General features: G+C 40.8%; 2 protein-coding genes and 2 long non-coding RNA genes across 9 annotated transcripts; 1 reads left to right on the top strand and 3 right to left on the bottom strand.

The window, feature by feature from the left end:
- Positions 1-3,243: 3,243 nt before the first annotated feature.
- LOC129121956 (uncharacterized) lies at positions 3,244-21,029 on the bottom strand. Of its 3 annotated transcripts, XR_013182659.1 has the most exons (7): positions 20,852-21,029; positions 18,472-18,609; positions 17,574-17,683; positions 16,703-16,840; positions 5,731-5,829; positions 5,326-5,590; positions 3,244-5,154 (listed from the first exon to the last, which is right to left on the bottom strand). It is a non-coding gene; the product is annotated as an uncharacterized LOC129121956 (long non-coding RNA). The 3 variants fall into 3 exon arrangements; XR_013182658.1 differs by lacking the exon at positions 5,326-5,590; XR_008534479.2 differs by lacking the exons at positions 5,326-5,590; positions 16,703-16,840.
- A 3,391-nt stretch (positions 21,030-24,420) lies between these two features.
- On the bottom strand, positions 24,421-25,574 carry LOC143694295 (epidermal growth factor receptor kinase substrate 8-like protein 2). The gene is made up of 3 exons (XM_077179569.1): positions 25,405-25,574; positions 24,868-25,000; positions 24,421-24,530 (listed from the first exon to the last, which is right to left on the bottom strand). Exons 1-3 carry the CDS (start codon positions 25,572-25,574, stop codon positions 24,459-24,461), a joined length of 375 nt encoding a protein of 124 aa, XP_077035684.1. The 3' UTR covers positions 24,421-24,458.
- A 37,724-nt stretch (positions 25,575-63,298) lies between these two features.
- On the bottom strand, positions 63,299-64,352 carry LOC129122012 (uncharacterized). Its single transcript, XR_013182657.1, has 2 exons — positions 64,063-64,352; positions 63,299-63,677 (listed from the first exon to the last, which is right to left on the bottom strand). It is a non-coding gene; the product is annotated as an uncharacterized LOC129122012 (long non-coding RNA).
- Positions 64,344-126,000, top strand: ANO5 (anoctamin 5). 4 transcript variants are annotated; one of them, XM_077179567.1, is made up of 22 exons: positions 64,347-64,598; positions 74,518-74,562; positions 76,839-76,903; positions 83,394-83,441; positions 91,437-91,550; positions 98,529-98,597; positions 99,556-99,840; positions 100,196-100,309; positions 102,750-102,865; positions 104,222-104,356; positions 105,515-105,620; positions 105,711-105,771; positions 108,823-108,974; positions 112,113-112,187; positions 113,530-113,752; positions 116,060-116,229; positions 116,808-116,905; positions 117,344-117,474; positions 119,066-119,271; positions 120,130-120,311; positions 121,346-121,451; positions 122,285-126,000. In XM_077179567.1, exons 1-22 carry the CDS (start codon positions 64,538-64,540, stop codon positions 122,504-122,506), a joined length of 2,784 nt encoding a protein of 927 aa, XP_077035682.1. In that variant the 5' UTR covers positions 64,347-64,537; the 3' UTR covers positions 122,507-126,000. The 4 variants fall into 4 exon arrangements, with proteins under 4 accessions (XP_054490574.1, XP_077035683.1, XP_054490573.1 ...); XM_077179568.1 differs by lacking the exon at positions 74,518-74,562 and having other exon boundaries at positions 64,345-64,598; XM_054634598.2 differs by lacking the exon at positions 83,394-83,441 and having other exon boundaries at positions 64,345-64,598.
- The last annotated feature ends 14,573 nt before the right edge of the window (positions 126,001-140,573 follow it).

Here is a 140,573-nt window from a genome sequence, read left to right as displayed (position 1 = left end):
CAGGGCTCCTCCAAGGCTCTCCCTGACTGGCTTACCCGCCCTCTTTTATCCCGGTCATCTTCATCAGTTACAGCTGCAGCCCAATTAAGGACATCACAGCTGCAGCCCATCGAGGGCAACCGGGACCTCTGGGGCAAAGCCTCTATACACATATTCAAATACATTTCCTCTACTATATGAACCTGCACATGGCCTGGAGCAAAGAGCTCAGAATCTCATTTTATTGGGCATACTGCTCCTGCATTTGGAGCTAAACAGCTCAGAATCTCATTTTACATGGGAATACTGCTCCTGCATTTGGAGCTAAACAGCTCAGAATCTCATTTTACATGTGGCATACTGCTCCTGCATTTGGAACTAAACAGCTCAGAATCTCATTTTACATGTGGCATACTGCTCCTGCATTTGGAACTAAACAGCTCAGAATCTCATTTTACATGGGCATACTGCTCCTGCATTTGTAGGTCAGAAGATCTCCATTTACAGGGCCAGGATTTTACAACTTCATGGACTTGCTTCAGATGCCAGAAACTCCTTTACATTTGGAATAAGCTTAAAAAAGGTCACAGTTGAACTTCATTAGCTTATATGATGAAAACCAATTAAGCAGGCAGTTTCAATGGCTGCAGACATTCCCTCTATCTCCTACCACGTTTCCACCTCAAAAAGGAAGGGGCCTGAGTGGATTTTCTGTTCTAAATCTCTTTAAACACGGAGTTACTCAGGCTGACGTGAAAGTAGCAGGTCACAAATTTTTATTTAAAATATACTGGCAACACAAATTCAACAAGAAGTTTCTTACAGAGGTATCATCAGCCTGCTCAGATCTGCACCCAGCCCTTAACTCTAATAATAATAATAATAAAAATGTCAATCAGTTACACTCTGATCATCCCTGTACAAACTGAGCACTTGTAGTCCCACAAATAGGACTACAAATAACTTCTATAACTACTAACCAAACACACAGATCATGTTGCTGCTGACAAAGATATCAGAGCCCTTCATTTAGATCCATATATGCAGGGCATTATTGCTACCAGTAGCCTTACTGACAAGAAATAGTGATTTTTGTGAAGGTAAAGGCCCCATGAAATGTCAATAAACTGTAACTTCAGGCAGCAAAGCTTTGGCAGCTTTGCTGGGTAACAGCCCCCTGTATAATTATCCAAATTACGTGTACAGGCACTCAGGATGTTCAGTAGCTGTTGCTGCTATGAGCTGAGCTAAAACTCAGTGCAAACCATCAATGCTGTGCAAAAGTACAAATGCTACCCCCAATCCAGCCTAAATATCTGAGATGCAAGACAAAACCAAACTGCAGACATGCCACCTTCACTCCAAAGTAAGTATATTCAGGTTTTCCCAGGAATTAATAGAGATATTTCCTGGGAATGGTTTTTAACAGGCTCTGCAACTGTGACACCAGGAAAGGAAAAACCAGGGGAGGAAAATCCTGATCCCCTTGGAGCTGAAAGTTTTTCTCCAGCTGGCAGCAGCCCAGGCCAGATTTTCTTCATGAACAGACCTTTACTTAATTAAAGAGTTTCACTGGAGTACAGAGAGGAGCCTTACAAGATCTATGCACAGTATTTTCCTCTCTCATCCTCCTAGGAGTACAGACACACTCGTACACCCATCCTCACAGGCCTCCTGCAGCAGAAGCTACCAAAGATCTTGGCACAAGTGCCAAATCAAGAGGTAAAAACCACCAAAACTGTGCAATTTGCTATTCTCTACTGCATAAATAACTACCTGAAATAGGCAGTTTTTTGGAAAGAACCCAGTTTTGACAACAAAGTGAGATGTGGCAGCCAGACCACAGAGAAAATAAATGTTCAACACGAAAATAAAGGAAACTCCTGTACACAGACAGGACAGAATGGCCAGAGGAGGAACTGTTAGAGCAGCTGATTTTGGCAGGGATCCTATCCTCTGTGCTACCTCCTGCAGGACCCCTTGTGCCAGAAACCCTGGTGGCCAGAGCCCAGCCCTCCCTCTGCCCAGCTCACTGAGCACCAGCAGAGAGCACTCACACTGAGAGGGAAAGGGGCAGATGGAAAACCTGCATCGCCATTTCTTCCTGGCCCCACAAAGGGACCCTGCCCTGGCAGGACCTTGTTCAAAATCCATGGAAGTCAGTAAAGTGGATGTTTGTAACTGTCAGCAGGGATGCTTCTATTTATGTTGTTTGGGGTTTTTTTATTATCATCCATCAAGAACATTCAGGTTTTTTTTCTTCTCTCTTTGTTACAACCACAAGAGAGAAGATGAACACAGGGAACTGAGAGTGATTCACACAACAATGCCCAGGGCTGACCCCAGGTGAATTTAGCTTGTACCAATACACTGTTTCACCATCCTCCTGTGCTCTCTCTGCTGTTGGCAGCATCCATAATGCTCTCATCACAACACTGCAAAATGGAATTTTGCAGAAATGTAACTCTGCAGGCAGAGAGAAAGAACAGTTGCTGCAAAGTTTTTCTTCTAAAGTATTAAATGGTAATGAAAAGTCCAATAATTTAATATGATCAGGACAGATATCTTTCAGCTCTGACATCTGCCCACTCCTATGACACAAAGGATGATCCTGATTTTTCAAAAAATCTCTCTTCATCTGCCTCCTCTCCCACCCTTTCAAAGCACCAAGTTATTCACCAACACTTGTATAACTGGAAGAGAAAATGGAACCAATTTCAACATCCTCAGCTTCAAAAATGATCTTGTTCCCTTGTGCTGTATCATTTGCTCCCTTTGGAATCCTGATCAAGTACAAACCAGAACACGCATGAGCTTTGCTTAGCTCCAGTTTTTAATCCTCAGGCTTAATTCAGGGCTTGAGCTCAAAGGCCTTACTCCAGAACACTGAATTTTAGAATCACCAAGGTTGGAGAAGTCCTTGAAGATCAAGTCTGACTGTCAACCTACCAGCATCACTGCACCCTCTAACCCATAACACCCAGGAATTTTTACCTACACAAGATTTTAAATGCGGTCATTCTGATTTCAACAAAATATTGGAACTCCTCTGTACACTGTGCCCTCTTTCTAAAAATAGCTTGAGCTTCTTGTCTCAAAAAATGGTCTGGCTTCAGAAACTGAAATAGGATAATGCAGAAAATTTCTCCTCCCGTCATCTGGCAATTCAACAAGCGCTAGAGGGCAGCAAATACCAGTGCTACTCTTCATAACAATTCTCATTACAGCTACATCCTATGAAGTAAAAATCAAGAAAAATGCAGATCAGTCACACAATGACTCTATTAACAAACAAAATACACACACCTTTATACATGTTTAGCAATGTCCTGTCCTGGACAAGATGATTCAGGGAAAGAAAAACCAGTCAGGTTTAGCCCCATCAAGAAACACTTACTGAAAATTGCCACAGTTATGCTTTTTCCTGAAAGATACAGCACGCCCCAGATCAGAAATGCATGGTAATGTGTTAACATTTGGCTTTGTTGACTGCATTTGAAGACAGCTTTGTGATTATAGAAACTATCTTGGAATAATTCTGGCTTACACACTTAACAGCAGCTCAGTCCTTCCCTTCCACAACTTCCTCCTGCCCTGCCTGTGCCTGGTTTCTGTGCATTGGTAGAAAACTGTCTGGCTGCTCCCAAATCACCTGAAATGAGCATTTTTCTGCCTGTACCACCTTAATTACAATCCTAGAAGGGTTTGAATTGGAAGAGTTTTGTTGCAATCCCCCTGCTCAGAGCCCCATCCAGCCTGGCCTTGGACACTTCCAGGGATCCAGGGGCAGCCACAGCTTCTCCAGGCAGCCTGGTCCAGTGCCTCAGCACCCTCTGAGTAAAGAATTCTTCCAAATATCAAAGCTATATCCACCACCTTTCATTTCAAAGCCATTGGCACTGGCTCAGTCACTATAGGCCCTTGCATAAAGTCTGTAGGAAAAATCATCTTGTCAGGAAGGGGGAATCTGCAGCTCAGGAGTCCATGGCAGAGGTACAGCTCCCCTAAAAGGCAAAATGTCAGAGCAGACTCCCAAAATCTTTGCTATGAATCTCTCTTTTGCTGAGGTACCCCAGTCTCAGCAGTCCTGCACTTCAAGCCTTCCTCAGACACCAGCTATCAAAAGTGCTGCCAGCACAGGTGTCAAAGGCAGCACCCCTTCCTCTCACTCTGACCATTTATCTTTTTAGCAACAACAAATTCTTTTCATGGATTTCTGTGCCTACTTGATGACAGGCCTCCTGCAGCAGAAGCTACCAAAGATCTTGGCACAAGTGCCAAATCAAGAGGTAAAAACCACCAAAACTGCAATTTGCCATTCTCTACTGCATAAATAACTACCTGAAATAGGCAGGTTTTTTTACGGCAGTCATGCTTTACGGCAGTTACATTACAGATTACAGTCTCACATTACACATTACATTACAGATTACAGTCTCACATTACACATTACAATCTCACATTACAGCATTTACTTTTACAGCACTTTACAGTTTGGGGTTTTTTGTTGGGGGTTTTTTTTTAATTATTTATTTATTTTATTATTTTTTATTATTGTATTTTTACAGTTTTCATTGATTTTTTATTAAAAAATAACTTAACCTTTAAAAAATAAAATAAAATAATATGCTTCAAAAATAGAAAAACTGAATTATTTTTATTTGGTGCTGCCCAAAACCGCTCCAGCCGGTGACTGTGGTGGTGTTTGAGGATCCCCAGGACGACAGAAGAGATGAGAATCTTGACTCCACCTTTCAGAAGGTTGATTTATTATTTTATGATCTCTATTATACTAAAAGAAAATGAGATATTAGAACTATACTAAAAGAGCAAGGCGACATCAGAAAGCTGGTGAGGAATGAATAATAAAAACCTGGGACTGCTCACAGCCCTGACACAGCTGGACCATGATTGGTCATCAAGTAGAAACAATGCACAGGAGACCAATCCAAGATGGCCCTGTTGCTAAACCATCTCCAGCCCACACTCCACAGCCAGCAGAACCATTGTTATTGGTTCCATTTGTTCTGAGGCTTCTCAGGAGAAAAATCCCAGCGAAATGATTTCCATCAAGCATGTCAGTGCCAGGTGATGGCACAGGCAGCATTGGCTGGCTGAGGTCACTGTGTCCTCCCTGCCAGCCCAGGTGTCACAGCAAGGAGGAGAGAGTTCACCCTGTAATACAGAGCAATACAACACAAAACACATATTAACACAGGATGATAACCTTTTTCTGTTTTCATTACATGTTGATTTATTGTTACAGGAAATCCAAAACAACAAAAGCACACAAAAAACAACACTCATCTACCATTAGCACCCCCCTCACATCACACACAAACTCACCATCACTCTCATCACAACTGCTAAATTACACCCCAGCAATCATTGGTCCTTGGAAACGTGGTTCCCGGGAGCCTCCAAAAAATCCTCCAGCCTGACGAAAACCCTGGTCCCTGGACAGTCCACACCAAAACTGTGGCGATGAATGATGAATGTCACCTCGCCGACAGACCAGGACTGAGGAAAAAAGCCCAGCCGGGGAGGGGGGAGGGGGGAAACACCCCAGCGGGGGATTTTTTATCCTAAATTTGAAAATGAGTTGAAAAACCTGAAAAGCAAAGTCACAGACACAAGGTTAAATCCAGTCAGCATGCGCTCCCACACGCAGAGACAGCGGACACAGACACACGGTCTCACACACACAGACTCTTCCCATTTTCCCATTTACACGTTCACAGCAGCCCTTACTTGACATGCTGAAGAACATGCTTCGACACATCTTCTGGCCGTTACTCCTTAATGTCAAATGGTAGATTCTGGGGAAATTCTGGGGAAATCCTCGGGGACCTGTGAGACGACAGGAAGTGGTCAACGAGTGGCTATCTGACAGCTAGGACTTGTCCCCGCTCTGGACCAATAAATTTTCTACCCAAAATCCCATAAAAGACAGATGAACAGTAAAGTTTTTATAACTGTTCTACCTAATGTGACTACGTGCCACGGCAGGGCGGCTCCGATCATAAGTGGTACAACATAAGTACACACAATATAAGCCAATGCATACAGTGCAAGTGTACATAGAGTGTAACTACATACAGTATAAACCAGCATAGGTACACACAATGTAAGTACATCCAATATAAGCCAGGACTTGAGATAACTCTCTGGAAGATTAATTCTTGAGCACTATACCCTTTGAGAAGAAGGAACCTATAGAACTACTGCAGTCACGTGAGGAGGGTGTAAGATGCTCCCTCTAGAAGTCCAAGAGAATGGCATGGAAAAAAAGGCACTACCAAAGCTGGTAGCGAAAAGGAAGACGGATGAGAACATCTTGTCCCTTTGAGACATTCCTGTCTCAAAGAGTAAAAATGTAAAGATGCCGGAATAAGGGATATCCGGAAAGGAACGTGAGTAGAATACGGCCTATATGGCACGGAATAGTGCTGATAAAGCATCGAGACGTAACAAAGGCCTATGATGTGGAAGACAATGGACACAGACTACATAACACAGACACAGACAACATAAAATAGACACAGATGACAAAACGCAGAGACAAGTGGCAACTGCCTGGCACTTTCCCCTTAGGAACCCGAGATTCCTAGCACAAGATGAGCCAGAGGCTGATGATGCCAAAGGAAAGGAAGCCCTATGACCATGCACATGATGATGAAATGTAATTTGTTAAAAGAGGTTAGTGCCAAAGCAGCTAAGAGGATGCTCGAGAGTCTCAGCAAGCCTAGAGAAGGAAGTGGACTGCCGGGTGACCGTGGCTATAGCTCCGGACCTGAAGGCGAGCTCCTCGGGGGAAAGATCTGTGACGAGGTTGAGTTGAGGACGGCGGACGACGCAAAGTTCACGAGAACGTGGAGATGGGTCGGAACTGCCCTGCCCAGCAAAGGCTCTGGTGAGGCTGAGGGGAAGCCCTCTCCCTTTACTTCCAGACAGCCTGCCCCGCTACAGACCTCTCTGCTAAGCTGACATCAGATTGCATCCTGTGATAGTAAAGGTTTTTCCCCTTCTCCCAGCCACTGGCCCCGACTCCAGGCTTTTGGAAGAAGAGCAGACAAAATCCGTCCTCGGTCGGACGTGGACATTGAGATGTTCTCCGTGTGTCACAGAAAAGCAAAAAGGGATCATGGAGCTAGTACTGAACATTGAGCACATGTTAAGCTGCTGCCCTGGTCATTTCTGTGTGGCCACCTAAGCAGCTACAACATGGCAAGTACAGCTTAAGTATCAGAATAGTATATTGAAAACAAAGGGCAGTTCTTTCATTGCTTTAAAGCAACAGAAATCCTTTTAATTCAATAAAGAGCTGTGAAGGCCGCATCAGCTGAAATGCAAATTTGACATATTTATATAAAACATATTTTACATGTCACCATAACTCCACTGGGAAAAATCCCACAAACAGGGTGCTGATGTCACCTGAGCAGCTACATCACAACAGATTAAACAATGACCCAAACAATGAGCCCAGGACTGACTGAATCAGTAGCCATCCTAAGAAATCAGCTGTGAATCAAACTGAGGACAGCGCAACAAGAAATTAGGATTGCTTACATCCCAGGCAGAATAGAGCAAGGACTGGAGTCTCCTGACTAAACAGAACAAGCAGCAATCAAAAAGGCTTAGGGATGTTTCTGCTCCTCAAATATTTCTGAGTAGAATTAAAAAGCTCCCTCAGGTCCAAGTCTGCAGTGGGCAAAGGAGGAAAGGTTCCTGTCGGCTGCACCAAACCTCATCAGCCTGGCCTGAGCTTTGATGTACCCAGTTTGTCAGTGAAAGCTTACAAAGAGTTGAAAGAGTAACTGTGGGACAGAGGGCAGCAAGTTAGAAGGAAAGAAAGGGGTTTGTAACCAGATTGAAAGAATTTAATTTTAAAAGATGATGGGAATTTAATTTCATTTAGCAAAGTGCTTCACCTAGGGACAAACCAAAAGAAGGAACTGGATATTAAATGAGACAACTGTACTGTAAAGTTGGTGAAAAGAACAAATGAGGCTACCTGAAGCCATTTCCATGAAGTTACCAGCACACACTGACAATATAAAAAGGAAAAATGGGTACAAAGGTTCTTTGCCCACAGAGAAAAACAGTCCCAAAATACTGTTTTGTAACTGTCAAGACAGCTTTATATTATTGCTACAAGAATTTCTGGGAAGTACAATCTGTGTATCCTTACTCATACTTCTGAAGCTTTGAGGGTCAAGCAATGACTGAGGTCAGAGCTCCAGGTTTTCACAGAACCTCACGTAGACAGGAATCCTACAACTACTCACCACAAAATCAAGAAGAAGGAGAACTTTTAAAGTATCCATCCTGTCTCCCAATTCTTATCTCTGTGTCAAGGAATGTGGCCTGAAGCACTGTAAATAGCACTATGCAGAAATTAGTTGTGTTTTACTTGTCAAAACATCTTCAGAGGGAATGCAAGTCAGACTTATTTTTTCACAGCAAGAATTCCACTGGAACTATAATTAAATATAGAAGAAGCAAGATACATCTGCCACTGGCACCAGGCAAAACTCAAAAACCATACAAAAATAACAACAGAATAGAAAAAGTGGACATGAGTCTTCTAACAATGGAAGAGTCTTTCAATGGACTGGGGAGTATGTTCAATTTGCTGCAAATGATAGCCCTGATAGAACACTGCACATTCAGTAACAGCATTGAGTGGCTGCTACAAGAGGCATCAATTGTCCCCAAGTGCCCTGTCCTACAGCACTGCCAATCAACGTGAGTGTCTCTGAGGCTCTCTGGAAAATACCATGAGAGGAACAGGCACTGCAGATTGCTTGCGCTGAAACAAAAGCAAAGGCACTCAAATAGCAATAACAGCCTTGATTTGCGGCATGAGCCTTACCATGAACAGTGCAGCTTAAGGAATTCTATGAAGACCAGAAGGGTGTCACAAAGTTTTGGGACATTGGGATGGGGTTTTTTTGGTTTGTGGGGTTTATTTGGGTTTTAATTTTTTTTTTTTTTTTTTTTTTTTTGTGGTGGTGTGAATGGCTTTTCTTTGTTCAGCTTTTTTTTTTTTTTTTTGGTTGAATTTTCTTTGTTTGCTTTTTTAATTTTTTTTTTTTTGGGGTATTTAATATATGTATTGCAGCAGCATCTAAAAGCTTCATTAGAACTTAGAGCACCATTAGACTAGCAAAGCAAAACATTCCAATAGAAATAGCTCCCTGCACAGTTGATTTAAAAGGGAGCTGGGAAGCGGCTCCTGTGAAAAATGTCGTAAAAGCAGTTCCAAAAAATTAGTCATAATTAATCTTCAAAATACTTCAGATGATCATTTAAAAGTTGCAGATTTCACTTTTGGCCAAGGCTTCTTTAGCAAAACATTCTAAGTATGCAGAAAATATTTGTTTCTAAAAAAGAAGTTCTATACTTATTCACTACTCAAAAATATGTAATCTCATTAAACACAAGATAAAATTAGAGAATGGAACAAACACTAGGAGGCAGACAAAAATTGCTAACATAACTACTGAAGGTACTTAATCTTTTGAGGCATCTGTATTTTAATATTTGCCTTGTTGCAGCCTGGGTTTCTCTCAAACTGCTGGGCTCTCAAAGACCAGCTGTTTCTAACCAAAACCCAGTTCCTCTCAGAGCAAGCTAACTAACCACATAGAATAATCATTTGTACAACAGAATAAAACACATGAGCAGAGCAGAGGCTGAACATCAAATCATGATCCAAAGCTTTATCCGAACATGAAGATTATAGAGAAAGCAACCAAAAGTCTAAATGCTAATGACTCTACTCTTACAAGCTTTTGAGAAATCTACATGGTAAGGAATTGAAATACTCTATATGGTATTTTACCACTGAAATGTCCTAATTTTTTTAGAAAAAGGTTCATGCTGCAAGCAAAAGTTTTGTGATTCAAAAAATCCAAGACCAAAAGCTCCAAAGACTTAACAGTCTGCACAATTTTATCTTCTGACTGTATTAACATAGTGCTCTGCACACATAAAAGAACAAAACCACATAATAGTGAAGAATATTGATGGAGAGATTTAATTCCTTCTATTCAGTCTATTAACTCAGCCATTATCCCCAGTGAGAATATACACTATGTTGTATAAGAAAATGGCAAAAATGTATTCCATTACTCTGCAAGTGGGAATAGTTCTCTTATCTCAGGGAGAATTGAAATCATTTTAATTCATTCCAAATTGTGCCAGAGGCCAGCTGCACACAAACTGCTGCACAAATCCAAGTGCCAGCCCACCAATGCTATCAATTCCTTACAAACCTTCTATCAGGGCCTTGAGTGCACCACCAGCCCTAAAATGACTTGGGAGCTGCAGCCCCAGAGGCGCTGCCCCAGGGCCCAGGGACTGCCCTGGGGACAACAAGGGACTGTCCTGCCTGGGCCCTGGGCCCTCTTGGCTCCTGCAGCATCCTCCCTCATGGCACAGCCCACACCTCTCTGCTGCCACATTTCTCCAGAACAGAACTGCTCTCCTCAGGAAGTGAAAAGGCAGGCAAGTACCACCCACCCATCTGCTTGATCTCAGTGGCCAAGGGGTCAGTTAAAAGTCAGCAACAGGATTCCATCTTTCACAGCTACAGCAATTTCCTTTCTCTACAATGAAAAATTTGCTGGCCTGTTCACTCTAATTAAATCACCAGTTCATCTCACCCCCCACTTTAAAACACTAAGACAGCAAGTTGGAAATCATTGCAATAAAAGCAGAGAGTGCAGGCAGTGCCAAGGCCTGCCAGAGGCCAGCCAGGCACTGCCCAAGGACAGAACTGCTGCCCACTGCAGCAGGGAGGAGACATCAGCTAAAGAGCACCACAGCAGCAATAGAATAAGAGCAAAACATCTGGGAACGAAGCTGATGCTTCAATGATTCCATGACAAATTATAAGAAGAAGCCCCCAAATTACTGGTTGAATTTGGCCCAAGTGTCAGGTAGTATGTTCTTTATTTCACAACAAGCACTTCCAGCATTTTCTTCAGACTGAAACTCTTAGAAATGTTTCTATATCACTGTGCTAGTCTGTGAGGATGCCAGTGAAAATGTTTCATTTTACAGACCCATTCACATGTAACTCTAGGGGACAAAGCTAAGTAGGAAGAATGAAGTGTTTTAATAAAATTAGGAGACAAATGAGAAAAAAATTCAGTAAGGATTAAACTCATCCTTAAAAAAGGAAGGTGAGATTAAAACACTACCAGTATATTGCTGTCTTATTTCTATCTCCTTTCTTACCTCATTCAAGACCTAAACCACTTTGTAACATTTGCTTAACAGCATCTTATTGTTATGTAAATTACCACCAAATTGTGTTCCTGAATTAAAGCATTTGGTTTGGGTTTTTTCAATTATCCACAAGCATATTCAGAATGCTGAAAAGTGATACATGGAATGAGTCTCCAGTGACGCCAAAATGTCTGTTTCCTGGCATTGTACTCAGTCATTCCACTACCATGGAGGTTTCAGAAGGTTTATACCATTAAATTCTTAAATTCAGAAGGTTTATACAATTAAAATATTAATTGGTTTTCTGCTATTTATTGTACTTTAAGAAACCCCCCAAATCAAGCTAATAAAAGCAGAAAGCAGCTACAGTTAGGGCTGCTTTTCCCATGCAGCCATTGCAGAACACGTGCTGCTCTCCAGGACAGTGGTGATACAATGCTGAGGCTTGGAAGGGACCTTCTGGATCATTTAGATCCAACCCCTCTGCCATGGGCAGGGACACCTGCCTGGTGACAATGAGAAACAGGGAGCTTAAGATATTAACTTTCATTCCAGCACAGAATGCTGGAACTTGGTCATTAGTGTTTGAATAAGGATTTTATCTTTCTATGAATTTTTCCCTCTCATTTCATCACAGAGGAAATAATTTGGTCTTCCCTGATGTAGCCACAATGGAAATGAAATAGTGACAGAAACATCACTTTTCTGTAGGATTTAGGAGGGAGGGGAAAGAACAGGCTATCAGAAAGGAAGCCTACTTTTGGAAATCCGTATCTTCTTTAATGGAGAGTTCTTGCACCAGACAGCAAGTAATTTTATTTATTTTTGTTGCTTTGTCTGCAAGTTTCTTCCATTTCCAATTTCCCCTTTCAGATGCAATTAAAATAAGTCCAATATTCAACAGACAGCAAACTAATTGCTTGATAATGACCTTTTAAGTGCCCAGATTAATGGCTTTAAGTGGAATTTTAATGAGTTTTTCTGAGTATAACTAATTATTTGCTGTTTATACACATATACATGAACAGAGTATTTTTGATTAAATGAAACTTCATCATAACTGTTATTCCAAGCTGCATTCTTTGCACGGAGCTATACCATAGGAGAAGCCTATCTATGAATATATTCACATAAACTTGTGCTCTGGCTCTACAAGCCTGTCCAGGGGCATGGTTTGAAACAGGGGATCCATATTCAAGTTCATGCCCTGCATGCCTCCAGGTAATGTAGGATAAAGTGCTCTGAATCAAGAAGAGCAGAGATTTAAATCTAGACCTCCCACATTTTGTGCTACTGCTCTGTGCATGATACACATATTGGTGATAGTCACACAACATAATTCCCAAAATCAGCAGCTGAAATTCTGACTTGGACAACACAGTTTCAGGAGAACAGCCAAAACATTTCATACTATTCCGGCATAAAAGAGGGAAACAACTTGAAACATCAGGAATTCCTTAAAAATAGGTGTAGAAAGCATAGATTTGCACTACAGCTTGAATTAGATTTGCATTACACTTGCATAGTGCTTTACTATGGAAGCCAAAAATTGTTTTCTGCAGGAAGGAGGTAAGGAAGCCAAACTCCTAATTTATTGAGCCTTTTAGTCAATTGACAAGGTGAAGACAGGTTTGTTTTGCTTTTGATGTAGTTTTTGTTTTTTAAAAGACAAGCAATGTTTATTTTACAACTCTTAATTTCAATGGACGCAACTCCTAGGGTACAAAGATTGAGGGACCTGTAAAATTTACAAAGGACAGAGAGGAGAAGGGAGCATTCTAAGTTGGCCTACAAGCCTGGGATTGAGTGGATCAACAATTAATATCTTGAAATATTGGCTTCTTTCACAGGCCCATAAAACCAGTGCTGATATGTGCTATGACATGGCATAAACTTGGACATAACTACTTGTACACTCGAGTTTCTGCTTGAGCATTTATACATCTTCCAGACTGCACTGTCAAATGAACTGCATCCATCTCCATTTCAACAACTAGAAAACTACTTTTCAAAATGTTTTAAATAGGTTGCACAAAACTGCCTTTAACTGTGAGCATGTCACTCAGCTATAGTGGAACTTCAGGATAGAATACAAAACCAAAGTACAGATAATAATTGAGTTCTTCTCACTTGGTCTTAATTTGGATTAATTCACTCTTATTTTGCTTTTCTCATTAAAAAGTGTATCTCATGTTATATGATACCTGCCACCTGAGATGTTCATATACAAACACAAAAAGATCTGAAATTTACTTAGAATATCTATAAGAAAGTGTCTTTTTCCCATTTGTTTCCCACATGATAAAATGAAGGTACTTACCTGCCAAAAAAAGCCACATTAACAAAAATTAGTAAAAAGCAAAGTTACTTCTTTATCCAAAAGATGGACAAAACAAGCTAAAAATCTACTTTTTATAAGTGGATTATCTTACAGGTTTTCAGGAAGAAGATAGCAACTTCAGGAATCCAGGGCCAGCAAAACACAGAGTATCTCCAATAAGAGAGCATTCAGCTTTACCTTTCGGCCAGACATTAACTTCCTTGTATTTTCAAACAACAAAGAAGCCAGAAATGGCATTCAGCCACTGTCCTTCACATCCTCACCTCTTCAAAGCTCTCTATTGTAATTATTTACAAAAATATTTGGGGGGTGGGGGAGGGTGATTTAATAATATTGAGATAAAAAGTGAGATATCTTGAGACATACCTACCATTATGTCTCACTGATGTCTCACACTCTGCTAAACCCATTAGCAAAATTCCCTAATAAATCAGTGTATTGGGTCTGACCGAGGTAAAATAGCTTTTATGTGCCAGTCTGTTCTTCATTGTAAAGCCTCTTGCCACATTAAGCCAAAAGGAAATCATTTCCCCAAGACTGGGAAACTGAGGACACCAAAAGAGAGTTTCCATGAGTTAGTACACTGGCACAGCAGAACCCAAATATTGTAAGGGCATGGAGCAGATACTCCTGGAAACTGTGCTGAGGCACAAGGGAAATAAGGAGGTGACTGGTGACACTCAACATAGTCACACCATGGGCAAGAAAGCTAAAAAAAGAAATTTCTTATACCTTTAGGTAGCTAATAGGAAAACAAAGCAATTTTAAGAGTCAATTTAAATAGGTTCTTTATGATAAAAGTCAGCAGAACTCCTCCAAGAAGCAGTATATGCTATTACACTGCTGTGTCTTACTTCCCAGATGTCAAAGATAACTTTACCCTCAAAAGTTCACTGGATAAATGTGTGTACAGAATCTTTTTCTTAAAGTAATTAGAAGGATATAAAGCAATACTGCCTTTGCCTGACTGACAAGTTAATGATCTGCACTTCTCACACATCAAGACAAGCTCAAGAAAATTGAAACTAGCAGAGGGCTTGAGATACCCATCACCATCAGTAAGGGGTTTGTTTCCAAATAAGTACAGAAATTCAAGCTTTGAGGAGTTTGGCACAGAGTGATGCATTTGCCATTTAAGCACACCATAATCCTCTTGTGAGAGATGTTGTGTGACACACAGGCACATGGCAAGTCTAAATTATAAAGCACCAGCTCTTCACTGAACTGGCTCACAGTTATTGGCACCTTGGTAAGCTGCAATCATTTCATATTTCCAGGAGAAAAGGAAGCAGAAAATTGGTGTGACAGAAATAGAGAAAATGGCCATGTGCATTATGTGCTTCCAGGAAGAAAAGGAAATGTCAGCTGACCATTGGGAGTGCAACCAAACTCTGCTATTTCACCCTCATTTCCTATGGGGCCCAATGGGATTCATCCCAGGGTACTGCAAGAGCTGGCTGATGTGATTGCAGCACCTCTCTCCTTGTTTTTGAGATGGTTTCATTGTCCACAGAGCTTCCACCCGACTGAAAAGTGGCAAAAGTTCAAGAAGGGTGAGAAGGAAGATCCTGGAAATTACAGGCTTGTCAGTCTCACTTCAGTGCCTTGTAAAATTAGAGAGAAGGTTATTCTGTCAATCTTGGGATCTTTCTCATCAGATTCCAGTGTTTCACAATTGGGATGTATCCCACGTTTGATCAGCAAGTTTGGAGAATATGCTCAATCAAAAGATATGAAGCAATCTGCTCCTGATTCAAGGTTTCTTCCTAATTATCAAAGTTCACAGCTGTGCACAGTCACTCAGAAATTATCATACTCTAATGCCATTAACCTCAAATTCTACTTACTGTAGACAATTTCAGTTTATAAAATACAACCTTTGAATAGATTTGTCCCCCCCATTACATTAAAGAAGAAAAGTTTTCTACAATCATGATATAAGGAAAGCATATTTTAAACCAAACTTCCCATGAAATACAGCTGGTGAGCAGAGGAGGACACAGCTGGCCTAAAACCTAGGATAGCCTAGGTCCTCAATCACATAGAACCTATATTTTCATTATAACTGATATATCCTGATATCCCTAGGCTTCAGCTGGGCTGATTATAATGTTGAAACAGTCAGTGTGTATTTTTTTTATTTGGAAGTAGAAAGGCAAAACACAATTGAAGAAAAAATTCCTATTGTTCATAGAAGAGCCCAGCAGTCACCTATGAAATATAAAGTTCAACCTTGATTTCTCCTCAGAATGAGGGAGCTCAAATCCATGTCTTCCATTTCCCCAAAGAATGCATTAGGAAGCAAGCTGGAAACTATTCTACCACATTCAGCAGAAGCTGCATTATTACAAGGAAAATAATTCAAGGTTTCTTGGGCCCAGTGGAAGGATCACATTTGACAGAGCAACACAGCATCTCATTCATGATTCTTATATTTGTTATTGGTGAGAGAAATTTTACTGGAAGCCAAAACAAAAATTTGAAGTATTCTTCATCTCAGACAGATGCTATATTGAGTGGAATAGAGAAATAGCACTCATTTTCTTGATGGCATAAATACAATTACAAATGCCTTGAAATCTGCTATCCACATATTTACTCAAAAGAATAACGAATCCATTAGTTTCTAGTGCTCAGTTTGTCAAAATTGAGAATGTTTTAATCATACTGAGGAACTTTCAACTACAAAAACAAGCAAAAAATGGACTCCACATGCCAACAGAAAGCACTTGCAAGCATTTTCAGAACTGCAACTTAGACATGTGACTTTGACCAAAATGATGCCTTTAAACATCTGATCTTTTGGGAGTTTCAATAAAATTCAGGCTTTTACTCTAAAATACTGAAAATAGAAAAGCAGAAGACAGCCATGAAAAGACAAAAAGCATAAAATCCAAAATGTTTCAATATGCTGCATTCTTCCACCATCATCTTCTGACAGTGGGTTGGTGCTTTTAAGGGATTAAAGGTCAAATAAGGCCTGCAATGTTTAGCAGAAGTGAAGACAGCATGCCAGGAAACATGTTACATTATTTCTGCCTTCTCTAGTCTTACTTCCAATACACAATGTTACAAGGAAACAGACCTGGCATTTTTTTCATGGTTTTACCCATTCAACACAATCCTCCAGTGTCAACTTACCAGATAGAAAGGTGGAACCAAACTGAGATCCTCATGTAGATGCTGAAATGTCTCATTTCTTCCTCCCTAATACAGCTTCAGGTATGAAATCATTCCACAGAATTTGTTATCATCTCCTGGATAATGGTATTTCTCTGCCTTAATGGTGGAAAGGATTTTGAGGCTCACTTTTGGGAACATACAAATTAACCTCACACCTGACTACAGCACTACATGAAGTGCAAACTGATCTGTTCTCTCTACCCCTCACAGTTGGCAGCTCCAACAAATGAAAATCTTGTTTGTGAAACACTTAGCAGAGAACTTTACGCCTTGCAAAAACAGCAGCACTTGACATGAGACCATGAACAGACCTCCTAGAGAGGCCATGGGACAGGAAGTTAATTTAAAAACTCCCCCAATTACGTGTTCTTACCCCAGGTAATTAGTTAATTGCCTGAGTAGTAAACATGTCCTAGAGAGTAATCAAACAATTGGAGTAACAAGGAGACAAATACTGTCCCTGTTAAATGGAAAGTTAATTTAAAATCAGCTGCTCTATCAGCAAAACCTGTTTTAAGATGGTGTGTGATACCAGTAAATGAAATACAAATATCTGGCATTAAACATGCTCAAACTGTTCATACTGCACAGTAACATTCTTAATAAATAACTAAATAAACTTGAGTCAAGCTCAGTCTGGTGCCTCTGAGAAACTAAAGACTCATTACCAATATCATGATCTAAAACTAATTAGTAGTTGGTGATTGTAGCCTGCTGGCACTAGGAAGCTGATGAACATTCCTCAGAAACAAACAAGCTGGGGGAGGAGAGGGCTGGTTCCCTTTTGCTTCAGACTCAAAGAACAGAAAAGGAATTCAATATTTCATACCTGTGAACATTGCAGCTCAGTTTCTTTCATTAATCTGGATAATGGGCTGGTATTTGATGTGCTTGAGGCATTTTCATTGCTTGACATATGTTGAGTTCAGAATTTTTTGCCTGGTTGGATGACAGAAATAGAAATCTTAAAGTGCAATTAAATATTTTATTACCATTGTTTAATTAAATAAATACTGGATTAACTTGTCAAAGCAGACTTCACTGGCATGCTAGAACAGCATTTTCTTTTTTGTTTATGAATGTAATCTTTGCCTAAATGCTGTGATGGTTAGTGTCATTACTTTTAATAGTACTTGATGCATTCAGAGGGATGGACTAATTACTGAGTATTCCACAGAAAACAGTTCTTTTAATTTCCCTAATAATTTGCTATGTGACCCTTCTCCTTTGTTTTAAATTGAAGAATGAATCCATTTAAAAATCCTAAACTGAAGTTCAGGTCAAACTTCAATTCCATACCAGAAGAAAGCCCTGCATTGTGTCATAAGTCCAAGTTTCTAATTCAGTGGACATGCTAAGGAGCAAGATCTGCAAGTAAACTTTCAACAAATGACATGTGTGTATTGGAACATTTTCTTTCTGCTACTATCCAGCCACCTTGTAAACCTGTGTTGATATAAATAATCCATGTCCAGTGGAAGCCCGTGACCCAGTAAAAGCTCAGATGAGCAAGGGGTGAAGCTTCACTTGTATCTGCTGCTTTCCACAGAGTGAGATACACATTCCTGTACAGATAGATGAATATGCACAGACTCAGATCAAGTATGGAAAGAAGACAGACCTGTTGACTCTGCTGAAAACAAAGCAGGGTTATTTTTCTGTCCTTGTTTTGGTTAATATTGTGAAGCACTACACTGAGAGCTAAGACAAGACAGTGCACTGCTGACCTCCAGTGAACTAGGTACTCAGCACCATGACCAAAATCCTCAAGGCTGCTTCTTCAGTTTCAATATCTTCCTTTGTCTGGCTGGGAGATTATCCCCTCCAACTTAATGAACTGGCAGAAGACTAACACTCGTGCAGCCCTAAGTACACAAAAATATACTACATCAGCATTATAAAGAACACTAAGTTTTGACAGAAAAAGAAAAGTTTTTTAAAGTAATATGACACAAAGAAAAAGCAGGATGCTGTACATAAAATCTTTCTGTCATAGCCTAAATACAAGTAGTAGACACTTGATTTAAAGTCATTTATTCATAAGATTAATCACAATGCTCACATAATGTGCGCATCATTCAAAATGTGCCTTGGTGCAAAAAATACACAACTAGGACAAAATGCTTCTACAAACTAGTGAGCAGTACCAGTAAGACTAAGATGAACAAATGGAAAATGCTGAAGTTTCTTAAGCTTTGGATTTTAATGCAGATGATCATGAGGCTGATCAGCAGAAATGTTCACTATCCATATATAGCAACTGAAACAAATTACAGATTAGGTATTTCTGATTAGAGCAATAGTTTACTACAAGAATGGCACCTTTTACATAAATACATGTCTGAATGCTGAAGAATTGCACAGTTTGAGTACCTGCATTCCATAACTCTAACCTGGCTTAGGAGGACATCACGTGGCAGAATAATACATGAACAGACACTGCAACCTTCCCACACAAAAACCCCTTCTTCTGCAGCTGCTGCCCCTTGCAGCCAAAAATATTCCATACTGTGGAGAGACTCAGTGAATGTAAAAGCAGTGTCCAAAATTGGGTATCAAGATAAAAGAGATTATTATTAAAATAATCTGCAATTCTGAGACAAAGGAGGGGGTGAATGACTGGACTCAGGAGGTTTCCTCAGTTACCAAGCCCTAAGCAGCCATTTTCAAATTTTGGAAGCACACAGCCCCACGTACAGTATTCAATTTCCCCCTTCTCTGCTCTTGGATCAAACTGCCTTTGCCAGAGCCCTACCAAAAGCAGGAATTTGTGCAAATGTGACCTGATGGCATCAATCAAGAACTCCAAGGAATAGATGACAGAGCCCCATCCTACTTCATCAATAAAATCTCTCATGAACAACTCCATGATTACTAGCACTTGAATCAAAAAATAGAGTTCTAGAGAGCTATTTCTGGATTTTTTGTTGCATTTATCTGAAAATCCATTTGATTTCCCTTGCCAGAGGCTGATAGTAAATTCTGATATTCTTAAAATATCAGACAAAGATGGAATCTACTTACACATTAATTTTAGCATTTAAAAATAAAGTAATCTGCTTTAGTTATAATACCATTATATAAATTATGGAATCAATTCAGAATGTTATGTTATCAGTCCAGGAAATAAGAACTGAAAGGAAAAATAACAATTGAATGGCATGGTTAATGGTGGACATAGTTAGAAATTCACCACTGAAGACAACAGAAGTTGTGAAGGAGAAGAAAAAAATTTGGAAAAGAAAATTTCAAGGAGATCAGGATCCTGGAGTGAGGTCCACTCCAGGCAAACAGCTCCTTCAGAACTTCAATTTACACAGGTACTGCTTAAAGCATCTGTACTGACACCTTCTACAAACACCACTGGGAACCAGCAGCAGCAACAACCACCTTCACCTCCACCAGGGTTTAACCTGCCAGGAGCAAACCAGGTAAGGCTCTGGCTCTAAGAATAACCCCCACTGGTAAGAGCAGCCCAGAGAACAACTGGGGCATATCCTGAACAGGGCCAGGAGCTGGACTCAATGATTCCTGTGGGATATTCTACAATCCTTACTATGCCTGCACACAAACACCCCCTTGGCCATCCTGGGGGTTTGGTTTTTTCCTGTGTCTGAGCTGTTGCCACCCCTGTGCTCCTCCACCTTAAGTTTAGTACTCGGAAGACATTTGAGAGTGGCTGTTTAGGATTGTTTACTGTTACACCAACAGGATTAGGTAAGCAGTGGAGGGATTACTGCGGGACCGGGTGAGGACAGGACAGGATTCAAGGGCTGCTCTACACAACCCAGAGACACCCAGGGAGGGAGTTCTTGGCTCTGATGGACCGAGCAGGCTCCGTGTCCATGCCGGGCCAGGCAGTGACAGCTTGGGAACAAGTGTCTTTTTAATCGAAGGCCACCTCCCTTTCTCAGAAAGGAGTGTGCTGGCTCATTCTCAGCAGATAAGGGAAACAAAAGCACTCTGGCATTATTTTTATATAATCCTGTAATGATTGGGTTGGAAGCGACCTTAAAGATTGTCCTGTTCCACCCCCTGCCACGGGCAGCGACACCCTCCGCTGGACCGGGTTGCCTTGAGTTCGGAAAAGCCCCAAACACGTCCCACCGTGGTGTGGTGCTTGAGCTGGTCCAGCGCTGATTCCATCTTCTCCCGCTTCACGGGGGACACCAACATGTCCACAGCTGTGGGGGCTCGCGTGCCTATAAGGGACGGCGCGTGCCCGGAGGGGACAGGCCTGCGCGCACACCCGCGGCCCGCGCGCTCCCGCGCCAATCCCAGCCCGGCTGGGCGGCAGCGACCAATCAGGAGCGCGGACACGAGACGGACGCGGCCGGGAGGAGCCGGGGCGGGGCGGCGTAAGGGAGAACGATTCTCATTGGCTGGCTCGTGGGCCTGGGGGTCGGGCCGGGCGGTCGCTTTGGCGACCCTGACGCCGCCATTGTCCCCAGCAGAGCGCGTCCGGGGCTCTGCCGGCCCCAGGACCTCCCGGCACCGGCATCTCTGGTCCCCAGCACCACCCGGGGGACTTCCCCACGGCCCGAGCCGCCCCCAAGGCACCCGCCCCCCGAGGCATCCGTCCCTCGCGCCGCCGCCGCCGCAAGGCGGGCCCTGAGGGGAGGCGGCCGTGAGGGAGAGCTCGGCGCCGCGCCGGTGCTGCCTCGCTGCAGGAGCTCAGCGCGCTGTGCTCCCTCCTCTGTCGTCGTGGCAAGGTTCGAAATGGCTTGTCGGGCACAGCTCCAGCCGCCGAGAGAGCCCCTGCCCCAGCAGGGCAGGTGTTTTGGGCTCTTGATTTGCCGAAACTCTATTTAGGCTGTAGAGGAGGTGATCTTGTTGCTGTGATTTTTCACCTGAGACAGAGGATGGCTGGAAATGTCGGAGAATCTGTTGCTTGGTTGTGTCATGGTGTTATGCTGTTCCCTCTTTCTGTATTGTTCCACTTGGGACAGCTCAGAAGTTCCCCTTCCTGATAGGTAAGAATGTGTTTTTGTACAACCTTGTCATGCTTTGCCCAGCCCAAGAAAGAATAATGCAAAGAAGCTTTAGGTTTAAGTGCTGTTTGAATTGAAACAGGTTCGTACTGTCTCTGGTTTCTTTGCCATGGAATAGGAGAACCTCCCTTGTGAGTCATGGAATCACAGATTCCCAGACTGCTTTGAGCTGGAAGGGACTTTAAAGACCATCCAGTTCCACCCCCTCCTATGGGTGGAACATCTTCCACCAGACCAGACAAGGAAAGGAGTTCAGCTTGCAGCTTTTCTGGGACTTAATTCTTATGATGTGTGAGATTTTCACCTCTGTTTTTAAAACACAGCTATCCAGGCCATAACACCCTTCCTGTTGAATGTCAGTCCCCAAACCCAAAAGGAAATGTGTGGTTTCAGACCTTTTGCTGAGTTTCTCAGACTGTCAGTGACAAACCATTATGAGAACCCAGTGAAAGAGACAGACATGGATTTATAAAACCCGGTGAAAGAGACAGACATGGATTTATAAGTATAACTTAACTATTTTAATAACTCTTGTACAGTGCATGGTTATATCATTGTCTCCTTCGCTCAGTTACATCAATGTACAGTACTTTATAGCAGTGTCTGCAGGCAGTACAAACAGAACAGATGCACAGCTCAGTCGCGTGGAAATTTGCAAAAGTGACCTCTGCAGTAAGGTCTGCTGAGATATTTGTTTTGGGAAGTGCTCCTGTGGCTCCCAGCTTTACAGAGCTGTCCTGTACACTCCTGTTAAAATCCCAGATAACTGTAATTCCCTGTGATTTGCTTTCCTCTACACCCCAGGACTAGAAGGTGGGGTGTTTCCTAGCTCAACATTTGGTTTTATTTTCATTTTAGAAACTCCTTCACCTCCTGTGCTTGCCATCCTGCTTCCCTTCACCCTCTTCCAGAGCCAGGGCTTCTCAGGAGGATTGTCCTCTTCATCCCTCCCTGACAAGGTGAATGCCCTTCTCAGATCCCAGCAGGGCTGTGACTAAACCCAGGATCCCCCCCTGCCTGCACCCTAATTCTGCTGGTGCCAGCAGCGTCCTCTTTCAGATGAAGAAAACAGATTATCCATCAGAGACAGTCAGGAATAAAGCCAAAACTGAGGTGCATTGGTGCTCTCAGATTGAGACACGAGTTCCCCAATGCTGTGTTAAAGCTTTTTCCATTAGATGTGCAAGGACAGACACAAATTTGGGCAAAGACTGAGCAGTGCTGAGAGAGAAAAGCCAACTGTCCCTGGGCTGTGGGCAGCTCTGGAGCTGTGTTTGCTTCACTGCTTTGCAATCAGGTTGGTCTGTCAGTTAAACAGAGATAGAAATGCAATGTGCCAAACTTGCTGTGGACAGAAACTACGCTGCTTGCTTGAGTTTTGAAATTCTGAGTAAATTTTGGAAGCATAATCACTAATTCTGCCTCTAGGGAGAGAGATTTTCCTCACCCCCTATTTACAGATTGTTATATATCAATGCACATAACTTTATGAAGGAAAACCGGAAGTTGAGAGCAACCGAAAGTCGAGTGCTAAATTAGATTTTTTTTCCTTGTGCCCATTTATTTGGAGTTAAACCTGCCTTTCTCAGTGTGCTTTGGGGTTTCAGCTATTTGGGAATCATTTCAGCTGACTTTCTACAGTGAAAACGTGAAGGTGGGGACGAGTGACCAACACCCTGGGAAGGGCTGTGGGCGTGCCTGGGACGGGAACAAATGGTCAGGGCTTATCTTCTCCTGGTTTGAGGCCGAGTTTGGCAGCCCCACAACATTGCAGGGCAGGATCAGCAGCCCAGGGAAGGGCTGCACAGCTGCCCTGAGCCCAGGCCTGTGCATCAGCAGCAGTGGGCAGGTGGAGCTCACCTATGTCCACGTTCAGATCCCTTTGTCACTCCTGCTCCTTTCTAGGCACTGAGAGCTCATTTCAGAGACAGCACCAACTGGTCTGTGGATTTAAGGAAGCAGCCAGACTTTGGGAATGGGTGTTGCCATTCCAGCCTTGTCCAGTGAGGGGGCACAGGGGGACAGGAGGGGGACAGGGAGTTGTCACCGGGCTGAGCTCATGGGCTGCAGGGGACACCTGCACTGAGGAGGAAGTGGAAATGGGGCTGCCTTAGGCTGCCCAGAGGGGTCGTTACTCCCCATCCCTGGAAGTGTCCAAGGCCAGGCTGGACAGGATTTTAACAACTTGGGCTTGGGAAAGGCGTCCCTGCCCATGATGGCGGTGGGGCAGGATGAGCTTTAATGTCCTTTCCTTCAACCCAAAGCACTGCAGGGTTGTTCCTGCAGCCTCATTCCCGTGGTGCAGGCTCCAGGCCCTGAGCTGGCCCCTCCTGAGCTGTGTGCCAGGCCTGCTGTGCCAGCGAGGGCTGGGAGCAGGGACAGCCCTTGGAGAAAAGCTCTGGGGGTCTTTGTTTGAATCCAGCCCTTGTCGTACATCCAGCCCGGTGGGAATCCTGCTCCAATCGCATGCACAGAAAATTTCAGTATAAAATATATAGTTATAAAAAAAATACTTCATGCAAAATTAAAACACCTTTCCCAGTGGGATATGGTCTTATTGTCAACCCTTCCCAACAGTGTTTGAGGAATTGTCACTCTGATGGCAGCTGGAGCCCAAGGGGAGCTCTGCTGCCTCCGGCCTGGAGGCCTCTGCTGCCTTCTGCTTTCGTTCCCTTTTTTTCTGCACTACTTAGGGCTAAGAGCTGAAATAAAGCAGAGAGACTTTAATTAGCAGAATCAATCCTTTCCTGGTGGCGCTTCATGATTTCTTGGAGCTCTGACTCCCCTCTGCTTTTCTGGAATGGAAACAAAACAGGAAGTTTGGATTTGAACTTCAAGCTGTAGTTAAATTACAGTATTCAGTGAATGCTCTGGGAGTAGAGCTAGTTTCAAAGGGATGGGTGATATCAGTAAAAAGCAGATTAATTAGTGGAAACAGGGGGATCTTATGGATTTGGGGCCTTTTAGCTTAAAAGGCACTTCAGAATTTTTATGTGTCTTTTATTGCTTGTGTAGGTTTGGTTGCATTTTTTTTCCCCCAGTTATGTTTCTTAAAATGCCTGTTTAATGAGCTATCTGACACTGCTGGTACAGCCCCCTACTCCAGCAGGAATTATCCAGAAAAATACTCACCTCCAGCTGGTTTTTCTCCACCGTGATCTTGCTGTACACTCTGTTCCCCTCATCACCACACACCTTCTTCAGCTCCTCTCTGCTGAGGGAGAAGAGCTGAGCTGCGGTGAGGATGCCCAGGTGTTCCACGGTCCTGGGGAGACACAAAGTGGGGGGTGATGGTTGTGCTGCAGTGGCCTCGTGCCAGAGGTGAGGAGTGGGAGATGGGAGGCTGGGAGCTGCACTGGGGTTGTATCACAGGGCCCTGGGGCTGTGCCAGGCTGGCAGCTGTGATTTCAATGGCATCTCAGGCCGTGGGTTTGATTTGTGGATTGTTTTTCTCCAAGAAAATGTTTATAAGAAAGAAAAGGAGTGAGTTTGGGCTCTGAACATCCTGGTTCTAGAGCTTGGGTTTAATAGGGTTGAAATCTAATTTACACCACAGGCTCTGTAGGTAAATCCCAGTGACTTGTCCCAGGTGAGATGGTGCCAGCAGCTTCCCCAGCTCCTTCTCCAGGGAAGGACGAGCGTTTCATGTGGCAACAGAGCAAATCTTACTCTTTGCTGAATGACTTGGCCTCTAGCCAGGCTTTGACTTCTTCAGTGCTGGATTCAAAGGTGAGGGGCACAAAAACTTGCTGAGGCTTTTCCACTTTGAAATTCCTGTGGGGAGGCTGAATTTTATTGTTTGTGATCTTCTTTAGCAGCTCGTCATTCAGCTCATCCATTTGGTGAATAAGTTCTGCAGAAACAGGTAGGGAATGAAATCAAATCTTCAGTCAAAAATCCCATTAAATGTGTTGGTGGGGAAATTGTAAGGAAAATGGGGGTGTGGTTCAGCATTATTATTAAGTCTGTAAATACAGCCCAGGAAAGGGCTTGCTTTTGTATTTTAGATCTGGCAGAGTCTTTGCTCCCAGTGGTGCTCTCAAGTGGTGACAAGAGACACTTGTGGGGACAAGGTGACATTCCCTGAGGGGTGTTGGTGTTGGGGTTCTGCTTCAGCTTGTCATCTTCCTGGGTTTGAGTTATTTAGCTCCCTTTGGGCTGGTGACATAAGGGAACTGCCCTGCAAACTTCACAGCAAGAGGGGAAACTCCCAGCCCCCGTGAGGCAGCAGAGGTTGGGGGGATGGACTCTGTGTTTCCGAGAACCCTGTTCCCATTTTCCTGAGCCCCTGTGTTGCCATTTATTTTCCTCCCATCACCCTTTGGCTGTTGCCTGATCTGGAAGGACAGATCTGTGAGAATCTACAATTGGAGAGTTGGGATTGAGACCTTTTCAGTCCTCTCTGCTACTTCCAGTCAGTGATTTGCTGATCTCAGAGCTCCAGGCTTTGCTCCACAGCGGAACAGAAGTGGCAGGAAGCCCAAACTGGGAGTGAGGAACACACTCATGATGAGATGAGCTTGAAGGTCCCTGTGATTCTGGGAAAACTCCAGTGACACTTCATCCAGTGTCACTTTCCCCATGAAACTCCTGAGGACTGTGGAGAATAACTGGGTGTTATGAACAGATTGGTGTCCAGCAGGGGATGAGCAGAGCAGGACAGGGAGTTGTTGTCCTCCCTCCTCACTGTGGTTAGGATGGGACCGATGTGTTTGAGCTGAGGAGGTGACACAGCCCAGCACAGGCAGCCTGTGCCAGCTTGGATTGGAGCAAAGCTCTGGGTCACTGCTCATACACCACCAAGGGAAATGGGATTGGTGCTGGCTGCTATCCTGAGCTCTCTGCTGCCCCTGGGAAGGGGAGGGGACACACCTTTCCCAGGAGTGCTCACGTACCTCCAGGATTTCATCCTTCAGCACCGAGAGCTCGTTGGCGTTTCGCGCAGTGAAATCGTAGCAGATTTTGGCAAATCTCCTGGGCTCAGCCACTCCCTGGGCCTCGAAATTCCTGCAGGAGAGAAAAGCTGGAGTTTTAGTGGAGGCCCATCTGATAATGGAACCAAAGGTGGGTTCACTGATGGAACAGGAGTGATGGTGGCTGGGAGTTTGCATTTGGAGGAAGATTTTCTTTTGAGGAAGATTTTCAGCCCTTGTTTCAGTCAACTCCCTTGGGGCTGGGAACAAGCAAGCAAACCAAAGCTGTTGGGGTTTGATATGGGGCCTTCCTGGAAGGCTGTGAGGCAGCTCCTGGAAGGGTGGAAGGAAATGCTGCTTTAGGGCCTGGGGGGGCTGACACAGCAGGACCCAAAGGCTGTGATTGCAGGTGCTGGGAAAGATGAGGTGTGAAACCCTCCCTGTCCTGCCCAGTGGAAACAACTGCCCTGGATGCCACAGCAGGGAGCAGCTGGGGGAAGAGGAATTGAAAGTCCAAGCAGGCAGAACCCACTGGAAATCTGTGGGGTTTTTATCAGGCAATGCTGAGCTGAATTCTGCAAGTTCCCAGGAAAAGTGAGTTTGGATGTTTCTATGCTAAGATGTATTTGGGCACAGGGGAAGAGAAATGCATTTATGTGTTATCTTGGGACACCAGAATATATGGTTTTCAAAGTTGAATTGGCTTTTGTTTGAAGAGAGACAAAATCAATATGGTAGACTGTTAAAAATGGTGAAAAAGTGGAATGAAACGTTCTTTTTTACCCAAACGGAAAAGTTTTGCTTTGTTTTGTTTTGTTTTGTGTTGCCTGGCTTAGGGAAATTTAGCAAATCTCATCTTTTTCTTCTCCAGCTGAGTGAAGTGCTATCTGTTTAATTTAAAAAAAGAACATTTGCTGTATGGAAAAACAGTCTTGCCTTGTGAAAGGAGAGGTAGGAACAATTTTAATGCACTTCCCAGGGATCTTTTTCTTAGGAAATGTAACCTGCACAGATACCTGATGCCATATTCACAGGGGCTCAGGTTCTCCTTCAGTTTAGGTCAAGCTGTTGTAACTCAGGGCAATCAGGGCTTCCAGCACTGCCAGCAGCTCTGCTTTTCCCTTTCTGACCTACTGGCTTTGGCCAGTGGTTTGAAATCCATGTACTGGGGAAGCTCAGTTCTTTGTGCACTGTAAAACCTGGCAATGGAAATTGAGCCCATTGTGCTTAGTTTAAATTAATTTTCCTGCCCTCATTAGCTGTGTTAGATGGTCAGAAGGAGGTTGAAACCACTAATTTAGTGCTGGATACCACAACAATGGTTGCAGGGTTGTCTTTAGCTCATGTGATTTGGGACAGCTCCTGGTCTGGTTATACCCCTGTGGAACATTTCAGTTGTAATTCCACAGTGGTGGAGAGCTTGGAGGAGTCAAACTGAATCCAGCAGGCCAGGGAGGGAGAGCTGCCTTTGCCCAGCAGTGCCCTGAAGGCCAGGAGGAGAAGGGAATCCCAGTTAGGCTGGAATTCCTTCTTCTGTGGCATTCCAGAAGGTAACTGAGTCAGAAGGGAGGAGTTTGGGGCTTGTGTGTGCTTTGTGTGCACCTGGACTGTGCAAGGGGACCCGTTCTGAAGGTTGTGCTGCTGCTGGGGCTTTCAGGGCCCTTCTCTGCAGCCAAGAGCCAAGCTGTAAATAACTGTAGTACTGAGGGGTGGCTCTTTGTGCAAATTAATTTGGGGTCTCCTGGCTGGAAAACTTGGTCAGGCTGCTCTGAAAAGAGCAAGAGCACAGCAGGAAAAATGTCTGTCCCAGGGCTGTCATCCTGGCAGATTAACAATTCACTTGTAAGTTTGTTGTTTTTTTTATGTGTTATCCATAAGGAAAATTTGCTGTTGAGGGTGTGGAAGGTAGGTAAACAGGTACAACACCTATCCCAGGAGAAAGGAGATTCTGCTCTCCTCACTCCTCTCTCCTCTCCCACCTTGGTAGAAGGCACCTGATCATTTCTGTTTTAAGATTCCATCCCGCTGTTCATGGTTTGCCTGTGCTGAGACAGGTGGAAATGTTTCCTCACGTGTGTTGTCTACCAGTTGTTAAAAAGAGACTCCAATCTTCTCGTGTAAACTAAATTCCTTATTTTTCCCAACCTCACTGAGAAAACCGGAATTGGAAAAGAGAAACAATCCTCATTCTTTCCCTGCTCCACACTGCACCTGTACCACTTGATGTTCCTACCAGGGCTTGGTGCAGCAGAATCTTGGTGGCCACAGTTGGGAACTCAGTGAATTGGAAGCAAAGCTGAAGGGTTTGTCCACTAAGAGAAGCAGTGATCTATAAACCAAAGCAGAGTGATATTCCCACCAGGGCTTTGGGATTGGTGATGGTCCCAATCCATCATCTTTCTGTTCATTTTCTTTTGGATGCAGCCTGCTGGGCTGGGGGAGCTGTTCCTTTGCATTTAATTTTCTGTATTCTGTTAATTCTCCATGGAAATCTGCTTTTAATAAAAAGGCTCTTGATGATGTCCCCAGGTTCCTGGGATTCACAGGTGTGTGTTCAGACCAAGGAATGTTATGGCTGGCAGAAGCTGCACCAATCTCCCAGGAATCTCAGTCTGGGTTTGTCTTTGCTCCCAGTTCTCCTCAGTTTGGGGTGCAGTGCAGCCCTGCCCTGTGGATCTCCTAGAAGGATTTTGGGGTTAAAAAGGTTCTTTCCTATTCTGCAATGTTTCTCTAGAATTCAATTAAAAAGAATAAAACTGTAGCAATGTGCTTTTAATTGGTTCATTTGCATTGATTAATTAAAGCAGATAATTGAGAAGGGGCTTGAGCAGCCCTTGATTGGAGCTGGCAGTTCTTGTCTCTTCATTCTTTGCATTTATTTTAATTATTTCTTAAGCAATTCCTACAGTTAAGATACACAGTGAGGAGAACAGCATTGCTGCCCAGCTGGATTGGGAAATCCAAGTGCAATTCCTTGGAGAGATTGAGGGGATGGGGAGCTGAGCCTCAGGCTGGGTTTTGGCAGCAGGAACTGGCTGAGGAGAGGGGAGATCCCCCAAAATTGGCTAAAGCCAATTCTGCTGGGTTTGGGTGCTCCCACCCCAAAAAAGGGTCCTGGTTAAAGGGGACTTGAGGAAGCAGCGGGATGTGCTGGGGGCGCTGTGCTGGAACCCCCAACCCCTGGCCAGGATTGCTGGGCACTGCAGGTTCACAGGGACACTATGGAGGGGCTGTGCTGGGATCCCCAAATTCCAGCCAGGAATGCTGGGCACTGCAGGTTCACAGGGACACTATGGAGGGGCTGTGCTGGGATCCCCAAATTCCAGCTAGGAATGCTGGGTGCTGCCAGACCTTTGGGACACTGCCTGATCCAGGGAGATTTCCCATTGTGTTCTCTCGTGCTCAGCACCTGGCATTCCATTGGAGTCCCACAGGCTGGAAATGCCATGCGAACAGCTGAAATCGCAGCCGATCACACAGAAGCCAGTCCGGGGGAGGAAATGAGCTGTTCCACAGATGGATTTTTCCCAATGTGTTTTAATTTAAAGCGGAACATCGCCCGCCCCTCCCACCTACCTCGACCCCATAGCCTTTATTTTTGGGGTTTCACTATGAGAATTATCTGCCTACGCTGGATAAAAAATTCCGAAAATATTCCTCCGGCGCTGCGGGGACCGGCGGGGTTCGGGGGGTTCGGAGGGTTCCGGGGCCATGGCGGGACCGCGCCCGGAGCCCGGGCAGGGCCGCAGCCGGAGCAGGAGCGGCAGCGCCGGGCTCCGCCCCAGCGCCCGTCCCGGAGCGGCTCCTCCCGCCCGCGGCGAGCCCGGTCCCCATGCCAGCCGCAGTCCCGCCCCAGTCCTCCGGCCCCGGGACCCGCAACGGACACGGGCCCGAAGCCCCGGTTCCATCGCCGGGGACAGCCCCGGTTGGGCCCAGCCCTGAGGGACGGGCCCGGCCCCGGTGAGAGGGGCGAGGCCGCGAGCGATGGTCCCGCCCTCTCCGCGGGCAGGGCGGGGCTCCGTGAGGCGGGGCCGGAGCTCCGTGAGGCGGTGCCCGGGGTGGGGCCGGGGGCGGTTTCAGGGGCGGGGCCGGGCCCGGCTCAGGTGCACGGGGCGGGCCTGGCTCAGGTGCGCGGGGCACCAGCGCGGCTGCGCGGGGCGGGGCCGAGGTGATTTAATCCCCGGAAATCGCCTCCCCCGCCATTTGCTCACCCGGAGCTTGGTGCTGGCGATGTGTCCGTGTCCGCCGTCCTCAGGTAGGGCGCAGGGGCTTCGGCCTCGCCTCCTGTCCCCACCTCTACCCCTCCTTCCTTCTCCCCGTGCTCCCCTGCTTTCTTTCCCTTTCCCCCTCCTCCCTCTCTTCCCCAAACCCTCCCCGCCTTTCTTCCCAAACCCCCACACTCCTTCCTTTCCTGTCGCAACCCGCTTAATCCCTTCTATTCGCACTCTCTCCCTCCTCTGACCACGTTCCTTCTCTTCCCTTCTGGCCTTTCCTTTCTCCTCCCGCTTTCCTCCGTACCCCGATCCCCCCTCCCTACCCTCCTCATCTCCTCCATGTCTCCTCTCTCCCCGTCTTTCCCTCTCTTCCCCTCTCCTTCATTCCCCCGCAGCCGCGGGGCTCGGGGCGCTGCAGAATAAAGCCCAGAGGGCCAGAGCCGGCGCCCCCGCTGTCCCTGGAGCCCCCACCCCGGGCCGGAGCCGCTGGGCGGGTCCCCCCATTGCAGTGCAAAGCACGGCCCGACACCGCCGGGGTTCCGGCTGTCCCTACATCACACTGGGGGTCCCCGGCAGGGGGGTTGGGGGATGGGTGAGCCAGGGCCCCCTCCTCAGGAGGGGATCCCGGGGGGGAGAAGGGAGGAGGGGTGTGGGGAGGGTTGGGGTGGGCAGAACGGGAGGAGCCGTTTGTCTGTCCGGTGATCTCTCTCTGTGTACACGCTGCAGAGTGACCTGACCCCCTCTGCTTCCCCTCCCCGCCCCCCTCCCCTTGACCCCCTCCTCCGGAGGGGGCCCTGCCCCTCCCAAACTCCCCCCCACCCCTCTTCCCTTCTCCTCCCTCCCCCCCCCGGGACCGCCTCCGGAGGAGGGGGCCCTACCAAACCCCCGCCCCGCTCCCCAACAATTTTTTTTTGTTTAAAAAGCAAACAAAGATAATTCAACCAAAAAAAAAAAAAAAAAAAAGCTGAACAAAGAAAAGCCATTCACACCACCACAAAAAAAAAAAAAAAAAAAAAAAAATTAAAACCCAAATAAACCCCACAAACCAAAAAAACCCCATCCCAATGTCCCAAAACTTTGTGACACCCTTCTGGTCTTCATAGAATTCCTTAAGCTGCACTGTTCATGGTAAGGCTCATGCCGCAAATCAAGGCTGTTATTGCTATTTGAGTGCCTTTGCTTTTGTTTCAGCGCAAGCAATCTGCAGTGCCTGTTCCTCTCATGGTATTTTCCAGAGAGCCTCAGAGACACTCACGTTGATTGGCAGTGCTGTAGGACAGGGCACTTGGGGACAATTGATGCCTCTTGTAGCAGCCACTCAATGCTGTTACTGAATGTGCAGTGTTCTATCAGGGCTATCATTTGCAGCAAATTGAACATACTCCCCAGTCCATTGAAAGACTCTTCCATTGTTAGAAGACTCATGTCCACTTTTTCTATTCTGTTGTTATTTTTGTATGGTTTTTGAGTTTTGCCTGGTGCCAGTGGCAGATGTATCTTGCTTCTTCTATATTTAATTATAGTTCCAGTGGAATTCTTGCTGTGAAAAAATAAGTCTGACTTGCATTCCCTCTGAAGATGTTTTGACAAGTAAAACACAACTAATTTCTGCATAGTGCTATTTACAGTGCTTCAGGCCACATTCCTTGACACAGAGATAAGAATTGGGAGACAGGATGGATACTTTAAAAGTTCTCCTTCTTCTTGATTTTGTGGTGAGTAGTTGTAGGATTCCTGTCTACGTGAGGTTCTGTGAAAACCTGGAGCTCTGACCTCAGTCATTGCTTGACCCTCAAAGCTTCAGAAGTATGAGTAAGGATACACAGATTGTACTTCCCAGAAATTCTTGTAGCAATAATATAAAGCTGTCTTGACAGTTACAAAACAGTATTTTGGGACTGTTTTTCTCTGTGGGCAAAGAACCTTTGTACCCATTTTTCCTTTTTATATTGTCAGTGTGTGCTGGTAACTTCATGGAAATGGCTTCAGGTAGCCTCATTTGTTCTTTTCACCAACTTTACAGTACAGTTGTCTCATTTAATATCCAGTTCCTTCTTTTGGTTTGTCCCTAGGTGAAGCACTTTGCTAAATGAAATTAAATTCCCATCATCTTTTAAAATTAAATTCTTTCAATCTGGTTACAAACCCCTTTCTTTCCTTCTAACTTGCTGCCCTCTGTCCCACAGTTACTCTTTCAACTCTTTGTAAGCTTTCACTGACAAACTGGGTACATCAAAGCTCAGGCCAGGCTGATGAGGTTTGGTGCAGCCGACAGGAACCTTTCCTCCTTTGCCCACTGCAGACTTGGACCTGAGGGAGCTTTTTAATTCTACTCAGAAATATTTGAGGAGCAGAAACATCCCTAAGCCTTTTTGATTGCTGCTTGTTCTGTTTAGTCAGGAGACTCCAGTCCTTGCTCTATTCTGCCTGGGATGTAAGCAATCCTAATTTCTTGTTGCGCTGTCCTCAGTTTGATTCACAGCTGATTTCTTAGGATGGCTACTGATTCAGTCAGTCCTGGGCTCATTGTTTGGGTCATTGTTTAATCTGCTGTGATGTAGCTGCTCAGGTGACATCAGCACCCTGTTTGTGGGATTTTTCCCAGTGGAGTTATGGTGACATGTAAAATATGTTTTATATAAATATGTCAAATTTGCATTTCAGCTGATGCGGCCTTCACAGCTCTTTATTGAATTAAAAGGATTTCTGTTGCTTTAAAGCAATGAAAGAACTGCCCTTTGTTTTCAATATACTATTCTGATACTTAAGCTGTACTTGCCATGTTGTAGCTGCTTAGGTGGCCACACAGAAATGACCAGGGCAGCACCTTAACATGTGCTCAATGTTCAGTACTAGCTCCATGATCCCTTTTTGCTTTTCTATGACTGGTTTTAGAAGTAGGCCTGTTTGTTCACTTTCCAGACCGCTTTCAATTATAGTGAAACAACAGCAGGCTTTTGACAAATTCTATCAAAAAGCAGATTATACCTCAATCCTTAGTATATTCCTTGAAGTGTACTAGATATTAAGGTTGGTATATTTTCCACTGAAGTCTCCCAACAAAATGAAAGTGTAGTACAAAGAGAGTAAATGCCTCTTCATGCAGCTCTAGCTGCAGGACTGAGGGATAAATGGGTGGGAAAAAAGGTGACAATTTGCCTTCAAAGGATTCATTAATCAAGAATTGCTTTTCTCCACTCTACTGAGAAAAAATCAACTTATAGTGTACCCAGGCATGCCTTTCTATTTTTATCCAAGTTGTTTTCCATCTTTCCCATCAAAATGTTCTCAGACTTATTATCATTCTTAATAATTATAGCCCCTGTTTATATCTCTGAAAGATTTTTCTATATTTCACACTTTCAATCCTATTTGTGGTTTAACCAGCTCCATCTACGATGCATTAATGAGAAGATCTACATGCTTTCTATTTGTTATAGGCAAATAAAGATTTCAGAGCTCTGTTTGTACTGTGTTTCCTCTGTCTTGCAGTATTGTTTGGTTATGACATGTACTCCCACAGTTGGTTGCCCATTTGGTAATTCCTAATATTACACAAAGGGCACATCCTGATCAGAAGGGAGATTTCTGTGTCTGTAGATGAGCTCCTCATCTGCTGTGTCTTTGAGAGGCTGGTCTTTTTTGGCTTTAAAACCTACTTTTATGGAGAGAAATTCTGCTCTTGGATAGTGCCAATGATCATCTGGTTAGGCTTGCTTTACTCCTACTACTCTTAAGGACACTTGGAATGAAAACAATTTTACTATTTACTGATGCAAAGAGTATTGTGTAGGGTGATTTAGTCTGAATAATGAACATTACTCACACACACACTTATGCTACAGTACCTAGTACTATACATAATTATTGTTAGAAAAACTATACATCATTTGATACAGTAAATTTATACATCATTTTTAACATATTCATATTGTGTTTTTTTATTGTTATGATTTTTATAAAAACTTATTTCAATAAATTTATACATAATTTGTAACTGTAAATTCTCTTTTTATAAAAAGAGAATTTACTGTTATAAAAAGAGAATTTAATTGAATGAAGAGATTGCCAGTACACTAAGCCCTAACTAAACTCTCTGAATAGAAAGCTAAGCACTGGAAAGGTGCCTTCCTTAAACTAAGGTGCTCTTGCTTTTATTGTCTGAGAATTTAGAAAAATACTCAACACTAATTACTTCAGTATCTTTTTATAGATGCAATCTACTGCAGAGTGCTTAGAGATATGAATGTTATCTTTTCTTTATTAATGCTTATTTGATTTGGAAGCCAGGGAATATATTGGAAAAAGTACTTGAAGATGTGCTTTGGAATATTGTAAAGATGAATACCCCAATGGAAGAATATTTCTGCCATACCCTGCAAGTGGTTATTATGAAACCTTGGAGTGGAATACTACCATTTTTTCTTGCAGAGGCAATATTTCATCAGTTCAGAGGTGGTGAGCAGCTGAATAAAAGCTCCTGATTGTGGATTTCAAGTTGCCTGGGTACAGAACCATGTCTGGTTATAGTTAGTATGGATTTGCTTTGCAGCTGGGATCAGAAGTGAACATTCTTTCAGGATGACAGGAATTCACCCAATCACCATGTGCTGATTTGCCTATTTTGTCTTCTCTCAGTGCCTGTTATCAACTGAGTCCTTTCTTGACAGGGCCAGGGAGACTCTCCAGCACCAAGCAGATTTCTGTGAGACTTTGATTTCAGTGAGTTTGCAGAGGTGAGACCTGGTATGGTAAGAGCCATTAGCTGCAGGCATGTGATGGGAAGCAAAAGCCCTGTTTTCCCCAATCCTTTCTCTAAAGATGGGTTGAATCTAGCATGAATCAACATGAGAAACAGTGCAAATGGAGCCAGAGGACTGGGAAGCTTTCCCCCCAGTCTGCTCAGGGAATAATGGAGTGAGGGCCAATGCGTTGGAGCTGCTGGGAGCACCTGAGAAGGTGGGGGAGAACAGCACCATGGATGGCTGATCTCCCTTCCTGGGGCTGAAAGAAAGTGGGAAAAATGTTGCTGGTGACATGGAGCACATGTCCCTTTGCTTAAATACTCCCATCTCCCACAGAGGAGAGTATCTGTGACTCTGAGATGGGACTCCTTGGGCTTTTCCTTCAATCCAGAAGGGTGGATATCCAAAGAGATGAATTGGGGGAACAGGTTTCTCCACATACAAGGGATTTTTTTTCCATCTTGCTTTAAAAAAAAAAAAACCAAAAACAGTTTGTCAGCCTTTACTCAGTTCAGCTCCATTTGCTCAAAACAGCAGCTTCCATCATTATCTCTCTTAGCTCATAATATTTATTGCCATTAGGAAATTTGATACAGGATTACCAAAGATAGCTTCATTATCAATGACAATAAATACCTATGCAAATGTAGCACCAGAGGCATGGGGGGGGGGTGTTATTATTATTTAAATTTTTTTTTTCTGTGCAAAATCTCCCTGGTTTAACAGTGAACTCTGAGGCAGATAATTTGTTTGGTAAACCATTGATTAAGAATTTTCTCTCTCTGACCAAATGAATCAGGATGTGGCACAACTGTCATCTCTGTGGAAATCCAATAGTACTTTTCATTCTTGCACACCTTTGCCTTCCCAGTGATGTGTATAATACAAGGCAGACATTTCTTTCTGAATACTTATAACACAGATGTGATATGGTTTAATCTGAGCTGCAGCCATCAAGAGGATGTAAACTCTATTTCCACTGGATGTCACTCTTAGCTTAGGTCTGTGGGAGCTTAACACTAAGGGGCTGTCTGCATCAATCTGATACCTGTTGGTTTGTTTGGATGTTTTAAAGGTGTTTATTTCACCTCATGGTTCTAAGTGTATTTTTTTAAAAAGAAAGAGTGCTAAAGATGGTAATGATGATATGTTGAGTTAGTTTTTACTTGTGTGATTCTAGCATATTTCTGAAGGGGTAATGAATTTGTGAAACTTCACAGCGTAGAGATGCACTTGGATAAAATTCTCAGAGAATGTATTCATGAGTCTATTTCAAACAATTCTCCTGTGCTTGGGAGACCTGATACTACTCTGCAATAAATTTCCTTTTTTAAATATATTTGATATCTAACCTTTCCTTATTTAGTTTCTTTGCTTTCAACTATGTTTTTTTTTGGGGGGGGGACAGGGTTTGTGATTTTTGGGATTTTAAAATGTTTTTGGTTTTCATTCTTTGGGGTTTTTTTTGTGAAGGTTTTGTTTGTTTGTTTGTTTGTTTGTGGTTTATGTTGGTTTGGTTTGGGGTTTTTTGGGGGGAGTTTTTTTGTTTGCAATTGTACTTTTCCACAGCCAAGCACAGAAGTAGCTGGCATGGAATGGACAACATTGCATTCCTTTCCACCACTTGCTTATGTAAATTCAGTATACAAGAGAGACTTGACCCTGGTAAATACACTCTCAAAAGTCATTTTGGGTCATGCCAATGAGCTAAACTGCTTATTAATTGATGTTCTGTAACGCTCTACTAGAAGCAGCAATTTAAAATATATCACACATAGGTTTTATATGTCACATATAGGTTTTGGTTGCCTATGTTTCATTAAGTTGTCACAGGGTGCTCCTGATTCTGGGATGTTTTATTTTGCACTTCTCTTCAGGGTTGCACAGAACAGCACAAAACTGCCCCTCTGTAATTACATTTCAATGACACGGCTCAGAAATGTGGCTCTTTATTTTGACAGCCACAATGTCATAATATATTGGTCACAAACAAGCTTGGAAATTAACATTCCTCTAAAGTGAGTTGTGAAGTTCATGTCTTTGATACTTAAATGTCACCTGACTTTGATTCAAAGTCAGAGCAGAGGGGATCAAATTTATATGGATGTGGTAGCCTCCCTCTCCTCCCTGTATCCAGATCACAGGAAACACTTATGTGGGCTGGAAGGGAAGTGCCATGAATGAATTTGGAAGTTCTGTTCCCTGCTGGCTTTTTCTCCCCCAGAGCTGGTGCAAGCAGCTGATGCAAGCCTAAAGAAAGATGTTAAGTGTCCCAACCTGCTTTAACTTAGTTTTTCATTTGTCAGTGACATTTCCTCTGTGTATGTCCCAAAATGCCAAATCAGGGTGTTTGTATTCCAGCCTCATCTGAGAGTTACTGAACACACAAAAGCAGGCCTAAGTTATTGCAGCTTGCACATGGCCCTTGGCAGCCCTTCCTTGGTCTTTTAGACACTGACAAGGCTGATTCCTTTTCAGTGTCTGCTAAAGGAGAGATGACTGCTCATGCAGGGGCACCACATACAGCCTCTTTGGTTTTGTGTTACTCCTATACAGACTTTGTTCCTGTTAGGAAAAATACACTTTTAATATTTATATTCAGTTTTCTTTGATATTTCTATTGAAAATGTTGGCAATAGTTATCATTAATGTATTTGATGGTAGTATCTGAGTATTTAGGAATCAAAATTACATCTCACCTAGAGTCTGAGTCATTTTTGGGAGACTATAGGTAATTGTTGCAGCAGTGTTTTCAAGCCTGGTCTTCTACTAAAAGGAGTTTTCCAGTTTAGAGGTAAAAGTACAAGGTACTTTTAAAAAAATGTTCATTTCCGTACTTGTATCTATTCATTTTCAAAGTTACATTGTAAAAAGCAGAGCATTGACATTCATTTAACTCTCCAACTTCTGCTAAATTTTTAAGTGCAAAATAAAATGTTTGTCTTGAAATAATTCTATTCTGCACAGTTTAAGCCTTCAGAGTTATACTTAGGCCGTGCATTTGAGTCATTGACTACAAATGAGAAGCTGACACAGTCTGGTCAAGCAGGCATTTACAGGTGAGAATAGACATTTGGAATATTTAGGCTTTTATGTACAAGTGGGAAAACTACCCCCTCAGGTTTCTTTCATCAGATATTTAATAAATAGAATAGGAGACCTAAACCCCTTTTCTGTGTCTATAAATAATTGACTAATTTTTAAAACTATGGGTATTCAATTTTGTCCTGAACATGTTTGTGTTAGGCACTGAAATGTGAATTAATTGGTTCAGTTGTGTGCTTAGCTCATAGTATCAGTCAGCATGATTTTCCTCTTGAAAGGCAGAACTTGGTCAATGTGATCTCCCCTGCTTTTCTCACCTTCCCTGTGCCAAAAGAGAGGGACATGAACTGAACATTGCCCATTACAGCTGTTCAGAACAGGTGTGGTACCAGTGTTTATAAAGAAAAGCTCTCAAGGGTCTATTTCTGTTGTATTCACAAGACTTGCTATGGTCATTTATGTGCACATTAAGACTTGTGAAAAAATTATTTCTTTACCTATATTACATTGAAGGCAAAATTGTGTGCAACTTATGATAAGGAAAAATTGTGTGATTTGAGGATGATCCCACAGATTGTGATTGGTATTTGTTTCCATGCTGGAATAGCATCCCTTAGTGTGTGAATCTTGTCTGAACCTTGCCTGAGGGAAGCCTGAGGACCTGACAGAGTCATGCAGGCTTGGAGCTCAGCTGGAGATAGAGAGATGCTTTCCAGTGTGATCATGTAGATCAGCTGTTCCATTGAATACTTCTGGTTTGTTAAGTTGGATTATGCTTCAGGAACAGGCTATTTAGCATTTTCTTTAGATGTGAACTGATTGGTTGTTGTTTTAAACTGGAAAAAGCTGCACCCTGTTTTCTTACATTTGGGAATACATCTTGCAGTGGTTTTGATTGCAAATTCAGATGTAGCAGTAGCAAGAAGATAAGTGGTGTCTATCATTGGAAAAAATTAGTATTTATTTGACAGTTTCTGAAGAGCAGCTGCTTCATCTAAACTAACCAGATAAAGGCCTGGAAGAGAAAGGAGGCTTAAATATAGATTTTAAAAGGTTCACAAATACATACTTCAAGGAGGGTAAACAACATATATGAAGGACTATGTCTTATCTCCTACCCTGAAAATTAATGGCAAGAATCTCCCTGAACAGCAATGAAAACTATGTTTTTCCCAATCCTCTCCTTGAATCATGCAACAATTCATAAGGAAATTCATAAGTGGCATTTGGATATTTTTAGGTAAGATGTGGATTTTCCTCCCACAGGCAGGGATCCAAACACGGATCAGGAGTGAATCTCTGCTAGTACAGGAGTTTGTTGCTAAGAATCGGACTGGAAAATATTGATCCCAAATAGTGTCCCAATTCGTGGTGGGAATGATTTTAAGAGTGAAACAGACAAGTCTAGGAGAAATGGTTTGGTTGAAGTCAGAAGAAAATATTCCTGTGAGGAAAAGCAGCTGAGTGTTGCTCCCCAGCCCTGTGCTCTTCACAGCAGGCAGAGAAAGGAGGCAGCTGCAGTGGTAGCTGGAGCATCAGGTAATTTCCTGAATTGTAGGTGGGCACAGATGATCATGGAAGCTCCAGGAACTGTGCAAGAGCCAGACACAAGGAGCGGGTGTGTTCGACACCTCAGGGAGGGAATGTAGGCACTGAATTTATTTATAGCACATGTCATCCTGGTCTGACTAGCACCACTCTTACTGACATTTTTAATGACTTCACAGGTTAAACTATTAAACTGGGTATAGGTGTCAACTTAGGAATCCTCTCCCTGGGCCAGGATTGAGATCCACGGGTTAAATGAAATCCCTGCAGTCTAGCAGGTGATAGTTGTGTGAAGAACTGGAGAAATTCCCTCTCCATGCTTGGCAAATCTAGTACAATTCACAGGAATGAATCTTATATTTTTTTGAACTGAAACAGGAAATACAGCGATACAAATCAATCTATTTCTGTTTTATTGAAACTGTCTATGATATTAAATATAGTTAAGAGCACAGGAATATGTTACTGCTAAACAACATAAGCCTATAGACACTTAAAGGAGGGCCAGGTAGAAAAAATAAAGAATAATTAATCAGACTCCTAGTTCTGCTTGTAGGTCCCTAAAGAGATGGAAGGGTAGGACATTTTGCTTTAAAAATGGTATCTACAGCACAATTCTGTGTTTTAGTGAATGAGGTACAATGGTTGGAGTCTGTTCCATGTTAAGGAGCTTGGAACCTTGCATTACAACCAGCCTGTCACTGATCCAACTTACCTTGACTCCCCTGAGGCTCTCGTGGCATTTAGGGATTCTTGTTGATCAGAGATGCCCTCTTTTATTTGTTCTTGTATTTAAAGTTTGCATTTTTATTCCTTTTTATTGCCTTTGCATGCATACATTTAGAGCCAATCTGTTTTATTTGATGATTCAATGGGAGCAGGGTTTTGGGGATTTTTATCCCACTCCTTTTTAACCAACACTTGTTGCTACAATTCAGGGTTATGATTTCTGTCTCAGAAATGCCCTAAATGTAGAACTGACTTATTTTTACTTCATTATTTCACCTCTTAAGGTACATTCAGTGTCTTACTGGGAGTCCTGAAGATTTTCTTGTCCTCAGGAAAATAATTGGCAAGCTACAAATCATTTCCTGCTGTGGGGAAGCTGACAGTGGAAAGAAGGTAAGAGGAAACAGTTTCTCTGGTTTGAAATGGATGAAAGAGCTATAAGTGACCCTGCTCTACCAATATTATTTTCTTTTTGAAGATAGGGATTTTTTTCTTCCTTAGGCTTCCAGTAAATGTGGAATTAATAAGACAAGGATGAAGCATTGCTACTGAATCAAACACTGTAAAATCAGTTTGCTCAGTTTTCTGTCCATGTTGCATTTCCATTGTTTTCTCCATAAGGAACACTTTTGTTTTTGCTTTAGTGTGTCATTTATGTTGTTGCTTTGCTTCATATGTTCTGCAGGAAGTTTCTCAGCTTTTCTCTGTAGCTCTTGACATTTAAACACTGATCATCAAAGCAGTGTTGTGGACTTAGGATGTAACTTCAGAAGTTTTAGTGTTTGCTGTTTTAGAAATGCAGAAATACCAATTGACATCAGTTCAGAAGCTTTTGGCAAAGCTGTCAACTTTTGACATTTCTAGTCACTTTTCTTCCCCCAGTTCAAAAGGAGATTGATCCTTTCTTTTTGCAGATCTCTTGTTGGTGTTTTTACAACATTATTCTCAAAGAATTCCAGGGAATGATAGTCTTGATTTGTGTGGCTCTATTTTATTCTAGATGACTCAGTGCATAAAAAGAAAGGGCCATTGTTCCTAGGCAATTGAGTCAAAAGTCTACATCATCCACCCTGTCTTCATGGTAGAAGGATCTAAACAAGTTATCAAAACAACTTAGATATGACCTATTTTTTGTTGGGTTTTGGTTTTGTTTGGGGTTGTTTGTTTGGGTTGGGGGTTTTTGGTTTTTTTGGTTGGTTGGTTGGGTTTTTTTGCTAGTTAGGCACAGGTGAAAATTTACATTCCTATCTTGTGAACCTTTTAGAAAAATATTTATTGCCCTATTGTTTTATTGTTTTTCAGACAGCAATTTTCCCATGGGCACCATGCCCTCTAACCCTTTGCTGAGTTTATCTCCAGTTTTTAACAAAAAACTATAAAACTGAAGATTTCCTGGAGGAAAAAAAAAATCAATCACTGCTTGATATATGATGCACAGTGGAAGTAAATGCTTGGATGTAAATCCTGTTTAACATTTCTCTTACATTTTGAGAAGATTATTTCTTCACTGAGCTCCTCTCTTGTACACTGAGCTGTTCTTTTCATACCTTTAACTCAAGTATTTCAGTTGTCTGCTTTGTACAGTGACTTCCCACACAATTCCATCAGCCCAGTGGAGGCAGGAGTGAGCGTGGGTCAAAGCTTGATGCAGAGGGCTGGGAGACATTTGAAACAGAGGAGAAGCCACAGTCTATACCCTCCCATGTACACAGGAACAAAATTTCTCCTCATACACAAGGAAGGCCTTTTTTGACAGTAGCTGCATTAAAAGTATGAAAAACCCCTCCGGGTTTTTCCCTGTGTTTCACCCCTTGCCCCCAAAATATTTCCTGCTGATTTTTTTTTCTTGCTGAAAGTTTCGTAAGGATTTTTAATACCAGCTTTCCAAAAGAAAATTTGTGTAGTGCATGATGTTTATCAATCAGATGTAGCAGACCTTTTCACATGAACCAAACTGATTGTGTGTAATGTAGTACTGGATGTATTATGTACTGATGGGCAGCAGGAACACTTTGAAGTTTTTGTGGTGCTAACCTGTAAATCTGGGTACAGAGAGGAACGTTTGTCATGCTGAGGGGTAAATCCAGTGTCATTGCATGGATTCTTTTACTGGGTTTAGTGGGGACTTTTTCTCCAATGATCATTTGATCTGGATTGTGAACCTGGCTCGTTGCATGAGGATATTTGTGAAATGGACATAACTTAATAGGATTTGTAAGAGCTCCCACACATGGGGAGGAGGATGTGCACCAACCTCCCTCTGGTGTAACAGCCTCTGTTCACACTTGACCTAAGGAACCTGGAAAATTGGAATTGTGAACAACAATAATCAAACTCTTTAAAAAGTTGCACCTTGAAGTTGTTGAAGTGCACTGGGTTTTGCATGAATGTTATATACACCAACAGGTTTGCAATGAGCTCCAAGAGAAACTCGCTGCCAGGAAGGTTTTGTGGATGTTCTTGTGCACAGTGATGCTGGCTGGATTATTGCTAATGCTGGAAGAAGTACAACTGAGTCAGCCTAAGTTTTCCTAGTTCACTGAACCAAGGGACATAAGGCAAGCTTGCCTTCTGACAATAGCATTACAAGCTCATTTTTCTCATTAAGATTTAACAGTATTTGTGTTTTCCTTGCTACTTTATTAATTAAGCAACTGTGATGGTGCTCAGGCTGCAGATCAAGTCCAGCAAACAGGAAAGAAAGTGAATCATGACTGGACTATTAACTCCAATGAGAGTCATGAGGTGTTCTAAGCCTATTTTCTGTTGGAGTTTTGGGCTTTGAAACTCATGTTGAATCAGAACAAGGCTGAACTGTAAGCTATGGCCTGATTCAGGTAATTTTGATTGCTGTATAGAAATTCCTCAATCAATGAATGCTATTACAGGTAGACAGAACAGCTGGCTTGGATCATATTGCTACATTTTCAGATGTTGCCAAAGGTGTGGATAGAAAAGCTGTAGTTAGAAGGTGCAGAGTGACTTGGAAACTGCAGGCACCCAAGAAACTCCTTGTGACAAGAACAACCTCCTTTGTCCCAGATAAGCTCAGAAGGGGCCACAGGTACAAGTAGAACTCTGCATGGAGCTGATCAGCTCCCATGTCAGTGAAGTTGAATCAGATATAAAGAGTGTGGGCACAGTCAGGTGAGTGTGGAAACCTTCCTTGAACTGGTGAGATTCATTAACTTTGGTGCTGTGATTTATGGTGCCACTGACACGAATGACACTACTGGGATCACTGAATTTACCTTTATAGGAGACCTTGTACTGAGCAATTGTAAAGAGTTACTGAAAGTTCCCTGTCTCCTACTGGTTTACAGTGTGCATAAGTAGAAAAAAAAGGTTATGCTAAACTCTTATTTTGATCTGGATTTCCATTGGTGATCCTCATGCTGCTTTGATGGCTGTGCATGTGAGCATAAATCTTTGAATGATCAGTTTTCACATAGTGTCACCTGAAATACTTTTTTAAAAAATATAAGTAGTTGAGAAGATGCTAGTTATATTTGACAGAATAAACTCCAAATGTGGATATTTTCTGATACTTTTACACATGTGAATTTAATTGTCTCTTCTTGTTCTGCTACCTGAGTTGTTCTCAGTGCTGTTTTCTCCATGCTGGTTTTACAGGACATTGAGGACTTAATTGTTAGTGTGCAGTCACTCATTTTTCATTCAATCATGTGGTCTTGGTGTGATAATGAAGGAAATGGAATGGAAGGATGGGGCCTAATATATTAAAAAAACGCTTCAGATAAAGGTTTGTTTTTCAATGTGACAATTAAAACTAATTAACCTTTAGACCAGGTTTGAATCCAGTGAGATTTAAAAGTTTCTTTAAAGAAATCACTGTAAGTTAAAAATGTGTTTTGTTAATGTAATGGTTTAATACATTTAAATTAGCTAAGTAATTTGAAAGAAAAATACTTTGCCATCACTTTGAAACTTGTTTCCATTGGTTTCTAGTGGGACTTGAATTCTTTTCCAGATATAATCTGTTTCATGAGGATGGCTTCACGTTGCAATAATCCTTCTCATTACATTTCTAGGAGTTAACTCCTTTACTTCTTAATAACACTCTTGGCAACTAGGACAGAGCAGTTTCCTGTTCCAGGAGTACTCTGCTTTTTAAAAATAGCACTAAAGCCCTGTGAAGTTTGCCTAGGGGCTCTTCTTGATGACTAAACTGAGGGTTATCAAATACCTGCAATGTTTCCAACATGCAGAAGAGATCTCAGAATCTCTGGGTTTGTTTGCATTTCCTGGTCCCAGTTTGGCTGCATCTATACCCAGATCTGGCATTTCTGATGCATTATTACCTAGATAATCCCAGTCTTTTGTGCTGCTACGGTGCAGTTACACAAATGCTGTTGGCCTCTACTCTCCAGAAATTCCCCAGTACTCTCCTTCAATTATCTGTGGAATTAATCTCTTTTTCATGTAATTTCCACATTCCTACCTGTGAAGCCCAGTTGTTCTTTCATTTCTGCCGTCTGTCCCTCTTCTCCCCTGTGGCATTTTTCCATGCCATGCTCAGCAGATTTCCATGTCCCTGCAGCCCTAGTAGGTATTTAAGACAAACTCTGTCCTTCTGCCATGCCTTTTCCCAGGTGGAAGAGCTTCTCTGGGCAAGAGCAGGTTCTTGGATCATTCCAAATGTCTATAAAAGGCTTTTCCCTTGCCCAGCAACCCAGAGAAGTGAAATAAAACTGCCATGGCAGGACACTGAGCACTGAAACTGAACTGAAAGGTTCTCCAATACTTCATCACTGCAGTTTAGTTATTTTCAGAAAAAGCTTAAATATTTTGTGACTCGTGGGCTTCCTGATGTCTCAAAAGTTGTGCTGTCATTTCTACAGAGACAGAGATTCTTTTTCCAAGGTAGCATCAATAGGTTTCCCAGGCTAACATAACGATTCTCTTTGGTATCCACAAGGATTAGAAGTGGTCTTTCAGAATAGCAGGTGAGAGAAGGATCAGTTATATTACTGATCAGATGAACTGGATAGAATAAAGACACATTAATATTTAGAAGTCAAAAACATTATGTAAATATTAATAGTAATAATAGTTAATATTAATACTTTTAGTTAATAGTTAATGGTAATAGTTTAATAGTTAATAGTAATAATAATCAGTAATTTTAGTTTAATAGTTAGTAGTAATACTTTTACTCACATAATATCCTTTTTAGTATCTTCAAAGGAAGCAAGAGGAGTTTTCTTTAAATTATCTCACTTGGAAAGTTTTTTTCTCTTAGGCACAGCCTCTGGGGTTTATGGGCACAGAAGGGAATTTCTAGCAGGAGCTGAGGCGTTTCCTTTGCTCTGCCCAGCCCCAGCAGGGCTGTGGGAGGCAGAGGATGTGGGAGCAGGAGCTTTGCCCCCTGCCCCGGGGGAGTCTCTGCTGTCCCAGCCCCAGCAGAGCAAACCTTTGTGCTTTCACATCCCGTTCCAAGGAGCTGCCCAGGCAGGAACGGGGATGGGCGCGGAGCAGGGACGGTGCCAGGCACAGGGGCACATCCAGAGGTGCCACCAGCCCGTCCCTGCTGCCCAGGCTGGCATGAGCAGGCTGGTGACTGTCCCTGGGTTTGCTCTGCAGGGTGAGGAAGCCAACCCTGGCGAGGAGGAAGATGAAGAGGTGTGGGAGGATGGAGACAGCAGTCCCCAAAGGCTGGGGAAGGCCCAGCTCCAGGTAGGAGATGCTGCCTTCCAAGGAGAGGGACTGGTCTGTCCCACTGGAATTTGGGCTGGGAGGCCAATGGAACAAAGGGGTTGATTCCATTTGCGTACGTGGGCCAGGGTGTGTTTGAAACAGCCCAAGGTAGCAGAGAGCTGGAGTCATTTCCTAGCAGGGAACTTTATTTGGAAGCTGCATTCCAAACTCTTGTCCACATTTATGTTATCTCCCACATGGAGATGCCTAAGGAAGGTGGGGTGTTTCTAACAAGAGAACATCCCAATTCATCTGTGGCAGAGGGCTTAAACTTAAAGTGTGAGTGGAGCTGCCTTTAGGACACTTCAAATTCCTTAGTATATGAATGGAATTTAAATTAAATATCCAAATCCTGACAAGCTTGTGTGAACTCCAGAGCCTCTGCAAATGTTTTACAGCCTGGGAGGGAGACAAGAGTCTGGAGTCTCTCCCCAAAAACTGGCTGCTGTTTGTTTGACCAGGCATAGGAATGACTCTGTATTCCCTGGGGCTGTCCTTATGGAGAAGGGTTTATTTATGTGCCCTGGGTTTATTCAGGGTATCTTCACCATGATGGAAACTGATTTCATTGAAATGCCAGAGGTGCCCAATGCTTTCCCCAGCCAGAGCTCAGAACCAGCCCTGTGGGAAGGGGTTTAATGCCCATTTTCCCAATCCTTCCAGGCAGCAGCACTGGAGCACTTGAGCCAAACATGGCCAAGGAGGCAAATCCAGGGATTGGACAGTGGGAGTTTGCACTGCTCCTGGAATCCCAGACCTGGAGCTGTGCTTCAGAGAGCCCAGGAGCTGCTGCCTCACTCAAACCTCATTTAAAGCTCAGCATCCTCCCTGCTCCCTTGGGAATTATTGCTGCTCCCTTAGCTGCTCTTCCTTAGTACTATCCTTATTGTGTTATTGTTATTGATGTTATTGTTACTATTATTGTAAACTCCCACTCCCTGTCTCTTCCATAGCCCTGTGCTTCCCAGAGGTGGTGCTTTAGGAAACCCCTCCAGCCTGGGAAGGGCTTTTTGCTCCAGACACGTTCCCAGTGCCCAGGAGCAGCAGGACCTGTGCTGCTCCCAGCAGGTGAGGCACAGGTGCCTTTCCTTCCTTCCCTGCTGCACTTTGGCTTTTTGAGGGGTCTCTGGGGGTCTGAGGGAGAAGTTCTTTGTCACTCCAGGGCAGAATTAGCCCTGGTCCCACTAAAAGCAGGAGAATCCATTATATCCTTGGTTTTAGATACACATTAGATGTTTTCTCTCTGTTGCTGACACCGTGTGGTGAAGCAGCAGCTCCCAACCTTGTCAGTGCTGCTCCCTGGAATAGTTTTTATCGGTAGAAGCATGAATTCCCTGCTGGAATCCAGTCACAGCCCCCAGACCAATGTGCAGTTGAAGATCTTACACCCTGATCAGGACAATTTCCTGTCTCTAGACATGGAAAATGGGGGAAAACTCAGGCTGGAGTGGAGCCAGAATGCAGAATGGGGGAGTGAGGCAGCGTGCTCAGCCCAGGCTGGGGTTGGCACAGGGGCTGTTCCCTGTTGGATGACACCCACGTGGAACAGATCCTTCTCTTCCTTTGTCCAAAGTCCAATGGCAAAGGATTGAATAACTCACAAGTGGGGCCTGGAATGAAAATGGTTGTGTTAAAATTAGGTAAAGAATGTGATAAGAAAAAATGGGCATCCTTTTTATGTCTTAAAATAGTAGGGAATAAAATGATGACAAGGAGCACTTTTATTTGGTGTCACCTTTCCTTTTTTATGGATATAATCCCATAGTGAACAATCAGAACAGAAGGAGGAAAGCCAGGACCTAATTTCCATTTTCTCCTCTCTTTCAGGACAGGAAAAACCACTTAACTCATCCCGTTTTTGCCCAGAGCTTTGGAGTTTGAGCAGCCAAACCCAATGGGCTCCAGCTGCACTGGAGGGTCCCTGGTCCTGCCCATGGTGTGGGGTGAGTCCCCAGCTGTCCCCAGAGTGTCACAAACCCAGAGGGCTCTGCCCTGGTCCCAGGCTGTCCCTGCCCTGCTCCCTGCAGTCCCCAACGCCTGAGAGACAGAGAGAGCCCTGTCCCAAGGGACCTTTGTCACTTTGTCAGGAATGTGGTGGCAGCCCCGGGAGCAGCTGGGAGCTGGGGCAGTGTCTGGCACTGATCCAGGGCAGGGCAGTGCTTCCCTTGGGGGGGTTGGCCCCCCACGCTGAGCTCAGGCAGGATCAGGGTCACAGATGCTGCATTTTGTGCCCCTGAGAGTTTCTGTCCCCCCTGGGGATTTCCTGCCGGGATGGGGCAGCGCAGGAGCAGAATTGAACCTGCAGCTCCCGTGGCCATTGCTGGCCTTGGTCTCTCTGCTGTGCCATCAGACCGTGGCAATTTGCTACTGCCACTGCCACCCCCCTGGGGGCTGTGTCCTCCTGGCAGCCCTTCCCAGCCCCAACAGGAGCTCCAGTGGTGCCTCTGTGCCTGTTGGCAGTGTTTGCTGGCAATGTGCCTCACCCCTGGCAGGATCCTTTTGTTCCAGAGCAGGCAGACTCCAGAGCTTTTGGGCTTCTCAGCTGCAGGGCTGGATTGCAGAAGTCCCTGCAAAGAAGAATAACAATGAGGTTTGTCCAGGTGGTGCTTTCAGAGCCCACCTGACAGTCTGTGCTTTGTGCTGGAGGTTATTGTGCATTGGCACTGCAGGGAATGAATGTCCCCTTCCCAATTCAGCCCAGCAGATCCCAAAGGCTCTTACAGGAATATTTATCCTTTACTTCCCTGTGTGATAACTTCATCTCCACCTGCCGTGAGCCATTCCTTGAGTTCTCCTGGAGAAAACCTCACAGCAGAGGAGTTTGCAAAGAGCCCAGAGCTGTGCTTGGAGCAGAGAGAGCTGAGAGCTGTGTCTGCCTGCGCTGCCCCAGCCTGGCAACATCCACATGGAACAGCCTGGGCAGATGGGATTAGATGGAGCAAAATCCCTTCATGCAAGAGGTTTTCTCCTGTGCAGATCAGGCACGGGGCAGGCAGTGAACTTTGGAAATCAGCTGATTTCCCCAGAAAGCATCACTCCCATCAGCATCAATGACAGGACCTGTGCCCACTGCTCAGGAGTCACCCAGCCAAAATCAAGGGCAAAGCTTGGTTTGGGTCTGAGAACTTGAAATAACTTGGAAAGAGAAGAAATGACCTTTTTCTTCTTCCTTCCTTTCAGATGCTGGAATTGCCTCTGTGGATGTGCACTGAGCCCTCGCTGCAGGGAACTGCCAGGCCTTAATGGTGGTGAGCTCATGTTCTTCTCACTGGGGAATTGGAAATAATTATTAATTAGTAATTGCAGAAATGTTGTCTGAAACCTTTCCCCTTTGCTGGTAGATCTTCTCATTGTGGCTTTGAATTTACAGAATTCCCTGCTGTCCTTTGCCCTGCCTGAATTCCTTGCAGCTCCTAACTGGGAAGACCTGGGATAACTCAGAGGGGACAGAGGTGACATTTTTAGCTGAAAACCTGGGGCAGTTGAGAGGGGACACAAGAACTGTTTGTGTAGGAAAATGTGAGGGGATGTCAAGGGGAGCAAGGTGGCATTTTGAGGGGAAAGCTGAGGTGATGTTCAGGGGAGAGAATGCAAATTTCAGAGTAGAAAAGAGCTAATCAATATTGTACAGGAAGGAAAATTTTGGGGGTAAAACTCCATGTAATCTGTAGGGGACAGAATGAAGATATTGGAGTAAAAATGAGGTACTCAGTAGCAGACAAGGAAAATTTTGGAGGCAAAACTTGACAAAATCTCAAGAATAGAGAATGAACATACGGAGGGAAAAATGAGGTGATGAGTACTGAGCATACAGTTGGGAAAATTCGGGGGCTAAATCTTGACAAAAGCTAAAGAAAGTAAATAATGTTGAAGGAAAAATGAGGGAATCAGTAGGGGACAGGTAGGGGAATTTTGGGGGGAAAAACTTGAAATAATCTAAAGGTTGAAAATTAATATTTTCAGGCAAAAATGAGGTAATAAGTTATGGACAGTTACAGAAAATTTTGGGAGTAAAACCTGAGTAAATCCCAAGGGAGAGAGTGAACACTGACATAAACTGAGGCAGTCACTGGGGGCAGGCAAGTAAATTTTGGGGGTAAAACTTGGGAAGATCTGCAGGGCAGAGAATGAACATCTTGAGGGAGAAATGATCAGAAGTCAACATTAGGTAGAATTTGGGGGGCAAACCCTGAGGTAATTATGTAGGAACAATAAGTGATTTTGGGGAAAAAATCTGACATAATTTGCAGGGGACAGAATGAACATTTTGGGAGTAAGAGACATAACCTGTGTGGTTTTGGTTTTAAAATCTAGTTGGTAAATAGGGGACAAAATGGACATTTTGTAATAAAATCTGAGTTAATCTGTAGAGGAAACAATGAATATTTTGAGGTGAAAAGGAGGTAATCAGTACTGGGCAGGTAGGGAAAAGTGAGGGCTAAAATGTGAGATTATCTCTAGGAGAGAGCAGGGACATCCTGAGGTAAACTGAGGGAATTGCTGTGGACAGGTGGGTAAATCTGGGGATAAAACTTGAGGAAATCTCCATGAGAGAAAATTAATATTTTAAGGTAAAAATGAGGTACTTAGTGGTGGAGAAGTAGGGAAAATTTTGGGGTAAAATCTGAGGTGATTGGTAGCAGAGAGGATGCACTTGATGGGGTAAACTGAGGTAACCAGTTATGGACAGGTAGGGAAATTATTGGAAGGGAAAATTGAAAGCATCTGTAGGGTAAAGAATGAAAATATTGAGGTGGAAATGAGGAAATAGGGAGTGGACAGGTAGGGAAAATAATGGGAATAAAGCTTGTGGTAATCCCCAAATTAGAGAAAGAATGTTTTCTTGTAAAAAGTGAGGAAATCAGAAGGGGACAGACAGGGAAAATTTGGGGGAGAAATCTCAGATAATCTCAAGGTGAGGGAAGGACTGTTTAGAGGTAACCTCTGGACTCTCTGTGTCCTCCTTCCCTGGCAGCAGCTGGTAGGGAAGGGAGAAGAGGCCTCAGGCTGGAGAGGGGCAGGAGAAAGGCCCTGTGGGCAGAGGAAGCCCCTGGTGTCACCAGGGCACCCATGGGGAACAGAATGGACACTCTGGGAGTAAATGGAGGTGATTGGATTGTCCCTTTGGGGGATGCTGGCATTTAGATTATTCCATCCATTTGGCTGCTGAAATTTCCCAGCCCAGGGGCTTTGGCTGGCAGGGCAGCACAAAGATTGCTCCCTGTGTGGTGCCCAGATTTGGGGTTCATCTTTGCAGTTTAGATGAATTAAGAGCTATAGCCCTGAATTCTCTGCTGGAATAACCTCCCAGTGCCTCATACAGCATGGATATCCATGGATATCCTCATGCAGCAGGGATATTCCCACACAGAGCTGCCTATCTGACACCAGCTGTGCCAGGAACCAGCAGAGGCTCCAAGGAAGCTCAGTGGGATCAGGACAAGGACAGGTTGATACTCGATAGCATTTGCTATTTTTAACCCTTGGCTATTTATTCATCCCCCAGCCCCACCCATGTTCCCGGGGGCACTTGCAGAGTTCCCTGGAATTCCGTGGACTCAGTCGCCTCCGACCATCAAGACTCTGAGGACTTCTACCCTGGCTCAGGCAATATGGAGCATGCCCACTCTTCAGTTTGAACTGTGTTGTGTACTCCCATTTTCTTTTTTTTTAAAACAAAAAAGGGGGAGATGTTGCTGTTCGTTTTGGGTTTGTCCTGTTCTCCCCCCATTGTCATGTTGAAGGGTCCTGTCCTGATTCAGTTAAATGTCAATCTCCAAACCCCTCCCCAGTTTCCATAGTTGCGGTATGTATCCTTTTAGTTCTCCATCCCCGGTTGCCTGCCTGTCACTCGGCACCCCTGCCTCTTTTTCCAGAAACTTCTGGCCAGGGTGTCAGGTGATTGGCTCAGGGACCAGGGCCCCTCCCTTAGTTATGTATGATTGGTTTTGTCATTATGTCAATCTTCAATGTATCCTTCCCTTCTTGCTCCTGATTTTTTACCACCCTCCCCTCCCACTTTCCTTATAAAACCAAGGTTTTCCCCTCCTTGGTACTCTCAGCCTCGGGATTTGTTGGGGGTGTTTGGTCCCTCTGGGGCCTAATAAACCCAATTGCACCAAGAGACTGAGAGACGCCTCTTCTTTCTCCCGCGGGTTGGAGTTTCTGCGGCCAATGTCCACAAGGCAGTTTATTGCCTTAGGCATGGTACCTGACTTTGAGTTGGGGAAGCACCCCATCGGCTGGAGACGGGCTGGTCACCTAGCCTGGGCGTGCTCTACTGGCCACACCGCTCCACAAAACCACAGAGTAATATTCCTGTTGTTAAAAATTTTATCACTGAAACATGAATCAATAGATTATCACTGGACTGTTTCAATCAAATTAATTATGAGTACTGACAAAGGGAACTGTTCTGGAAGAGTAGTTGATGACAATCCTATCACTGTCTGGGCCTGCTTTTTTATTTGTTTTAGAACCAGCCAGTGTTAGGAATCCACACAGGTAAAGTTTCAAATCCAGCTGCTCACACAGCATGCAGTCATGGTCACTGCACTTGATTCAACATATTAACACAGTGAGGAGCATAACTGTGTGTCAAGACTTCCTTGTGAGAGAAAAGCAATAGAAAGAATTACAGAATCCCATGCTCTAAAAATAATGAATGACACTAACAAGAAAAAAATTAGTGTAAGAATACAGGAGACATGTGAACTGGGTTTCTCAAAATGTAAAAAAAGTGCCCATGAAGCAGCACAGGAGACTGACCATGCTTCAGGAAAGGACTGTATTAAAGTTGCTGGTCTTTGGAGAAGGAAGATCTCCTTGTATGGTTCAGTAGCATGTACCCCAGTAAAACAATAGCAATAATCAATTATCCACTACCTGATAAGACTGCTAAAAGGATCAGTGTTAAGAAAGATTGATTAAAGCACATGCTGCAACTGCTGTTAACTCGAAAACATATGCAGTTGCACTGTATTAGAGAATATGAGCCCCAATTTAGCAGCAAAGCAGGCTCCTGAAAATTAATTCAAAACAAAGATTATCAGATGTTTACAAAAGGCATTATAGCAGAGGAAGGGAAAAAAGATTTTAAACAGAGTTCTGGGGCATGCAGATAGAAAAACAATGATAACACAGACCATTATCATTTATTAAGGGCTGTAGTATGGAGATACTAAAACACAGTCAGAAATATTTAAAACTAACATGGATGTTTATAAATACAAGGTAAAAGAGAAATACTCTTCCTGTTTCAGCTTTCATTTGAGCATGACAGGAAATGTATTGGGAGTGTTGTGTTGTGTTATTATGCTCTCCCGGTTTAAGCTGGAATGTTCTGTTACCCCCTTTTTCTATATAATGGTTCTGTCTGGAATTCCCCCTCTTTCCCAGTTATCTGCCCATCACCTGTTACCCTGGAAACTCGCGCCCTTTCTGTCACCCCACAAATGCTCCCCTTTTATCCAGAAACTTCGGTGCTATACATGGAATTATTGGGCCGGGGACCGGGGTCCCACCTTTGAGCTCTCTCGGTTGGTTACCCGTCTTGTCACTCTGAGAAAGCCCGCGCTCAACCGTGGGCCCCCATTCGCTGCCTGTCTGAGCTCTCCCCCTCCCGTCTCTCCTATATAACACGGGTATTCCCTCCCGCCGCCGCCCTTCGGTCCGGCGGCTTCCCCTGGGTGTTACTCCGCGTTCTGGAATAAAACCTGGACTGGCCCCGGTCGGGGGGACGCTCTCCCATTCCCTGTCTGTGGTGCCGTGCCTTTTTGCCCGCCTCTGGCAGAGCTGAACGCCGATCCGGCGCGCCACTGTCGACGGAGCGGCTCCCGCCCGCCGAGCCGAGAAACCGCGCACTCCTCCCGCTCCGTCTGCTGGCAGGCGGGGACGGCGGCGCAGGCGGGACTTTTAAAGCCACGGCTACCACATGGGAGGATATCAATTTTACAACTAGAAACAGAGGCAGGCCAAGGCAAAGTTAGCTGATGAAGATGGTGCCTCGCTGGCTAATGATTGATAACAGCAGCAATTACTGACAGTTCTAAAAAATGTCATTCCATTTTAGTTCTCAATGTGTCAGACTCAGGAAAATTAAACAGACGTATTACTGAAAGGTCAACTTTTATGAAACTTTTCCTCAAAAGTTTTATTGAAGAGATTAAATAAACCTACTCCATTAACTTGAATCATAAAAGTTTTAGGGGAACATCAGACAAAAATGGACTAAGAACTATTGCACTTAGAGACACTAAGAGACATAAGGCTTTGCCTCTATTTCCAAAGATCGCTTGGAAATCAAAATGTAAATGGCCTTGAATATTCATATAATTCAAGACTTTTACCAACACACATAGACGTGCTTTAAACTGAAAATGAAGTAGCATCCTTTGCCTTAATTCATGTAGGAATGGTTCAGGAAAGCCAGTGCTACCCCTCCTATGTAATGTCACATTGACTCCTCTAATGCACCCTTTGGAACAGATAGGGCAGGGGATGAGTGAATTCAGAGCCAGAACCAGTCCACTATACTGGCAAGTCTTGGTACTGTATCTTCTTCAGTAACCCACAGAATAGCATGGAGGAAAATATGATCACTGACTCCTTATGCAACTGACTGGTTTTAAAAGCCCAGCCAAAAAGTGCTGTCTGTTTTATCTTAGCTCATTTCTTGATCCATGCACAGTTTAAAAGTGTGAAGCCCAGACTATGTCTCTGAGAAGCTGTATATGATTGTGCTGTAGAACAGTGAGAAAACTGAGGTTTGATAAAAAAAAAAAAAAATGAAGACTTGTCACCATCATATTTTCTGAAAAATCTTTGTTCAGGATTTTTTGCCTTGGAAGCTGAGAAGCCTCAGAGAAAAAGGAAAACAATAATTATCTGATTTGCTTCTCCTGTGTTTTGCTGCTTTGGGATATGGCTGGAGATTGTTTATCCACCAGGTGAATTGTTTTGACTTAATGACCAATCATGGTCAGGCTGTGTCGGGACTCTGAAATAGTCACAAGTTTTCATTATTATCTTTTAGCCTTCTGTAAGTATCCTTTCTGTATTCTTTAGTATAGTATTCTTTAATATAATATAATATCATAAAAAATAAATTAGCCTTCTAAGAACTTGGAGTCAGATTCATTTCCTTCTTTCATCTGGAGACCCTGAAAATACCACAAAGATTAGATTTAAAGTTCTAGATTGGGGCAAAAAACAACAGGAGCTCTTGAAAAATAGACCTACTATTAACATACCTGCAGTATGTTAACAAAGCACAGTTTCTTTACCAGATTATACAAATATCACTTTCTCTACAATACATTGGGCTATCAACAAGTACCTGTCTGCTCATCTTTTATGTTCAAAGATAAGGATAAGCAGTAATCTCAAGCATTTGACAGGTACACCAATATTGGTTATTTTAGCAGACTGACTTACCTGAAGATACAACTCAAAGGAAACCACCTAAAAGTACAGGATAAGTAATGAATTCAGCAATCAGGAAAAATCTTCAACACTTAACACAGTAAGACTCGAGGATTTCAAAATTTCAGAAATTATCCAATTAATAACTACCATGGTATCTTTTTGACTCTTTTCACATTTGAACTGGTGTGAAACAGTAGAACTTTTAAAATGAAAGAAACAAAAAATTACAAATGAGACTCTTCCTCATATATTACACAATTGAATGGATATCCAAGGGGGAATAGTTAGAAGGCCCAACTAGTTTGTCTTCTGCTAAACAATACCATTTACAATTAATGAAAAGAACTGTATTACGGACAGTAGCAATGATCTTAAGAAAAGAGATTTGACTCTTATTAGAGATACATAGCTCCTGTAATGTATTCAGCCAACTGACAGCAAAGGAGAATTAAAATTCTGAGAGGCAGTCACTGAAAAGATGTTCAAATGGCAAATTGGCTCTACAGATACTACAGAATTATGTAGTAATGCTGGCCTCTTTGTGTTACACTTTGGCTTTCCTACCTGAAGTCAGAGGTAAAGAGCAAAAGAAGAAATTTTATTGATGGTACTGTTAGGCCTCTTTGAAAGGAGATGAATCACCTTGCATTTTGAGGGCTTTTAGGTATTTCCCTGAAATTTTAAATTAGCATTTTAATATTACATTTTTCTCATTTACTGCTTCTATTCTTTTTCACTCCATTCCTCACAGACTCTGCTTCTTTCTGTTTAGAATCTGTACATAAATTATTAGGTTATATTGATTTCATTCTGTTATTCATACTTCTGATCTTAAAGTACTGATTTTTAGATTTTTTTTTTTTTTTAATTTGCCACCTTACTTTTTGCTCAGTGTTTCCAATTCTGTTTGATGTGGCTGAGGGTGCCTGTGTGTTTAATGACTCCTGCTGCTCTGAGATGCTTATCATGTTTGCAGAGCTCTCACAACTGATCTGTATGCCCAGGCTGAGCTCTGTACAGGATGGACAAGCCAGCTGGGGCAGCCCTGACAACTCTGCCTAAGGGTCCCCCCTGGGTGGGGAAATAAGTGCTGCATTAGTCAGACAGGATCTGGGATAGGTTTCAGCTGTGGCTAGGGACTCGGGAAAGGCTGGAAACCATGCAGGCCTTGTACGTCACACGGTTGTGTGGAGAAATTGCCAAAATGAGAAGGAAACTGAAGGGCTGAGGCAAGCAAGAGCTTCCACTGTCACCAAGATATTTTCTGAAAAATCCCTTCACCAGGATTTCTTCTCCTGGGAAGCCGGGAAGCTTCAGCTTCTCCCTGTTTTGCTGCTTTGGAATGTGATTTGGAGAATTGTTTACCCAGCATGTGAATTGTTTTAACTTAATGAGCAATCCCAGTCCAGCTGTGTTGGAACTCTGGTCAGTCACGGGTTCTTATTATTCATTCTTGTCTAGCCTTCTGTCTGTATCCTTTCTCTTTCTTTACTATAGTTTTAGTATATCATTTTCTTTTAATAAAATATCATAATAAATAAGCCTTCTGAGAACTTGGAGTCAAATTCTGATCTCTCACCTTGTCCTGGGGACCTCACATCACCACAATACTTCCACTCCTCAGTTTTATTAGAACGAGAAACAAGACTTGTATTGAGCAGTACTGGATCAAATCTGACATCAACCATCATCAGAATTAATTTATCTCCTGTGCTGCCTTCTAGCATGTATCAGCATTTTGACATCCACGGGGATACAGGCCAGCACAGGCCAGACAGCAGCTCCTTAAAGCTGTGTTAGGAGATGGAATCAGCCAGTGCACAGCCCCAAGGCACTGGGAAAACCTGTCTGTTTGGGTAGGGTAAGTCGTTGCAGAAACACCTTAGTCACCTTCCTTTTGCTCTATGACCATCCAACAGGCTTCCCTGAGTTAGACAGCCCTACACACCTTCATCTTGCTTGCTCTTAGAAATGCTATTTTTCTCCTTGTCTCTAATCTCCATAGAAAATGGCAATTTTTTTTTCCTAATTTCTGGTTAGAAGTGCTACCTGTAAACCTATGACTAACCACTCTGTAAGATAGAGGCCTTTGCAGCTTCATGTCTCTGCTCTTTCATGGGACAAGGAGAATGGGACTGATGGCAAAAAAGGTGAAATTTGGAAGCTGCATGAGGTTTTGGAGGATGAAAACCTTCAGCCAAGGCATTGGAGCTAAATTGCAGTTTACTCAAGAAAGTGAGCTGAAAAGACATACGTAGCTTGATAAATTGATATCCAAGGAGCCAACATGGAAAGGATGCTTCCTTCTTTTATGTTGTTCATAGGAGTGCTATATATGTGCACTGCAATAAATGGAAGTTTTGAAGACCAAACATAGTCTGTATCAAACATACAGAATTTGACAGTCATTTATAACAGCAATGTGAAATATGTTCTTAAAGCTCATATTTTAACTATTGCTATAGCTATCATCTCCTCCTGGAGAATGGTAAAAACAGCAGAGAAGAACAGGATCACTCAGTACTGTCCTTATGAATAGACAATCACTTGTATAATTATTTCTGTTATTATCACCAGCCTGCCAGCTACCTAAGTTGTGCTTGAATATTGCAAAAAGTAACTTACTAAAATGCCTACTGAGGGGTTTACCTTTTTCAAGAATTTTTTACCAAAAAGCTGATCTCTTTATATAATTTAATACACTTTGTAATAAAATGTGTAATCAAGGACAGATTAAAACGGGCATTTATGAGAGATTTATAAGTCATTAAAAGCTGCGTACAAGAAATTGTGGTTAAAAAATTTACTTGTGACGACAGAATTTTGTGTGTATCTCTTATGTAACTATAAGTTTTTCATTCTCTTTTACTTTTATGGAATCTTTATCATTCAGTTCTGCTTTACTGTCTAAGGTATTAATGCACACTGAACTAAACTGATTTTGTTAATATTTTTGCTAGAGCTACTGAGCTCCCTGCATCCTTTCAATGCTCTAAATTTTACATGTCAGTGACTCACTCTATAATCCTCTGTGTTAAAAAATACTGTATTTGACTTTATTCAAACTAGCTATCAGGTTGGGATAATCAACAGACAACAGATAAAAAACCAAAATGAAGCATTAGGTGCTAGCATCCCTATTGTCACAGGAGAAAAAGCCATCACCACCAGAGGGCACTGAATCCTGAGAAACCAAACTGACTAGAAAAGGACGAGCGAAAATCGTGATTTCACCAGAACGACACGGGAATTTAGTAAGATGATGCAATTTCTTATCTTAACATTGCAATTTAAGAGCCAGAGTGGCCTTCTCCCAACCCCGCCCTATTCCGTAATCTGTTCTGTGAGTGTACCTACATCCGTGCACAACTCATCACAGTTAAACACCAAACTCCACTTATGTTTAGGAGCAGTTTAGCAAAACCAATGGAACTACGTGCATGGTGACATGCCGAGAGGGTAATATCAAGCCTCACACTTGATACTTTTTACTGGGCTGATTTTGTACATATTCAACCATCCTTAAGAATCTCTCTACCAGCAACAAAGAGATTAATTCTCTCGACTCCCCAAAACACATCAAAGCATTTTTTTTCTTGTAGGGTTGGGGTTTTTTTGTTTGTTTTGGTTTTTTTGGTTTGTTTTGTTGCTTGTTTGTCACAGACATATTTTCTGAAAAATCCTTTCCTTAGGATTTTTCTCCTGAGAGGCTGAGAGGCCTCAGGAACAAAATGTAAACAATGGTTATCTGCTGCTGTGGAATGCAACAGGTGGATCTGTGATTGGTCTCATGTGGTTGTTTCTAATTAATGGCCAATCACAGTCAGCCGGCTCAGACTTTCTGTCCGAGCCACAAGCCTTTGTTAGGATTCTTTCTTTTTCTATTCTTAGCTAGCCTTCTGATGAAATCCTTTCTTCTATTCTTTTAGTATAATTTTAATATAATATATATCATAAAATAATAAATCAGCCTTCTGAAACATGGAGTCAGATCCTCGTCTCTTCCCTTATCCTCGGATCCCTGTGAACACACACTTGTTTGGGAGTTTGGGGTTTATTTGGGAGTTTGGGGGTTTTGGGTGTTTTTTGTTTGTTTTGTTATGTTTTGGGGGTTTTTCTGGGTTTGTTTTTTTGGGAGAGTTGTGGGGTTTTTTCGGAGGGTTGTTTGGTTTTGGCGGTTTTTATTGTTGGGGGTTTTTGAGCGGTGTGGGCGGTTCGGGCTGATGGGAGTTTTGGGGCATGGAAGGTGTGATGGTTTCTTTGAACCACCGCTTTAAGAAGGCTCTGATGGCAGCTGTAAACCGGGCAATCCAGTTAAGGGAGTGTAACTGCGAGATTCCAGAACCAAAACATCTGCCTGTTCCCAAAGGGGGTCCCGGCTGCGTTCAGCTCTCCCGATCCTCGGCAGCCCCCCCAGAGCGAGCGCTGCCCTCGGCCAGCACGGCCGGGCTGCCCTGGTGCCACGCCCAGGCGCTTTCCTTCCCCTGGGGACACCGCAAACCGAGCCCTCGGTTTTACTTCTGCTATTGTTCCGGGCGTACAACTCTGGCCAAGAAAAACAGTTTCTGTAAAGGCATCTGTTTGTTTAGACACAGTAAGTGTTTATGGGTGTCTGCGCTGCGTTCTGCGATTTCAGCTGACTGGAAAGTGATGGCTTAGAAAAAAAATGTAGTGACTAATGATGAACTTTTTGCACACTTAGTAAAGTTTTTGCTTCCCTTGAGAAGCGTTGGCACTCTGCCGCGTCCCACCACAGTTCTTTGTGACACTCCCTTTCCGTTTCCTGAGGGATTTAGGGCGGTGCGGTAGCAGGAGCAAAGAATCAGCTGTCTCTCGATACACAAATTCACATGCCCATCAGCAAGCCTTGCTGTGCTTCTCCATACACGAATTCAGATACCCATCAGCAAGCCTTGCTGTGCTTCCCCATTCACGAATTCAGATGCCTCACAGGGAAAGGACTCCTCTCCCTGAGAAATGGAAGAAAATCTTGGTGATGAACCAACCAAAACCCCGTCTGCCTGTGCTGTCGGTGGGAAGGAGGGAGGGGTTGGGAGGGAAGAAAAGGTGTTTGACGGGCTTATTTTGCTTCTCATTATCCTTCTCTGTTTTGTTAATAATAAATGGACTTTGTTCCTCTAAGTTGAGGCTGTTTTGCCCTTGGAGTATTTTCTCCTGGTCCTTACCTCAACTCATGAACCCTTCATTAAATTTTTTTTCTCTCCTCTGCCTAGCTATGGCAGCAGAGGGCAAGTGAGCAACCTTGGTGGGTGCCTGGCATTTGGCCAGCATCAAACCATGAGAGTTTCTTCGTGGAGAATGTGGGCATTGATTCTGCTACCTCTCACAAAAAAACTCAGGTTATATTTTCACAGATGCTTCAGTGCCAAAAGTTTCAGATAATCCTCTAAGTAGAATTTTTAAAGTTGGCATCTCAGGTTGTATGTTAAGATTTCTTTTGAACGGCCTTGGGCTATCTACCTGAGACAACAATAGACACTGAGATATCTTGAAATCTTTGAAATCTTGTCCTCCAATCCCACCAATTTTGTGTTTAATTTTTTTTTTTTTTTTATGTGAAGGCCTTAAAGTCAGTCGCATGGTTTGGAAAAGGCAAATCAATGGAATGGAAGACTTATAAGAGATACAAACTACCTGTTCTCCATTAGCACAAAGGATTACCCTTTGCCACTGAATATACTAAGTATATTCACTGTCAGCAATTTTGGTGAGGCTTGCTACCTTTACCCACAGCTTTCTAGGTATTTTATTATTTTTTGGTTTATGTATGCACTGTATTAGAAATAGTGTTTGAACTCCCAAAGCAGAGATATTATGGTGTACTTGGCTACTGTATTAATATTTTAGGAATAAAATTGTGTGATTTGCCATCTCTTCCTTTATTTTGGCCTTACCTGTTGCTTGCAGTGATTTGTGGAACTGAAAGCCCCCCAAAAACCCCAAACCATGATTATTTGGTTTAATAGGTTGACATAAGTCGCGCATCACCTTATCAGCATTCCTTATTCAGATTGAACCAGGAAGGTGGGAGGGAGAAAAGGTGTGTGCCTTTGGAAGGAAGTGTGGTCCTAGATCACTTGGGCAAACTGTGAACCCACCGAGTCAGACAGTGGCTGGTTCAACTCTGAATATGCAAGGAAATTCCATGCTGAGTATTGCACAAACCTCCTGTGTGCCTCCACAGATTCCTCACTCTGGAGGAGCATCCTTCTGTCCCATCCCTACCACAGGCCACTGTGTAATTTGCACAAAGTCAGTGCTCAACACACTATCAGCCTGTGCAATTACAAGGGTCGTTGAAATCTTCTTTGGCATTCTGGCTGAGGCACTCACACAGCTTTAGGTATGGTTGGGTTTGCTGTTGGGTGGAGCTGGAAACAGCCAGTGTGCAATTAGGAGAAAAACTGAGCAATGACCATGGCACTTCTTGCTGTTTCTGGCTCTTGTTGAATAGCAACTCTAATTGCATCTTCTGTGGGCATAAACACATTTATCCAAGATATGTAGTGCTAGGAGGAAATTAAAGGCCTAGAAGTGCAGCTCTGAAACAGAACCTTGTGATCTGGTGCACTGTATGCAGTCACAGGCTGTTTCAGGGCACCCTTTGGTGCACCAAGCCCATCCTCTTTGTTCCCACCATCCTGCACTCGGACATTAAAATCCTGACTAAACATCTTAGGCTTTGGAGAGCAACCAGACACATTTTTAGGTCCTGCTCCTGACTAAAAATATAATCCTTGAAGCAGTTATGTTGCACAAATAAAGGCTTAGTACTGTATATAGATCTGAAAACAAGCCCAGCAACTCAACTGACTGACTTAAATAACTTTCTATTAAGAATTCCGTTAATTCTTATTGGTCATGAAAGTGCTGTTGTGTGACAGTTGCCTAAGTAACAAAACTCCATCAGTTTGGTGTGCAAAATGGTTACTCAGGTAGTAGAAGATGAATAAACAAAAAGTTCATTTGAAAGAAGGCCTGAGCTTATATTAATGAACAAAAAAATGTATTAAATACATATACTGAACCAAGACTGTTGGAAACTGTTTCAGATGATTGAAGGAAGGAATAAGAAGCTGGGGCTGTTAGACATGGCAGTGGTAGCAGCTCCAGGAGCAGGGACAGCAGCTGTGAATGGAGACTCACGAGATAAGAGTTAAATTTCTTCATAGCAGCTTTTATGAGCGTGAAAAACACCAATCACTTGTTTTTAAAATTTTAAAAGTTTAATAGTAATAAAATGGTTATACAAATAGCAATATAATTAGAGTAATAAAATTTGAACAATTGGGATTAGGACAATACGAGACAATAAGAGCAAAGAGTTATGGACAGTCTGGGTGCCTCTTTCTGGGCAGCATAAACCTGAAAAAGGACCCACGTCAACAGAGGATTAACTCTTAAAAGCAACAGCCTGTTGCATATTCATACCCCTCATACATGATGCATAAATTCCATTCAAACACAGGATTCTGTCTGGTCGGTGTCAACTTCTTCCTCTGAATCCTGACGTCGTCTTCAGATCTGAGCAAGGTAGGAAGAAGTTCGTTTCTTCTGATAATGGGGCAATAAATTCTTTTTCTCTGAAAGATTCAGGTGTCCTGTGGCTGCTATCTCGGTGCGAGTCCTCTCTTTTAAAAAACTATCTTACATAGCACAGTTTCTATTTTAACATTATGTTAAACCTAAAACTATATTTAACACACTACCTAAGAAAATTAATACAGCATAACTTTTTAACACAACACGTATAATATTAATTTCAATATTTGTGAAAAGCCGATCATTAAATTCGCATTTTTTAGCTAGGTCTAAGTTTTGGCTTTGTGACAAGAACAGCGTTGCTAACAGAGGGCTGTTTTAGATACCGCTGAGCAAGAAACTCTTGCGCTGCCACCAGGTGCGTTCTGCTCCCGTGGTGCACAAGCAGCGTGGGAGGGGACACAGCCGAACCCAGATCACACATACCATGGACCCTGCTCTCAGGCACGCTGCCGAATTGTTGGGGTTGTCCTGTACAGGCCAGGAGAGCCCTCGCACCGCAATTCCGTGGGGCACAGCTCCGCTGGGTGGCGGCTGCGGTAGCTCCCCCGGCCCGGCCCGGCCCCGCCCGGCCCCGCTCAGCGGCTTCCCCGGCCCGGTAAGCCGGGCACGGTCCCGCTGGGTGGCGGCTGTGGCGGCTCCTCCGGCCCGGCCCCTCCCGGTGGCGACTCCCCCCGCCCGGCCCCTCTCGGTGGCGGCTCCGGCGGCTCCTCCGGGCCGGCCCCTCCCGGTGGCGACTCCCCCCGCCCGGCCCCTCTCGGTGGCGGCTCCCCCGGCCCGGCCCGGCGCGGACCCGCTCCGCCCCGCGGGCAGTGCGCATGCATGAGGCGGCCCCGCCGCCCTGAGTCACCGCTCGGCTCAGCGGCCGCTCCCTGGTAGCAGCAGCGGGAAGGCGGCCACCATGAACCGCTTGGGGAAGAAAGCCAATGAGACCCTCATCGAGATGGCTCTGTCAGCGGACGGTAGGAGAGGACGGGGGGGGGGGGGGAAATCGTGGTTCTGTTCCGCCCTTGCTCCCCGGGGGACGCGGAGCGGAGGCGAGCGTGGTGTGGGGGTCTGGGGGGCTCTGCTTCCTGCCCGGGGACTGTAGGCCGGCGTCTGTGAGAAGGGCTGGTCCCGGGTGAATCCTCACCTCTCCCGCTTTTAATCCTTCGGCTTCCACTTGAGAAGAACAAAACTGCTTCTCCATGAGCACGATCCAGCTGTGATTCGATCTTTATAATTCTCAAATCAGTCTTGAAAATGGAGGTTCTTGTATCAGCACTCTGCCAAGAACAAAAAAACTAGAGAATCCGCTTGGTTTTTATCTTAAAAGATACAGCAGATACAAAGATCTCTCTGCCGGACAGCAGAACCTTCCCCGGAGCACCAGCTGGGATGGGCGCTGGCTCCGGGGAGCTGAGGCTGCCCCTTGCGAGGGGGCTCCGAGCGGACCCCACCTCACCTGGGAAGGCTGAGCAGAGCGGGTCACCTCACTTGGGAGGGGTGAGCAGACCCCACCTCACTTGGGAAGGTGTGAGCAGCCCTCTTCTCCTCTTCCCCTCGCCCCATCCCAGATGCGCTGGCACCCCTCAGCTTCGGACAGACCCTGGGGCAGGGCATGTGCAGCCAGTGGATTTGTGTCGGGGCCTTGCTTTTTTGCTGTAGCCATGTTACAGTTTCCACTCCATGTCATTACTTATAATAATTGTGGTCACATTAATATTTTGTGAAATAACATGATGCAAGTGTGTGTTTATCAGCACCTCACCTGGCAACGTGAATCAACAGGCAGAAGTAAGAGAGCCTGTTAATATTTTCAGAATGAGACTGTATAGCTTTTTTTTTTAAAAAGGAAAATGCTGACCTAGAAAAATTACTTTTTTGGGAATAATGCTTTGCCATCAGTCCTAGAAATGAAAGTCTTAAACCAGGAAAGAACCACTAAGTCCCTGTGTTGGCTTCTCGGATTATCTGTTCTCCTTCACAGCTTGACTGCACTGTCTCTTTTAGAAAAACATATATAGTGCCATTTTAAACGCCTTGAGCACTAGCAGCAAATCATGATTTTCAAAATATTTGGCAGTCTTTTTTCAGAGAGGTATGATGGCAAAACTGACTGTGAAGTTATTCAAAAGAAGCTCTTTGTAGTGACAGCGAGGAGGGGTGTCCACTGCAGGGAGGCACACGTCTGCAGCAAGTGTCAGACGAAGGTTTGCCCTCTCTGGAAGGTCTGATGGAGCTGGCAGCTCCTCAGGAACCCGAGCAGATGGATATTACAGCCTCCTGGCCAGCAACCCTGTTCCAGAGGGGATGTGAGAGACCTGAGTCATCGCCCATCCCACTGCCTGGGAGCCATGAGAAGTGCTGGGACTGAGCTGCTCTCTCCATGGGTTATTCTCCTGAAGTACTTTGAGACTAAAAAATATTTACAGAACACACAAAATATTCCTATTTAGGGAATGATTCTATGAAGTCAGATTTGTAAACTTCATTCCACGTTATTCAGTTTTCCCATGAGCCTTGTGGGGTTTTTATAGTCATAAATAGTGAATATAAGGAGATTTGAGGGGTTTCAGTGTTCAAGGATGGTTAAGAAGGATTTGCCATATAGTTGCACATAACTCTCCGTACAAAATCATATTCTAATTCAGTTCAATTTTGTTAATCAACCACTTTTCTTAAGCAGAACCAAATTGAATATGGAGTGAAGTGAGTAGGCTTATTAAAAGTTACGTTAATTTGTTGCCCAAAAGTCTCTCAATGTTAAAAAAAACCCAGAAAATTCCTTCAGTTATTGTTTAGAAGAGTTAATGGTGTACATATGCTGCCAGCAGGACTCCTTATAGATCTAAACATATGCTTTGTGCCTTTTAGGAAAAGCCTCTTAAGGCTCTGGATGTCTGATGTGTACAGGCAGGGCCTGTGTAAGTCAGTAGGAACAAGGCAGGAGAGAAAACATCTGCTACTTATTTTCTTTAAAGGTGTGTTCATATTTGGATAGTATGTGTGTATTTAATTCTGGTTTACTACTGCTTTTCATTAATCTTGAATGCTGGGGAACAGGTTATGGGGTGCAAAACTGTCTACCAGCAAGAGAAAGTTTTACTTGCCTGTTTAGAGCCTAAGTGCCAAAACTTTTACCTTGAAGGAAGCTTCCTGCTGAATTACATCAGTGTGAGGTAAAAAATTCCATTTTTGTGTGTGGGATTTTGCTTTCTGTTGGAAGCTGCGTGTCATTTACCCCAAATATGAAAGTCTAAGAAAACTGAACTTGCAAAATCGGAATGTCACTTTCAGAGGAAGAAGACTGCAATGTGTTGCTAGGATTATTTGTGTCTACGTTCACTTTTAGTAGCTTTTTTTTTCCCCCAGCATGTAAATGCTGCAGTAGCTGTGTTGTGGGATATATCCCAAGCCTGCCAGGTTTCTGGAAGCTTGCTGTTGGCTCCATGCCATGATTTGAAGTATGCTGCCTTTATACACATGGCTTCTCTTCCAGAACTCCCAGGAGCCTGCTTTGTGCTCAGAACTAAGTGATCTGAATTCAAATGCTTGCTTAGTTTGGTTATCATCTTGTTTGTTTCCCTCCCAGAAAGGTGGAAAAACATCCGTGAAAGCCAACAGTGCTTGTGCCACAACAGTGCTTGTGCCAGTGTGTTGGCACCTTGCAGTACCTCAGCATTCAGGGCCTAATCCTGCTGTCATTTAATAAAATGATACTGAACTTACTTGATCAGAATTCATACCATAACATAAAATACAGGCCTCCGTTCAAAACTGCATCTGTCTCTAATTACTGTCAGGGTGAATGTAGTAATTTCTGATCTATTTGTGGAAACATTGAGTGGGATATCATATTCCCATAGGCCTAAACCAAAGGGTTTGTTAAGAGGAAACTGTTCCATAGCTTATTCCTAGGTAATGAAATAAAAGCTCCAAGAAATTTAGACATAGTTCATATTATAAAAGGCAGGGAAGAAAATACATTCTCAGCCCAACCAATGTCTGGTTTCTGAGTGGAATTTCTTTATTGGCTGCCATGAGTCGCTGCAGGGGCACAGTGTAAATACAGGTTGGTTACTGGAAGTTAAACACCTTTGTAACAGAAAACCTGTTTGTGGTAGGAAAACCTGATTTTGGGAACTCATCCCAACAACTTGTGTCATATAGCTTGTATAGCTGTGGTGCTTTTAATGCAAAAATGAAAATGTCAAGCCCATTCCACTGCAGCTGTTAAATATGGAGTTTTCTCCAAAGATTATGTCAATTAAAAAAAAATTGCTCTTGGACAGCATTTTTATTTTAGGTGAGCACCCTGCATATGAGATTAAACTCACTGTCTGCAGTTCAGTGAGTAGCAAAGGAAGGATTAAGTACCCTGCATGCCATTTGAATCCAGTAGCAATTATGTGGGATATTCAGGCCACATTTTGGGAAGCTGGGAAATAAAGGTGGATTCATAAGCTCATTAAAGTTGAAAAAGACCTCTAAGATCCCTCAGGTGCTGAGCTGAGTGATGGTCTTGCCATCACAGATGAAAGCATTTTAGTCTGTTTGTAAACGAGCGGCCTACAATTTCACCTTCTTGCTCAGAATATCAAAGAAAATTCTCTGCAGCTGTCTCTCCCTCACAATAGCTCCTGGAGGAATGATTTGGCTCAGTGGTGGGGCAGAAATTTTGGATTGTGAATGCCAAATAAACAGCAAGAAAGGCACCAGCATCTCTTCTGGTGTAAGGCAGAGTGATGTTCTCTCAGTGATTCCCTCTCCATCTGTTTGCTGCTAAGGCATTGCCTGGTGTGCTGTGCTGTTCTGAGGTGTTCCCTACAGAAATAAACTGATAACTGTATTATAAAATGGAAGTACACTTTAACCTTTATGTACAAAGATTTAATAAGTACTGTGATACAAGGGGACACCAGGATAAGATAAAAGGGCATTGATGAAAATGTCCTTCAAAAATCGTGCTTGAGAACTGTTGGCATATAATTTGTAAGAAAAACCCCAAACAGAAGAACCAACAAAACCACCAAGAACCCAAATACCATGTCTTGATATTTTGTATCTTTAAACCAATGAGTTGCATATGCACATGGAGGAGACAAATAGTCATCTAACATAAGCATGTTGTCATGAAGGTATGGGTAATGTGAAAATGTGATCAGATGTTAAGAGGCAAGGTAGTAATGCAGTGAACTTTTGCACTAGTTTTTATTGTGATCTGGGGATTGAGCCAAAGAGCAGTGTAATTACCAAGTTGTATTTTCTTATCTAGCAGTAATTTTATTATATTTGGTGATAGCTTTCCACGTGCATATATGTATAAATGCATAAAGGGAATGTGTTATATTGCTAGGGATAGTTCTTGCAATTATAACATAGTTATGGAGGGATTTACAGTTATTTGCTGTGCGCTAAAGCTGAATAACATCAGAAATTATTTATAGATTAAACTTTGTGTGTAGTTACACACTGTGTAACATTTTTTATTTTGTTGTAACAACTATAACATTTTGTGTTAGATTAAACACTGTGTGGGAGAGGAGCTGAGTCTATTAGGATTTGTTTACTTGGATTTTATATAGAAAAACATGGATTTTTACATGGATTTTCATATGGAAAAACATATATATATTACAAAGTAGATAAAGGTTTTTCATTGAAACCTAAAGCTGTTAAAGCTGTGGTGTTCATGCCTTTGTTCACCAGTGGCTCTCAGTGAGGACCAGTAGACATGGTGAAGTTCCAAACACATTTTTTTGTTAGTTAGACTGCATGAAGGGCAGTCTTCTAACTGGAAATCCCAAGGGATTCTCGTTTTCTTTACTAGGCTCAAAAGGGTAAATATGAAATTTGAGGCCTTTGGCAAGATAGCATAACCCCAGCAAACCATGTGGATAGGACTCATGATGCAGATGGTTGTCCTTTCATTTGCTGTACTGGCCCTAAATTAGAAAGGGCCCTGTGGTTTTGTTATTCAAAGGAGTTGTCTTAACTGTTGGGTAGGAAATCAGAAAGTCTATGTTTGCACCATTTATAGTGTGCTAGAAATATACTATGCCAGCAAGTCATGGCTAGCAGATGTGGATTTCAGGCCACTTGGTTCTTCAAACCACTTTGCCTACCTCAGTTCTGTTAATTGACTAGTGCTTACATAAAAAAAGTTTAGGCAATGGAAGCCATAGCCCATTGCCCTGATCATTTTCTTGATTGATAGGAACAGTTTCTCTTTGGGATGAGTATAGGAATTCCAAAGATGTTCCATCATTTTTAAAGTAATTTGGACAAAAATGCCAAATCTTGCAATTCTTGTTAGTCTTGCAAATCTTGCATTTGTTCATAAAACATCTTCCTATACTGGTATATTTTTATGTTGTGTAATGTGAGAAAATTAAATACTCAGTGAATACAGTAGCAAAATTTACAATGATGTATTTCATTGGAAGCATAACCAGAAAAGTACTGAGTGAGGTAGAGCATAAAGAACCAGAAGGAACAAAAATTTGCCTTTTAAATTGGCCATCTGAAATTAAATGTCTGGATAACATGAAATTGAGGAATACCACCAGAGGACAGTAAATTTGAGGTGATTTTTTTTAAAAAAAATGTGTTGCTATATTTGCATCATTAGTTTCCTAGCTTATGCATCCCTTTTCATTTACAAAATCTGTAGAAGATCTCTCATACAAGGGTAGGAATGCAATGTGTGTGCACAGAATGAATAGTTCAGTGGGCCCTTCAGTACTTTTGGACACTTGTGTATTACAAACGTGGAAAGAAATTGGAGGCTCTGTTGCCTAAGGGTTTACAGCACTGATTTCAGTGGAAGTTGGAGAAATGCATCAATGAATGATGCTGTGAGGTGTTCAGTGTATCTCTGTACACACCAGGAAAGCAAGGCTGTGCCCAACACTTGGTTCCATTGGGCTGTGATGAAAACCATTCCTGCAGTTCCTCTTTCTTCATCGCTTCTTGAAGGAGAGCCAAGAGCACCTGGCACTTCCATGGATGTGCAGGGCCCTTGCTGGAGCTGTGTGCTTGCCTCTGCACTGAGACAGTGCTGATGGAATCTGGCCCTGAATATATAAATACTCCTCAGGGCAAACAAGCACAGCCCCAGGGCTTCATGATTTGTCAGAACTCCTGCAGTCTGGTGTTTCTGCCACCCTGTTCTGCTGAGATTTGTCATTCTAGTCCCTCTAACTTGCATGCATGTAAATGCCATGCAGTTTAAAATACCTGATTTTATCCAGCTATCGCTAGTCTTGGCTTTCTTTTTTAACTGCATTTGAACCTAATAATCAGTATATGTGTGTCACGCTGCAGAACAATGATACCTGGGTGGTCTGAATGCTCACAGCATGCTTTGGGTCTTGCCTGTGCTAGTACATAAAATACAGTGATGGTTGTTACCTGAATTGCATTAAAATGCCATTCAAGTTCTCTGTTACAACACTATGTTTGTGGGTTTTTTGCTAAAAACAGATTTGCACAACTTCTCTTTTTGTTTAATGTATTCCTTTTTTGCTATCCCAGTGGCTTGTAATCAAAAGGGGAGGTGGTTTTGTGGTTCAGTAAAAGGGAGGCAGCTGAAGGTAAATGTCCCATTTTGATTTAAAATACCCAGTTACTATACTGGAGATTAGGACTAGGACTACGTGTCTTTTCCAAATGCTAAATGAGATTTTCTTACTGTTAGGAACAGATTTCCAAATATTTATCCCTATGTAAAATAGTTACTTTTCTTTTACTTCTGATGTGTTGATAAATACCTGTTCTCTGGAAGTACTTGTTTAATAATGAAACACATGAAGAAAAGTAATATGTCAGTGAAGCAGCCTTTACTTGAATGCAATCTTCTTCTTTTTAAGGGACTAATAAGATTCTTGGAAAATATTCCCAATAGATTTTCTTGGATTCACTGAGAATGTTTTCATTGTTAAATAGTTTTAAATTTTTAGAAGCATCTCTGTGTGCATGAATCACCACATCATTTTAGGATTGAACCTTTGGCTCAGCAGCACAGTTCCTACTCTTCAGACAATAGCAGCTGGATATATAACATTATCTTGCTTTCTTACAAGTCAGCTGGGTGGGTTTCCAGTTCCCAGTGGCAACTCCATTCAGCTCTGGAGGATGTGATCAGTATGTGCATCAGTTTAGTTGATAAGTCATTGTAAAGCTGCTTTCCTTAGATCTGGAAGCACTTGCAATAGTCTTACGGTGCTTACTTGGAGGCAGTGACTCATTTCTCTTTCCTGTTGGCCAGGCCCAGTCTTCAAATGATGTCAGGGGGTTTATTAAGATGGTAACTTCAAGACATCTAGGAATAATGTTTTCTTTCATAGCATGTTTAAGATGAATATTGGGAATTTTCTTCATAGTACATAGTAGCTACTTCATAACAACTGCAGTGTAAGTTTCAGGATTTGTTAAGATTGGTTTATTTGTTTGTTTTCATTTTACCTGGACCATCAAAACTTTGCTCTAGGGATAGGCATGTGTATAAACTAATATGCCAATGTGTCAGACAGATGTAGAACAGTGTCAGTGGTCTAAAAGCTCCTTGCTTGGTTTTGTTGGCTGAAAAGGATGCTGTTATTGTGTCTAAGAAAATTGTGGAAATAATTGAAAGCAGAATTTTGGAAACAATACTGAAATAGCGGAATCAATAGTAATACTGTCTTACTGCTGCTAAACAATGCAGTTTATCAATACTCCCATGAGAATCCTGTCTGTGGCTTTTCCTTTGGAATAGCTCTATCACAGATCTTAGGTGTGCAAATGCAGATGATTTTCTAGTATTAGTAGTAAAACAAATTTTGATCCCTAAAAATGTCTCTTGGTCTGCCACCTGATTTTGGAAGCACCTAATATGTAAATGTTTTTAGTGGTATAAATTATCTGTCAAGAGCTGTACTTGGTGCAGATGAATTGGGGTTATAGAAGTCAGAAGGAATACTTAAAAGCCTTCTCTTGCTCATTTTTCTGGTGCAGAGTTGCTCTGAACTGTGCCAGACTGCAGCATCTGCACACCAGCTGTACCTCAAGTGCAGCATCATCAGCCAAGCTCTTTTCTTTGCCATCTCCCAGCAGACTTGGACTTACTGAGGGTGCTGAAGTAAAAGAATTGTCATCTTCCAGGGAAATTGCAGGTTAGGTACTGTTAAAGGGGCTGGAGCATCCATGGCTTTGACTGTGCTCGTTATTATAAAAGCCAAGGATTTTGTCATTGGCTTTTGAAGATGAGTAGCGCAGTCCAGCCACACCTGTATGGCTAAAATCCCTTCTCTCCCTAGCAAGGCAGATTTCTCTGCAATACTGTTTTGGTGACCAGACTCCAGAGTCCTCCAGAGTGTGCTTCTTCTCCATCTAGGAGAGTGCTGGAAGCTGAAACCATTCTCCAGAGAGCACCAGTAGTTGAGTGAGAAGTCCTGTGCTTAGGTCTGTCCTGGGCTTTTACTTGCCTAGTTGGGGCACTGCTGTAGTGGCCAGGACATGACCTGTGACAGGTTGTGGCACTGCTGATGTGGCCAGGACACCACAGGACATGTGGTGGCCTGTGACAGGTTGCATTTCTCCCAGAGAACGTGCAGTTCCTTTTTTGGCACCACTTGCCTTGCTGCAGCTATTATCAGAAACCAGGGTTTGTGGGAGGTCTACTTTTTTGCAATAGCACTGAACATATGCACTTTTACCTTTTCTTAACTCAGCAGTTTTGCCATGAAGAAAAATGATGATTCCAGCACTGTGAACAAATTTGAAGTATTGTAGAATTTCTGATTGTTTAATTACACAAGAAGCCATGTTTTATGCTTGTTACAGAAATCATAAGATTATAGTAATGAAAGTACCTGTTTTGTGAGTAAACTACTTATATTTTAAGAGGTGAAATCTATCTTGATTATATTCTTCAGTAGTGAATGTTAATTTGTGTTGTGGGCTACTGTTGTTCTCATCATTCAGGTCTGTAATTGAAGTAGAAATGGTCTGTAATTCTTTACCAAAAGTTTCTAAGTAGGCTGCCTGTGGTTGGGTGTAGTTTGGGACAGCATATGTTACCTTATACTGCAGAATTATAGGCCATATGAAGGTTGCTTATTTACAGCAACGTGCACACTGCCAAGGCATGTGTGTTTAAGGGGTTACACATAATAGCTGTGTGAAGAGTTGTAAGGCTGGTGAAGACACCAGTTACATTGGGAAAGAGGCATTTCTTTTGGGTAGGATACGTGCACTCCCATGAAGGCCAGTGATTTGAACAAATACTAAAATGATACATTTCTGAAATAATTTAGTGGGCTTTAATAGTCATGGAGTTGTACTGCAGTAAGTTTTGAACAAAAAACATTTCAAAGAGTTTCTGCTATTAATACAAATTTTATAATAAAGAGCCACTTAGTTTCTGCTATTAATACAAATTTTATAATAAAGAGCCACTTAGTCTACTACGTGTCCTTGTTTGTTGTTCTTGGTGTGCAGGTATTTCTAGATCTATATATATACATAAAAGCATGTAGTGTTGAAGAACAAGGACATACCCTTAAATACAGAATTTTGTCAGAATATTATTATTTTACTCCCATCTTTAGATATGAAGCAGTAATTTCATGAAGAATTTTTAAAGTATTTAAAGTAGAAGCTATTACGGTCCTCCCTGCTGCTGCTAAGGAAAAGTGGCATCCTTGTTTGTGTTGCTGAATAAGGTGCCTGGACAAAAAGGTGAATGTTGGTGTTCCAAGAGGAGCCCGTGCCATGCTTTCTGTCTAGGTCATAGTTTCTGGTGTCCAGGGCTTATTCTTTTGCTTTATTGTAAAGGATAGAGGAGAATTCTGAAATGGGTTCGTGTTAAAGTGAATTTTCTTCTGGTTCTTACTGAAGTGTTTTTTCCTTTCAAAGATGACATTGCTGTTCTCACCAAGTTCAAGCCATCACAGTCAGAAGGTATTGTACTAACCCATATTTTACCTGCCTCACGTTTGTTTGTTTCCTCTGTCCTTTTTTTTGTTTGTCTGCTGGGAGCCTCTTGCAAATCAGTCTTCGCTTAATGTGAGTCATTGGTGTCACATATGAGCCAGGCCTTTTGCAATGTGATTTGCAAGTCAGTTGTTGGCTATCTGTTGGCAGCTCTCCTGGTTAAGGTCTAACTGTGCATTTACGTTCATGGTGCTTGGTGCAGTTCTGGGCTGGGGCCTCTTTACACCTTCCTACATGATTTGGGTGTGCATTGCTTGTGCTGCTCATGTTCAGGAATCTGGTGACATGTTTTACAAGGAGTGGACATACTGAGTATGTTGTACTTTTCAGTTAATACATGTTTTGCGTTCTCTTTTTACCTTCTCATGTGCTGCTCTAGGGTTATTCATGTTTATTCCAGTGGAACAGAGATATCAAGAGGATTTCCTTCCACAAGTTGCATAAGTAATCAGCTGTGGTATTGGGAAAGCACTTAAAATGTGGAACTCTGAATTATGTTGTTCTGAGGTTAGACTTTCACAATTACAGAGAGGATAAAATCCAGAACACCCCCCCCTCCAAAGCTGTTATAGGCCATTGAATCAGTTCAAGTTCCCTCAGCAGTATAGAAAATAGAATGTTCCTGCTGCAGGGACAAGATGCCAGACTGTTTCTGGCCTGGAAAGGAGGGTTGTGTGACAAAATATTTGGGTTTCTACTCCTGGGCCCTGGGCTGGTACATTTGGCCAAGTCTGCAGTAGCTACCTGCCTCCCAGGGCTTTAGGCAGCACAGGTAGCAGAGCGTTGCAGGGATGCTCCCATTCTTTACCCTGGTGTTCAGAGTGTATCTACTAATACAGATTTCCCAGGTGTAATTTGCTTTAGCAGAATAGCATGCAACAGTGTTAACTGTCTTGGCATTCAGAAACTTATTTGTATTTTATATAACATTGCTTGGTTTCTCATCATATCATGTGTATAGTTAAAATTACAGACACTGTTTTCTGTAAGTGAATTTTGAAAGGGAAAAAATTGTAGGAAACAAAATGCTCTCAAGCTGTACTTACGTAGCTTATTATATATATTTTTAGAAACCACTTTATATCCTGCCTGGATGCAGTTTTGACATCGAATATTTGCAGATTGCAAAAAGAAAAGTAGGCTTGTTTTATTGGCAGAAATAATGTAACTGTAGTTGTCTTAACAGTGGTCCAGTGTAAGTCTGTCCAGTCTAAGCTGTACTCAGCAATGCTTCCTTAATGGAGAAAGAAGTAAGATGAATCCTCTTTTCTGAAAGAAAGAGACACCATTTTTCAGTGCACAGTCCAGATTTTGATCAGCTGTTTTCAAAACTGCTTATCCTTTTCCAGTGGAGTGATTTACATGCCTGATTGAAGAGATTGTTGTGCCTGATCAGCAGAGATGGTTGTTTACAAAAACCTTCTTGGAGCAGGAGCCTACCTTATGGGCTCAGAGTTGTTCTGCGTAGGAAACTGGTGACATTGTAAATTCAGAGGCACAAACCCAGCCAGTCTTGATTCAATTTTAGATTATGAAGGGACTGAATAGGATTTTCCCTTTAGCATTAGCATTTTAGTAACAGTGTCTTTGGTGAAATTACTGTATTTGTGGGAAAGTCATGTTGGAATTTACTACTGTCATTAAAATGAAGGCAGATTTTTTTGTTTGGTTTATTTTATCAGTTGTTTTGGAGCTGGTTTTTTTTTTTTTTTTTTGAGGTTTGTTTTTTGAACAAGAAGCTAAGTAATTAAATTCATATTATTATTTTTGATCCTGTTGTCATACTTCCATTACATGGGCATTTGTAATCTTGGGGTTATGCATCATTGACTCCTTAGCAAAAAACCACACCCTGATTTGATCTCTAGCAAACACTTCCACAGGTAATTGGACTTCCATAACCGAGGGACCAAAGCTCTGAGTTGAAAGCTTCTTAGACCTAGCAGATATTTGAGACAAGAAAGCTGAGTGATGACAACAGATTTTTTTTCTGTCACAGTTAAAAATACGTTTCTGTGTATGCAGAGTTAAACCAAGGTAGCACAGACTGAGTATATTGTGTCTTGCAGCATTTTTTCTCCTCCAAAGAACCATTCTTGAAGATTTTATGTATTATGAGTATTATTTTCCACCCTTTACTTGTTCATAGTTCCATGCTTTCAAGGTCCACATCATTTTCACATACAACAATATTTTAAAAAAAGGGATGTGTTTATGTGAATCTCTTTTTCAATGTTCCTTAGGGGAAGAATGCAATGGACCTGAAACTATTTCAACTGCAGGATCAGAAATCCCAAGCAGCTCTGAGGTAAGGTACAGCATGAACGGTGTTAATTAATGAACTACTTGGTAGGAGGGAAGAAGAACAGTTGTTGTGAAAAAGACAATTCATTTTCAAAACCAGTATTTCTTTTAGATTGTCCTATACCTCCTTTTTATCCATGTAAAATTTTTCTTCCTGTATTGTTTTGAAAGAGCAAAGTCATGAATATGACATGACACTCACTGAGTCTCAGAAGAGACTTACCAGTGTTAGTGCTACATCACAGTAGTGGTAGAAAACAGTATGAGCCCAATGGTGTTTCCTGTATCAGTCTTGAGATGAGAATCTCACAATCTTTAAATGTTTTGACAGTTGGAAAAACATTCTGTTTCTGCACAAACCAGGTACTTTGTTTTGTGCTGCATGTTGCTGGCTTGCTGGGGAAGTCAAGGCACACTAGGGTTCCATGGGTCTAGGAACCTTGTGACAGTTCAGCAAGATTGATGAGAAAGCAAATGAAGATTTTAATTACTAGAGTACCTCATATGCGCAACAGGAAAAGCATCATCAGCTATCAATTTATTAAAGGTGCCTCATTGTTTAATATGTACAGTACACATTGTCTTGAAGAGGTAGCAGTGTGTGGCCAGTATTCAGTTGAGAAACTGTCATTGAAAATATGTCATCTTTACCTTGGTATTTTATATTCCTTCCTATTGTCTGATTTCTTTATTGTTGTTACATGCTTAGAGGAAGATAGGAAGTTTTCGATAGGAAAAGAAGCAGCTGTTCTGTCATCTCACAGTGGCCGTGAGCACTGATCAAAAATTATGTCTGTTGAATTGAGTGTTGAGAAACTGCAGCTGTTCTGCTGAGCTTCTTAAAAGTAAAACATGTCCTCAGGATCTTCTGAGGACCAAATCTGGAGAGGATCACATGAAGACAGAACTCAGAAGGGCTTCCTAGATTACACAGATCTTTGTCTTCTTAGAACATTCAGCTGTATTATCCCAATGTTTTAATAAATTTACCAGTTCCATTTTAACACCTGTTCATATGGTCACCCTATTCTCTTCTGAATCTGTTCTAGGAGTTGTAATCATCTTTTTCCCCAGGAAAGTTTTCAGTGAATGGCCATATCAAATGCTTCACTGAACAATGGCCATCATACCATGATAAGCTGATTATGAGCTACTTACATCTGAGTGGATGGAGATGACCTATTTGACCAAAGATTGGAAGAAGTCACTTCATGACTTAGGACATATGAAAAGGCAGGAAGCATGGGAGAAAGAGTGCAACATGTGTCATATGTGTAGGGAAGTGGGATTTGAACCTTGTTTGAAGGATGAAAGAAAGATTCATGATGAGGTGGGAAAGGAGGAGGCTTTGATCGTCAGCACATTCATGTCTGGGAAAAATTTATCTGGTTATGCTCTCAAAAATCTGTCCTTGGTAATTTCATGCAGCCTTTTCTCTTGTTCTCTACTTACACGTTTCCTTAGATAATTATTTTTCTTTATACTTCATTATTAAATAGCACAAAGTATTGTGATTGTCAAATTAGCAATAGCAGTAAGTAGTTGATAACTTGGGGGTTTTGTTTTGTTGTTTTCATGATTCCCTCTGAGAGAGGAACAATGTTTGGCCTTCATTTGTTTCTGCAGATCAGGTATTTGCTTACATTTAAGTTAGTACTTTCCTGTGCTTTGCCCTGTCCTACCCAAAGAACCCTAACACATTGTCATTTATCTGATTTTTGCTTTCTGTGCATTAGCCAGCCATTACAAAGTTACAGAGTTACTCTTCATCTTCTTGCCTGGTTTCACACTCTTATCAGCCGTGACAGGCTTAGTTCTTGATGATTAATGTCCTAGAATTCAGCTTAAGTCTATATTTAAAAGTTCTTTTATTAATTATTTGCAATAGTAAGATAACCCCTAGTATTTATGGGATTTTTTTTCATAAAATGCTAATCTTTTTATCTTCATGTGTTGTCACAGCTTCAGTTTTCTGTATAAACTGGAAGAATTTCTATTCACTCAGTTCTTTGCTAGGCTGCCTTTAAGATCCTTGATGCATTCCTGTAGGAATTCAGCAGGATCTTCTATCCCAGCATGGTTTCTCCTCCTTTCACCAAGGCCCTTCTCAGGTCAGGTCAATATGCTTTGTTCTTGGCTTGACAGGTAGCACATTTCTCTATTAAATGATTTTACCTCTGTGATAGGCTGGTAATTTTCCTGTCACTTAACAATGTTTCTTCAGTTAAAATATACGAACATTTGGAATTCCTAAACCACTTTAAGTCAAGTAATTTTAAAACAGAAATAGAATTAATTAAAAAAAAAAACATTGGGAAAGAGTTAAATGAATTTCCATTCAGGTCACTACTTCATTATCCTCAGGCTGTCTTCTGTTTTAGAAGAGAAAAGACATAACATCCTGGAACAGTATGCTTTTGTTTAGCAGCACAGAGAAAAAGCTAAGGCCTTATTGTTAATTTAGCAATAGAGGAGGGAAAAAATAAATTAGATTTAATATGGAGAGCAGAAACATTACCCACCCATAATTCAGTGGTTGGTTGTTTTTTTCTTTCTTTCTTGTGTACTCTGCGAAGGAATATGTGATTTGGATATAAAGAATGATGCAAGTAAAACAAAAAGTGAAGAACAGTCTGTAGTGAAGCCTGCCAGCATATATACAAAAGTTGGATGAAGTCCAGGACTCAAAAGGCATTGGAGCACCAATCAGTGGTGCATTTTGTTCTTCATGATTTTGCATTCTTGCCTATTTCACCCTGGATTTTTTCCAATTTTTTTAAAACTGCTTCTTCTTGGGACTCATTTTCCTTATTCTTAAATTTCACACAGGACCAAAAGAAATAAGATCACTTGGACTTCATCAGCTTTTCATATTCCAAGACTTATAGCATAAATAATTTCTAGATGCTTTGTCATGCAGGGAGGCAAGGAGATGTTTTCCACAAACAGCAGACTGGAGAAGGGGAAGAAAAAAGGATATAATGGGGGTATTTTCAAATGAGTTCTGCAGTGGTGACTGCTTCAAATTATGTCCTTGTTAAATCAGTAATACATAGCCACTTCTGTTAGGGATGGGCAGCTGTCTTCAGTGAATCCCTGTGCAGAATCTACCTGAATCAGTCCTTATGGAGTTCCTGTTCCAAGAAATACATAAATGCCTCTGAAAGTCCTTTCAAGCAAATTGAAAAATGAATTAAATAAAACCTGAGAAACTTTTTTCCCTCTCTGCTTTCTATTTGTGCAGAAAACACACTAGAAAAATATATGATGGTGTGTCTGCTCAGGGATTGTAATTAGTTGTTCAGTCGATAAGTAAATGAAATGAAACACACTGACAAAGCAGAATCCCTGTACCTGAGAGGAATGAAGATCACTCAGTTATTTCAAGATTGGAGGAAAGGTTAAAAATTTGAATTTGTATTGAATTTTCTGTAAGAGTTAGTAAGATAGTAAGAGTTCAGGCCATTCAGATGGGATAAATGTAAAATTAGTACAGCTTTTGTGCAAAATTGAATCACCGGTTTGTAGTTTATCAACATCTGTAGAGGTCCATCTATGCAGAGGACTATTTGTTATTCCAATGAAGAAGCACATTAGAGATGTTTGCTTGGTGTGCATGTGGACTCTGCCTCACAGAAGTCAGGTGATTGCACTACTGTCTAAGACTGCAGGAACTGTGCCTGTTCTATCTGTAAGGAGAGAGGAATTGATTTTGCACAGTTATACATTAAATTTTCACCTTTGTATTAATTTCACACCAAGAAAATGCTTACTAAAAATTAATCAGGATTTTCCATAATATAACTTGATCATAAGAAAATCTGTGAGCAAGCTGTCTTTTTATTTAAGTCAGGTTAACAGAAGTAAATTGGCAAATTTATTAAAGCAATGCCTTTTTACCACAATTACGCTTTGACTCATAGGTTGTCTTTTCTTCAGAGCAGCAGGTGCTGCAGGTGTTCCAAATTAATTGGTTTGGGGTTTGTTTTCTGAAGAAACACCATCACGTTACTTTTCATACTTGTTCGTTTTTCAGTTCAGACTGGTGGATCTTCAAGTAGAGAAACATAAAATACCATTGTTAATATTGCAAGGATGGACCAAATTGGTTTCAAAATTTAGAAAGAAGTAAAAAGATACTTCTTCCAAGTCTAACAAGGACACATGAGGGCTATTTTGGGGAGAACTAGAGTGCATTAAAGACTTAAGAGAGTGGATTCCAGAGTGAGAGGGACCAGCCCAAATCTGCTGCCACCACTGCCAACCCTCTCAAGTTTTCATCTCAGCAAAGTTGAATGGATTATTTGAGTTGATTCTTGTTTTGCATGTCATGTGTTACCAACACTGGAGCTCCTTTGTGCTGTACACAGACTTTGGCATATCATGAAAAAGCAGTGTGTTCCTATCAGAATGCTTGAAATGTGCAGGAGAAGGTATGAGCACCAGTTTAAAAATAGTTAATCCTAATGACTTCAGCTAATTAATTTCTGACAGTTACACTGAGCAGGGTAAGATCCCATGACTAACAGGAAAGCATTTAACAGAATGCACAGGAAAGTACAAAGGCCTTTGCCAGCTGTGAGTCTTCACCTCACAGCTTTGAGTTTCACTAGATGTAGTAAAACTCTGTCTCTGAGTGAAGCGATGTGGGCAGTAAGGTGTCTAAAGCCTGTATTTCCATCTAACCATGGAGGAGGTGGTGAGCAGTGGCTGGGAGGAGTACGGGATGGAGAGGCTGGATAAAAGCAGACGGAAGGGTATCCAAGTGGATGGGGGGGAATTTGTGCAATGGAGAGGTCAGGAGCCACAGGGCAGTGTTGAAAAGCAAGGCTGTGCTTTCAGCAGTTTAAAGTTTGTACAGTACTTTCCATGGCAAATGTTTACGGTGTATAATTGGAGAAAAACTTCCCACTAAGTGTCTTAGCTCTTAGTTCTGTACTAAAGTGCAAATTTTTCCAGTAGCACCAGTGACAGGAGGATTAGACCTCTAAACCCAGTTCAGACTAACAGTAAGAGCACAGTGCAGCTATTTATAGTTGCACTGTTTCTCAGGGGGATTCCCTGCCAAAGAACAGTTTGATCTTTCTGTTTATTTTACTGCATTCTAAAAAGGACATTTTTGACTTACTTAGATAAGCAAATACCCAGACATGGCATCATTCAAAAAGAACGTAAAGATGTGTGTGTTACTTTATGTTTAACTGGGACAGGAATGGATGTTAGTGATTCCTCTGAAGAAAAATTGTAATAAAAGTGAAAAACATTATTTAAAAAATAATCAACAGTACTTTATGAAAATTGCATTTGGGGTAATAAACTTTCTGTAATTTTACAACTCCAAACCAGTAAATGATACAATAATAATAAAATGCTGTTAATACTCTACTTCTATTCAAAGTTAATTTAATTCCACAGAGAGCTATTGCATTTTCATAATGGACTTGCACTGTTTGGTTGCACTGTTTAAATCTGTCTGTGGTTTGTGTTCAAAGCACGCAAAAGCAAGACAAAACAAAAGTGTAGTAACATATTGACTAACAGAATGAGATACTGAGGTATTGTAAGCCGTTATTCATTGCAATAGCAGCACCTGATCTCAAAGTCATCACTGCTGCAAGGCCCCAGTGGTGGGTCAGGAGCCCAGGGAGCTGATGGCCATGGGTGTAGGGTGTGCTCTGCAGAGGATGTGCTCTTGGTGCTCCTCTCTGTCACACCTGTGCGGAGTCTGGCCTGAGGATGTTGCAGCAGCCTCCACCCCAACATACAGGAAAACAATGAGCACCCAGATGTTGTACAATTAAAATCAGGGTAGGGCCTCACTGGGTGTGGATCAGAACTGGTGTCTGGGAAGCCCTCACTATCTCATTAGGTATAACTGCCATCCCTGGTACCTTGTCTCATTAGTCTCATTAGGTATAACTACAATTACTGGTACCAATTTACCTTGTCTACACTGTGAGATGAGGGATTTGGCTCAGTGCATTTGTTTTCGTTCAGTGTACACTGTATAATTTCAGTTTGTAATTAAAAAATAACGAAGTAAGAGGCAGCACATTTGTTCTGAATGCCCAGTCATCTACGCTGTGTAGGTTTTCTCTCTTTGGGATCAAAATAAATAAGAGTACTATTAACAGTTGAACTTCACCAGTTCATAAGTGGTAATCTATACCAACTTGTTTAGACTGTATTTTTTCCTAATGGAAATGATGAGAAATACTGTTTAACTCTTATCAAAAATTGTAATTATTAATGCTTAAAAATCAGTATGGACCATGTAAAAGTTGGTTAGGCTAGAGAGCAACCTGCTCTGCAGAATAGAGGTTGGTTTAAACTCTGACTATCTTGACTGAAATCCATGTATCACTCAGAAGAGCTTTTCAGCAGCTTACACCAGGAACTACACTGTTTCTTCTGAATTAGCCTTTACTTTTAAATCTGAATTAGCCTTTGCATCATCGCTAACAACATTGTTTTTCCCGTGATGCCACTGGCAGGGCCTAAACAGCACTGAGACTACTTTACTCATCCCTGAACATCAAGTGGTAAGCAGTGAGAAGTATTCATGCTTCCTTGCATGAATTTGTGTGGCGTCTTCTATTAGAGTATGCCAAAACGTCCCTCACCAGAAAATTTTCCAGTTTCAAGGATGCCATCCTTCTAAAACCAATTTTTTCCATCCTTCTAAAACCAATTTTTTCTAGTTGATAAAAATGAATGTGATTTTGCAATAATTCTTAGAGACGACTTAAGAGATAAATTCAAATAAATCAAAAGGATAATAGACAAAATTGAAAAGTTGAGATTGGTGGAGAAAACTGGAAAGTTTGCTTTTTTATCATTGTTTTGGTTTGATGGGATTTAGGATGTGTTCTGACTCTGGTGTTATTAACAAATGTTGGTTTCCTTTTTATCATGATGGCCTGAGGGTTCTGTGAGTCAGCATGATACTTTAACATGTTTTAAAGAGCAAGAAACAAACAACTGACATCATTTGAATATGTTGCCTCTTTTTTTTTATTGTAGTAAATAATAAGGAAAGGCTCAGGATAGCCACTTACTGAAATTCACAGACAAGATAACGATATAAATTCTCAAATATATCAGAAAACTTAAAAGAATCATTATTGTTTGATGTAGAAAAAGTACAAAAAGTCATTTAAAATAACTGAAGAAGTACATGCTGAGGTGTATTAAAACTGTCTGCTTGCTTACTTTGGGCTCTGGTGTCTTCCATTAACACATATGCTCTCCTAGCTTACTTTTTATTTTTCTTGGTTCTGTTCTTGTTTAATGTATTCTTTTATACTGAGAGGCTTTTCATGTGCATTTTTATTTCAGTGCAAATATCTTGGTGTCTTAAACTGCATGTTTTCAAGCTTTCAGATTTTAATGGGGTTCAGAATTGAAACAGGAGTGAAGGTGAAAAAAGCAGCTTGCAAGTTTTAGCTACAAGAAATACATGGGATTTTGTGTTCCTTTGAATGGGAAAGGTTATAGTTTTGTATGCAACCTTATAGCCTGCATGAAGTGTAACTGAAATTGGGATGGGTGGTGTTAAGAGTTCTGTTAATACACAGCTTTAAAGTGAGTGAGCTCTTCAGTTGCATGAATTTCTTCAAGGAAGAAGAATGATGAGAACTTCATGGAAAGGGTCTCTGGTAAAGTGCATGAAGCAGAAATATGCCATTTGGATTTTCAGGAGAGTTATCTGTATATTTGTGTATGTCTTGTAAATGTATTTCCAGGAACATTTTACTTTTGGAAATACATTTATATAATTTAGATATGTATTTATAAAGTTATGCTTAAGTTCATACAAATGTATAAATATATATATATTAATATTTTGTGTAGCAACACGTAAAACCATGTTTTTCCTGTAGCATGTTTTAATTCAGTGAATAGGACTGTAGAAATATTCCATGCAAACTGGGGATCTAAGTGAAGGTGATAACTTTGTTTTTACGCCATTGAATGTTTCCTACCCTTTCAGTTATGGAGACTTTTCTTGCATTTGATTCAGCTTTCAACCTTATATTTTTGTCCATTTTTGTACTCTGAAAGTTTTTCTGCTGCAGATTGCTAATTCATAAATTACCTAGTTGCATTTTAATGTAGTTCTTCAGGGTTTTTACAGTGCCTATTTAACATCTAAATTGCTGTGTGATTATCAAAGGTATGCAGTTAATGAAATAAATATTTTGGTTCCAGACTGTATCTTTTAAGCCAGCAAAGTGTTATAAATCAGTTTAACGTTGTAGTCCCAGATAGGTTTTTTGCCTGGTAATGTACAACTATGATAATGTAATTCCTTGATGTGCTGATGGGGGATCATAAAAACCATTCCATGGTATTAATGTAACATCTAGTATTTCTTGTTAGTCACAGCCAGAGGTGTCGCAGACATCTTTTTCACTAAAAATCCTTTTTTTAGGATTTTCCCTTCTGAGGAGCTGAGGCCTCAGAGACAGAATGTAAACAATGGTTATCTGCTGCTGTGGAATGCAACAGGTGGATTTTTGATTGGGCCATCTTGAATGTTTATAATTAATGGCCAGTCAAGACAGAACTATCTCGGACAGAGTCCAAGAGGGCTGCCTTTTGTTTTCATTCTTTTTATTCTATTCTTAGTTTAGCTAGCTTCTGAGAAAACCTGTCCTTCTATTTCTTTTTAGTATAGTTACAATGTAATATATATATATATATATATATCATAAAATAATAAATCAAGCCTTCTGAACATGGAGTCAACATTCTTGTCTCTTCCCTCATCCAAGAACCCTTGTGACCACTGTCACACACAGGTGCTTCCCTGTGCTGTAATTAATGAGGCTAATGGGTTCCTCCATCTCTGCTTGGTATTGGTTACTGCTTTGGTACTGAAAATGCTGCTCTAAACCACTTTCCCACAAAAAAGATAAAAACTACAAAAGCAGAAGTGGAAGGGTGCTCAGGTCTGAGCCTGCAGCCCCCGCTCTGTGGGGTTGCACACTTGGGAAACCTCGAGGTCCGAGGCACTGAATTTGGGAAGGGTGTTTCTGAACATAAGGAGCTTGCAGTTTTCTGACTGAATAATAATCTGAAAAGTATTGCACTAGGACAAGTTTCCCTGTCTTTGAGGTGTGGACAGAGAGGGCTGGGATATTTAGTAGCAGAGTGTATTTGGAGGAAGCTCCATGCCAAGGTGAGAGCTGTGCTAAGTGAGCTGAAAGGATACATTTCCTGTTGGATGGATAACCAGAAATAGAAATCCCTCAGAGTCCCATAAAAACATAGGGGATTAAATCATTAAGGTACAATCTGCAGCGCATATTTGTGTTTTGGATAGTGTGATACCACTAACCCACATGGGGTAGCTGCCACACTGCCCACTGTCAGAGTGCCAGGGGGCAGTGAGGCCACAGGGACATTTACCAGGCTGCCTGTGGCTCAGCCTCAGCCCACAGCTGTTCCTCTGTGCCAGGGCTGGTGGTTGTGCCACTTCCAGCAGCTGGTTTACCTCTCCAGCTCCCTGGGCCCCTGAGTAGTTTGCCTTGGCCCTGGAGAAGTGTCTCAGGGGCACCTGTGGAGCCAAGGACTCCTCAGCAATCATGCAGCAGTGCTGAATGGTGAGTTTAGGTGCATCTGTGTCTGTGGGGCTGCCAGCCAGCATTTATACACTACGCCCAAGCCAGTGTGGGCAGAACAGACCCTGGGCTCTGACAGCCTTGCTTCATCCTGAGCTGGGCTTTGTTTCCTTGCTGACATCTTGGTCTCTCTTATAGGAATGTGCCCCTTGTTGACGGAGTGACAGAACTATCCTTTGTCCCCTCAAAAGGAAAGAAGCCCAGAAGTTTCTCTCCTCAGTTAGGTGAAAAGACATCTTATAGGACCTGGGGGACTTCACCTCAAACTTAAGGATACCCAGTCGGACAGGAGCCAAAAAGTCTTGCCTGGGCAATTTACTAGAAAAAGAAGAGAACAAAGAAATTAATCGCTTTTGTGAGGTTTTTTACCAGGAGCAAGAACCTCTTGCCCCTGGCTCGGTTTTTCTCTGTAAAGAGTTTTGTTATTTTGCCTTTTATTAAAGCCTTTTTGTTTCCAACACTACCACAGAAGCCATCCTGCTGATTTTATGCCTTCTGAGGTAGCTGAGCTATCTTGGGTGTGAAATATATCTCCAAGAGCTTATGAGATCTGGCTCAAGGACACTCATATTTCAGTCTCTCCTGTCTCCTGTCCTGTAGAGTCAGGGTTTCCTACTGCAGGGCTTTGGATTGTGTCTGAGGTGAGGCTTGCAAGCCCAGGTACTTGGAGGGTTGTTTGGTTGGACATGGCCCAATACCTCAGCCTCTGCTGGGTGTCTAGAGAGAAATCATCAAATACAGAATTACTATAACTATTGGTATAATACCATATGAATCCTGTTAGTTTGCACTTATGCCACATGAAAAGAAAATTTATCTCTTCATGATAGGCCATTACAGCATTCAATTAGCACATCTGTCCACAAGCTGAATGGTCACAGTTCTTAGAGACATAACTAGACTAATGAGTCTGGAAAGCTATTACAGGATAACAGGAGGGCATTATTTGTGTTTTGAACAAGTGGGGTTTGTAACTTGCTTTGTAGTTGATGGATTTATTTGGCATTTTGAAAGCCCTGGTAAATGCTGAATGTTTGCAGTAGTGGGATTGCATAGAATCCTACAGTGAACCTGGATTGGAAGGGACCTCTGCAGTGCTGGCTTCAAATATAGATCAGGTAGCACAGTCAGTGCAGATCAGTCCTGGCCTAGCTTAATCAGGCTGTGTTATCTCTGAGGATGGAGTCACTCTGGACAATCTGTTGTACCCATTCCCACTCAACCACAGCCTCTCATCCAGGAGGAATTTCTCCTGTTGTGACTTGTGGTTGTTGCTTCTTCAGTTTTCACCAAATGCCTCAGGGCTCCGTCTCTTCTGTAGTTCTCATTAGGTGTAACTTAATTACTAAAAAACTTCAGCTTGCTATCTGTACTGTGTTGGGAAGTTTTAATTTGGTTACTTGTATTGCAGGAGGAAGACATTTCAGAATATTTTCTGTGATGAGGTGTACCTTCATTTAATAACTGCAGGTTCTCAAGGATCACTAACTGCATTTATGCAGTTCTGGAAAGAGCTGTTAAGAAATAAGATATACAAATATTTAATAATGCACTGATAGAATCAATGCAAATTACAAACTTCTTATATACATTAAACTTGTAGGCACACATGTATGCACAAATCCTCATGAATGTGTAGGACTGATCTTGTTCTCCTTGTGAAATCCAAATGGAGCAAAATGGAAAGGAATAATTTATGGGTTTAATAAGCAGGCCTGTCACTATCCACAATGAATAATCCTATGTCCCAAAGGATGATCTCCAGAAGGAGAAAGAAGTGATAAGTATTCCCCTTCTAATAGCAGATCTGACAATGACTACTGCATCTTCTTAAATTGATAGTCAGACCTTTAATTACTGAGGATTCTGACACATCTTAGACCAAATTTTGATGACAGTAAAGATAAAATACTTCTTCAATTGTATTGAATAATTAATTACAGCTATGCAACCCAAACAATTTGGGCTGCTCCTTCGGTAGGAGCTTTTTTTTTGAAGTAAGTATTGCTTATTGTTTTATTTCTTCTTTGTGTATATAAATTTAGTGCACTAGAACAATTTCTGTGCTTGTGAAGTTACTGTCTTTTTTTAATCAGTGGTTGGGGCAATTGCTAACATTTTAAGTTGTTAGAATGCACTTTGGGGTTTACTTACTGTAATGCTTAATAATTACAGTACTGTTGATTCTATACAGATGTTAGCATGGTTCTGTGCACTGTTTTAACTTGATTCACTTAGTATCTGAACTTGCAGTTTGCATTTAGTCACAATTATATTTGCAAAGAAAGACCTAAACCTGTAAGTACAAAATAGAATAGAAAAATGCTTTTTCTTTTCTGCTCTTGGATTCCATGATTTTTGTGAACCATGTAATCATGAAAGATGAGGTACTGCATTTGGAAGCAAAAGCATTTCTGAGGTATCTGTCCTGATTTCAGCCATACAAGGTATTCTAATTGATCTGCTGTAAGTATTTCTCAGGAAGATAAACAACAAAAAACCTTAACAGAATTGCTGAAGAGGAAAGGCAAAGAACGGATGGTAGCATTTTCAGGAAGTAATTTCTTTTAGCTTTTTTTTGTGCTGCATTGATTTGAAACAGTGTTTTGTAGCTCCCCAAGGGCTAGGATAAGAGCCCAGGAGTTCCTGATAATGCAAGGCTGCTTCAAGTGTCCAATTTCAGCAGTTACCAGTGTGTCTAATGAAGATGCATAAAGTTGTGCAACACTATGGAACAATAGGATTTTCAATTATTTTTATTTCATTTCAGCCTATTTAAGATAAACACATGAATTATGTGGATATTATTACTTGTAATTTTGTCAGCTCTAGAATTACATGGTTGCCATTTGTCATTTTATGTCCCAGTGAGTCTGACCAAACGTGAGCATTACAGAAACACACATGTCCTATGCATGAGGCAGTGGTTTGGTACCTTTGCTCTACACTCAAAACCACTCTCTTACTGCTCTTTTTAAAATCTGCTGAAGTGTTGGAGCCCAGGAAATTCCTCTGGCTGCCCTGGAGGGCTCCAGCCCCTGCCCAGGGAGCATAGAGCCCAAGACCCCTGTGCCTTTGATTTAGCCCTTGGAAAAAACAATTACCAACCTTATATGAAGAATTACAAGCCATGAAAGTTTAAGTAGAATGATAGTGAATTTATCACAGGGTGAAAAATAGATTTTTTGGGGTTTTTAGAATGGGGGTTCAGGGGACAAGATGGAGGAATCTGGGGGTGTCCAACCTTTCTCCTTCTTCTTCTTCTTGGCCTCCATCTTCTGCTGTGATGGTGGCACTTTTAGATTGGTTTAGAGTAGAAGCTTGCTGTCTAACATAGATGATAGGTATTGGAAAGTAATTGTAAATATTGTACATGTAGTTTTTAGTATAAAGACATAACACTGCCCAGGGGCAGACAGAGTGCGGACCTCGGCAGGCCAGGAGAAAGAATTTTATAGATAAGATACAATAAACAACCTTGAGAATGAGAAATGAAGAGCTCTGACTCCTTCTTCCACTTCCAGGCTGGGAAAAGAGACTTTAACCCATCTCAGGGTCACTCTGACCAGCAGCAGTCTTGAGACTGAAGTATGCAAATGATAGCAAGTAGTATTATAGAAATTATTGTCTTAAAACATTTTTACTGTCCAAACAGATTCCAGCCCAGCTTTGCCTTTAATTAAAAATACATGATCATCACATTATTTGTGGGCACTTGTGTTTTTCTGATGTTTGGAGGCTTTTCCTTGCTTTAAAGGACATGGATTTCTTACTCACTGTAGTTGGGGTATATGCTTGAAGCAGTTGGTTCTTGGAGAGGAACAGTGGGCCTGCTAACTGCTTGTTGGTTATTCCAGCAGAGTGGAAGGAAGTATAATCTGTTCCTGAAGCGGCGTCTCAGGGTAAAGCAGTGATCAGTGCTATTGCGAGTGGCTTGTATGCTGCAGTAATAACATGCTTCACTGTGTGCTGCCTTCTGTTAACTGGGAGCAAGGGTCACAGCTACAAAAAAATATTCTGTGCTTCTCAGGGAGCACATGCATCCTTGCATGCCGTGAGAGGGAAAAGACAGAGACATAATACTCTGGTTTGTTCCTACTCTAATAAAATAAAACCCCAGTTCAGCCCAAATACAAATACACTTTCACTGATAGGTGTGGTTGAAAAAGTAACAGCAACCTTCCTCTGCACAAAGTTACATTTAAACTGGAATATTCACTTTGCTGTATGTCTTGTATGTGATTTGATAGAGCTGAATATTGATACGATAACAAACAATATTATCTAATGAGTTAATTTCCCTAGGAGAGTGGGGTTACAGTCTTTTCTTTGCCAAACATTAATTACTGTGGCCTAATAGTGAAAAAGGTGGATGTTGTTACTAAGACATTCTGGCATGTCAGTAAATTAAAATATGACCTTTAATAGATCAATTGGAATACTAATTACTTGTTACGTTGATATCTTTTATTAGGTGTATTTTTTTTCCCATGAAAGTAAATACTCAATGTTGAAACTTTACCCCTGTATTTTTGTGAGCTATTTTTATGTGTGGTCATTGCTGGGACATAGGTCTCTGTGGTGGTTGATTTAGTGAATGTTGTTTTATAGAGAAAAATGCATGAATTTACATTTTGCTACCTGCTTCAAGTATTCACAAGTATTGCTACACTAACATATATATATTTATTTTTCCTGTGTCAGTTATTTACATGTAATGCTTGCGGACATATGTGGTTAATTTTGAAATTAATCTAGATGTAGCCCTTGTTAAAACTTGCCCAGATGTGTCTTCAGCTGTAAAGAAACTGAAGAACTGTGGCAATATGGGGGAACTTCTTTGCCTTCTGTGATATTTTAGAGAAACAGCAGTGCTTGTTTTTTTAATTCATATGCCTGTATCTTCTGCAGATTGATAAAAGACATCAAAGCAAAGATTCTATTTTCTTCAGGGATGGTGTCAGGAGAATTGATTTTGTTCTCTCCTATGTGGATGATCTTAATAAGGAATGGGAAAAGAAGTTGGTAAGTTTGTCTTTTTGAAGTCCTCTTAATTTTTATTTATAATTAGATGAATATTAGTTACTAACTCTTTTGGATCACTAGATTCATCTGGAATAGAATTTACCTAAAAAAATCACATACATCAATGTAAAAGGCAATCCCATGTATGAACATTTCTGTGTAATTTACTGTTGTTTGTCAGGATCCAATTTTATTAGATTCTTGTGTCTATGATTATTGAATTGATCACTCTTCATTTCTTAGGCAGAGCAATGTATTATACAATGGAACAAAGTAATCCGAATTATTTTACTTCTTCATTTAACAGTCTAGCTAAGACCATGGAGAAATATTTGTGAATACTTGCACCTGTAAATACTTTCAAATGAAGGATTATTCTTCTAAATAAGCAAAGGTCATCCAAACAATATTTAACAAGGACTAATTTTTCATACCCTTTGATTGTAGTTAGAGGAGAAATAGATTCTTAGCTCCAAGACTCAGTGCAGTTTTTCTTTAATACTTTTGAGACTCTTTTCTTGAAATATACTCTGAGTAACACAAACACAGCATGTCCTTCTGGAGCTTTTCCCTGTGTTTGACCTACTGTCTACATATGTGTGTTCATTCTTCTAGAAGAATATTTAAAGTGGCTTTGAGAAGAGCCCTCCCATGTAACAGAGCACAAAAACAAACTTTCTCTAAAATGCCAGTTAGTGATTATTCTTGAACTTGCCAGCAAGACCCTGAATGGTAATCATAGATCAGATGGAATCAGTTAATGACACCTGCTTGTTCCATGCTCACGCTGACACATGAGGTCTCACTTGGCTAACATAAATTCAAGCTATACAAAAAAATCCAGTACAATGAGAGGCAGTCAAGACAACAAATTTTATATAAAGCACAATATTTTTTAAAAATGAGGATTTAAATTTGTTTTTTCTCTGTATTCGCTACCTTCTTTCAGAGTCAGGAGAGGTTACTTTTACAAACTAGTCTCACCAAAATATAATTCCAAAGTTTATTCATGATCAGAAAAATTTAAAAAGGAGAGAGACACTAAAAAATTACATTCTCAAGTAGTCATATTTTTCTGAAAGATAAGGGTATCTGAAAAAAAACTAATTACACCAATGCTTATAACAAAATCATGATCAAAACTATTAGTCTTTGAAGCAAAGAACAGTTGCAATCTTTATCTTGTCATACTGAAGTAATTTCATAATTTCATAATTAAAAATTCAAATTTCCTTTGGAAAAATACTGCAAGATTAGGCTGTTAAAAAAAATTGCATATTGCTTTCATTCTTTTATGAAGAAAATACTGTTTTCATTAAAAACTTCTACTGCCTGTCCTTGCATCCAAATACAATCTAGTGTAGAACCCCTGCTGCCTGTCCTTGCACCCAAATACAATCTAGTGTAGAACCCCTCTATCCTACTCTTATTACATTAAAAAATCCAAAAATTTGTCGTGTCTCTGTGGCATACTTTTCCCAGATTAAGCATCTCAGTCAGCTTTGCTCAGCTATCCACATTCAAAGATTTTTTTGGGAGACCAGATTATTTGATAGATGATGACCTGTGATGATGACCTGTGATGATACCATAGGTTTATATACAAGCATACTTTTTCAAACTCACCCTGACTCTTTGTTAGGCTGTACTCCTGGCTAGATGCTTTCTTCTCTCCTGAAGCAAAATTCATTTCAAAAATAAGGAAGAAAAGGCCACTCGACGTAGAGAGAAAAAAGATACCCATGCAAAATTTGTAAAAGCAACTCTTACACTTTTCCATTAGTCATACTGTAATTATTTAAAATGAGGGAAGAAAAGAATACTGTTTAGGTTATGTTCAGGTGGGAAGGAAAATGAGTCAGATAGTCAGTCTAGTCACTCACTCATGTTGTGTGCACCAGTTTCCTCCTCATTGATTTATGGCTCATTAAGGGTAGTAGGAATCTTTGCCAGACCAGAGCCCATGTCCATGGGCGTCATTATTGACTGAAGGATTCACATGGGAAAGAGCCCAAGAGTTAGTAGCTAATATTGTCCTTCCTCTTTGACATAAAAATGCACTTCCTGGGAGAATATCTCTGTCTTTCAAAAGGCATAAACATCCACATTAAGTCTTGTGATATTTAATTCTGTGTATATCTGTTTCTTGCAAAAGAGTTTATGGCCTCATGGAGGAAGGTCAGTGGCCCTGTAGATAAACTCTGTGGTCACTGGACAAACTGTCATGGAGATACCAATTTTTTTTACACAGTTTGTGGGGCATCTGCATATGCCCTACAATTATGTTCACCATAGATCTTTATGCAATTAGTATGTCCATAAATTAGTGCAGACTTCTTAGCATACAAATACTGTGCTGTTGTCTTTGTGGTAACAAGATTTAAATCTTGATGAAGTGCAGCCTCTGGAATTTGTCTGACATACACTGTACTTGCTATTGTACAGTTATTATAGAAAGAAATGTTTCTTTTATGGTAGTACAATGATGCAGTAAAATGGAACAGCTGAGAATAGAAGTGTTTATACGAGGAGAATAACAGCTGTGACAAAGGGTTTTGTTTCCTAGTCTCAAGGAAACAGCTTTATTCTGCATTTCTAAGAATGGGATAAATAACTTCTTTGTGTGTTTCAACATATCCCTGATACAGATGTAAGAGACAGTCTGTTTATTTTCTCCCTTAGTTTCATGCAGAACAACTTTTAACATTTTTGATATTCCCAGATACATTCCAGGTTCAAGTGGAATGCTGATTTGAACTAGCCTTCAGCTGTTTTGAACTTGCCTTCTATAAGCTACATGAACAAATCCAAACCACAAAGGCATCTGAACAAAAATTAGGATTATGATTTTTTGAGACAGTATTATTCCTTAAAGCCTCCAGCACACATGGAAATATTTCACCAACACATGAAATGTATGTGAACATGAAAAAATAAATAGAATTTATAAAAATATCTAAAGTATCAAAGTATTGATGTATGATCATGACATAGTCTTTATTGTCCATAAGCATATTTCTTCACAAGAACTACAGAGCCTTAGGACTCATAGATCTCTGTGCAAAGTAATTCCACTCCTGTGTTGACTGGAAGCAAAGTCCCTCTGTCCCCCGTGGGATACAGAGATACAGAAGGAAATTTCAGTAAGTTCCTTTCCCAGTTTTTATCATCTCAGACAGAAACCTCTGCTTTCTTAGAGGTCAGGCCAGGCCAGAGTTAGGGAGCCAGGGGCAGCAAGTATCAGATGCTTGATGCTGCTGTTAGCCCTGCACCCCAGGTCTGCAGGAGTGGCTGAAAGCTGGGCTCATTCTGAACTCAGAGCACACCACACAGCTTGGCAGGAATTTGGCTGGTAGTTGCAGAAGGAATCACCGCATATTCTGCTTTGGAAGGGACCCACAACAAAGTTCAATGAGTTAGCAGTGCCCTGCAGCCAGGAGGGCCAGCCCTGTCCTGGGGTACATCAGGCACAGCCAGGAGGGCCCACCATGTCTTAGGGAGGCATCAGGCACAGCATCACCAGCCAGGCAACAAGGGATTGTCTGCTCTGCTCTGAGCTGGGGCAGTCTCACCTTGAGTTCTATGTCTGATTTTGGGTACCACAATATAAAAAAAGACACAGGTTGAGAGACTGTCCAAAAGAGGGCCATGGGGCTGGTGAGGGGCCTTGAGGGGAAGCTTTATGAGAGGCAGCTGAGGGCACTTGGTTTGTTCAGCACAGAGAAGAGGAGACTGAGGGAAAGCCTCATCACAGTGTACAATTTTCTTGTGAGGGGAAGAGGAGGGAGAAGTACCAATCTATTCTCTCTGGGACCAGTGAGTGACAGGACTCAAAGCAATGGCATGAAGCTGAGTCAGGGGAGGTTTAGGTTGGGTATTAGGAACTAAAGGTTTTTTACCCAGAGGGTGGTTGGGCACTGGAAGAGGCTCCCCAGGGCAGTGATCACAGCACCAAACCTGGCAGAGTTTAAGAAGCATTTGCACAACACTTTTAGGCACACAGTGTGTCTCCTCGAGTGTCCTGTGCAGGGCCATGAATTCACAGATTTAAAGAATCACAGAATATGCTGAGTCACAAGGGACCCACCAGGAGCTGGACCTGCGTTGTTACCTGTTGTTGTACCAGCATTGTTATCACAATTGGGTTTATAGAAGTTATCTCTCTTCCCTAGCTGCCTGATTATGCAGTATTACATTTGCTTTGGACATAATAGTGCTGCTGGACTTTGGATCTTGTTTTATTAATCTTAGCGGGATGGTTCCTTACAACTCAGCAAATGTTGGATGATAAAGTTAGTCTGTGCTTATCCCATATTATGTGAGCTATCCGCATAATATGGTGGATGTGATGACTTACAGAGCTTCCCTCATGCCTCTTTGACTGCATATTGGCATCTACAGCCAATCTACAGAGTCAGAAATACATGCACCAGGGATGGTTTATCAGGTTTGGGGCAGTAAGCTTAAAATTCTAAGTACAGATTAAAAACAGCCAGCTCTGTTCCAAGGATACATTTTGTCCATTTTAAGCCTTTGATGGTGACATGAAGAAATCCAGTATTTGACAAGAAAAGGGGGAGGATTTTTTTTCCCCCCCAGCAGATTGATTTCCTTTAAAAATGTTTCTCCCATTAACTGGAAAGTACTGTACATTGCATGGGTTTCAGGAGGGGGCTTGTGGGAGAAGAGCAAGGTGGTAAAAAGAGCATAATTTCTATTAGAGCACTGCAGTTTGTCACACTAAGTGTATTGCAAGGAAAGATAAGTAGGATGGGGCCAGACCCTTTGGCTCTGTATGCTCCTGAGCTGCACAGTTGGAGAGAAGCTGGCTGTGTCTGCTGGCAAAGAAGCCTCTGAGCTGACTTGCTTGGCTCTCTTCCAGTGTTTGCTGGAGAAAGAATACACACCCGTGTGCTTTATTAGGAGAAAGAGTAATCCAGAGTAGCATATAGCTTTGGATACTAGGCTTGAATGTCAGCTTTTCTACAGCATCTTAACATACCTTCTGAAATCACCTTTTAGTTGTGTTGTTCTCTATCTGATTATCATGTCAGCAAACCAGAGTTCTCTGACATGTTTATACAGGTGCATTTAGGCAGGTTTGTAGGAAAAATAGTGCATGGAATTGCTTTTGCCCCCAGCATGTGCTAGAACTCAGAAGTTTTCATATTCACAATTTCATATAGCCCAGTGTCTAATTTAATATCTAGTAATATTTGGCAAAATCAGATGTGGCACACAAAAATGAGAGGCCACTAACACAGGAAAACATCTGAGGGCTATGAAAGCTATTCTTCAGTCTGCCTTCATTTGTCTAAGTTATGCAAAATGAAATGCAAAAATGGCAGTCTACTCCTCACTGACATGCAGGAAGAGAAAACTGGCTGAAAACTATCGTGTTCTGGGGTTTTTTAAGTATGTTTGAAAACTGTAATTTAAGACTTTTCAATAGAAGAAACATTAGACAGCATGGCAAGGTTCAGCTAGAAATAAATTTGTGATCTAGCTTGTGCATTTTAAAGAGGGTAGGGCTTAATATTTGGCTTAATTTATTGTTATTCTGGCAGTTCTTCAGCAAATTTTATATAATTAAGAGGAAATTAATACAGTCTCTCAATAGGAGCAAAAATTATACAGAGATGGAGAGGAAGAAAATGTTCTTACCTAAAGACACAACTTAGGAATTACTTTGCAGAAAAAAAGAGTTCAAGAAGAATATGAAGCTCACACAGGTCACGCAGCCACCACACACTGCCATGGGCAGGTTTGTTATCTCTGCATGAAGTCCGTGCTGACTTTATGCAAACTAAGCACATGCAGTGATTTGTTGGTCTTACCAGTGATGTTTGTGAAATGCTGTTTGAATTGTCTGTAATCAGTACTTGAATGTCTCTGTCAGGCATAATTGTATAACTAAATATACAAAAGAAATAGATGAAGCTGGAAGCACTCAGTCTTCCATGTGCTTCCAGAATTTTTCTTTTCATCTTTCTCTTAGAAATAGAGCTAAACTTGACCACACCCCACACAGCAGCCTCCTTGTGAAAAATGCCAATCACTTATTTTTAAAATTTTAAAAGTTTAATAGTAATAAAATGGTTATAAAAATAGTAATATAATTAGAGTATTAATAATTTCGACAATTTGGATTAGGACAATATGAGACAATAGAGACAAAGAGTTACAGACAGTCCGGGTGCCTTTTCTGGGCAGCACGAGCCCGAAAAAGGACCGACGTTAACAGAGGATTAACCATTAAAAGCAACAGCCTGTTACATATTCATACACCTCATACATGATGCATAAATTCCATTCAAACACAGGATTCTGTCTGGTCAGTGTCAGCTTCTTCCTCTGAATCCTGACATCGCCTTTGAGGCAGGAAGAAGTTCGTTTCTTCTGATAATGGGGCAATAAATTCTTTTTCTCTGAAAGATTCAGGTGTCCTGTGGCTGCTATCTTACTGAGAGTCCTTTCTTTAAAAAATGTATCCTACATAGCATAGTTTCTATTTGAACATTTTTTATAACCTAAAACTATATTTACCACACTACTTAAGAGAATTAATACAGCATTACTTTCTAACACAACACATATAATATTCATTTTAATATTTGCGAAAAGCCAATCATAAAATACACACATTTTTCACACTCCTGAAGTCAGAAGTGCTCAAGACACAAGCCATCAGTTGCTTGTCTGATGAGCCAGGTAGCCCAGACCAAGGCTTTTCCCAGCCAGTGGGTGCCCTGGGGCTGGTCAGTGCCCTTCCTGCTGGGTTCCCATCACAAAGCTGCACTGCCAGAAAGTGCCCTGGTGTGTGTCACTGGTTTTTGTCTGCTTGCTTTGAGAAGGTCACATAGCCTTAAGGGGTTGTCATCAGGGCAGCTGAGAGAAGTGAAACCCGGTGAGTCATCGGTTAGTGATCAATTAGTTGCTAACTTCATCAGTTACTAAAGTGTCTTTGTTTCTCTTCAGGAAAGGAGAAAAGAATTTGAGAGCAACCTGCAAAAGGCTGGTTTGGAGCTAGAAACAGAAGACAAGAAGGTAAAAAAAAAAAAGAAAAATTAGGACCAGAAAGAATAGGACTTGCAAATCAATAAACCACTTTCTTTCTCTGAGAAAAATTATAAATTATATTCGTGTATTTCAGTGGAGTATGACTAATTTAGGGGAAACAAGGTTAATATGTTTATTTGAGTGCTTTTTCCAGATACATTAGTAAGAATTGTGGAAGCAGAGTAATTTTGATTCAAGAGGAAGCTTTTGTTTTTGCTTTCATAACAAGAAGGCAAAATAGCTGTGTTTTGGTTCATATCCACATAAATGGGAAATGTGCTTACAGCTGATTTTAATTCTACCTAACAATGAGTAACAAGTTTGGAAGGCAGTGAATGAATTAGTTATGCCCACTGGATGTTGTAATTGTGAGGAAGGACCCTCTGACCTTGAGGATGTTTGGTTAGTGGTACTGTTTGCTGTAATAACTGGAGGATGTGCAATTTTGACTGATGGAGTCAGCATGCCAGAGGCTGAGGTGAGTAAAATAACTCTTGGTGAAGTTCAGGCTCTGTAACATCCATAGGTAGGGAATTCATTGAGCAATATTAAAAACCCTTCTGATTGCCAACTTCTACTGTGAATGCAGAGCAGCACTGGAAGAACATACATGTTACATGAGGCCTATGACAAGATTATTCTTTGTGTTTCCAGTGTAATGAGAATTTTCAGGCTTCAATGTATGAGAATAATATAGTTTGAAAAGCCTTGTGAGCTTGTAGTAGTGGAAAGGTTATTTTTATGAACAGCCAACCACTCAGATAAGCTTTTCAGTAAATATATATATAAATATATACACACAGAGAAAGTCCTATTCCCTCCTACTTCATTTTTAAATCCTTTAAAAATATGTAAAAGGCAATACATTTTATATGAAAAATATTCCCATAAATCTTTAAATAAAACACAGTTTGGTCTAATGTCTGATTTAACCTTTCTGGAATAGGAATCTGAAGATGGCAAGATTTTTTTTGTGAAGATCCATGCGCCATGGGAGGTTCTGATCACATATGCAGAAGTGCTGAACATTAAAGTTCCCATCAGGGAAAATGACATTCCCCCCATGGTGGAGAACCCCCTGGACTGTGTGCTTTTCCCACTGAGGCTGCCTGAGAAGGTGATGCACCCTGAACCAGATTATTTCACAGCACCATTCAGCAAGGACAAGCAGGAGCTGTACCTCATTAATGATGAGAGCACTTTCTTCTCACCATCCATGAGAAACAGAATAGTAAGTATGGGAATTTAGCTGCTTCTGGGTACAGTAGATTTACACAGCCCCATCAGAATATTCATGTAAGGAAGGAGTGGGTATAGAAACCTTGGTAACTGAGGTAAATGCAGAGAGGCCTGGGTACCTGTGCATCTTGCTTAGAAATATAGAATAATTCTTGGAACTCATCTTCTGGATGTCTATAAGGCAACTGTGCCCCCAGTATTCTTATAGGAGATAAGGCCTTCTGAAGAAATACCTTCTGCTTTTGCATGTTGTTCCTGCAGATTATACACAGTGCATATCTATTATAGGTTTCTATTTAATGGCCTTAGAATTGGAAAGGTCTGAAATTGTCATTCTTGAATCTCAGGTTAATTATATTCTTACTCGTTGTCCATATGGAACAGAAGAAGGGAAGAAAAAATTTGGTATTAAGAGACTGCTGAACAATGGCACCTATACAGCTGCATATCCTCTTCATGATGTAAGTATTTCAGCTTTCTGCTCCCTCGAGCATTTCCCAATGTTTGCACTCTTTTACCTACTGTGACATTTGCTGTTCTAGGAGATAGGAAAATATACTCAAATCTTTCAATTTGTCCCAGTAATTGATGCTGTTCTATAACACACAAGACGTAGCTGTCAGCCCTACTATTTGGCTTTTATGTGCTGAAATGTTTCTTCCTACAGATGAGTTTTTAGAATATGTGTCAGTCACTCATTTCTTTAAAGACTTACTCCATCATATTCCTGTAATGCTGATGGCACTGACCACACAGTAGTACCTTAGATTATAACAAGGAATGAATTTCCACACTCAGCAATGTGTGTGCATAGGGTGTGCACACAGACATACTGTAGTTACACACTAGTGCACACTAGCTGTAGTTAGAGGAAAACTCTTGGGATCATAGGGACTGAAGTCAGAGGAGTTTCCTGAACCCTGCCAGTTTAGCATGGGGTGGTGACTTGTCCATCTCCCAGTGACCTTTGGGTACAAATACTGGAATACTGGAAATGTGGTAAGGATAATAAATACTATGTTTAGTTTTGCTGTAAGGTCAGTTTTTAATATGACATGTGTGACATTTAGTCCTGAAATTCCATGGAGAAAACAAGAGAGAGATGGGTTACAGTGTTTTACATGGGGTTTTTTTACATGGGATTTTTTGCATTAATTTTTTCCCCCTAAATGTTGTGTTTAATTTTTTGCTTAAATTCTCTGTGTTTTTAAAGGTTATTTCAGATGTCACTATGCTTTAGTGAACTTACTCTGAATTCTACCATAAGACATTTTAAAATACTGTATATAGATTTATATTTTAAAATATTTGAAAATATTTTATTTTCCTTAGGGAAAAAATAATTGAGTGAATGGACATTCCTTAGGTTTTCAGGAGGCAAGTTTGGCTGATTAGGATCTAGAATGCTAGTCTAGGCTGGGAGGCACTTTATACTATTGGGATTACCAAAACCGCAGACAGTAAAAAGCAAGAATCTCTTCTATACAACTACAACCAACTTTAAGTGCTAAGAAATCTTATGAAAAAAAATATAAAACTTGTGAGACAGACTCAAAAATCTTTGTCTAAAAATAATTATTTAATCTTTCAGAATATTTTCAAAATGCAAAATTTATGTTGCCTAAAGTTCTATTGATTGCTTCCTATTTAGAAACCAATTTTCATGCTTTTCTTTGTGATTGAGAGACATTCAGAAAAAAGGAAAACCAAGATCACGAAGTGAATAATTGACAGAGTGGAGAAGCCATTTGTGCCACAGAAGTGGAGCTCTGTGGCACAAAATAAAATTGAAAAAGCTGTCAAAAACTGTGGCTATTTTACACTGTTTAATTTCTAGGAAAGTGATGAAGTTCCAAAAGTTTTGTCTTTGACAGTTAAGATACCTGATAATGACCAACAGCACAGTCTGAAGAGGGGTGCATCATCATTGCTGTTTGTCTCATTCAGTGTAGTATTTGGGCCTGTTGATGAGGTGTGGATGCCATGGAATGGGAGAGAGAAATGGCAAGAGGGCTTGGGAGAATTTTCAGGGAGTTGTAAGGATGTGATAACTTGTTAAGTGCAGGTGGTGTTTTTCTGCTTTGTCTTTCTGTTCTTCTCAATGATGGTGTATGAGAAAGGTGTTTTTGTTAGCTGTGAAAAAAGCCAATCACTTGTTTTTGAAATTTTAACTGTTTAATAGTAACAAAATGGTTATAAAAATAGCAATATAATTAGAGTAATAAAAATTTTGGACAATTTGAATTAGGACAATACGAGACAATAAGAACAAAGAGTTACGGGACAGTCCAGGAACCTCTTTCTGGGCAAAATAAGCCCGAAAAAGGACACACGTTAACAGATGATTAATCCTTCAAAACAATAACGTGTTGCATATTCATACACCTCATACATGATGCATAAATTCCATTCAAACACAGGATTCTGTTTGGGCAGTGTCAACTGCTTCCTCTTAATCCTAACCGGCATCGTCCTTCCCAAGCGAGGCAGGAAGAAGTTCGTTTCTTCTGATAATGGAGCAATAAATTCTTTTCCTCTGAAAGATTTAGGCGTCCTGTGGCTGCTAAAAGTATCTTACATAGCATAGTTTCTATTTTAACCTTATGTTATAATCTAAAACTATATTTAACAAACTACTTAAGAAAATTAATACAGCATAACTTTCTAACATAACACATATAATATTCATTTTAATATTTGCAAAAAGCCAGTCATAAAATACACATTTTTCACATTAGCCAATCAAATAGAATCTATCATGTCACTCTATAAAAACCACGAGGTTCTCTTGAATAAAGCTTCTTTGCTCCTTGTACAATCCTGCCTCCTGCCTGTTTCTGTGTTATTCTTGGCACAAAAGTGACAATGAGGTGTTTTCCTCTTGCTCTGCTTTGCTCTCAGTGCCAGTACTGGAAGAAGGCCAGCGACCCCAACTGTGACAGTGAGAGGTACACACTCTACATGGAGTGGGCCCGCTTCCTGCGCTTCTACAAGGAGCAGCCTTTGGTCCTTATCAGGTGAGATACTGCCTGGGCTTGTTGTGTGCCCTTGCTTTTCACTGCCATACAGTGTGTATTCATCTCTAGCTTGATCCTACTAGCAATGATGCCTTGAGAAGGCTGACCTAGGACAGAGGCTACACAGAGTTAAAGTAGGTGTTTACTAAAAAGCCTTAATGGATCCACCTTGGGCAGCACAAGAGCCCAGTCAGGGTTACACCCAAGAGGAACCAAAATGGTCACAAAGTGCACGACCGCTCACCAGGTCTCACACTTTTATAAGTTCTGGTCCATTTGCATATTGGAGTTAATTGTCCAATTATAGCTTTAGGTTAAAAAATCCCATCCTTCTTGTTTTCACTCTTCATTCCATGTTGTTTATGCTCTTGGGCCTGAAACTTGTATCATTTGTCCTTTGTCCCAAGCTAGAAAAGGTTTGATTATCTACCTACTCTGTGAAGAGCACTTACCATTGCTTAATATGAAACTCAGAGCCACACACTAAAGCAGCACAGAATCTGAAAAATATAAAAGCTAAAACTTAAGGCATCAGGAAATCTTTGCCTCTTTTAAGATCCAATGGATATTAATTGGGCACTATGTCCTGGGAGGACATGACAGAGCTTTCCACTGAGAAGGGGCAAAATGCTTTATCTCAAATCAAGCCTCTTTCTATCTAGCCAGTCCTCCTGGTGGTAGGTATATTACAGATAATTCAGCTGTTAAAGAAACACCTACATAGAATACCTCAGATTTTTTAATCAATCTCTGCAAAAAAAATGTTAAAGGTTTATTTGAAATGTTGAAATTTCAACACAGACTTGAAAAAATACTGATAAAATCAGTTTGGAAGCTTGATTCTTAGTTCTAACCCCAAATTTAAACTTACTTAAGATCTCTTTGATTCAGCTGATGTGATACAACAGAATGCTGCTTTGTTCACAGGTTACAGTTCCTTGTTTGTACTGCAAGTGGTTGTATTTCTGTGGATTACCTATTTGCTTTAACCATATGGTCAGAACTGTTGTGCTGTTTCATTTGTGTAACTCCTTGGAAAAATCAGAAAGTAAATCTTTACCTACACTATTCTGTAGAAAAGAGAAAAGGGCGATTTTAATGTTAGTTTCTGCCAGGAGGAAAAAAGGGACAAAAGAAGCCATATTTCCTGATTATTCACCTGGTTCTTACAGCTTGAGTAACTTCTCATGGCCAGTTTCAGCCCTCATGTTCCACAGTACCTCAAGGCATTTACTCTGCTGTTAAAAGTGAATTTTGCCAAGTATTTCACTTTTACTCTGGCTAGTTTGCTCTGCTACAGTTCTAAATTTTGCTTTGTGTTCCTGTTAATTGCTTTTTTATTTTTTTTGTATTCAGAAAGTACTATGGTGAGAAGATTGGAATCTATTTTGCCTGGCTAGGATTTTACACCGAGATGTTATTCCTTGCAGCAGTTGTTGGCTTAATCTGTTTTCTTTATGGCTTGTTTACAATGGATGAAAATATGAGCAGGTAAGTATAACATTGAAAATCTCCTGGGCAAAAGTAAGCAATGTGAAAAAATTATTCTTGCCAAAAAAAATTTATTCTTGTTGTTACTCAACAGGTAACAAGCTTTTAAAGCTTGTCAGAGCAGACAAATTTGTTCTTCAGCTGTCTTTATTGACTGTAAAGGTGGTGGACCACTAATGCAGAACTTGTGACTATCAATTAGTAAGACTCAGCTTGTAGGTGAAAAGCAATATTTTGTTTGCCATAGAGAAGCTGAAATATATGAAGTCCTGAGGGTACCCCTTAGATCTCTCAAAACTGTTTGAGTGTTTATTGTTGCCTTAAGCTTGTCTATTTAATCTGTCTTGCAGAGCAGTCTGACCTTTTTGTATAGGGCATCATTTGTACTAACCAAAAGCATGAGTAAAACAGATCAGCAGTTCTCTCATCAAAGAGGCATCTTACAAACCACAATTTGGTGGGTTTTTTTAAGTAAGCATAGTATTTCTTTTATCAGAAGTCCAAAGATTTATTGTTTTCAGGGATTGGGGGTACTCATTGCTTACTGTTTTCTGTAAGAAGGTTTCTATAAAATTTTGTGTTTTAACTATAAAAGATGACTAACAAGTTAAAATTCTCATCTATTCTGTTGAATAATGTAATTTTGAGACTTGTATTTTAGCTAGGTTAAGAATTCATCTGGGAATACTGTTATACATATTGAGATTTCTCTGGATACCAAGGACTATCATAGAATTCTAAATTTTACCCATTGTCATTAAATTGAAGTAGCAAATTTTACTGCAGATATCAAAGCTGAAGTGGTCTCTGCTTTTAGAAAAGGTGTTTTGATGTCATTGCTAACCTGATGAGAAATAACATGGTTTATGTCTTGCCTGAAAGCAGTGCATTTACAGTACAGCTCCTGACAGACTCCTGATTCATTACTAGTAGAGCCAAAAAGCCCTTCAAGAGAGTTTATTAATTCTACTCCTTGTAGCAGCTGCTTCATTCTTGGGTTAATACCAGTGACTGTGACAAGATGTGGCATCTTTGCTGTGAAGCTGCAAATGTTGAGCTTTGAGCAAATGAAGCTCCTATTAATTTTTTAAATAAATTTCATATAACAACTTTTAAGATGCTGTGGAAACAGATATTTTACAATGTTTTCCTGCTTAGCAAAGAAATCTGCGACCCTGCAATTGGAGGAGAGATCATCATGTGCCCACTTTGTGACCGAGACTGTGAATACTGGAGACTGAACACCACCTGCGAGTCCTCCCAGGTCTGTGTCTGGTTCTGCAGCCCACTGCTCCTTTTTGTTCATCCTGAAAACTCTCTTGGTACTGACCTGTTCCTGGCTCTTCTCTTGCAGTATTCCCATTTGTTTGACAACGTGGCAACTCTTTTTTTTGCCATTTTCATGGGTATATGGGGTGAGTACATTTGATGAGTTTATGTCAAGCAATTAAGGAGATCTTGGCCAAGCTGTTGAGGGACACTGAAAGTGGGAAGAAGGGGAATAATGGCTTCACCTTAGTATCCGGCCTCAGATGCTGAAGTGAATGAGTGAAAATAACTTAAAGTTACAGAGGAATTAAGAATTTAAAAAACCCAAGTAGGCATCTAGGATACCATAAGAATAACCTAAGCATTGTGTACTCTTAACTGCTAATATTTGATTCTTTCCTTAGTAACTCTTAAAGGGGTCCAACCTTATGCAGCCAATGTAAGAGTCCTCTCTGCTCAGCCCTTCACATCATCAGTGTCCCAGTGGGGGAGTGGGGAGTTCTGTGCCCTTTCACTGGATGGATGGTGGTCCATCACTGCTGCTGCATTAGCTGTACTTTTGGGATGAGGAAATTCATAGGGATCCACTCGAGTGAACCTCATGCACTGTAGTATGTTTTGATGACATAGAAACAGGTGGATTTCTGGCCTCTATATGTCACTATGATATTTTCTGAAAAATCCTATCACCAGGATTTCTTCTCCTCTCCTGAGAAGCCTCAGCTTCTCCATGTTTTGCTCCTCTGGAATGTGATTTGGAGAATTGTTTACCCAGCAAGTGAATTGTTTTTAATTAATGGCCAATTACAGCCAGCTGTGTCTGACTCTCTGAGTCTGTCACAGGTTTTTATTATCATTCTTTTCAAGCCTTCTGATGTCTCCTTTCTCTTTCTTTAATATAATTTAGTATATAATTTATTTTAATATAATATATCATAATATAATAAATCAGCCTTCCGAGAACTTGGAGTCAATTTTCATCTCTCACCTTGTCCTGGGACCCACAACACCTATAATCATAGTTTCACACCAATGATACCTTTTCAGACTTTTAGGAACATTGTGTTGAACACATATTCTTTTCTTCAACTCTATGAAGGTTTATAAATTCTGGACAGCATAGTTACTGCTTCTTATTTCCTTAAATACAATTCTCTTGTTTCATGCTGTTTGTATGAAATGTCATCATTAAATGTTCAACTTGTACATAGATATTTCATTAACTCGCAAAGATTCTTGTGTGCTAATAGAAAACCTGTGTATTTTTTATCAGAGGATCTAATCACTCACTTCTTTCATGTAGAATTATTATTTAAAATCTAATAAGGTTTTTGTTGTATGGCTGTTTTACTAAACTTTTCTTGGTTTTTAAGAACTCGCATTTGTGTGACATGGATTAGTCATTCAGGAAGTACCAGCCAAAGAGTTTCGAACTACAGAAGATAAGGTTTCCTGTGTTTCTCTAAGCCATAAAACTTCCCCAGTTCAGATAAGAACAATCAGATTACACAATGTTTACATTTTAAAGTAATTTATTAAGGGCTCTAAAGATGTTATATAATATTATAAATTTTATAGTTGTTTATAAATTAAATCAATTCCCTCTAAAGTCTTAAAAAATTCTTAGGCCAGCCCAACTCTTGATTGTGTAAAAATCATCAGACATTCACTGTCTTTAAAATGACTATGTGTCCTGGTTTAGAGGAAATTTCAGAGAAAACCTCCAAAGGGGTCTCTCTAGAAAGCAAATTCAAGTGGCCCCTCCTCCCGCCAGTTCAGGAGACATAAACCTCCTTTGAGAAAATTGGAAAAACCTATTTAACAAACAAAATATTCACAAGCATAAAAATTGAATAATATTAAACAATGGAAGCTCTCATTGTTCTGAAGAAGTGGTAAATTCAGACAGTTCTTTTCAGGGGCTGTGGCTCAGCTCACTCTGTCTCTTACCAGTCCCTCCTGTGCTGCAAATGCTGCATCCCAGGCCCCAGTGGGCTACAGCCATGAGCTCCAGGTGTTTTTCTGGGTTTTCAGTCCAGAGCAGGTTGAAAAAGTTCCAAGGATAAAAAAGTCACAGTCCAGAGAACTTTTCTGCCTCAGCTAGCTAAAAAAAACAACTAAAAGCCAAGGAGAGCTTTCTCCTGCTCCCTGTCCTTGCTGCAGACAGCACAGTCTGTGAGACACAGAGAGAGCTGAAGCTCTTAGCTCTGTTTTTTGAATACAGCTGTGAAAAAATTACACCCCTTTTCCTTCTCCCCTCCTTTGCTCTCAGATCTAGTTTTAAAGGCACAAAACTTATTTCTGGGCTATTGTATTTGCTGGGACCCTTGTGTCAGGAAGGAATGATGAATCTGACTCCGTGTTCTCAGAAGGATAATTTATTATTTTATGATACTATATTATATTAAAGCATACTATACTAAACTATACTAAAGAATACAGAAAGGATACTTACAGAAGGCTAAAAAGATAATAATGGAAACTTGTGACTCTTTCCAGAGTCCTGACACAGCATGGCCCTGATTGGCCAAAGAATGAAAACAACCCACAGCAGAAACCAAGGAAACAATCACCTGTGGCACACAATCTCCAAACACATTCCACATGAGCACAAAACACAGAAGAAGCAAATCAGATAATTATTGTTTTCTTTTTTCTCTGAGGCTTCTCAGCTTCCCAGGAGATAAACCCTGGGATTTTTCCAGAGAATGTGAATTCCACACTGGGCTAAACAGACAAATGGGCATACAATTCAGTATCATAAAGTCATCCTAGGACACCATGATATCAAATATGCCTCAAAAAAGCAACAGAAGTGTTTGACCATATTACTTGAAAGCTGTTATGCTTATTTGTTGTAATATACACATTAGTTGAATTATCAGGTTCTTTTCTTAATTCCATGTTGCTTTTTGCATACATAGAGTAGTTAATTGAACATGGTCACCATAACCATGGAAATACCCCTATTTTCTCTTGGCATCTTCCTTGTCATCCACTTCTGGAATTCAATTAGCTGATAAATCACTGGCTCCATATTGTGGTCTTATCTGTGAACCATAGTTGGTAGTCAGTAAAAATAAGTGAGTCACACTGTAATGATTAACCACAGAAAAGAAGCCAGTGCAGATGTTTAACTTGGTTCATGAACTTGTTCACTTCTTCCTTGACTGTATTCTAACATTTGCAAATTGCAGTTACACTTTTCTTGGAGTTCTGGAAGAGGCGGCAAGCAAGACTGAAATATGAATGGGATTTGGTTGATTTTGAAGAGGAACAGCAACAGCTCCAGCTGAGGCCTGAGTATGAGGCAAAATGTACCCAAAAGAAGAAAAATCCTGTAACTCAGGTATGAACGTGCTGTGTTGACGTGTGTGCAAATCCAGTTGTATGCTGAAAGTTTTTGTAACATGGAAATTGATATATTAAATCAGGAAAATCAGGGCAAAGTTTATAGCTTTTATGTCTTTTTACTGCATCTTTCGCAATTCAGGGTCCTGGTCTCTGAAACTTTCATGCCTTTAAAACCATTCATTCTTTTATCCCTATACAACATATGAAGAAGCAGTCACTGTGATCTAAAGTGATAAGTTGGTCTAGCTGTGGTGTAGCTTCTGATACACAACCACTTTGTTTGGGGAACACCAGAGGGATGAAGGTGGCCAAAGTCCTTTCTCTTGAATGTAATTGAGATACAATCAGTGACCCTACTTAACTCTGTTAAACAGTCTATATAATTATTAGATGTTAATTGTTTTCATTTAAATTTATTTTAAGTAGGAGTTATTTGACAAATTTCATGATCAGCTGGCTGCATTCCAACACAATATCTACCACACCCATTTGATGTATTTTTAAGTCATCTTTTCCCTTTCACAGAATTGTATATAAATAGCTTATTGTTGCTAATCCTAAGTATACTTAGATAACACAATATTCAGAAAAAAAATAGAAGCTTAGCCAGAATGTGGGAAGAGTCTGTTCTAAAACAATAGCCTTGTCTTTCAGGGCTTGTTTCCTTAATCATTAGGAAATACATCTACTAATCTTATTTCTCATGAGAGAGTTTTTCCCCCTCCACATACACAGCATTAATTCTGCTGTTGTAGCTAGTGCTGTGTACTTTGCACAGAGCTCTTTGATAACAGTGCACAATGTTTAATGCTCTGCTGAAGCATTACTTTCTGCAGGTTCAGGAAAACAGGTTCAGGTAAATAAATTTTCATTAGTTAGTTCTACTAACTGAAAACACATGCCTGCCAGTTATGTATTATTTGCTGGTTTCCCTGTGTATCCTCAGGCTCAACCCCCCCACCCTTCTGTGGTAGCTTCTGGGTCACCCCATCATCGGGAAGAATGAATGAATCTGACTCCACGTTCTTAGAAAGTTAATTTATGAAATGTTTTTAGAAAGTTAATTTAATTATTTATTTAGTTAGTTATTTTATGATACTGTGTTATATAAAAGAATGTTATACTAAGCTATACTAAAGAATAGAGAAAAGATACAGACAAAAGGCTAAAAGATAATAATGAAAAACTCGTGACTGTTTCTAGAGCTCCGACACAACTGGACTGTGATTGGTCATTAAGTCACAACAATTCACGTGAAACAAATCAAACAATGGCCAGTTGGTAAACAATGTCCAAACCACATTCCAAAGCAGAAAAACACAGGAGAAGCAATCAGATAATTATTGTTTTCATTTTTCTCTGAGGCTTCTCTCTTCCCAGGAGAAGAAATCCTGGCAAAGGGATTTTTCAGAAAATATGACAGTGACACCCTTCTATGGCGGCACAGGGCCCAAACCCTGCCAGACTGTGGTGGTTGTGCTGCAGCTGAGGGAGAGAGCAGGGGGAGCTGTGTCCTGCAGGCAGCTGCTGGCCCTTCCTTGTGCCCTGCAAGAGAGGGTGATCATGTAAGGACAGGCTGGCTGGTGAGCACTGGTTGTGTACAGCATGGACCAAAACCTGTAACCTGATGAGGTGAATCAGCTGCACCAGAGCACAGCCAAAGGCTTGTACACTGTCCTGAGGGAGAAGATTGTTCTCCCCCTAAATTGATCCAAATCCCTTAGGTGAGATAGGGGTTTGTGAACTTTATTGTGAACTGTAATACATTCCTTTTATCTCAGTGTGAGATACTGCTCTCCTCTGTACTTTCTAAGTATGCATTAACAATTGCCATAAAAATTCAATGACTGTACAAGCCTTTATATTATGACATTTCAATTTACTGTCTCAGTGGTTTTTCAGAGGCTTTTTTGCAGCAGGATTTATCAGTGATTCTTATCAGTACCCAATTAGTTATGTTAATTAATACTGTACAGGTAATAGTAATTTCCTTCTGTTAGAGCATGTCCTATAGTGAACACATGAAAGGCCAGTGCTTTAAAATAAGGTAATTCTGCAGGAGCAATAAGGTTATGTGGGTACAGGACAGTGACTTTGTGTCCCACAGCTGGTTTTGCTTCACTCAGAAAATTATATCATCATTATTCATGATTCAAAGTTTTAAGTGCACTGAAACCAAAATTGCTGATCTTGAGGCTGTCATTAACACACTTGTTCATGCTTCTAAACTGTCTAACTAGAGCATAGCTAAAATCTGGGTTTGCTGATTACAATAGAATTGTAATCTATATAAACAATGAAGCATTTGATTCAAACTTAGTCTCTGTCATTGCACATTACTGCCTATATTACATTTGGGATTGCAGTTTCTGTAGTACTCAATGCCACTTTGCTCAAGAGGAGTCTAAGCATTCTACAGTGCCTTGTCCCACAGATTTATCAAATCCAGGTATATCTTCTTCCACTGGCATTAGTTCTTAGAGAAGATTCTTTCATAGAACATGTACTCTGATATTTAGGAACTAGAATTGATTGCACAAGCTACGTGAGCATTGAAAATTGCTTGTGTGTTGTCTGGGAATGCTGGCATGACCCAGTTGCCTGGTGCTGCAGCAGAGCTTGGCAGCTACATTCATAGTCATTACTTCAACTGAAAGAACAAATAAAATTGAAGGAGTGGAGAAAAGCACTGTCTGACTGGTACATCCAAATAACAAGTTTGAAGGGATCTCGGCATGAAGAATTTATAAAACTGGAGTCCCATTGTGGACTCAGAGCTGTTTGACAACTAACCTAGCACTACAGTAGCAGTTGTGGCCTGCTTATCTCAGGAAGTTGGGCTTTTTTCCTTAACTACTGATTGATTTGGCAAAAGTTTAACCATTCTTTTCAGGTACTGTCTTGTAGCAGTTTGATGGCCGCTTCTGTCCTGATCTTCTTGCCCTGCCCCACTCACCCCACCCACAGCACACTCAAAATTATGTTCTGTCTGCCATCTGAGAGGGGAAGGGATCTGGATGGTTTCCCTTGGATGTGAGCACTTCTCACACAGTTGGTGAGAGCTCTGTGTGCTGCTTGATGTTAGAGTGAGATGTGGGAATAACATGAACTGTGCTCTACTTCACTGTTTCAGGAGATGGAGCCTTATTTGCCTTTAACTAGCCAGGCTGTGCGATTCTGCATCTCAGGAGCCACAGTGTTGTTCTGGGTGAGCACTTTTTTGAGTCATCATTTTGACATGTATCAGAGATGCTGTTCATTACTAATCATCACATTAACACAAATTAGTTTCAATCATGATGATAACACATGCTTTTATTACCGTTCTGCAGATTTCATGCTGTCATTTGAAGTGCACTTCAATTCTGATATTTTTCTTTTTTAGAAAGGGCACTGGAAATCTGTCATTAATTGTCAGGACCCAGGACATTGCTCTGGCTGCCCTGGAGGACTCGAGACCCTGGCAGGGGGCTCAGAGACTTTGGCACGGAGTCACAAACACCTGTGCCTTGGATTTTAGCCCATGGAAACAATTACCAACTTTGTGTGAGGAGTTACAAGCCACAAGAGTTTGAATAGAATGATAGTGAATTTGTCACAGGGTGAAAAAGTAGAATTTTGGGGATTTAGAATGGGGGTTCAAGAGGCAAGATGGAAAAATCTGGGCATGTCCTGTCCTTCTCCTCCTTCTTGTCCTCCATCTTCTGCTGTGATGGTGACACTTCTGGATTGGCTTAGAGTAGAGACAGACTGTCTAACATAGGTGATAGGTATTGGAAAATTATTGTAAATAAAGTACATGTAGTTTGTAGTATAAAAAGCCAACACCACCCCAAGGTCAGAGACTGTGCCACAGCCCAACCTGCTGGACAGATCTCAGCAGGTCAGAGAAAGAATGTAACAGATAGGAGAAAATAAACAATCTTGAAAAGCAGATCCAATGAATCTCAACTTCTTCTTCAGTCACAGGGCTGGGAAAAAAGAGACTTTCTAGCACCTCGGGAACCATTTCAACCACAAAAACCCAAGAATTAATTAGTAATTTGATTGGACATTTTAGCATGGGGATAACTTTTTCTGTGACTTATTTGATGTTAACAGAAATACCAAAAAAATTGTGGTTGTGCAAACCAAATAAAGAATTCACAACAATGAATGCAGAGTGAGTTCAGAGTGACTTTCAGAGCTGACAGTTTAATCTAACTCGTCCTTTCCATCTCCTGTCTATATTTTTCTGCACTTTCTCAGATATTGGTATTAAGCTGTTGGCTTTTCTTATGTTAACAAAATAATTTTGTTGGTTTTAATGTACATCATATAACAAAGTATTTTTGCTTGCGTATTTTGCATTTCAGTGCTGCTGAATTCATACCCACAAAGAATAAAATTTAAAAAACATGAAGCACAGTGGTTTACATTTTGTTTTTAAAGCTGCATGCATATAGTATGTACACTACAGTGTACAGCTCTACATGCATATAGAACTGTACACTACAGTGTACAGCTCTACTAGGCTGCAGGTGTATTTCAGCTGTCCCTCCTTTGTGCAGGTGTCCCTGATCATAGCCAGCATGATAGCTGTGATCGTGTATCGCCTGGCGGTGTACGCTGCCTTCGCCAGCCTCATGGAGAACACCCAGACCCTGCAGCCCATCAGCGGCGTGCTGACCCCTCAGCTGGCAACCTCTGTCACTGCCTCCTGCCTCAATTTTGTCATCATCATGATCCTCAACTTCTTCTATGAGAGAATAGCCATCTGGATTACTGATATGGGTAAGCAGGGGGACTTGAAGGCAAACCTTGGAAGGAATAATTGAAAATTCACACCATCAAGGTGTTCCATGCTGTTGTTCTCAGCTCAGGCACAGTGGGAGCTCCCATTGCAGCAATGACTCAGGAGTATCCATGGCCATACTGAACATTTTCCCTGCATTTCAGTAGCTCTCATAACCTAGTTTCTCCTCAAATAGGGCTTGTTTATATTAGAGCTAGTTTACAGAGACAGTCACAGACCTGAACATAGTTTAAAATCATCTTGAATCACCAAAGCAACATCAGGCTAACTTGAACTAGCAATATATCAAGTAGAAATCCTGAAAATATATTTGAAAAAATAAATCACAGCTATCTTTACAAGAAAAAAAGACTAAATAAGCATGACTCTTAGTCTGGGGGAAAAGATGGGCATTTTCCATGTTGTTTCCTTTAGCTCTGGCTGTACAGATTTGGAGTTACAAAGATGGAAGGCAGAGGTTAAGCAGGATGAGAAGCTGTGCCCAAGATGTGTTATTGTGGCAGTAGCTATTGATAGCAGTACCCCCATTGCAGAGCTGGAGGCCCAGGAAGAGTGTCTACTTTTGTAGTGTATTTTATGTTTGATTTCTGCTTGCATGCTGGAAATACCATTCCTGAGAGCCCTTCTTAGACTTTTTTTTTTTAATTATTTCATTTTATTTGTTCTTAATGATTTAGAGATAGAAGTCCCTGATGGTGTTTAATAGAAAGAGATAATTGTAGAATATATTTAGTTTGGGGAGGGGAGCTGAAAATATTAGGTGCTTGCAGTTTGTGCACTTGTCATAAGAACAGTTGGGTGATCTTTTTTTTGTGAGATCTTGCAAGTCGAGTCAAGAGTTGAAAAGTGTTCCTTGCAGAATCTTAATGGGATGTTGCATTTGGTTTATTTTCATTTACCATGGACCATCTCTGTGATCTGTATTGCTTATCTCTCTTGGCCAAATCAGACCAAACTGAAACAGAGCAAGTAGTAACTAAAATTGCCCCTAACAAGCACAGAAACAAACACAAAATCATATTTTTTTAAATCTTTCTTGAGGAGCAAAAATTGTAAGCGTGAAGGCTCAGCAGTGTTATTTTGCTGATTTGCAAGTGTGGATGAATAATTTCTCAAGTGGCAGCACTACCTCGTCTGTGGGTTACAGGGGGAGCATAACAGTTCAGTGGTGTGGGGAGGACTGCTGCCCCCCTTGGGTGGCCTGGGCTGTCAGAAGTGTCTGCCCACACTTTATTCACTCTTTGAAATGCTTAGGCCAGATTTGGTGTTCAGACAAGCAGGTATAATCTGCCTCTGGTGCTCTGAACAATATGTGCCTCACATCAATATTTTAACAACTCACTGAAAATAAAAATATTTTAGGGACCAGCAAGCTAGGCAGACTGCCTCATCTGAGAGCTGCCTCCTCTGTCCTACACTCTGATGTCAGGTTCCCAGTACATACCTCATGTTCTTCTGGCATGCAAACTTACACCAAGCTTGGAAACAGTTTACTCAGTTATATGAAACAACTTTACAATAAGGCACATGAGTTCAACACATCTGCCAGGTCCTCACCAATTGAGAAGAACTTGATGTGGTGTATTTTCTTATGCTGCTTGCCAACTTGAATTGGTTATATGTTATCATTTAACAGGACTTTTGACAATAATATGCTTAGGGCTTCCTGCTGCCTTCCAAAATATAAATGTGATAGACAGTGAGCAGCAAAAGGTAGCAAGACCCTAAGCAAAGGTTTGGTGATTTACAGTAGCTCCAAGATGCCCCTATTCTTCTGCCCTTTATGAGCCTTGTCTTTCAGAGGCACATGGGCCATGCAGCTTCTGCTGATTTTAATGGTATTCACATACAGTAGGTTGGGGAAAAAATACTGTAGCATACTTCTCTACCACAAAGAAAAAAAATAATCGTTTGTTGCCAACAGTGAAATCTTCATACTACAGAAGATCTTTCTAGTTACTGTTTGAGATTCATCTCAGATCTCCTAAAATAGTGTAACATTTGGGGATGGAAAAGTGCTAATGGACAGGACAAATAAGGGGAAATTAAATTTTATAGAGGTTTTAAATATGAATTTCCTTTGCCTACCTGCATCAAACATTGCATTGTAAAGTAAGGGTAGGGTGTCTGAAAGCAGGAACTCCATCTGCTGAAGTTGTTCTTGAAGGTGTTCTTCTTTTCTTTTTTTTTTCCTTTAAGATCACTGTGCATGATGAATATTTGTGAATCTGTATCCTTTTAAAGAGAATAAAGGAACATAAAATTATTGGTTTTTGGCTTCACAGAGATCCCCAGAACTCATATGGAGTATGAGAACAGGCTCACTATGAAAATGTTTTTGTTCCAGTTTGTCAACTACTATTCATCCTGCTTCTATGTGGCCTTCTTCAAAGGGAAGTTTGTTGGTTACCCAGGTGCCTACACATACATGTTTAATCGCTGGAGAAATGAAGAGGTAAGATTTTCTTAATTGAGGTGAATTGTTCCCTTCAGTCTGCACAGTTGTAAATTTCCAGCTGCAGGCTTGGTCTGAACTGAGCTGCACCTCAGCTGGCTATCCTAAAGCTGATGCTTCCTCAACTGACTCTTCCTGCTGTTGCTAGCCAGGGCAACACCAGCAGTGAAAATCTGTCAGCCACAAGAGTGAAAAATCATAAAGCTTTTCTTGGTCCCAGTTCTCCTGAAATACCAGTGGGTCTCACCATGGGTCTTAAAAAGAAAAATCTGATGCTGAGCTCATTGAGTGCAAAAGATTCACCTTGCCTGAGGGGTGTGTGCTGCACACAGATCCTGCTGAAGCATCTCTGAATTACATATGGTTGCTATGTTTTGGTGTGTGTTTTGTCTCACACTTGAAACACTTAAAGCCCTTCCTGAGAGAGTGGCTTAGCTGGCAGTCCATGTGGAAATTAAGTATTGTCCTCACAAGTTTTAAGACCTCCTTTCTTGCATTTATACAATAGTAAAATATAGTTTATCTGGGTGATAATACCCATTATCCATGTCCATTGACACTCAGTTTGTCTCCTCCAGTGTGATCCTGCAGGCTGCTTGATAGAACTGACGACACAGCTCACTATAGTCATGGCTGGCAAACAGATCTGGGGAAACATCCAAGAGGCCATTGTTCCGTAAGTTCTCTCTGGTACAGAGGTGCCCATCTCATAGCCTTCAGCTGCATCAAGGGAAACTGGATATCAGGAAAAAGTTTTTTACAGAAAGGGTGATAAAGTTCTGGAATGGCTGCCCAGGGAGGTGGTGGAGTCACCATCCCTGAGTGTATTTAACAAAGCCTGGATGTGGCACTAGGTGCCAGGGTTTAGTTGAGGTGTTGGAGCTGGGTTGGACTGGGTGATCTTGAAGGTCTCTTCCAACCCAGTCATTCTGTGATTCTGACCTCACAGAATATTCTGAGTTGGAAGAGATCCACAGGGATCAAGTCTAGCTCTTAATTGAATGGCCTGTACAGGTACTAAACCAACAAGCTTGGTATTACTAGCACTGTGCTCTAACCAAGCAAGCCAATCTGATCTGCTTCTCTCATTGTTAACATTTTTCTGCACATACAGCTGGATTTGTAACTGGTGGGGTCGTCGGAAAGCCAGAAATAATCCTGAAAATTTATACAGTCGCTGGGAGCAAGACCATGATCTGCAGACATTTGGAGCCTTAGGCCTGTTCTATGAATATTTAGAAATGGGTACGTTTAAAATTACACATTTGGAATTGAGGACAGGACACCTTGTACTGACACTTCCAAAAGAACATTTCCTCGATTAATTGTTGTGGGTTGATGCCACCGCTTTCATCTGCATAACAGGACGATTAACTGCAGGGAATCATTAAATAGGTCAGCCCAATTTTAAAAAAAAGCTATCTTTGCATCTTGAACTGCTGGGAATTTCACAGAAACACTGCAAAGACTTTTTGTTTTCCTCATTTGAATGGGGAACATTATTCTCAGTGCAGCCAGCTGCCTCTGTGTCTGTTCTTTTCTCATTCCAAGCATATTCTTAGCTGATGTCAATGGAAATTTTAAGTATGGGATGAGTGCCAAATGTGCTGTAAGGATGGGTGCTGCAGACATGAGATCTATGAACTGGCTAGAGGAGAATCCCTTCAGCTTTAGTCTTGCACTGCTCAGTGCTTCACTTCAGTCTGTTAGACCAGTAGAGGGAGTGTGGGCAAGAGAATATGGGTTTGCAAAGGTAACCTGAACATGTCAGCTTCTAACAGCAGTTTACAACACTGAGAAACTGACACCAAAACTGAAGCCAAGCTAAATCTAAAGGATACTTTAAAGAAGTTAATATTTGGTTATTACAAGGATACATTTTGTTGGAAAATGAACCTTTGTATTGTTTTATTTCTGTAGAAATAGTTTGAAGTGTTCTAGAGATGCTTAGTGTTAGTATGACTTTAATTTGATACAGGGCTGTGGTCTTGTGAAACCAATACACTCAGAATACACTGTTGCCAGCCATGTCCTTGCTCTTCCAGAATCAGAACTATGCTCCAGCACTGTCCAAGGGCTGCTAAGCTAGCAGGAATTTTGTTGCTTATCTGAGGTGAAGAACTTACCACTGAAATCATGGAAGAGTGAATGACTGGTGTATGGGAATTTATTTTATATACTACCTACACCAGAAAAAAATGTTCTATTTCCTTTATTTGAAACAAAGTGGCAGTATTGGCTGTGTAGTGAAGATTATCACATTCTGTACTGAGATACTTAATTTTGGTAACAACAAGGATCATTTGTATATTCTATTCACAATTCTTAAACTAATGTCACACTCCCCAATGGAACTGTTGCACATAGAATTATTATGGATATTTTGATTAAATCAGTAACAATAGGTGGAGATAAGGTTGTGAGGTGTGTAGTTGATAAGTAAAAGAAGAACAAGAGGGTACGAACTGCAAGAGAACAAAACTGGCCTGATAACAATTGAGAAATTTGATGGATGAATACATCCCAATTCCCCTACAGTTATACACCATTCATGTGAGAACTGCAGCACCCTGAAAGGATTGGTATCCAGCACTGCTGGCAGCACCATTTCACAGGATCCAAATGCTCACTTCTGTGGGTGCTGCTGAATGGCACCTGAAGGGATTGGAGAAGTCTTGGGACTGGGGCTGATTGTCACTGGGGCTCAGGCCAGGGCTGAAGATGACTTGTGCAGCTTGGCAGGAGTTTGCCATTTGTCTGCTAGTGGTAGAGCCCCATCACTCTGAGGATACTTCTGGAAGGGCAGATTTTTACACATTGTTTTTATCTCTTGTAGTCATTCAGTTTGGATTCATTACTCTCTTTGTGGCATCCTTTCCTCTGGCTCCCCTTCTTGCTCTGATGAATAATATCCTGGAGATTCGTGTAGACTCCTGGAAATTGACCACTCAGTACAGAAGACCTGTGGCTGCAAAAGCACATAGCATAGGAGTGTGGCAGGAAATCCTCAATGGGATGGCTATCCTGTCTGTTGTCACCAATGTAAGTTTGTTAATACTTATTTACTTACTTAGGTATGTGATGTGTTAGCTGGGAAATCTCAAGCTGGAGAACCAAAACCACTGGGCTGTGCTACATCAACACTGATTCTTCCATGTACTCAAAATGTGAAGAATTAAAAACCAGCTGATGCTTTTTCTCCTTCATAAACACTGTATCATGTTAACCTACAAAGATACCATCAAACCATTTCAGTGGTTTGGCTTGTCCATATATTGGCAGTGTGCAGCTCCCCATCCAAATTTAATTTGCCATAACCTTTCATTCAGTTGTCTGTGTTTTCCAGCCTTTTGGAATGGCATGGGCCAGTATGAGGCTTCGTCTGATGAATCACACTGATTGCCCAGAGGGAACTGTAGGGGACAGGAAAGGTGGATGAATCCTGTGGCTCAGATGCATTTTTGTCCTTGTTGCTGTGAGGCCTGTTCAGTGGGAATTCTGCTCTGCTTCTGGATACCCCTGTGGGACCAGTGGCTCCAAGTATTTTTTATAAACTGGTAACTAAATGCTATGCCAGTATTTCATTGGAAACATGCTGTAAAGCAGCCTACTGAGCACAAGAGATGCTCTTTTTAGTGTGTCTCAGGCAACAAACCCACTTGCAGGTACTGCCATAGTAGCACAAAACCTCGGCACCTTGAGTATCTCAAGCTTCCAGGAAAAATGTGCTGAGGCTGCAGTCAGCATCTTTTACCAAGGTGAAGTGCCCCAATCATGCTTCTCACCCTTTCTTAAAAGATTTTGGGTAATACCAGGGTCACAGAGCCTCAACATCTTTATAAATCTGCTCCCAAATTTTGTGTGCCACTTTCCTTATTTCTTTTTCCAATTTCTTTTCAGGCTTTCATTGTTGCGTTCACATCAGATATGATTCCTCGTTTAGTTTACTACTATGCTTATTCTGAAAATGAAGACTCACCAATGTCTGGATACATAAACAACAGCTTGTCAGTGTTCCTAATCTCAGATTTTCCTGAGAGAAATGAACCTAAAGAGAATCCAGAAAACTTTGTCATATGCAGGTTGGTGTCACTTTGTGTAGAATACAGCATAAAAAATCAATTAAGATCTAAGTGTTCCATTAGAAAATAAATTATTTCATTCTCATCATTCTAAAGTGTGAGAAGTAATATTTAGACTATTGATAAGGTAATGGTTGAGGTGGTAAGAGATCAAGCCAGTAACAAAAACAATCAACTAAAAAAAATCACCACTAAAAGTCTCATTGCTAACTTGAATTTCGCTTTTTCTTCATTGGATTTTTTGTTTACTTTAATTACACTATTGATTTTTGAGTGAGGAAGGAGATTTATGTCCCTAAAGTTGCAAACTTCAGCCTATATGTTCAGAGATTTTTAGGCTGAATAAGTGGACAAGAAAGCAGAATAAAGGAGACGCATAGATCCCAAAGCTGAAAATGGCATATGGTATTTAAAATCAGTCCTTATTTTGCTTGATCGGGCCAAAATCAGACCTATCCTTCTTTCATTTAAAAAGTAGTCCTTTCTTGCTAGCATTGGAGATTCTAGAATAATTGCAAAAGAACTTTGGAAATGGTAAAATAAAAGTATTGATTGGATGAAAAAACCTCAAAGCAAACAAAAAAAACCCCAAAAAAAAAACCCCAGCACTTTTGGAAACAGCTACATTTGTTTGGTGGTGTAAAACATGCACTCTGTCCTTTCATGAAGCCCTGCATCTGTCCAGGCCATAATCTGCTCGTGTGTGTCACATTTATTTAGTGTCCATTACCCTGTGATCAACCCCATCACCTTGTCCTGTATTATTTGAGCATTGCCTGAAAAACAAGTAACCTGTGGACCAAATTTCACATCACACATCCTCATCCCTGCTCTGGTGCTGTGAGGGTGTTTAAGCAAACACAAGAGAGAAACAAATTGAGAGGCAACCTTTTTCTGCAAAAGGAAACAGACCATTTAAAACAAGAAAAGGTTCCTTAAGTGACAGCTGTACTTGCTTGTAAGTGTCACTAAGCTTGTAATCTGTCCCAGGCTGAATGTGACATTTGACCTTTGCATGTCTGTCATTCCTACAGGTACAGAGACTATCGATATCCTCCAGACCATGAGAAGAAGTACTTACACACTATGCAGTTCTGGCACATTCTTGCTGCAAAACTGGCCTTCATAATTATCATGGAGGTATGTTCCCTACAAAATTTCCTTCTGATATATATTGGTACTTTGTGATTTGTCTAGATAGTTACTAATGTTACAGAAAACAGAATTGCTGGGAGCATAAAATAATTTGTTCCCTAGATAATACCAAGTACTCATGGCCTAAAAGATTACTGTCACTGAGCCTTTTAACTTCAGAGAGCTGACCTCAGAGTAGGAAAAGTGAAAATGGCTGAGGAGACTGCAAATGATGATCAAAATAATCAGAAAAATAAAAAAGGTCTCTTTTGTCAGTGTAAGAGATTAAAGCCTCCAAATCTAGCACTTCCACTCCTCTTGCTTTCATTAAGGAGCTGTATGTGAGATGACTATGTTCAAAATCCAGACAGCATTTTGCAATGATGTATATTGGTTAAAAACAGCTAAATTAATAGTTTGGATAACTGGCACATCAGTGTTAAACTTTGCAAGTTACGAAGGGAAAAGGGAGTAAGTTCAAGTGCTAATCTCATCACTTTTCCTGCTGTGTTTCATCAGCTCTCAATAGCTAAGTGTTATCAGCACAGCGGTGTGAACTTTCTAACCACACAGAGGAGTTAAAGAGTGATGGTTGAGATTCAGGCCCTGACACGTTCCTTTTGGGTTTGCTAAGTCATTAATGGTTTGGAATTAAAATTTCTGTATAAGAAGATGGGTTTTGATCTTTGTGCACATCTTAGATACACATTAATTTGGTGTGTATTGCTCCAAGACAGCCAAATGAATTGTATTTTATTGTGAACAAGAAGTGACCTATTTGGTCAGATTAAACAAGAGGTGCTTCTTTTGGTAATGTGTGGTTTGTTTGTTTTTTTTAGCACGTTGTATTCATCGTCAAATTCTTTGTAGCATGGATGATCCCTGATGTTCCTGCAGACGTGAAAGCCAAAATAAAACGTGAAAAGTATTTAACACAAAAAATCCTACATGAGTATGAACTTGAAAAACTGAAGGAGAGACTGTGCCAAGGTGACAAACGAGCCACAGAAAAAGAGTTCATCGCTACGGAAGGGAGAATGGAGCTGTCCAGAGCAATGTAACCAAAACCCAGCTGTTTTGGGATTTAGCTTGTTCTAGCTTCTTTTATCTGTGGTTTGCTCAGTATGCATCATGTTGAAAGCTGTAGGAGAGTTCAACTCTACTCTTTCAGTCCAAAGATTTTCGAGTTTTCTTTAAAAGTTCTACTGAGCTTTCAAAGTTTAGGAAATCTACTGAACTGTATGATTTCAGCACTGGTTTTTATTTACCCATGACTCTGAATAGTAAATGTAATTCTGTAATCCTAGAATTTAAACTCCTGGTATAGGGACTGTTAACATCAAAGGGCTGACAGAACATGTTAAAGTCATTTACCACCAAGCCATCTCCCTGTTGCTAATTGCAGCATTCCAGGATGTATCCCAGCTGGCTGAATAGGATACCACAGACGACCGCTGCTGTGGAAAATGCTGAAAATTATTATTTTTATTATGTGGTAATTTAAATAGAACACTCCTGATACAAGGATTAAGGTTTGGGGCTTTTTTTAATATTCAGTATGTCTTATGAAGCATTTGTTTGAACTTCTATACATTTTATAGAAGGAATTGATTTTTAAAGATAGATTGGCTTAATTCCAATTGGAATTATTTATAGGAACTAAATCCAGTTAATACAATAGTGAAGGGAATAAAAAAAAAGTGAAGGGAAAAAAAGCCATAATTTATTTTCCTAAATATACAATTTATGGAAGAGTTTACTCTCTAAATGCAGATATTGTGGAATCACCTAATTGCAGTGGGTTTTGAAAATATGTGTATGATTTGGAGAATAACAGTTATTTAATTTCTCATTCTCAAAAACTGTCATTGGAAGATTATGTTTGACTTTTTTTTCTTTTGGCCAAAGCCGCTTGTTTATTTATTTCTTTGTTTGGATTCTCAATGAATGCCAGCAAAGGGCTAAAGCTGTTTGTCTGTCCTCAGTGCACACTATGGAGTGTGCCTGCACTCTATGGCAGTGGACTGGGAGCTGGACCACCATTCCATCTGGTTTAGCTGAATGGTTTGATCTTGGATTTTTATCCAAAAGATTTTAAGCATGCCAAATAATGTATGTTTATGCTGTTATTTTCCTTATACATAGTATCCTAAGGCTTGGGGGTTGTTCTCTTGGGGTTTTTTTTTCTGCCTTTGAATATTTGGGAAGGATTTTTTTATTTTCTTTTTTGTTAGGAGGCTTTTCTACAAAGTTACTGAGTTTATAAATATGTAATAACTATTGTGCAAAGTAGCTTCCAGCTGTTTAAGAATGTGCCCTCATTTTCTAGTTTGAAGCAAGTAGGCATTTTTGTGATTTTGCTGTATATTTAAAACATATCAACGCTTCCATGCTCAGTGCCTTGTTTCTTTGCATTTGGCAAGAGGTGTGAAAATGATCTCTGCAGGGCAGTGCCTATTTCCAAAATGTGCTTGCAGGCATTAGCATACAGTGAACCTGCAGACAGAGCTGTTCAGTGTTAGGAAACCATGCCTGCCTTGGCACACCTCTGTTCAGTGCCATGTGGACTGTTGGAGAGCAGTTCATGCCTGGACTGCAGACTCTTGTAACACCAGATTGTTGAGTTCTTTCATGCTGAATACACAAGGTAGACAAGATTATAAAATTTTGCTCTATTTGCACTTTGAAAGTTATACTTCCTTGCAAGTATACACATAAAAATTGAGATTTGTATTCCGTATCAGTGAGTGATGTACTGTTTACTGCTACCACAACTTAGGGTATTTGGTTTTAGCAAACCTCGCCTGTGTCTTGGAGTACTTGGTGAGTAACCTTAATGTTGTAAGGGTTTTAAATCCATGTCCTGAGTGGAGCTGTTGTTGTTAGCAGAAGGATTAAGTGCCTACCTCGAGCACACATCACAGTTCGGCTGCCAGTCAGGAGTTGATGCCGATGTACATTTCTCGTTATTGTAAGTTATTCACCTTCATCCTCTAAGGTTGCTTGGTCAATCAACATGTTGGCAATTTGTGTTCATGATGAACTGATCATGTTCTTGAATATTCATATATATTTGAAGTGATGGATCTGTTGGAGGAATGCATGTGTAAATAAATTAGCTCTGCTACTTAATGTGTAAGCCAAAGAAGAGTATCTGCCATCAGTCGTGATCACATATCAAACACCACAATTTGCACAATGAAAGCACTGTGCTGCATCTTGCACATATACTGTTAATTAAACTGCTTAATTTAGATGTTGTGGAGTTGTTACTGTTTGCAGTGCAGACAGATGCTTCAAACAGAAAGGTGATGAGATGCAAAAGGATATTTCTGTGCAAAATGTACAACCTGGCTGAAGCTGAAAACAGATTTGGAAATCCAGCATCAGATGCACTATTTCTGCTTATGGAAGATTAGTTTATTCAAGTAATAAACTGTCTTAATATACTACCCTTAAAATAGGTGTGTTGTGAATAAACAATGTTATTTAAGAGCAAGAGGGAGGAAAATAAGGAAATACATGTGTTTGGGATACAGCATTGATAAGCAGACCCTGAATTTGAATTGATTTTTTGACTCCTACTTTGTACATCTTATTTTTTAAGATCACTTGCTATTTAATGGAGGACAGATGTTTTGTATATCTTGTATCATGCAATAGAAAGTGGAAAAAACCCTGGGATCAGCTTATTTAGAAAGAAATATGTATCTTAAAAACAAGTCATTACACTTTGTAGCATTACTTCTTAGTATACAAAAACTGTTGAAAAGAGAATCTGTTGTCATACTAAAAGCTAATATCACATAAAAAATTAGTCTTGACACCTTTTTACATAATAGTTTGCCTTTTACTTCCCATTAAGCAGTATTTTGAGTAAAGGTATCAGTATGGTTGGGTTTATAATGGTTCACATAAGTTTCCTGAGGTGTTCTTAAAAAGCGAGAAAAGTAAGGAAGGTTTGGTCAGTTTGGAGATGTGCTGATTCTTACTGTCAGAATAATTTATTTTGATGTGATTCAGTATCTAAAAGTGTCCTTTAACCAAAGTGAATAAAGTTTTGTGTTGCCATTACTGTAACTTAAGCAACAACAGATTGCCATTAGAATTAGTTACACAAAATAAAATTGACCTTTCAGGTGTAATGCAATCAGGGATTTTTTTTTTTTTGCAATTACAATTTGGGTTGTTTACTTTGGGAAGGTTTAGCGTCATATGTTCTAAGCAAAGGACTGCAAAAGAAGAGTGTTACTATGAGACACTATTGTATTTTTTCTCAACATTTTTTTACTGTGCTTTTACTTTTTTATGTAGTGCTGTCAGTTTGAGGCAAGAGAATGGAGTGAAAATAGATGGAGTTTCTGACTATTCTACATCTACCACTTGTTTGACTTGTACTGTTGTGTAATCTGAGTGGTGTTTTTGTCTGTTATGGATGTTGCTGATATATATGATACACTAATGTCAGAATAAATTTTTTAAACATTCTGCTAACATTTAATATGCACATTTAATAAGATCTAAATCTAGCAAATAAAGCTGTGTTCATTTTTAATGTGCTGTCACCTTGTGTGTGAAAATTCCCAGAACTGAGAGAGGAGCTGAACTACTAGAAGTGAAGTACCTGGAGCACCTCCTGGAAGAGAATATTCCTACAGGTTTCTGCAACTCACAATGTCTGTTGTGTTCATACAGATCCATTTTCATCCAGGCTGCTTTTCCCTGCCTTATCTGGATACAGTTTTTATTCCTGCAATGCCAGGACCTGAGGTACCTTCTCAAGTTCTCAGTCACACATGCAGTTTCCACACACAGCAGAAGTGGTTCACATGCGTGCACTTTAAATAGCTTTAGTACATATCCTAGCAAAGATGGCAGGGCTGAAACTTTCCCAAGGCACTGGGCAAGTCTTGCAATACATATTTTAATCTTTCTTAAAAGTCATTTCTGGGACCAGTGAAGGGCTTTGGATTAAATCACGGGGAATCTGGCTTGAAGTTCCTGACTTGCTCTCAATGCATGTTTTTATCTCAGCATGTCACCTTCCCTGTTGTATCACCTTGTCAGGATTCTGGGAACAGGATCACCTGCCACACTTGGTAGGTCATTTCCTTTCTAACTTTGAAATTACAAACTAAGACACATGCAATTTGAGCAAATCAAAGAAAGGTTTAAGATGAATAAAAGAATCTTTGTATTAAAAAAGAGAGAAGAAAAAAAGACCAAAACAAGCAAGGAGTAATTATATAATATGGTACCTCTACTGTGCTCACTAGCATACTTAATTAAGTATGAAAATAAAAAAAAACATTAAAAGGAGAAGAAAATAGTAGCAAAAGAAAGAGAGGAGGGAGAAAAGAAAGATGAAGGAAGGTGCTGTTGATATACAGGATATAGGGGATATTTATATTGTAAGTAGTGAGTTTTCAGGTGCATTCCAGCTTTGCTCTTGGAGGTTAAACCTTGCCTCCACCAAGGCCTGTAATAATGGGTAATTTAAATTTAAATTTTAATTGGGGATACAATGTCAGCCAAAGTCAAGCATATTTTATAAAAAGGAGTAGCATGGCAGCTTGTGAGAAGACATTCACAAATTCTGGTACAAACCTGGCTCTCCACATGATTAGAAATTGTAACTACCCTTCAAAAGTCATAATTCCTTCATTTAACTTGTGCAACACAATTCAGTGGTTCTGCTTTCTGAATCAGAAAAATAGGTAAGGCATCTATATGATATGTCCAGCTTAAAGAGTATTTCTAAAAAATAACTCCGTGTTTATTCTATACAAAGAAAAAAAATTATAGGGAGCACTGAAATAGAAGACATTTTTCCAACATTTGCATCTCAAATGGTGCAAAATATGCTGTCTTACAGGAGTAGAAAAATAAGCAACCCATTCCCTAATCAGTGGATTAGTGGGAAAGAACAGCAAGATGTGGGAGAAACAATATGCCGGCATCTGAAGTCTGCAATTTGTTTGAGATGTGTAGGCTGGGAAACAAATAAAATCTTGTATAATATTCCTCAAAATGTTCAAAATTAATTTTAAAAACAGTGTTTCTGAAAATACTGTCTTAAATGTTTAGGACACACTGCTGGGAGGCACAGGGAAAGGGTCCTAACATCTGGTGTGGCGTGAGATTGTGTCCAGAGAGGGTTAAGAGAGCCCTCACAAAGGACTCCTTTAAAAAACCTTCCTTCCCTAAACAGATGGAGAGAAGTAAAGGGGGAAAAAGGATGATCATTGCCATATGAAGGATAATAAAATTATTTCCAGACTTGTATGAATTACTGTGCAACCTCATTAAGCCACAGCCACATTTTCTTGTCTGTCTGCTTTCTTAAGGGTGGTCATAACAATTTTTGCCTTGGCATCCTTAAAAAGGAGCAGCTAAATTAAATCTCATTCTGGTTTTAAATAATCATTGTCTTAACACAACACTTACATCATTCAGATGCAACTCAGGAAGGGTTTTTTAAGCAAGCACTGAGAAATCTGCTGGGAGATGATGAGTAGGATGTGAAATTCAGCAGCCATATCAATTTTTGGAAGGTGCATACGCACATTCCCCTGCAATAATTAGTGACTATGCTTTCTCAGGCAGAAATGACTCAGTCTGAACCATTTGATAAGGGTAGGATTTTTTTTTAATTATTCTTTTTGACTCCTCAACAAACCAGTGCTGTTAGGTCGTCAGAAATATTTGTATTTAAATCACTGACTGACCTGGCTTGGCCCCTGGGTGTTCAAAGCATCTAACACTGTTCAGCATTTCAGTTTTGGTGCTGAAAGATGCAGAGGCCATAGTAACTGCTTCTGTCATCAGGAGGCATTAAATAAATGAGCCTTGTTGTTATGTTGGCCCTTCCTTAACCACAGTCTGTTTGAAACCCTTGGTGTTGTGGGTCTGTCTGGCCCACACCATCCTCAGCAGTGAAAAGTTGCAAAGGTAGAAAAGCTCTGGCTCAGATGGCTCCTAGATCCTTGCATCTCCCATGCTGGTGGCTTTTGCTTATTTCTCTCAGCTAGTGCTTGGTGAAATGTAATACAAACAGTGCTGGAATGTTCCAGGACTGCTTGCTCAGTAGCTCTTTTAATAGGTTTTTCAAAAAGGGAATAGAAGTACTCCAGACAGAAGGTTTTAGCAGGGAAAACTGATAGGAAGGCCACATTCCCTGCCATGTTACCTCTTCACAGCAGGCAGTTTTGCTGTCAAATTAACATTTCTGCTGGCAGGAGCCCATTGCTAGTGCTAGCAAACAGTAATGCTACAGGTAAGTCTGTTCTCTGCTGGTGGCATCTATGTATTATTCTTCAGCTAAAATTCTGTCTCCCTCTATTCCAGTGTAAAGCGTACCATTATTTTCAGATGTGGCCAAGATTTCAACATCTCTGTAACAAAGATCCAGGTGAAAAAAACAAACAGATGAAATAGGTAGGCCAAGAGATTTATATATAGTAATAGCAATCTGTTAATTTTCAGGTATCTAGAGCTCCTGCTGCTCTAAGAAAGCCACTAATGTACCACCATCAGGAAGGATTCTCTGCTTTCCCCTTTCACACAGGATTGCTTTCCTCAGTGTCAATGACAGCTTTTTGGCTTTCTCAGAAGCAGCACAGGAGGCAATAGCAACAAAGTCTCATATTTTGAGTAAGGGAGAATGATCCTGTGTGTTTTATGGTAAGCAATCAATGTTTTTTCATTGGGTTTTTGTTTGCATTTAGGTGGAAGTAGCAAATGATTCTGTGGTTGCAACCCACCTGTCACAATGACTCGTGTTTGAATTCAAAGATGCCACCACATATTGAGTCACCAGGTACCAACATCCAACTTTTTCATCAACTACAAGTACTCTCTGTGGGACTGGTAAAAAGATTATGATCTAGTTAATGGGGTCACTGCTGTGATTAGAACTGAGGGGGGTGACATGGGTAGAGGAAATCCAAGCAGAAAAAGAGCCTGCTTCATACTTTTGCTGTAAATTCAGAGTGCTGGGTTATGTGCTGAACATGTGGAGGGCACTGAAAATAGGAAAGAACTATGATGTCTTTATTAATTAGTTTATCTTCATAAGGAGAAAGGTGAATAAACAGAAGTGTAAGGCCTTACGAACTGGAGAAGACAGAAAAGCTGAGGCACCAGACAGGCTTGAAAGCAGCACTGGTAGAGAAATTTTTAATATTCAGCTGTACAGAAGAAGCCTTCAAATGTAAATGCCAGTCTGTCAGCAGGTGTCCCTTGCCCAGGAGAAGAGACCCAGGTGTTAGCAGCTAATGCAGGAACTGGAAGGGGGCATCTGAAAGGTTGATTCTGTTGAGAAGGAAAAGCAGGATTTTCTTTGCTTTTGCACCTGGAAGAAATTAACTGCAAAGCAATCCTTCATTTTCAGTGCTGTACAAACTCTGCTTCAATTGTCCACCCAGAGCACCCAGACACCCCATGGTGCACAGAGCATCCCCCCTTTGTCCTGTGCACATACCACCTGTCACATCTCTGTCACTTCAGGCTCTGAGCTCATTCCTGGGCACAAGGACAGTGCTGGCAGCAAGGTGATGAGGTCTCTGGTGTAGAGAAGACCCCCAGGTGTTGGAAAGTCTTTTTCCCAGCTCCAAGACTGAAAAAGAAGACAGAATTCCTTGGCTCTAGTTCTCAAGGTTGTTTATCTTTCCTTATCTATAACATTCTTTCTCTGAGGTCTGTCTGGCAGGTTGGGTTGTGGGGTTGTGGCACAGTCCCTGCCCTTGGGGTGGTGTTAGCTTTTTATACTAAGAACTACTGTATTTACAAAAATTTTCCAATACCCATCACCTACGTTAGTCTGTCTCTACTCTAGACCAATCCAGAAGTGCCACCATCACAGCAGGAGATGGAGGATAAGAAGAAGAAGAAGGAGAAGAAGGACAGGACTTATTAAAAAATTAAAAATTAAAAAATTAAAAATATAAAAAATAAAATAAAACTAATAAGAGATAATAAAATAATAAGAATAAAATATTAAAATATTAAAAATAATTAAAACTTCCATTCTTAATATTTTAAAATATTCCCCAAACATATTTAATAACCATTTAGAAAATTTCCAATTATTCAAAGCTTTTTCAGTTAAAAATCTGTTGCCCATATTCCTCCATCTTGCCTCTTGAACCCCCATTCTAAAAACCACAAAATTCTACTTTTCCACCCTGTGGTAAATCCACTGGCATTCTACTCAAACCCTTGTGGCTTGTAACTCCTCACACAAAGTTGGTAATTGTTTCCATGGGCTAAAATCCAAGACACAGGTGTTTCTGACTTTGTGCCAAGGTCTCTGAGCCCCCTTCCAGGGTCTGGAATCACCCAGGGCAGCCAGAGCAATGTCCTGGGCTCTGACAGCTCTGAAGGCTCTTCCCCAGGCTTGAGGTGTCTGATGAGGATGGGGCAAATGCTGAGCAAGGGAACTTCAGTTCCTGTTGTGGTGAGAACAAACACAACTTCCCATAAGGCTGCATTGGCAAGCTTCTTCATTCTGCAATAAATGCCAATTGTTTGGTGCACATTTGATGCAGAAATTCACAAAATTCAGTCATTCTGAAACTTTTTAATTAAGCCTCTAAACTGAAAAAGGATTGATGTTGTTTAGCATAGGAGAGTGACAGATCATTGTTATTTTAACAAAATTTTTCTAAAGTAGAATTTTTTCATTAAAAACAAATACCTATATCAACAGATTTTTAACTGAAAAAGCCTTGAATAATTGGACATTTTCTAAATGGTTATTAAATATGTGTGGGGAATATTTTAAAATATTAAGACTGGAAGTTTTAATTATTTTTAATATTTTAATAGTTTTATTTTATTAATTTATTATTTATTAATTTATTTTTTTTATTTTTATAATTTTATTTTAAAAATTATTTTTAATTCTTTTTTGTTATCATCAAAGACAAAAAGATTACTACTTCCTGCAATTCTCAGTCTTTCATCTTGTTCTGCAAGACTAAGTTACCAGTTACCACACTCAGATACATGTGAGAGCCGTTATGACCACAGTATCAGACAGATTATATTGTGAACATAGTCATATAGTAATATATATAATATAACCTATTCAGATTACCTGGAGAATTCAACTCAGACTAATTAATAAATAAAAATCCTGAGTAGTATCAGGTATTTTAATACTATCAAGAAGAAAAATTTACTGCTCATGCTCAGTTTGCTCAGTCTTCCCTCCTGATGCACAAAGAATTTCTGAACCTGATTTATGTGCTAACAAAAGAGCAGCTACTAACAAAAAATGGGATTACACTTTGGTCAAGTATTAATTAAGGGTATTAGAATAGGGCCCAATGTTTAGCAATATTAACAACTGTTTGGAATTACATTAATTTTGTTCATTATGTTGTCCTATTTATGTCCCTATAACCTTTTGTGGAACAGCAAGGAATGAAAGACCAAAAAGCACAGAGAAGGAGGTGATGGAGCTGACATGGACATTGCCATCCCACTTGTGCTGGGAAAGGGACATTCTTCCAATGCTGGGATCTGTAAAATGCTTTTTATCCTGCTGCAGGGAAAGGGGGTAGATGGAGCATGGAAAGGGGGTAGATTTTGAAAAATCATAATATATATGTGAAACAGAAATTGCCTCCAGCCCCCTCAGAAAAGCTTAGTGAGGGTTTGCTCCCAGGCTGATAACCTGCCTGTGGTATGGGAGAGGAATTTCTGAACAGGAATGATTTGTGAGATTTCCTGCCTAAATGCTGGCACTCGGGAGAAAGTCCTGTTGTATTTAAAGTCCCATTCCTTGAGATTGGGTTCAATAAGGGAAACTTGGCTGGTTTGCTGTACTCTCTGACCACCTCTGTGCCTCTGAGAGATTTAAGAGAGGATCCTCTTCTCTCTTTCCCTCACTGCTGATGCTTCTCCATCTCCTCCAGGTTTTGTGGCTGGTCACCCATCCTTTCAGTGAAGAAGAATTAATGAGGATCATTTTGAAATCTATTAGGAGTGCTGGAGAGCACAGGGCAGCTTTGGAAGGACAAGCAATCAATTCATGAGGCCTTTTGGAGAGCACTACACAAGGTACCAGACATGAGTGAAGGAAAGGTGCTCACGCAGATGGGAAAAGCCTGAGCTGGGTGCAGCACTCAGGTTAATGCTAAGCAGCTGCCAAAGTGCCTCCCAATGATTTATGGTGTGTCCTGATGATGGGGCACACCCTGATCAGAGAAAGATTAATATTCTTGTCATAAATGGAAAGAAAAGGGAATCCTGCCAGGGAAATGTGTCTGTGAAAGCAGCAGAACATCTCAATGCACCAGAGTGACTCAGTAACATGAGACTGATTTAACACTTGGATTCAGTGGAGATTTTTATTTAAAACAGGATTCCTCTAGGGAAATGTGTTTTCATAAGCCAGTGAGGCCTCATAGTAAAAAAGGATTAGGAAGTGAAGAGGACATGACTGACAGAATAGATTTTTTGGGGTTACTTACTTTCCAGCCATTCAGTTTGGAGATATGCATTTATTTCAGAGCTTTGATTTTTTGTTTGTCACCATGATATTTTCTGAAAAATCAGATTTTCTTCTGCTGGCTAGATGAGAAGCCTCAGCTCCTCCATGTTTTGCTGCTCTGAATGGGGTCTGGAGGTTGTTTATCCAAACATGTGAATTGTTTTTAATTAATGACCAATCACCATCAGCTGTGTCAGACTCTCTGCATTAGTCACAAGTTTTTTATTATTCATTCTTGCTAAACCTTCTGATGTCTCCTTTCTCTTTCTTTAGTATAGTTTTAGTATAGTATTCTTTTAATATAAAATAATATCATAAAATAATAAATCAGCCTTCTGAGAACATGGAGTCAAATTCTCATCTCTCACCTCATCCTGGGGACCCTCACAAACATCACAATTATTACATGATTATTCCTAACAGAAAGCCAAAAAATATTAAGCCTGTTGTTGTAAAGGCACTAAATCCAGCCTTTGTAATTCTTCTGATGTGTTCAGCACTTCAGAAGCCAGAACATATCCACAAAAAAAAAAAAAAAGGAATATGTAACATCATGGTAGGTGTGAATTGTGGATGAATTGGCAGTCTCAGACCAATTACTAGACACATCAAAACAAAACAAAACTAGGGAAAACTAGTACCTAAAATTTAGTCTATCATGATAAGGAGAAAAAAAATGATGTGTGCAAAAAAACATTCAAATCACTGTAATAAAATTTGGGTTCTTTTTTCTGAAATAGCAACAGTGATTTTATTGGAATTATGTACAAAGTAAGACATACAGTGTGGAAATACAGGAAAATATTAAGTGAGAGAACAAGAAAACAAACAATTAAATGTAACAACTTAGGTGTTGCAGACATTAATTACCTGGCTGTAGCCCCTGGGGTGTGAGCTCTGGACATCTGGCAAACAGCAACAAAACTGTGCTTGCAACCTCCCTTTTCTGACATATTTATTCATATCTCATCTTGATCTTTGCTTGGCTGTGGCATGGTGGACATTTTTCATGGATAAAACAGGCTTAGCATCTAAGAAATACCTAAACAGGGCTTCAGAACAAACAAATGGTGAGACAATTTTTTGAGAAACTGGCATTACTTCTGAAAGGAGAGCATCTGAAAATTCTAGAGGATCTGAAAATTCTGTGGAATCTTTCTCAGCTGGTAGAATGCCATGGGCACATTTAAATTAGTTCCATACAGATGGGCAGATCCAGAATTCCTTTGCATATTATTCCTTTGCATATTATTCCTTTGCATATTCCTCTGAATATTATGCAGAGATGTTCCTCTTGCTCTCCTAGGTAGGAACACAGTCCAAGCAGAGACTTTGGCATTTGTCTCTTTCCTCCTTCCAGCTGTTATTTTTCTGATAGATTGAGAAGTTTCTGTAGCACTGGAACAGAATAAATAGCATTGTCTTGTCAGAGCTTTCTATCTGCACTTTAGTATTTGGCTTTGGCAAACAGAGTGGGATCCCTGGATCACACACCAAGCAGACAGAGTCAGCACTGATGGAAATTCTGATCACTCCTCACACAGGGACAGCACAGGAACTGCTGCTGAGCACTCCTCCAGCTCTGGAAAGGGAAAAAGCCAGGGAAGAAATGTCCATAAAAGAGGGTCCTTTGGGTAGAAAAAGGGAAGCAACAGCAAATCTTTGGCCCAAGAGGAGTCACAAAACAACTCAAGTACAGAATGAGTTGTAATAATCAGACATAATTCAATAAAAGTCCGTGGTGAAGGCCCAACAGATGTCAACTATTAAGATGAGGGTTGTTGGAAAGAAAACCAAAATATAGAAATGCTTGTCCTGGATGAAAACAGCAGCTTAAGAGACAGACAAGGAAACCTTGAGCCTGGGAAGGGATGAAGGTTCAGCACAAGTCTCTTCAACTGTTTGAACTTCCAAGTCTTGCAAACAGGGCCCAGAACAGGTAATTAAAATTCACCTCCCCCACAGAAGAAACACTGGAATAGCTAAAAATGTTTAAACTGGTCACACAGAGACTGAGTCACACAAAAATCAGCAGACTTTCTCCAGGGGAATCACTGAGTTGATCTACCAGATCTGTGATGATTTATTTATAACAAGCAAGAAGAAAAAATAGTTGTAAAATATTTACGCTTAAACACCAGATTATAAAATTAAATGTGTATGAAATCTGAGCTCAATGCTGGCATTTAGAAAAGATGTCTGAATCGAGAACTTGATATTTTTAGCCACATTTAGAGATCCCAGGTATTTTTAAATGGATAAGTTGAGTGCTTTGGCCTGAAGTAATCTCTATGTGACATCCTCATCTTCCCACCTCCCTCAGTGCAACCACCACTGAGGTCATTAGCAGTGCCCTGAAATAAAGCAGATGTTTTCCTGCCCTCTTAATTTATGTGCTGCTCTAATATTTCTGGGGGAGAAGGAACACCTTAAGTATTCCACATATCAACAATAACAGCATTTATGTCTTTTGATTCCCTTAAAATCTTCTACAGTCTTTGGTTTTCCTTTAAGAACAAGAACACTTGGACATTTCTCCCTTCAAACCCATGGCCATGCTCTCCAAAGAAGATATCTAGCACTTCTGAAGTATTTATGGAAGAGGTAAGACCTTGTGGTTTAGAGAAGACACACACATTGTCCCTCAAAAGATGCAGCAATATCAAAGATTGCTGCTGCTATTAATGAAACATGAGATCAACACAGCAGCATCTAACACTGATGGGTTCAGTCCTATTTTCTAAAAAAATGAGACTTACATTTCTTTGTGTGTGTGTGTTCATTTCCTTTCATAATCACTATTGAACCCACTTTGGTCCCATTTGGCAGAAATATGATTATGTCAACACTACAAGCTCCCTACAATTAAAAAAAAAAAGAATAAAACCTTATCAAAAGCAGTATTCTAAAGGAAAATAAGAGAGGCGCAATAAGGAAGAAGAAAAAGGCATGTTGATGACATGACAGAAACTAAGTTTGCTGACAAGAAAGCATTGGAGAACATGCAGGGGAGCACTGAGATCTCCCAGATCCTGACCAGGGTTACTGAGGACAGGAAGCCTCAGAGAGTCAGATGCATTCATTAACAGCTGGACTCAATTACCTTAGAGGTCTTTTCCAACCTTAATGATTCTATGATTCTATGTTTCTGTGCTAATATCTGATTTTGTATTATGAATACAATGATGGGGTGTTTTTAATAAAGTATTAGTCATTTGAAGACATGGTAGCATTGTTAACGTGGGTTAGTGTTATCTAATGCAGATGCAAATGTTTGACATGAGAAATCTGCACAGATTTCATATTCTTCTCTTTTGGATCCATACCGGAGACAATAATTTTATGATTATCCCAAGAAAATTCAAGAGAATAAATGAATCACTTTCAGTCTTGACTTTGTGTGATGGTTGTCAGCTTGTCAAGAAATGAAACCAAAGAAGAAAATATGAGATGGATGAAAGTCTCCCTCAGATTTCTTTCTTGGGAAAGCATGACAATTATTTTCTACAGACTCCACTAACCACAAACATCCACTAAACACGTATTTCCTCCTTATTTAATTTTTGCTACAATGAGCTCTGCTCATTGTCTCAATATCCTTCTACAGAGAAAAGTTATGGCTTAGATTTGAAAATACACAATTGTCCAGTAGTAAATTATTTTTGTAGATATAGATTCTAATATGTATGTCTTTCTCTTTAGGGAAACAACTCTATATGTAAAAGAATCTACACACAGTCTTTCTACACAGCATTTACTGCATTTTGTAAATGTATTTTAGTCTACTGAAAAATCAATATTTATCCTAAAGAAGAATAACCCCCCAAAAATTGAGGCACATTAAAGCTGAGTGACAAATTTGGGTTGCAATATCAGTCTCAGACCCAACATGGGAGTCCAGAACCTGCTCCACCATCTCAGATATCAGTCTGCTGTTGTACTAAGCACAATTATTTCCCAAATATCTATTGTGAGTTTTCTTGGGTTGTTTTCCCCCACCAGGAATAGTTTCTTGATCAAATTATGTATCTGATGCTGCTTTTGGTATCTCTTGTAGTGTTCTAGCAAATTAAAGCATACAGTAGATTTAAGCCCTGTTCAGATCAGGGCAACTTGTGATCTGAATCAATGGAAATTCCTCCCCAAACTTTTCTTAATACATTTTAAAATAATGTTAAGAGACAAGTCAACAGAAAATGGAGGACTACTCCAGCCTTATAAAATCTGCTTCTGATTTTCTAATTCTTGCAATAAGAAGCTACCATAACAGTCTTCAATGTCTACATTTCTCACAAGGTTTCTCATGCAATGAACAGAGACCTGACTGTCACTAAGACCAAACTGACTCTTGCATAAAAGCTGTTAAACAACCCAGTGATGGTTATCCTGGAATAATAATGTAATGACAGATTAATGGTATTAACCATTAATCATCATGGTAATAAAAGATAGGATAATGTGCTGCAATCACAAATCCTTGGCTGAATTTTGTGATGGGTAATTGCATCCCACTCATCAAGTGTTGCATATTTGTCTTGGGCACTGGGAGAGCTGTGCCTGAGCCCCAGAGGTGGGAGCATTTCTGTCTGTGCAGAATGACAGATGGCTTCCAGCCCTTTGGGATCCTCTGCATGTAACTCATGGAGCAGCACTGGAATTCAGAGGAACAGATGTTCTTGTAATATATAGGAAGAATGTAAGTGTCTCCATTTACTTTCAAGATAAATGTATTCAATGCTGTTAAATTTGTCCACAGATATACCAGAAAAAATAATAATAAAAAAAAAGTATTATCGTTGCTTTCATGATTTAAAAGGCATTTGCTGTTGATTTTTATCAGTTTGTTGGGGTGTTTTTAACAATAAAAATACTGATACTAAAAATGAACTAGGCTTTAGACAGGAAAGGCAGGATGGAGGAAATAAACGAATCTTTTTGTAACACAACAGAAAGATTTCCAGCCATGGAGTAGTCCTATATAGTAACTACAAATCATCTAGTGATTTTTTTTTCCATGGTGAAATCTGCAATGCCAATAGAACGTAAAAATCGACTGCAGTTCTAGTCATTTACCTAAGTCCTTTTACCACTAGAGGGCTGAAGGAACAGCTTCAACATGAGCTAGAATATCTGATAATTAGGCACTATTAGAATGATAGTTACATGCTTAGAAACAAGATTTTCCTAAATTAAAAAACAAAAAACAAAAAACAAAACAAACAAAAAAAACCACCAAACCAAACCCTGGAGTTTGTAACATATCTTTAGAATATTTAATAATCTCTGTTAGTGCAGAGATCCCTGAGCAAATTACCTCCAGTTTGGTTTAAAACTAGAAACTGCCCTGGAAAATGTGTGAAACTCCTGTACCCTATCACATTTCATTTCTGGTGCTATTAGACCACTGTCAAAGCAACGTAAGAACATTCTAGCAACTGCATAAGGGCATTGAAAGGAGTAGCCCAATTTGCAAGCACTAAGCTGCCAAATATCAACCACAGCTGAAGCAGTGGAAAAGCTGCTTTGCTTGACAAAGTCCACAGCCACTTTCATGTTGCATCTGTGGCCAGCTTCCTGCTGGATTTGTCCATTTTTCCCTGTGATGGTAGCCTGAAATTCCAGATTTTTACTTCAAAAATGCACAATCTGGTTGAGAGGGAGCATGTGAATGTGTAAGTTCTGCCCAGACACATCCATCATTTAGCATGTTTCAGCCCAAGCATGTTCAGACACAAAATAAGAAGGATAATTGTGCTGCTGTGGAAATGCAGAGCCAGAATCTGATCCCACAGTTCAGCTTCTGCCATGTTTGTTGTATGACACACAAATCAGCAACCTGGCCTGCAGTTCAGGAGATTAAAGCACCACTCAAGATGTAAATATCACAGATTGTGAGGAAGGAGAAGGAAGTTCTGTGAGTGTTGCAGCAGGTAACAGCTCTTCCTTTTGACACTGGTGTAAAACACTTCCCACCAGGACATCAGAACCACTCTGTGCTCAAGCCTGGCTCTGTAGCCATATGCACAGCCCTTTTCATAAAATATAGACACTGATGGACAGGCCTCCAAAAGGCAAAATTATCTATAAAGTGTTGTGAACCCAACTTCACACAGTTTTAACTTGGATTCAGGAATCTTTACAGCTTGGCATGCAAAATTCAGCATAGACACCTCTTTAATATGTCAGCTCATGGACACAAATGATGTATTGGGCAGTTTTTTCTAAATCCTCAAATGATGTATTGTGCAGTTTTTCAAGGGATTGTCCAGCAGTGAATGGTCCTGACTCAGGAGAATAAGAGAAATCCCACCAAAGTTGTTCAGGAAGTAATCCTTGCAAATTTTCATGGAGAATGAGAAAATTCCTGATTTAAACCAATCTTTTGGACACATTTTTCTGCGTCTTAAGTCAAGATTTGGCTCAAGATTTTATTTCAATCTTTTCTTTTAATGGTAGAATTTTTTTCTATTATAAACAGTTTATATAAGCAGTTCACTAAAAAAGAGTTTACAAAGCTCCTGCTTCTTCCAGAAAACCTCCTTTCTGGTGGCCTGTCAAGCATGATGATTATTTTGGCTTTGCTCTGTGATTTTGCAGTTCCATAGTCCCAAAGAAGGTAAAAAATTGCTTTGTTTTTCAGCTGACATCAAATTCGATTGGATTTAGTGGACAGCTACCATAAACAGGAGTAATAATTAGATCATAATTCATATTTTTGAGGCATGTTTATGCTATCCTCAGTACCAGAGGTATGTATTACACACAGGGGTTTAATGGCATAACTAAGATTTTGAGCACATGATTTTTTCCCTGAAGATGACACTGTATTATTGAGAGCAATATTCTGTCACCTTTCTCTCAACAGGAAGAACAAAATGTCTCAGACCTTGTACGTATGATCATATGAAGTTAAAGTAACACATCTTTTTCTTGTTTTTCAGAATGAATCATAAAATGAATGTCCATTTATAAATTATGCTTGCATGACACTTGGGAAAGAGAAAATTCATTTTGCAGTGAATCAACAGCAAAGATAAGGTCAAAAATAGAATTTAAATAATGACTGTGTTTAAATCACTGGTACCATGATGAAAATTTTAGCTTACTGTGTAGTTTTCTTCAGAAAGACTAAAACTTAAAGAGAAGGTGTTTATATTGGAGTATTGACTTTGAACTTCTCTAAGAGAACTATACAATATTTAGGCACTATTCTGAGGCACTATTCTACTATTATTGTAGAAAATTTTGAGATTAGATACATAGCAATAAGAAAAAATGAGCTAAGAACCCCATCTGTAATTCTTCACCACTGAAAGAGATTAAATTCTTGAAATAATTTGGTTGAAAATTTGCAAAAAATATCTATTTATAGAAATAAAAATACAGGTAAAGATTCAATCCTTTAGCCTTCACATGAGCAAGAGTTAAAGAAAATCCAATGACATGAAGCAAATTGTGTTTAATTGCAGGATTTCAGATGAAACAATAAGTTTTCTGTTCTATGTGAAAAACACAGACATCTGCAGCATCTTGGATTGCACCATGTCATCCCCCAGATAGTGTTAGAGCCATTTCAGAACCACAGTTTTTACTCAGCAACTTTTGGCTGAATTTCCTTCCCCCTGGTC

Source organism: Agelaius phoeniceus, chromosome 6, assembly GCF_051311805.1.
Source record: "Agelaius phoeniceus isolate bAgePho1 chromosome 6, bAgePho1.hap1, whole genome shotgun sequence".
NCBI lineage: Eukaryota > Metazoa > Chordata > Aves > Passeriformes > Icteridae > Agelaius > Agelaius phoeniceus.
This window is presented reverse-complemented; position numbering and strand designations above follow the sequence as displayed.

Excerpts from the sequence above, each read along its gene's own strand:
- LOC143694295 (XM_077179569.1), bottom strand. The coding sequence starts at position 25,574 with ATGGATGAGCTGAATGACGAGCTGCTAAAGAAGATCACAAACAATAAA. Across the intron at positions 25,001-25,404 it reads GCCAAGTCATTCAGCAAAGA|GACCGTGGAACACCTGGGCA; the intron begins GTAAGATTTGCT and ends GTGTCTCCCCAG. Across the intron at positions 24,531-24,867 it reads TGGAGAAAAACCAGCTGGAG|AAAAGCAGAGGGGAGTCAGA; the intron begins GTGAGTATTTTT and ends TTTCCATTCCAG.
- ANO5 (XM_077179567.1), top strand. The coding sequence starts at position 64,538 with ATGAACCGCTTGGGGAAGAAAGCCAATGAGACCCTCATCGAGATGGCT. Across the intron at positions 83,442-91,436 it reads TCATCCCTGAACATCAAGTG|ATTGATAAAAGACATCAAAG; the intron begins GTAAGCAGTGAG and ends TATCTTCTGCAG. Across the intron at positions 98,598-99,555 it reads TAGAAACAGAAGACAAGAAG|GAATCTGAAGATGGCAAGAT; the intron begins GTAAAAAAAAAA and ends TTTCTGGAATAG.